At 49.0% G+C, this 144,179-nt stretch overlaps 2 protein-coding genes and 7 non-coding genes across 11 annotated transcripts; 3 read left to right on the forward strand and 6 right to left on the reverse strand.

The window, feature by feature from the left end:
• Nucleotides 1-8,429: 8,429 nt before the first annotated feature.
• On the reverse strand, nt 8,430-70,900 carry LOC133356790 (lysozyme C-1/C-2-like). Of its 3 annotated transcripts, none has more exons than XM_061574476.1 (4): nt 70,614-70,900; nt 37,844-37,999; nt 17,730-17,805; nt 8,430-9,514 (listed from the first exon to the last, which is right to left on the reverse strand). In XM_061574476.1, the coding sequence occupies exons 1-4, from the start codon at nt 70,753-70,755 to the stop codon at nt 9,448-9,450; spliced, it is 441 nt and encodes a 146-aa protein (XP_061430460.1). In that variant the 5' UTR covers nt 70,756-70,900; the 3' UTR covers nt 8,430-9,447. The 3 variants fall into 3 exon arrangements, with proteins under 3 accessions (XP_061430460.1, XP_061430458.1, XP_061430459.1); XM_061574474.1 differs by lacking the exon at nt 70,614-70,900 and adding an exon at nt 39,781-40,055; XM_061574475.1 differs by lacking the exons at nt 8,430-9,514; nt 17,730-17,805; nt 37,844-37,999 and adding exons at nt 57,948-59,007; nt 60,669-60,744; nt 68,585-68,740 and having other exon boundaries at nt 70,614-70,880.
• A 5,096-nt stretch (nt 70,901-75,996) lies between these two features.
• On the reverse strand, nt 75,997-101,047 carry GNL3L (G protein nucleolar 3 like). Its single transcript, XM_061574361.1, has 15 exons — nt 100,961-101,047; nt 100,792-100,850; nt 98,893-99,015; nt 97,841-97,957; nt 96,753-96,836; nt 95,486-95,621; nt 93,912-94,015; nt 92,928-93,072; nt 84,480-84,567; nt 82,438-82,615; nt 80,190-80,332; nt 79,539-79,675; nt 79,103-79,335; nt 77,818-78,010; nt 75,997-76,134 (listed from the first exon to the last, which is right to left on the reverse strand). The coding sequence occupies exons 1-15, from the start codon at nt 100,968-100,970 to the stop codon at nt 76,079-76,081; spliced, it is 1,806 nt and encodes a 601-aa protein (XP_061430345.1). The 5' UTR covers nt 100,971-101,047; the 3' UTR covers nt 75,997-76,078.
• A 291-nt stretch (nt 101,048-101,338) lies between these two features.
• On the reverse strand, nt 101,339-101,410 carry TRNAH-GUG (transfer RNA histidin (anticodon GUG)). The gene has a single exon. It is a non-coding gene; the product is annotated as a tRNA-His (tRNA).
• Nucleotides 101,411-106,636: 5,226 nt separating this feature from the next.
• TRNAH-GUG (transfer RNA histidin (anticodon GUG)) lies at nt 106,637-106,708 on the reverse strand. Its single transcript has one exon. It is a non-coding gene; the product is annotated as a tRNA-His (tRNA).
• Nucleotides 106,709-109,461: 2,753 nt separating this feature from the next.
• On the forward strand, nt 109,462-109,533 carry TRNAH-GUG (transfer RNA histidin (anticodon GUG)). The gene has a single exon. It is a non-coding gene; the product is annotated as a tRNA-His (tRNA).
• Nucleotides 109,534-111,245: 1,712 nt separating this feature from the next.
• TRNAH-GUG (transfer RNA histidin (anticodon GUG)) lies at nt 111,246-111,317 on the reverse strand. The gene has a single exon. It is a non-coding gene; the product is annotated as a tRNA-His (tRNA).
• Nucleotides 111,318-111,860: 543 nt separating this feature from the next.
• TRNAH-GUG (transfer RNA histidin (anticodon GUG)) lies at nt 111,861-111,932 on the forward strand. The gene has a single exon. It is a non-coding gene; the product is annotated as a tRNA-His (tRNA).
• A 2,452-nt stretch (nt 111,933-114,384) lies between these two features.
• On the reverse strand, nt 114,385-114,456 carry TRNAH-GUG (transfer RNA histidin (anticodon GUG)). Its single transcript has one exon. It is a non-coding gene; the product is annotated as a tRNA-His (tRNA).
• Nucleotides 114,457-115,094: 638 nt separating this feature from the next.
• Nucleotides 115,095-115,166, forward strand: TRNAH-GUG (transfer RNA histidin (anticodon GUG)). The gene has a single exon. It is a non-coding gene; the product is annotated as a tRNA-His (tRNA).
• The last annotated feature ends 29,013 nt before the right edge of the window (nt 115,167-144,179 follow it).

Below are 144,179 nucleotides of genomic sequence, written 5' to 3' on the forward strand. Positions count from 1 at the left end.
GTGTATGTGTTTATGTGTATGTCTGTGTGTCTGTATGTATGTGTGTATGTATGTGTCTGTATGTGTTTGTGTGTAGTATGTGTCTGTATGTAGTGTGGTGTATTGTGTATGTGTTTGTGTGTATGTATGTGTGTTTGTATGTATGTGTATGTTTGTGTGTATGCATGTGTGTATGTTTTTGTGTATGTGCGGTTATGTATGTGGTGTATGTGTGTGTCTGCAGCAAGCGCGTGTATGTGTACCTATGGACGCGCGCGCGTGTGTGTGTAGGGGGAACGGTAGTGTAGTGCTTAGCGTACTGCCTGTGTCTATGTGTGTGTGTGTGTCTGTGTGTGTGTGTCTGTGTGTGTGTCTGTGTGTGCGTGTGTGGTGGGAAGGATGTGTAGTGCTTAGCGTGCTGCCTGTGTGTGTCTGTGTGTGTGTCTGTGTGTGTGTCTGTGTGTGTGTCTGTGTGTGTGCGTGTGTGGTGTGTGGGGAGCGGTAGTGTAGTGGTTAGCGTGCTGTCTGTGGTCTGTGTGTGTGTGTCGTGTGTGTGTCTGTGTGTGTGTCTGTGTGTGTGTGTCTGTGTGTGTGTCTGTGTGTGTGTGTCTGTGTGTGTGTCTGTGTGTGTGCGTGCGTGGTGTGTAGGAGGAACGGTAGTGTAGTGCTTAGCGTGCTGCCTGTGTGTGTCTGTGTGGGTGTGTGTCTGTGTGTGTGTGTCTGTGTGTGTGTGTCTGTGTGTGTGTCTGTGTGTGTCTGTGTGTGTGCGTGTGTGGTGTGGGGAGCGGTAGTGTAGTGGTTAGCGTGCTGTCTGTGTGTCTGTGTGTGTGTGTCTGTCTGTGTGTGTGTTCTGTGTGTGTGTCTGCGGTGTGGTTGTGTGGGGAGCCGGTAAGTGATAGTGGTTAGCGTGCTGTCTTTGTGTCTGTCTGTGTCTGTCTGTGTGTTTCTGCGTGTGGTCTGTGTGTGTGTGCGTCTGTGTGTGTGAGGAGCGGTGGGTGTAGTGATTAACGCTACGCTGCGCTACCAACCCGGCGAACCCAGTTAGATTCCCGCTCATGGCCACCACCGATCAGATTATTTGAACCTCACATAGGTCGACCTCAGCCTCAAACGAGTAACTGGTGTGGCGTATTAACATCGCCACTGGGGAGACAAAGGCGGCCGGCCGTGGTGGATACAAGTCCCGGGCGAAGCCGGGTAGTACAGCTAGTCTGATACATAGACCTTTTTCTGCCTCAGGTTTTTGCTTATGGAATGGAAGTGTAAGATCTGCAAGTCTTTGTCTGCCACAAAGGGATATCTACTAAAGCATTACAGACAACACGCAACATTTGGTCGTGGGCAATCCCAGCCATGCCTATATGACAGTTGCCCTTGCACATTTAAAACGCAGAGTGCCCTTCGCACACATTTGTCCAGATACCATTTAGATGAAGAAAGTCTACGGTCAGGAAACATCTCTGCTTTTAAATGTTTAGTTTGCAATGCTTGTTGTTCTATAGAGAAGGACTACTTTCAGCATATTGGAAATCATCTGAAGAGCCACGAAACTGTCTTTTGTGTATTTGAAGGAGGCAGCTTTCAGACAAATATATACAATACATTTTTTAAAACACAAAAGCAGAAGGACACAAATCCTATTCTTTGAGTGATTTTAAGAAAGACGTGTATGAGAGTCGCCATAATCAGACTGTTGACCATTCTGATTTACCAGAGGCCAGTGATGGTGAGGGCACTAGTTTAGATTGTGATCAGGAATAGTGCATCATACTTAGTTCTTCAAAGTATTGGCTTACTTCTGCTGAAGCTAGAAACCATCTATAATGCCTCAGTGAAGTGCATTGATGCCTTGGTTGAAGACCTTCAGTTCATTTCATCTTCAGTATCAGTTGCAGTTGTTAGAAACATACTAGATTCAACATTGAAGGTTAATACATGCATTGTTGACCAGGCCATCATAACTGAATTGTCAGAGCAGTTGTGCAACTTCCATCCCATTAGTACAGCACTTGGAGCAGGTGGTCCGCTTGGTTCGGCTTTTAAGAGAAGAAAGTATTTTAAGGTGCATTTCCAGTGTGTTGATAGCATTGAATATATTATTGATACTGAAAAGAACAAGACCTTTCAATATGTGCCTATTCTCCAGACTTTGCAGGAAGTCTTGAAGAATAAAGACATTGCAGAAATAATTTTATCCAGAAAATCGAATAGTACTGGATATATTAAGTCAATTTATGATGGAAAATGCTTCAAGCAAAATGTATTTTATGCTGGGGAAGAAACAAGACTGTCTATAATCCTTTACGTTGACGACTTTGAGGTGTGTAACCCACTAGGAACTTCGAGAAAAAAAACACAAAATAACAGCTGTTTATTGGGTTTGGGCAAATGTTCCAACAAAGTTGCAATCTGCATTAACGTCAATACACCTAGCTTTACTTTGCAAAGCTGTTGATGTCAAACAGTTTGAATACAGAGCAGTTTTGGAACCACTCTTGAAGGATCTTGTCATTCTAGAACAGGAAGGGATTTTCATTTCCAGTGTTGGAAAAAACATTAAAGGGACAGTACATTGTGTTGTAGCTGACAATCTCGGTGCACATTCTATCAGTGGACTAGTTGAATGTTTCACGGGGCCGTACATCTGTAGATTTTGTCTTGGACATTCTTTAGAGTACCAGACACACGAAGTGCGGACCGGAGTGTTTCACCTCGGACAAAGAAGGAACATAGTTTGCATGTGCAAACTGAGAGAAAATCCAAATGTTACTCATTGCTTTGGCGTAAAGTGGTCGTGTCCATTGACTGATAAATTAAATAACTTTCATTTTGAGTCTGGGTACCCACCAGATGTACTGCATGACCTTTTGGAAGACATAGTCCCAAGGGAACTAGCATTGTTTTCAGATTTTCACCAAGAAGAAGTATCTTCTTGGTTCTTTCGGTAAAGTCACGTAGAAGGAAAGTAATAAAATAATAAAAATAAAACATAATAAAATAATTCTCACGACGTTTCGGCCACAACGCAAGCAGCCGTCCTCAGGTGAAGAATGAAACACCACCAAGCTTGGAGCGTATATTTAAGCTGGTTTGGAGGGGGAGGAGGTGGGAAGAAGAGCGCTATGACAAAATAATTTGCATATCAAGAGGAATTTAGCATATGGAAAATGCGTAGGAGGTGGACGGGGGGGTTTCAAATTAATATTATGCCCGTGCATTATGCAGGATTAGCAGCATCAAAGGGAGGGGGAAGGGGGGTAGCATTAACAAAGGAAAGGAATGTTAATAGTATGTAGCTGCAGTTACTAAACAACCACGTAGAAAACTAAAGTGTAAACTACATAAACAACTAAAGTATAAACTACATAGCATCATCAGTATACTTACTATACTCTACAATAAGCTGAGTTACTAACAGTAAGTAATACATTACAATTCTACGTCGTAAAAATTATATAATATGCTGCCATCTAAACTTTATTCTCTTACATCACACGAGTCTACACCGTACTATATACTGCCATAGACAAACCCAAAATTAAATTATATACTGTATTGCTATAAACCACCTTATACATTTTAATATAACACTATGTATTATTCTACCCACCCTAATGTGGTATCACACTGCTATATGTTAACTATACAATTACGATACTATATATTACTTTGTACATTGTATTAAGCATATAAATGTTATACTATTTGTTATTATACACTGTACCATTGACCGTCGTGTCAATGGGTGAGTCGTGGGGGGAAACTTGCAGCAGAGCAAAGAATCCATTCCCTGCGGAGAATACAATGCCAGTGAGTGGAACGCGGTCTGAAAGTCACCGTAAACGTGAACACAATCAGTTAAGATCCGAAATGGTTTATTACGTCCTTCCAATGATTGCTAAGCCAGAATCCATTTTCTCGGTTGAAATTGTCTCTGTGTTTGTATATGTGGATCGCCTCATGAACGAATCTCTCATGATAGCCAGATGGCTTGCAGAGAACCTCTGTCTTGGAGAAGTCAATGTCATGTGAGCCCACTGAGTTGTAACAGTGATCTGCCACGGCTGAGGTGTTTGTCCTACCGTGTTTCAGGTCTGCTTTATGTTTACGGATGCGGTCCGAGACATGTCGTTTTGTTTCTCCAATGTAACTGCTACCACAGAGGCAACTTAGTTTGTAGACGCCAGGGTACTGTATGTCTGGAACCACATCTTTTACAGACGGGACCAGATCACGGATTTTATGTACTGTGTTGAATCGGACCTGGATCTTGTGTTTAATCAGGATTTTTGAGATCTTTTTTGTGACCCCAGCAATGTAGGGTAAGGTGATGGTCTTGAAAGGCTCCTCAACAGGATCCTTCTTGATGGTTGGAGTGATGGCTTTGCGGATTGTGTAGTCGGAGTAACCATTAGCCTTAAGAGCTTGGCGTACGTGTTTGAGTTCACTGGCAATGTGTTCCTGGTCGGAGATGCATTGGGCTCTATGGTATAGAGTCTTGATGAGGGAATTTTTCTGGGATGGATGGTGGTGGGAATCCGGTTTTAGGTAAGCATCTGTATGGGTGGCTTTCCTGTAGACAGAGTGGCTCATTGAAGCATCAGGTCTCCTTTTAATTAGGACATCCAAAAAGGGTAGCTTGCCATCTTTTTCGACTTCCATGGTGAATCTGATGGCTGGGTGTATGGAATTGATGTGGTCGAGAAATTGGTCTAGAGCAGGCTGGCCATGTGGCCAGATGACAAAAGTGTCGTCTACGTACCTCTTCCATAAGATCGGGCGTAGAGTGGCAGTCTGGATGGCGTCAGTCTCAAATTTCTCCATGAAGATGTTGGCTACAACCGGAGATAGGGGGGAGCCCATTGGGGTGCCCTCAGTTTGCTTGTAGAAAGTTCCATTCCAGGTGAAGTATGTATTGGTTAAGCAGTGTCTCACCAGGGGGGGTACCCCAGCATTCAGTCCTTGATTAACCAAGTCTTCAATGATTGTGATGGTGTCAGGTACAGGAACTTTGGTGAATAAGGAAACCACATCAAAACTGACAAGCAGGTCGTCTGGGGACAGGGCAATCCCCTTGATTGTCGATACCAGGTCAGTAGAGTTTAGTACCGCAGAGGTGGTTTTTCCAGTGAAAGGCCGTAGGATTTCAGACAAAAAACGAGCCAATTTATAGGTGGGGGAGTTGATAGTAGAGACAATGGGACGAAGAGGTGTATCTTCTTTATGTATCTTTGGCAAGCCGTATAATCTTGGTGGCCTGGCTGCAGAAGGTTTCAACGAGAACTGTTTGGTCTGATCAATTAATGGGGTTGAATCAGAAATGATTTGCTTGGTTTTAGAGACGAGGCTGTTGGTGGGGTCTCTTTTTAAATCCTTTATATTAAGTTCGCGTGCTTGCTTGCTTGCTTGCGTGCGTGCTTGCTTGCTTAGGACCGTGCAAATCTTTCGGTCGTTTTTTAACCCACTTGCCGTGATCCAATCGAGCTGACATTTTCCACACAGACTCGTTGTGCCAGACAATTATTGATCGTGAAAAAAAATTCCCAAAATTTTACACTTTTTAGGCAAAAAAATTTTATTTTACATATATTCAAATAGAACGCATTCATGGCTTTGGCTGAACGTCAGAGTGTAAGAGCCCAGAGCGTAACCCCTCCACAGGCCGTGGTGGAGTAGCGCAGTTGGCAGCGCCCTCGCTTCCAATGCCAAAGGTCGCGGGATCGATCCCCGCGTCCTCCACAGGCGAATATATTTTTAAATCCTTTATATTAAGTTCGCTTGCTTCGGACCGTGCAAATCTTTCGCTCGTTTTTTCACCCACTTCCCGTGATCCAATCGAGCTGACATTTTCCACACAGACTCGTTGTGTGTGACAATTAATTTTCGTGAAAAAAAAATCCAAAATTTTACACTGTTTAGGGAAAACAAATTAAATATTTAATTACCAATTGCTTAATGGTGGCAGACAATCATCTGACCCATAGGTGGCAGCCATCTCAAGCCAGAGGACGAGAGGACTCTAGCCGCCACGCATATAAAGGATTTATAGTGATCGTTGAGTAGTTCTTGGATTTTGTTGTATTCTGTTTTGTCCATGATGACAGTGGCATTGCCTTTGTCGGCTGAGAGGATGACAATGTCATCCCTCTTTTTTAATTGAGCTAATTCAAAACGCTCATCTTTGCTGATGTTGCTAGCTGGCATCTTAGCGTTTTTGAGGGTTGCAGAGATTTCGGATCTTGCTACGTCTGCAGCAATGTGACTCAGGCCCTTGAGAGCTACATCTACTCTAGCAATTATATCATTAACTGGTATGTGTCTAGGTGTGACTGCAAAGTTTAGTCCTTTAGCTAAAACGGATTTCAGACCTTCAGAAATAGAACTGTTACTGCGATTAATTACGACTTTGTTAACATCTAGCTTTTCAATGTGTGGGTCCGGTTTCTTCTTTGAGAGGCGCTTGAATTTGGAAATCAAGTTGTCCTTACATTTGGTCCCACCTCCCTCCCCTCCAAACCAGCTTAAATATACGCTCAAAGCTTGGTGGTGTTTCATTCTTCACCTGAGGACGGCTGCTTGCGTTGTGGCCGAAACGTCGTGAGAATTATTTTATTATGTTTTATTTTTATTATTTTATTACTTCCCTTCTACGTGACTTTACCGAAAGAACCAAGAAGATGAATCCCTGCAGTCACGAAAGCTTTAAATCGAAATTTAACCGCCTCTACGGGGAGGGTTTCTACATAACTTTGAGATCCTTCAACAAGCTCCGGGATAAGAAGGCTCAGCTAATCGAGTCTCTCACCTTTCTGAAGAGATGCCGCGACTCTAAGGTAATACCAAACGCATTTACACTAACATCTGCTGCTGTAACTTCTTCTAATACGAAACGAATTCTGTCTAGAACTAGCTTAGCTCTTATCTCAGAGAAAATCAGACTTACGCGCACCGAACTAGATCAGCTAGACAAGACACTCTACAAATCACACTTATCTTTGAGTGCAACAATGTCCACATCGGATTGGGAACATGTAGTTAAAATGACTGCCTCTTCAGCTGCCGCTATGTCGATCAAATGTAAGGACAACTTGATTTCCAAATTCAACCGCCTCTCAAAGAAGAAACCGGACCCACACATTTAAAAGCTAGATGTTAACAAAGTCGTAATTAATCGCAGTAACAGAGTCTATTTCTGAAGGTCTGAAATCCGTTTTAGCTAAAGGACTAAACTTTGCAGTCACACCTAGACACATACCAGTTAATGATATAATTGCTAGAGTAGATGTAGCTCTCAAGGGCCTGAGTCACATCGCTGCAGACGTAGCAAGATCTGAAATCTCTGCAACCCTCAAAAACGCTAAGATGCCAGCTAGCAACATCAGCAAAGATGAGCGTTTTGAATTAGCTCAATTAAAAAAGAGGGATGACATTGTCATCCTCTCAGCCGACAAAGGCAATGCCACTGTCATCATGGACAAAACAGAATACAACAACAAAATCCAAGAACTACTCAACGATAGCAGCTATACAAAAATAAAAAGAGACCCCACCAACAGCCTCGTTTCTAAAACCAAGCAAATCATTTCTGATTCAACCCCATTAATTGATCAGACCAAACAGTTCTCGTTGAAACCTTCTGCAGGCAGGCCACCAAGATTATACGGCTTGCCAAAGATACATAAAGAAGATACACCTCTTCGTTCCATTGTCTCTACTATCAACTCCCCCACCTATAAATTGGCTCGTTTTTTGTCTGAAATCCTACGGCCTTTCACTGGAAAAACCACCTCTGCGGTACTAAACTCTACTGACCTGGTATCGACAATCAAGGGGATTGCCCAGTCCCCAGACGACCTGCTTGTCAGTTTTGATGTGGTTTCCTTATTCACCAAAGTTCCTGTACCTGACACCATCACAATCATTGAAGACTTGGCTCATCAAGGACTGAATGCTGGGGTACCCCCCCTGGTGAGACACTGCTTAACCAATACATACTTCACCTGGAATGGAACTTTCTACAAGCAAACTGAGGGCACCCCAATGGGCTCCCCCCTATCTCCGGTTGTAGCCAACATCTTCATGGAGAAATTTGAGACTGACGCCATCCAGACTGCCACTCTACGCCCGACCTTATGGAAGAGGTACGTAGAGGACACTTTTGTCATCTGGCCACATGGCCGGCCTGCTCTAGACCAATTTCTCGACCACATAAATTCCATACACCCAGCCATCAGATTCACCATGTTTGCCTGGTTGTTGTTTTTTGGCGATCCCGCGTCGAAAGTGGCTCCAGAGAAATTGCTGCCGGTAGCAATAACTTGTTTAAAAGTCATTAGTCTCTGTCTCTTTCTCTCTCTCTCTACCGACGCATTGCGTCCTCCGCTCCGGTGGCACGGATGGTGCAGCGGTCCCTTTTTCGTTACGAAGGAGAACGAGGCTGACCAGAAAGGCATTGCTCATAGCGACATGCGATTGGTTTATTGGTAGTTACGGCGACATAATGAACGCACGCAATTAGAAAATTATCTTCTTAAGCAGTAAATATAAAAAACACAATTTGCAATTATACAGACCGGACAGTGCTTGTGCATGGGTGCATAACAGGTTCTATAGTGCTGGTTGCATTAACAAGCGTGGTGAAGTAGTGGATAGACCCCAAGGGCTGGCTGTGTGTGTGTATACATGGTTGTGTTACCATTCGATAATAGACGATGCCCCAATGATCACAGTGTAGTGCAGTAGCGGGTGACGTCATAATTAGCACATCATTTGTTTTACTTTACTCGGTAAGAATTTGTTGTTTTCTTCTCAGAAGCGACCGGGCCCATCACAAATGATAGCCCTACGAAGTGGCTTATTTGTCATCATCATCATCATGTGGAAATGTATAGAAGCCATATACTCTAAAAGGCGTGAGAAAAATCCATGCCACCACCGGGAGAGACGCGCAAATATACAGCAGCAGGCGTCAGGGTCGTGGATCGAACCTACGACCTCCTGTATGCCAGGCGAGGTAGTTAACATCTCGCCACCGCGGCGTCCATAGGCCTCTGAGCAACACGCCTTACCTCAAAAAAGTTTAGTTTTCTTCGTATATATTGCTCAAGTAATTTGTTTACATTTCTTATACTGTGCACTCCTATCGTGAGTTTGTATTGGTCATTGATGTCACGTTCTGACCCCGTGCTCGACTGGACATCTTGTGATCAAATAGCTTCACAGCTCATCGGATTCCTTCCACTAAACATTTATATTCCGATTACCCGCGCTATAGATTGTCAGATGACATCATTCTGATCGGCTTTGTCAATATCCCGTGGCGTGATCAATGCAATGTTTCCGTTTTTGTTTCGGTCTGTTTGTGTTTCAAAGCAAGCTCGGAGCGAGCCGAGATGAACCCAGCAGCGACGTTGGGCGAGCGGCGTCCCCCGGCCAAAGCCCCCGTCTCCTCCTCCTGCGGCGTCACGTCTAGAACTTACAGCCCTGCAGGTACACCGACACGTCGAAGTCCTGACACTTCGACTTCCAGCCATACCTGCAACGGAAGGGAGCCGCCGTTCGTTCGTTAGTTCATCCCGCTCGTTCGTTCGCTCGCTCGCTCTGGGTCAGTTCGTTGACTCGGCCAGTCCGTTCAGTCACCCCTAGTCCGTTCGTTCAGTTAGTTGTGCGTAGTGGCCCAGCCGCTGGTTGCAAAGAGTCGTGCTTCGAATCCGGGAGGCCACCATGGTTAACACTGCGGTGTGTTTTAACCCCCGACAATACTACGAAGCGTCGTCAAATTCACTCGCAGTGCGTTAGTGTGCGCTGGTGTCATGGTCCACATTTAAAACAAAAATCGCACCGCAAATGACTCCTTTGAGATCCCACAGCAGCAGCTGTCTCCCCCCTCGACTGACAGACCGATACCCGCTCAGAGCGCCCGGTGCTGAATCCACCTGGTGCCTCACAGGGACAGCTGCTACTGGGGGTGCCCCCTTGCAATGGCGTTGACATGCGATGCAAGTCTCTTATCGCGTGGGAAGCTCGCTGAGACTCCCCAGTGTTGTATCACACAACTAGAGGCCGACCGACATCCGGTTTCGGTTTCGGCGCCAAAAGTTGGAAAATGGCCTCTTTCGGCGTAGTTTCGGTTTCGGACGAAAGTAAATTTTTTACTTTCAGTTGACTTTCGGTTTCGGCCGAAACCAGAAAATCAGTTTTGGTCGGCCTCTACACAAAACTCAAACTCACGGTTTATTCACTCGCACGCACACACTAATACATGTGAAGTATTGGAATTGACGGCAGGAACTTCTTGACGGGTAACACACTTTTATTAAATCTTGACGTGTCACAATACAACGGGTGGTCTCTATCCTTTGGACTATACACTCCACTTAACTCGTGTAGACTCTATGCTTCTGGCTACACACAATACACTTGACTCGTGTAGACCCTATGCCTCTGGCTACACACAATACACTTGACTCGTGTAGACCCTATGCCTCTGGCTACACACAATGCATTCGGCTCGTGTAGACCCTATGCCTATGGCTACACACACTACACTCGCCTCTGGGTTACACAGAGTCCCGGTCCCGTTAGGACAGCGGGACTAGGTACCGCAGGGCCCTATGTCTTCATCCCCGTCTTCATTCTTCGCTGGTTACATACTGCCCTTACGCCTGTGTGCATCCCCTTTTATAGCCCCTGCTCACGAGAGACGGAGCTGATGCGGACGTCGACGTGAGCATCGCTCCTTAGTGAACCAATCACGACGCACTCTCTCTACGATCCGTTTTCCCCAGCGCGTGTTAACACTACTCCACCAATCACACCGCGCTGCCACCCGATCACTCCCTCTCAGCGCGTCACCGGCACACAGCCAATCAGTACCCCGTAACCCACGACCCCGTGCTGACCCCTGATCCTCCTCCGTCAGCGCGCGTCACCACATACACAGCCAATCATTACGCGCTGGCATACGATCCCTAATCCCAGCGCGTATCACCACTACATCACCCCCTCCCACATAGCTTGCAGCCGGCCCGGCTGTTAACCAACAACACAACCCAACGTTAACGCAATAATAAAAAAAAGAACCCCATCCCCCCCAGTGTGCCCCGTAACGCAACAACAACAACACTTAATTAGGAAGCAATATACAGCCCGATGAACAACACAATAAAAGCGAACTCCAGAAAACGAACGCGCCAAGTGTCTCTGTGACTAAACGCAGTGACGAGGCGCTCCGGCTGCCTCGACTCCTCACGTGGTAGGTCATAAAAAGTAGCGCGACCTAGCGCGAGTCCGTCTGGCCGGTCCGTCGTATGGGACGGGACGCTGGCGACCGTCCGGTGGCTCCTGCAGCTCTAGACGGCGCGGATCGGGCCTGGAAGGACCGGCCCCGCCGCGAAGATCCGGCCGCCGGTGGTCGGCAGCTGTCAGTTCCGAGACACCTGGGAGCGGATCAGGCGGAGACATGTGAGGATCAGGCAAAGACATTTCCCCCTTAGGGTCATCGGTCACGTCACATGCTCGGCCCTCACGACACAAGGGGAGGCCATATGGAGGCGAGAACGGTTTCAGTCGGGAGGGGTGGACGTACCAACGGCGTTTTCCCCATTTTATCTGAACGCACTGGGGGCGTGCAACCCGCACGACCTCCACGGGTCCCCGCCATGGCTTCAACAATTTAGGCGACGTAGCCAAAGGTGCCTGAGGGCAATGCAGCCAGGCCCTGTCACCTGGTTCCCAGTTGTGCACGGACACCTTCCGTGCACGCAACCGCTCGTTTGCAATTTGGCGAGCCCGTGAATTAAGCCGTGCGGCCTCCCTTGCCTCTGTCAGCTTATGAATATTAAATTTAATATGCTCTGCCAATTTCGAATTAGTTCGTGGTGCGGGCAGGCCCAGCTGCGTTTCCATGGGCGGGTCGGCTTCCCGACCGTACATCAGATAAAACGGGGAAAATCCCGTAGCTGCATGGGGGGCCATTCTATACGCGGCGAGGACCCCAGGGACCTGCAGGTCCCAATCAACATGTGCCTCACACACCTGCTGGCACAGCATAGAAGTCAATGTCCTGTGGAGCCTCTCCACCATCCCGTCCGTCTGCGGGTGGTACGGGGAGGTACGCACCTTCTTAGTACCCAACAGGTCGCACACCTCTTGCAGTAATTTACTCGAAAAATTTTTCCCTTGGTCGGTCAGCAAGCGTTCGGGAGCCCCCTTGTCCAGGACGTAGCCCTGGACAAAGGCGTCCGTCACAGCCGCCGCCGACTGGTTGGCGAGTGGCCACGCCATAGGCCACCGGGTAAAATATTCGACCCCCACCAACAGGTACTTATTACCCCTAGGCGTGACTGGAAAAGGCCCCAGAATATCGAGTGCAACGAGCTCGTTAGTGCGCGAGACCTGAATAGATTGCAGCGGTGGATTAGCTGCCACGGGCGGTGGTTTCCGTCTGGCGCACTCAACACAACCCTTCAGAATATTCACCACGTCACTCCCCATTCCCGGCCAATAATAGTCACGCTGAAGCAGGGCAAGCGTTTTGTTAACTCCCAAATGCAAGAGGCGTTCGTGTGCGGCCAAGACAACCTTCCCCCTCACAGCAGAAGGCACCACAATCGCGTGCCGCCGGGACAAACTGTCCCATCTCATTAACAGGCCTTGCTTAAGTACGTAGGAGCCAGTTCGTTCATGGTCACCTTCGGAACCCCCCGTCCTGCGGCGCAATGCTAGCAGGGAGCTGTCCGCCATTTGGAGACGGCCCCACTCAATCAGCGACAGTGAGAGCAGCGAGTCCTGACCCCCTGGGGTAGCGGGAACATCCCCAATTGGTGTGCCCGCGGTCGCAACCAACGCCTCCATACCTTCCGTAACTGGCGGTTTACAGCGCGCCGATCCCGATAAGCACGCACATTTGTGACAAGGCAACAACCGCGACAGGGCATCGGCATTTGTGTGTCGCAACCCCTTACGGTATGTAGTCGTGAACTGATAGTCCTGGAGGACTTCCAACCACCGCGACAATTGGCCCGAGGGCTGGGCGACCCGCAATGAATACTGGAGCGCCGCGTGGTCCGTCCGGACCGTAAAGTGACGACCATAGAGATATGGTCTGAATTGTTGTACGAAAAAAACAATGGCAAGCAGCTCGCGACGGGTGACGCAGTAGCGCTGCTCTGCCGGCGACAACACCCTGCTACCATAGGCGACCACCCGTTCGACCCCCCCAACGACTTGGGACAGCACCCCCCCAATGCCCGTGTTGCTAGCATCCGTGTCTAGCAAGAAGGGACTCGCAAAGTCAGGATAGCGCAAGGGTGGGGCCCCTACCAAGGCGTCCCGGAGGGAGCAGAATGCAGCCTCCTCCTCCGGTCCCCATCGGAACTTCACTCCTTTCGCCGTTAGAGCGTGCAAGGGTTTTGCAATGGTGGCGAAGTGCTCAACGAATCGGCGATAATAAGAAGCAAAACCGATGAAACTGCGCACGTCCGAAACTGACGTGGGCGTCGGCCACGAACTGACACAGTCCGTCTTCGCAGGATCGGTAGAAATCCCCGAAGAGTCGACAATGTGACCCAAGTATCTAACGGATTTACGAAAAAGGTGGCATTTGGCCGGTTTAAACTTTAATTTAGCCGATCGCGTTCGCAAGAACACCCCTCTCAATCGCTGGAGGTGTTCTTCAAACGTTTTACTGAAAACAATGACATTGTCAAGGTAAATCAGGCACGTATCCCATTGCAAGCCCGACAAAACCAACTCCATAAGGCGCTGAAACGTCGCAGGAGAGGAGTGAAGTCCCATGGGTAACCGGTTAAACTGAAACAGGCCCCCTGGAGTCCGAAATGCAGTCTTAGGCTTAGACTCTTCGTCGAGTGGCAACTGCCAGAATCCGGATAATAAATCAAGAGTCGAAAAGTATCGCGCACCAGACAATGCATCGAGGGACTCGTCCATCCTGGGGAGCGGATACGCGTCGGCCACAGAGATCTTATTCAGGCGACGGAAATCGACGCAAAATCGCAAGGACCCATCCTGCTTTTTAACGAGCACAATAGGTGCTCCCCAAGGACTGGAAGAAGGCGAAATAATGTCGGCTTCTAGCATATCGTTAACGGCCGACTGAACATGTTCCTTCTCAGCAGGACTCAGTCGGAAGGGATTTAGCCTGACCGGTGCCGCATCGCCCGTTTCAATGTGGTGGCGTAACAGGTCCGTGCACCCAATGTCATACTTATGTTTACTGAAGACATCCGAAAATTCAATCAGCAACCCGCGCAGCGCACCCAACTGTACCGCTGACAAATCGTCAGAGTCCGCGCACAGCGAATCGACCCATTCGAGGTCCTCCTTCGGTTTAACGTTTTGCATGGGGCTCGGATCAGCCTGCGCAACTAGCCGCTCTTCCGCAGGGACCCGCGCCGCGTGAGCTAGCACGGTGCCCTGCTGAATGACGGCCGGCCGCGACCCAGCGTTTAAAACCATCACAAACGGATCCCTGTCAGCCCCAACCAAAGTGTGAGCCACCGACAAATCGAGACCTCCAACAGCCCTATTAGAAGGACCCAAAAGCATGCCTTGTTCCGAGGCCTCCCTCACCCACGGTTTCCGCAACCGGTACGGAATTAACATTTGTGAACCCGGGGGCACGTGCACGGTCTGTGTCGCTAACGCTTGTATCGTAGCGCACGCCGTCCGAATTTCAGTAGGGCTCGTCAAAAATGAAATACGGCGACCCGATGGTAGTTCAATGCAACGCTGATCAATGAGAATTTTGATGGGCATTTTCGCCAAAAAACAGTGCCCAATAGACAAGGAACCGCCAGGGAGGACGAAACGAAAACGGGTCCCGACAATTTGATATCTCCAATGCAAATGGACGCCCTAATCTGACCGATAATGCCCAACGATCCCCCGTTAGCGGCGTAAAATGGCACATCCACCGGAAGAAGCGGACGACATTGTACAGGGAGAATGTTATAAATGAGGTCCGATATAATAGTCGCCGATGCCCCCGTGTCCACTAACACCCTGACCTCGACCCCATCAATAGATCCCGTAACGACGGATGAACCCGCTGAGGCAGCCACTATTCTGTGCCCCAACTCCGACCATTTAATGTCTCCCCGGTCCCGGCCGAACCCCCCTCGCCGAACCGAATCCCCGAACCCTACTCGGCTCTCCTCCGCCGCAACGCGACGGCCCATGCGTGTCGAGTATGCGGGCCGAGTATGTGAGGTGCCGCGACTTGCCGGGGTTTGTAGGGATGACTTGGGGCCTTGTTCGTCGTCCAGCCGAGGTCCCATGGCGCGCTGACGTGGGGCGCGGCAACCGGAGGCCACATGGCCCCGGAGGCCGCAGTTATAACACGTGATGACAGTCGTCGGAGATCTCGGTTGCTCCAGCTTGCGGGCCGATCGCAGAGGCGAACGACCCCCCGACCTCCAGTCCCCCGGTCGTCCCGCGATGAACGCCTTTTCTCGTGGGCTGACGACTTGGGGCACGGTGACTACCGGGCCCGGAGCTGAGGCCACGGCAGCGTTGCAGACGACCCTCTGTTTACGTTGAAGGACCTCGTGCGCTTGTATGCTCGTAGCGACCCGTAAGGAAGAAATATCAGTCTCGTCGGCCGTGTTGATGGGGACCCCCAGGTCCTGCGCCAACTTGAGCAGTTGCTCCAAAACCATCGCATCTTGGCCCTCCTCGTCCATACGAGGGAACGCGGCATCGGCGAGAGCCAGCAACGCCGTGCGATAGGCGAGCACGATCTCCGTGTCCGCCTTCCGTCTTGCATAAAAATGATGGCGACACGCCGAGGGAGGACCGTAGACCTTGGCCATGAGAGCCAGCGCATCCTTGAGCGTGGAGCGGTCCGACCTGCGTGCGGACGTGAAGGCCGCGAGCGCGTTGTCGTCCAGCATGGCAGGCAGTGCCCGCAGTGCCGTAGCGTCGGACCAGGCGGACATCTCCTGATGCGCCAAAAACCTGCGCTGAAATTGGCCCCAGTCCCCGCCTTCCGCCTTGAAGGCTGACAACGTGGGAAGGCGCTGTTGAAAGATGAAGTCGTCCTCCGCCTCGTGCTTCCTCTCCGCCGCCCCGTCGGTGTGTAAGATGGCGGCCCCAGTGGCGGGTGTTTGATGGCGGTCCGCAGCGCGCGTTGGTGACGTAAGCAGGCGCGCTTGGAGAACCGCTGCCACGTGGTGATGGCCGTTCCCGCCAAAAGTCGGCGCAGATGAAATGGCGGGAATCGCCAAGTCATTTTGGCGGGAATCTGCGGGGCGACCCTGTAGAACGTCCGCCGCCGTCCCCGCTCCTCCCGACGAGCTGATCTCCGCCAGGATGGACGCGGCGGCGAGCAGCAGCTCCGCCAGACGGGAGTGCGCCTCGCGGAGCACGGCGTCGGTCCCCCGTCGCTCGTCCGGCGCCGTTGGCGGATCCTGCAGCGTGGGCAATTCCTCGTCCTCACCCCCCGATGCCAGCTGGCCCGAGTCGTCGAGGTTGTCCCCGCAGTCAATCCCGTGGGTCCGACGGGTCTTCCTTGTATCCATGCTTGGAAGACCGTTTCACTTCTGACGCCAGTTGAAGTATTGGAATTGACGGCAGGAACTTCTTGACGGGTAACACACTTTTATTAAATCTTGACGTGTCACAATACAACGGGTGGTCTCTATCCTTTGGACTATACACTCCACTTAACTCGTGTAGACTCTATGCTTCTGGCTACACACAATACACTTGACTCGTGTAGACCCTATGCCTCTGGCTACACACAATACACTTGACTCGTGTAGACCCTATGCCTCTGGCTACACACAATGCATTCGGCTCGTGTAGACCCTATGCCTATGGCTACACACACTACACTCGCCTCTGGGTTACACAGAGTCCCGGTCCCGTTAGGACAGCGGGACTAGGTACCGCAGGGCCCTATGTCTTCATCCCCGTCTTCATTCTTCGCTGGTTACATACTGCCCTTACGCCTGTGTGCATCCCCTTTTATAGCCCCTGCTCACGAGAGACGGAGCTGATGCGGACGTCGACGTGAGCATCGCTCCTTAGTGAACCAATCACGCCGCACTCTCTCTACGATCCGTTTTCCCCAGCGCGTGTTAACACTACTCCACCAATCACACCGCGCTGCCACCCGATCACTCCCTCTCAGCGCGTCACCGGCACACAGCCAATCAGTACCCCGTAACCCACGACCCCGCGCTGACCCCTGATCCTCCTCCGTCAGCGCGCGTCACCACATACACAGCGAATCATTACGCGCTGGCATACGATCCCTAATCCCAGCGCGTATCACCACTACACATGTACAGCCCTTTGTCAATCCACTGCTGCACGAAGACATCCTCACGTCGCATTGAGTCATGTGGGATTCTTTGACCATACTTCACCACCCTGGTCAGTGCGAGGACTGGTTCAGATATCACTCGTCACTGATGTTAGCCGTGGCAGGGAATTGAACTTAAATAATTTGTGGTCTTATGGTAACAAGTGAACCACCGTGCCACCTTGACGCTGCTGGTGATCGAGCAGATGATGACGCTGATAATGATGCCGACAATGATATGGCTGATAACGCCGAAGATGACGATGCTGATGATGATGATTCCGCTGGTGATGACGAGGATGATGCCGATGTGGATGGTGCTGGCGAAGCTGCCGATGCAGATGACGATGATGCCGATGACGATGCCGATTCGTGGTGAACCGTGCCGTGTCCTGCTGCTGCGTGTGCCGTGGCTACGCACCAGGCCTTCAGTCCCTGCTGCTTGAGAATCAACTTGGCGCAGGCGACGGACTTTGTGATGTCGTCGTCAAGGAGATCTGTGAACAACAGCAAGGACGTTGAGAAGAAGCAGCAGAGCGGTGGCAGAGATGCGGAGAGTGGCACCGCTGAGCTCCTGGGTTCCAACGCGGGTGTTCGGCGCTGACGGTGATTACACCGGCAGTGAGATGGTGGTCTCAGCCCGGTCACCATAAACTCACATAGAGCCCCATAGACTTACACAGAGAACCATCGACTGAAGTAGAGACCCATAGACTTACACACAGATACATAGACTCACATAGAATCACAGACTCACACAGAAAGCCATGGATTAAACGGACACAGACTCCTCGCACAGAGACACATACACTCACACATCTAACCCTAGACCCACAAAAAAGCTATATTACATTTCTCAACATAATAGAAGTTTCAGGAAACGGGCCTTCATAGCACATCAAAAAGGCTTCGACAGGACACGTCACGTGGCCTGTGGTCAAGGACAATAACAGAGTGGCAGCCAAGGAATAGAGAACGCGTCTGAGAAGACCTCCACGGTGGAGACGGAGTGGTGAGATCAGCTCGTGCGGCGGTGTTGGTGCCGACTTTTCAGTTTTCAGTTTCATGTATTAGGTATAGCCCTGTGAGCCATGCAGCTCTTGACTCAAGTGCAACCGCAACAAACAAAAACATGAACAAGAAACATCTTAAAGTGACGACACGCAACAGAAAAATCCACGAAAAAACGGCAAAGTTTTCCAGAAAAAGCACCGTATATCAACGCTGTGTGCAAAAATCCCAGTGGGATGCAAGTTAAACAATAACAACCATAATACGATTTAGATTAAAGTTATCAGGCTAACTCTGTACTTCAACAAACAAACATGGCTAAACCAAAACGTTTTCAAAATCACCAAAATAAAGCTATAAAAACAATGTAACAGTGACCATAGGAACTGTGATTCAAATTTAACAATAAACGATATACATAACATGTACGACCAAACATTGCAGCCATAGCTGGCTGCACGAGTCACTCCATAACAGCAGGAGCATCAGTAGCAGCGTGTGTGGCCGAGCGCCGGGCACACGGCGCCGTGATCTGGCCGAGGTAGGAGGGGTCCAAAGGGCCCGGAGGAAAGCCACGCAGAGCAGGGGGAGAGCAGAGAGAGAGTCCACTCAGAGAGGAGCCAGAGTGAGGAGTAGACTGTGACCGACGACGATGGCGATGATTATGGCGATAATGAAGACAATGACGAGCATAATGGCGATGACGATTATGATGACGGTAATGAAGACAATGGCAATGATGACGATTATGATGACGGTAATGAAGACAATGGCAAATGATGACGATTATGATGACGGTAATGAAAACAATGGCGATGATGACGATTATAATGACGGTAATGAAGACAATGGCAAATGATGACGATTATGATGACGGTAATGAAAACAATGGCGATGATGACGATTATGATAACGGTAATGAAGACAATGGCGATGATGACGATTAAGATGACGGTAATGAAGACAATGGCAATGATGACGATTATGATGACGATAATGAAGACAATGGCGATGATGATTATGATGACGGTAATGAAGACAATGACGATGACGATTATGATGACGGTAATGAAGACAATGACAATGATGACGATTATGATGACGGTAATGAAGACAATGACAATGATGACGATTATGATGACGGTAATGAAGACAATGACAATGATGACGATTATGATGACGGTAATGAAGACAATGGCGATGATGACGATTATGATGACGGTAATGAAGACAATGACGATGACGATTATGATTACGGTAATGAAGACAATGGCAATGATGACGATTATGATGACGGTAATGAAGACAATGGCAATGATGACGATTATGATGACGGTAATGAAGACAATGCCAATGATGACGATTATGATGACGGTTATGAAGACAATGGCAATGATGACTATTATGATGACGGTAATGAAGACAATGGCGATGATGACGATTATGATGACGGTAATGAAGAAAATGGCAATGATGACGATTATGATGACGGTAATGAAGACAATGGCAATGGTGACGATCATGATGACGGTAATGAAGACAATGCCAATGATGACGATTATGATAACAGTAATGAAGACAATGGCAATGATGACGATTATGATGACGGTAATGAAGACAATGCCAATGATGACGATTATGATGACGGTAATGAACACAATGCCAATGATGACGATTATGATAACGGTAATGAAGACAATGGCAATGATGACGATTATGATGACGGTAATGAAGACAATGGCAATGATGACGATTATGATGACGGTAATGAAGACAATGGCAATGATGACGATTATGATGACGGTAATGAAGACAATGGCAATGATGACGATTATGATGACGGTTATGAAGACAATGGCAATGATGACGATTATGATGACGGTAATGAAGACAATGGCGATGATGACGATTATGATGACAGTAATGAAGACAATGGCAATGATGACGATTATGATGACGGTAATGAAGACAATGACGATGATGACGATTATGATGACGGTAATGAAGACAATGGCGATGATGACGATTATGATGACGGTAATGAAGACAATGGCGATGATGACGATTATGATAACGGTAATGAAGACAATGGCGATGATGACGATTATGATGACGGTAATGAAGACAATGGCAATGACGATTATGATGAAGGTAATGAAGACAATGGCGATGATGATGATGATGGCAATGAAGACAATGGCAATGACGATTATGATGATGGTAATGAAGACAATGGCGATGATGACGATTATGATGAAGGTAATGAAGACAATGGCGATGACGATTATGATGACGGTAATGAAGACAATGGCGATGACGATTATGATAACGGTAATGAAGACAATGGCGATGACGATTATGATGAAGGTAATGAAGACAATGGCAATGATGACGATTATGATGACAGTAATGAAGACAATGGCGATGACGATTATGATGACGGCAATGAAGACAATGGCAATGATGACGATTTTGATGACGGTAATGAAGACAATGGCGATGACGATTATGATGACGGTAATGAAGACAATGGCAATGATGACGATTATGATGACGGTAATGAAGACAATGGCAATGATGACGATTATGATGACGGTAATGAAGACAATGGCGATGACGATTATGATGACGGTAATGAAGACAATGGCAATGATGACGATTATGATGACGGTAATGAAGACAATGACAATGATGACGATTATGATGACGGTAATGAAGACAATGACAATGATGACGATTATGATGACGGTAATGAAGACAATGGCGATGATGACGATTATGATGACGGTAATGAAGACAATGACGATGACGATTATGATTACGGTAATGAAGACAATGGCAATGATGACGATTATGATGACGGTAATGAAGACAATGGCAATGATGACGATTATGATGACGGTAATGAAGACAATGCCAATGATGACGATTATGATGACGGTTATGAAGACAATGGCAATGATGACTATTATGATGACGGTAATGAAGACAATGGCGATGATGACGATTATGATGACGGTAATGAAGAAAATGGCAATGATGACGATTATGATGACGGTAATGAAGACAATGGCAATGGTGACGATCATGATGACGGTAATGAAGACAATGCCAATGATGACGATTATGATAACAGTAATGAAGACAATGGCAATGATGACGATTATGATGACGGTAATGAAGACAATGCCAATGATGACGATTATGATGACGGTAATGAAGACAATGCCAATGATGACGATTATGATAACGGTAATGAAGACAATGGCAATGATGACGATTATGATGACGGTAATGAAGACAATGGCAATGATGACGATTATGATGACGGTAATGAAGACAATGGCAATGATGACGATTATGATGACGGTAATGAAGACAATGGCAATGATGACGATTATGATGACGGTTATGAAGACAATGGCAATGATGACGATTATGATGACGGTAATGAAGACAATGGCGATGATGACGATTATGATGACAGTAATGAAGACAATGGCAATGATGACGATTATGATGACGGTAATGAAGACAATGACGATGATGACGATTATGATGACGGTAATGAAGACAATGGCGATGATGACGATTATGATGACGGTAATGAAGACAATGGCGATGATGACGATTATGATAACGGTAATGAAGACAATGGCGATGATGACGATTATGATGACGGTAATGAAGACAATGGCAATGACGATTATGATGAAGGTAATGAAGACAATGGCGATGATGATGATGATGGCAATGAAGACAATGGCAATGACGATTATGATGATGGTAATGAAGACAATGGCGATGATGACGATTATGATGAAGGTAATGAAGACAATGGCGATGACGATTATGATGACGGTAATGAAGACAATGGCGATGACGATTATGATAACGGTAATGAAGACAATGGCGATGACGATTATGATGAAGGTAATGAAGACAATGGCAATGATGACGATTATGATGACAGTAATGAAGACAATGGCGATGACGATTATGATGACGGCAATGAAGACAATGGCAATGATGACGATTTTGATGACGGTAATGAAGACAATGGCGATGACGATTATGATGACGGTAATGAAGACAATGGCAATGATGACGATTATGATGACGGTAATGAAGACAATGGCGATGACGATTATGATGACGGTAATGAAGACAATGTCAATGATGACGATTATGATAACAGTAAAAAAGACAATGGCGATGACGATTATGATAACGGTAATGAAGACAATGGCGATGATGACGATTATGATGAAGGTAATGAAGACAATGGCGATGACGATTATGATGACGGTAATGAAGACAATGGCGATGACGATTATGATAACGGTAATGAAGACAATGGCGATGACGATTATGATGAAGGTAATGAAGACAATGGCAATGATGACGATTATGATGACAGTAATGAAGACAATGGCGATGACGATTATGATGACGGCAATGAAGACAATGGCAATGATGACGATTTTGATGACGGTAATGAAGACAATGGCGATGACGATTATGATGACGGTAATGAAGACAATGGCAATGATGACGATTATGATGACGGTAATGAAGACAATGGCGATGACGATTATGATGACGGTAATGAAGACAATGTCAATGATGACGATTATGATAACAGTAAAAAAGACAATGGCGATGACGATTATGATAACGGTAATGAAGACAATGGCAATGATGACGATTATGATGACAGTAATGAAGACAATGGCAATGATGACGATTATGATGACGGTAACGAAGACAATGGCAATGATGACGATTATGATGACGGTAATGAAGACAATGGCGATGACGATTATGATGACGGTAATGAAGACAATGGCAATGATGACGATTATGATGACGGTAATGAAGACAATGGCGATGACGATTATGATGACGGTAATGAAGACAATGGCAATGATGACGATTATGATGACGGTAATGAAGACAATGGCGATGACGATTATGATGACGGTAATGAAGACAATGGCGATGATGACGATTATGATGACAGTAATGAAGACAATGGCGATGACGATTATGATGACGGTAATGAAGACAATGGTGATGATGACGATTATGATGACGGTAATGAAGACAATGGCGATGATAAAGATTATGATGACGGTAATAACGACAATGGCGATGACGATTATGATGACGGTAATGAAGACAATGGCGATGACGATTATGATGACGATTATGATGACGGTAATGAAGACAATGGCGATGATGACGATTATGATGACGGTAATGAAGACAATGGCGATGACGATTATGATGATGGTAATGAAGACAATGGCGATGATGACGATTATTATGACTGTAATGAAGACAATGGCGATGACGATTATGATGATGGTAATAAAGACAATGGCGATGATGACGATTATGATGAGCGTAATGAAGACAATGGCGATGACGATTAGGATGAGGGTAATGAAGACAATGGCGATGAAGATTATGATGAGGGTAATGAAGACAATGGCAATGATGACGATTATAATGACGGTAAAAAAGACAATGGCGATGACGATTATGATGACGGTAATGAAGACAATGGCGATGATAACGATTTTGATGACGGTAATGAAGACAATGGCAATGATGACGATTATGATGACGGTAATGAAGACAATGGCAATGATGACGATTATGATGACGGTAATGAAGACAATGGCAATGAAGACGATTATGATGACGGTAATGAAGACAATGGCAATGTTGACGATCATAATTAATGGTAATGAAGACAATGGCGATGACGATTATGATGACGGTAATGAAGACAATGCGATGACGATTATGATGACGGTAATGAAGACAATGGCGATGACGATTATGATGACGGTAATGAAGACAATGGCGATGACGATTATGATGACGTTAATGAAGACAATGGCAATGATGACGATTATGATGACGGTAATGAAGACAATGGCAATGATGACGATTATGATCACGGTAATTAAGACAATGGCAATGATGACGATTATGATGACGGTAATGAAGACAATGGCGATGACGATTATGATGACGGTAATGAAGACAATGGCAATGACGATTATGATGACGGTAATGAAGACAATGGCGATGACGATTATGATGACGGTAATGAAGACAATGGCGATGACGATTATGATGAGGGTAATGAAGACAATGGCGATGACGATTATGATGACGGTAATGAAGACAATGCCAATGAAGACGATTATGATGACGATAATGAAGACAATGGCAATGATGACGATTATAATTAACGGTAATAAAAACAATGGCGATGACGATTATGATGACGGTAATGAAGACAATGGCGATGACGATTATGATGAGGGTAATGAAGACAATGGCGATGACGATTATGATGACGGTAATGAAGACAACGGCGATGATGACGATTATGATGACGGTAATGAAGACAATGGCAATGATGACGATTATGATGACAGTAATGAAGACAATGGCAATGATGACGATTATGATGACGGTAACGAAGACAATGGCAATGATGACGATTATGATGACGGTAATGAAGACAATTGCAATGATGACGATTATGATGACGGTAATGAAGACAATGGCAATGATGACCATTATGATAACGGTAATGAAGACAATGGCGATGACGATTATGATGACGGTAATGAAGACAATGGCAATGATGACGATTATGATGACGGTAATGAAGACAATGACAATGATGACGATTATGATGACGGTAATGAAGACAATGACAATGATGACGATTATGATGACGGTAATGAAGACAATGGCGATGATGACGATTATGATGACGGTAATGAAGACAATGACGATGACGATTATGATTACGGTAATGAAGACAATGGCAATGATGACGATTATGATGACGGTAATGAAGACAATGGCAATGATGACGATTATGATGACGGTAATGAAGACAATGCCAATGATGACGATTATGATGACGGTTATGAAGACAATGGCAATGATGACTATTATGATGACGGTAATGAAGACAATGGCGATGATGACGATTATGATGACGGTAATGAAGAAAATGGCAATGATGACGATTATGATGACGGTAATGAAGACAATGGCAATGGTGACGATCATGATGACGGTAATGAAGACAATGCCAATGATGACGATTATGATAACAGTAATGAAGACAATGGCAATGATGACGATTATGATGACGGTAATGAAGACAATGCCAATGATGACGATTATGATGACGGTAATGAAGACAATGCCAATGATGACGATTATGATAACGGTAATGAAGACAATGGCAATGATGACGATTATGATGACGGTAATGAAGACAATGGCAATGATGACGATTATGATGACGGTAATGAAGACAATGGCAATGATGACGATTATGATGACGGTAATGAAGACAATGGCAATGATGACGATTATGATGACGGTTATGAAGACAATGGCAATGATGACGATTATGATGACGGTAATGAAGACAATGGCGATGATGACGATTATGATGACAGTAATGAAGACAATGGCAATGATGACGATTATGATGACGGTAATGAAGACAATGACGATGATGACGATTATGATGACGGTAATGAAGACAATGGCGATGATGACGATTATGATGACGGTAATGAAGACAATGGCGATGATGACGATTATGATAACGGTAATGAAGACAATGGCGATGATGACGATTATGATGACGGTAATGAAGACAATGGCAATGACGATTATGATGAAGGTAATGAAGACAATGGCAATGGTGACGATCATGATGACGGTAATGAAGACAATGCCAATGATGACGATTATGATAACAGTAATGAAGACAATGGCAATGATGACGATTATGATGACGGTAATGAAGACAATGCCAATGATGACGATTATGATGACGGTAATGAAGACAATGCCAATGATGACGATTATGATAACGGTAATGAAGACAATGGCAATGATGACGATTATGATGACGGTAATGAAGACAATGGCAATGATGACGATTATGATGACGGTAATGAAGACAATGGCAATGATGACGATTATGATGACGGTAATGAAGACAATGGCAATGATGACGTGATGACGATTATGATGACGGTTATGAAGACAATGGCAATGATGACGATTATGATGACGGTAATGAAGACAATGGCGATGATGACGATTATGATGACAGTAATGAAGACAATGGCAATGATGACGATTATGATGACGGTAATGAAGACAATGACGATGATGACGATTATGATGACGGTAATGAAGACAATGGCGATGATGACGATTATGATGACGGTAATGAAGACAATGGCGATGATGACGATTATGATAACGGTAATGAAGACAATGGCGATGATGACGATTATGATGACGGTAATGAAGACAATGGCAATGACGATTATGATGAAGGTAATGAAGACAATGGCGATGATGATGATGATGGCAATGAAGACAATGGCAATGACGATTATGATGATGGTAATGAAGACAATGGCGATGATGACGATTATGATGAAGGTAATGAAGACAATGGCGATGACGATTATGATGACGGTAATGAAGACAATGGCGATGACGATTATGATAACGGTAATGAAGACAATGGCGATGACGATTATGATGAAGGTAATGAAGACAATGGCAATGATGACGATTATGATGACAGTAATGAAGACAATGGCGATGACGATTATGATGACGGCAATGAAGACAATGGCAATGATGACGATTTTGATGACGGTAATGAAGACAATGGCGATGACGATTATGATGACGGTAATGAAGACAATGGCAATGATGACGATTATGATGACGGTAATGAAGACAATGGCGATGACGATTATGATGACGGTAATGAAGACAATGTCAATGATGACGATTATGATAACAGTAAAAAAGACAATGGCGATGACGATTATGATAACGGTAATGAAGACAATGGCGATGATGACGATTATGATGAAGGTAATGAAGACAATGGCGATGACGATTATGATGACGGTAATGAAGACAATGGCGATGACGATTATGATAACGGTAATGAAGACAATGGCGATGACGATTATGATGAAGGTAATGAAGACAATGGCAATGATGACGATTATGATGACAGTAATGAAGACAATGGCGATGACGATTATGATGACGGCAATGAAGACAATGGCAATGATGACGATTTTGATGACGGTAATGAAGACAATGGCGATGACGATTATGATGACGGTAATGAAGACAATGGCAATGATGACGATTATGATGACGGTAATGAAGACAATGGCGATGACGATTATGATGACGGTAATGAAGACAATGTCAATGATGACGATTATGATAACAGTAAAAAAGACAATGGCGATGACGATTATGATAACGGTAATGAAGACAATGGCAATGATGACGATTATGATGACAGTAATGAAGACAATGGCAATGATGACGATTATGATGACGGTAACGAAGACAATGGCAATGATGACGATTATGATGACGGTAATGAAGACAATGGCGATGACGATTATGATGACGGTAATGAAGACAATGGCAATGATGACGATTATGATGACGGTAATGAAGACAATGGCGATGACGATTATGATGACGGTAATGAAGACAATGGCAATGATGACGATTATGATGACGGTAATGAAGACAATGGCGATGACGATTATGATGACGGTAATGAAGACAATGGCGATGATGACGATTATGATGACAGTAATGAAGACAATGGCGATGACGATTATGATGACGGTAATGAAGACAATGGTGATGATGACGATTATGATGACGGTAATGAAGACAATGGCGATGATAAAGATTATGATGACGGTAATAACGACAATGGCGATGACGATTATGATGACGGTAATGAAGACAATGGCGATGACGATTATGATGACGATTATGATGACGGTAATGAAGACAATGGCGATGATGACGATTATGATGACGGTAATGAAGACAATGGCGATGACGATTATGATGATGGTAATGAAGACAATGGCGATGATGACGATTATTATGACTGTAATGAAGACAATGGCGATGACGATTATGATGATGGTAATAAAGACAATGGCGATGATGACGATTATGATGAGCGTAATGAAGACAATGGCGATGACGATTAGGATGAGGGTAATGAAGACAATGGCGATGAAGATTATGATGAGGGTAATGAAGACAATGGCAATGATGACGATTATAATGACGGTAAAAAAGACAATGGCGATGACGATTATGATGACGGTAATGAAGACAATGGCGATGATAACGATTTTGATGACGGTAATGAAGACAATGGCAATGATGACGATTATGATGACGGTAATGAAGACAATGGCAATGATGACGATTATGATGAAGGTAATGAAGACAATGGCAATGAAGACGATTATGATGACGGTAATGAAGACAATGGCAATGTTGACGATCATAATTAATGGTAATGAAGACAATGGCGATGACGATTATGATGACGGTAATGAAGACAATGCGATGACGATTATGATGACGGTAATGAAGACAATGGCGATGACGATTATGATGACGGTAATGAAGACAATGGCGATGACGATTATGATGACGTTAATGAAGACAATGGCAATGATGACGATTATGATGACGGTAATGAAGACAATGGCAATGATGACGATTATGATCACGGTAATTAAGACAATGGCAATGATGACGATTATGATGACGGTAATGAAGACAATGGCGATGACGATTATGATGACGGTAATGAAGACAATGGCAATGACGATTATGATGACGGTAATGAAGACAATGGCGATGACGATTATGATGACGGTAATGAAGACAATGGCGATGACGATTATGATGAGGGTAATGAAGACAATGGCGATGACGATTATGATGACGGTAATGAAGACAATGCCAATGAAGACGATTATGATGACGATAATGAAGACAATGGCAATGATGACGATTATAATTAACGGTAATAAAAACAATGGCGATGACGATTATGATGACGGTAATGAAGACAATGGCGATGACGATTATGATGAGGGTAATGAAGACAATGGCGATGACGATTATGATGACGGTAATGAAGACAACGGCGATGATGACGATTATGATGACGGTAATGAAGACAATGGCAATGATGACGATTATGATGACAGTAATGAAGACAATGGCAATGATGACGATTATGATGACGGTAACGAAGACAATGGCAATGATGACGATTATGATGACGGTAATGAAGACAATTGCAATGATGACGATTATGATGACGGTAATGAAGACAATGGCAATGATGACCATTATGATAACGGTAATGAAGACAATGGCGATGACGATTATGATGAGGGTAATGAAGACAATGGCAATGATGACGATTATGATGACGGTAATGAAGACAATGGCGACGATGATTATGATAACGGTAATGAAGACAATGGCGATGACGATAATGACGAGGGTAATGAAGACAATGGCAATGATGACGATTATGATGACGGCAATGAAGACAATGGCGATGACGATTATGATAACGGTAATGAAGACAATGGCGATGACGATTATGATGACGGTAATGAAGACAATGGCGATGACGATTTTCATGTCGGTAATGAAGACAATGGCAATGATGACGATTATGATGACGGCAATGAAGACAATGGCGATGACGATTATGATGACGGTAATGAAGACAATGGCGATGACGATTTTCATGACGGTAATGAAGACAATGGCGATGATAACGATTTTGATGACGGTAATGAAGACAATGGCAATGATGACGATTATGATGACGGTAATGAAGACAATGGCAATGATGACGATTATGATGACGGTAATGAAGACAATGGCAATGAAGACGATTATGATGACGGTAATGAAGACAATGGCAATGTTGACGATCATAATTAATGGTAATGAAGACAATGGCGATGACGATTATGATGACGGTAATGAAGACAATGCGATGACGATTATGATGACGGTAATGAAGACAATGGCGATGACGATTATGATGACGGTAATGAAGACAATGGCGATGACGATTATGATGACGTTAATGAAGACAATGGCAATGATGACGATTATGATGACGGTAATGAAGACAATGGCAATGATGACGATTATGATGACGGTAATGAAGACAATGGCGATGATAACGATTATGATGACGGTAATGAAGACAATGGCGATGACGATTATGATGACGGTAATGAAGACAATGGCAATGACGATTATGATGACGGTAATGAAGACAATGGCGATGACGATTATGATGACGGTAATGAAGACAATGGCGATGACGATTATGATGAGGGTAATGAAGACAATGGCGATGACGATTATGATGACGGTAATGAAGACAATGCCAATGAAGACGATTATGATGACGGTAATGAAGACAATGGCAATGATGACGATTATAATTAACGGTAATAAAAACAATGGCGATGACGATTATGATGACGGTAATGAAGACAATGGCGATGACGATTATGATGAGGGTAATGAAGACAATGGCGATGACGATTATGATGACGGTAATGAAGACAATGGCGATGATGACGATTATGATGACGGTAATGAAGACAATGGCAATGATGACGATTATGATCACGGTAATTAAGACAATGGCAATGATGACGATTATGATGACGGTAATGAAGACAATTGCAATGATGACGATTATGATGACGGTAATGAAGACAATGGCAATGATGACCATTATGATAACGGTAATGAAGACAATGGCGATGACGATTATGATGAGGGTAATGAAGACAATGGCAATGATGACGATTATGATGACGGTAATGAAGACAATGGCGACGATGATTATGATAACGGTAATGAAGACAATGGCGATGACGATTATGACGAGGGTAATGAAGACAATGGCAATGATGACGATTATGATGACGGCAATGAAGACAATGGCGATGACGATTATGATAACGGTAATGAAGACAATGGCGATGACGATTATGATGACGGTAATGAAGACAATGGCGATGACGATTTTCATGTCGGTAATGAAGACAATGGCAATGATGACGATTATGATGACGGCAATGAAGACAATGGCGATGACGATTATGATGACGGTAATGAAGACAATGGCGATGACGATTTTCATGACGGTAATGAAGACAATGGCAATGATGACGATTATGATGACGGTAATGAAGACAATGGTGATGACAATTATGATGACGGTAATGAAGACAATGGCGATGACGATTATGATGACGGTAATGAAGACAATAGCGATGATGATTATGATGAGGGTAATGAAGACAATAGCGATGACGATTATGATGAAGGTAATAAAGACAATGGCGATGACGATTATGATGACGTTAATGAAGACAATAGCGATGACGATTATGATGAGGGTAATGAAGACAATAGCGATGACGATTATGATGACAGTAATGAAGACAATGGCAATGATGACGATTATGATGACGGTAATGAAGACAATGGCAATGATGACGATTGTGATCACGGTAATTAAGACAATGGCAATGATGACGATTATAATGATGGTAATGAAGACAATTGCCATGATGACGATTATGATGACGGTAATGAAGACAATGGCAATGATGACGATTATGATAACGGTAATGAAGACAATGGCGATGACGATTATGATGAGGGTAATGAAGACAATGGCAATGATGACGATTATGATGACGGTAATGAAGACAATGGCGATGATGACGATTATGATGACGGTAATGAAGACAATGGCAATGATGACGATTATGATCACGGTAATTAAGACAATGGCAATGATGACGATTATGATGACGGTAATGAAGACAATTGCAATGATGACGATTATGATGACGGTAATGAAGACAATGGCAATGATGACCATTATGATAACGGTAATGAAGACAATGGCGATGACGATTATGATGAGGGTAATGAAGACAATGGCAATGATGACGATTATGATGACGGTAATGAAGACAATGGCGACGATGATTATGATAACGGTAATGAAGACAATGGCAATGACGATTATGACGAGGGTAATGAAGACAATGGCAATGATGACGATTATGATGACGGCAATGAAGACAATGGCGATGACGATTATGATAACGGTAATGAAGACAATGGCGATGACGATTATGATGACGGTAATGAAGACAATGGCGATGACGATTTTCATGTCGGTAATGAAGACAATGGCAATGATGACGATTATGATGACGGCAATGAAGACAATGGCGATGACGATTATGATGACGGTAATGAAGACAATGGCGATGACGATTTTCATGACGGTAATGAAGACAATGGCAATGATGACGATTATGATGACGGTAATGAAGACAATGGTGATGACAATTATGATGACGGTAATGAAGACAATGGCGATGACGATTATGATGACGGTAATGAAGACAATAGCGATGATGATTATGATGAGGGTAATGAAGACAATAGCGATGACGATTATGATGAAGGTAATAAAGACAATGGCGATGACGATTATGATGACGTTAATGAAGACAATAGCGATGACGATTATGATGAGGGTAATGAAGACAATAGCGATGACGATTATGATGACAGTAATGAAGACAATGGCAATGATGACGATTATGATGACGGTAATGAAGACAATGGCAATGATGACGATTGTGATCACGGTAATTAAGACAATGGCAATGATGACGATTATAATGATGGTAATGAAGACAATTGCCATGATGACGATTATGATGACGGTAATGAAGACAATGGCAATGATGACGATTATGATAACGGTAATGAAGACAATGGCGATGACGATTATGATGAGGGTAATGAAGACAATGGCAATGATGACGATTATGATGACGGTAATGAAGACAATGGCGATGACGATTATGATAATGGTAATGAAGACAATGGCGATGACGATTATGACGGGGGTAATGAAGACAATGGCAATGATGACGATTATGATGACGGTAATGAAGACAATGGCGATGACGATTATGATAACGGTAATGAAGACAATGGCGATGACGATTATGATGACGGTAATGAAGACAATGGCAATGATGACGATTATGACGAGGGTAATGAAGACAATGGCAATGATGACGATTATGATGACGGCAATGAAGACAATGGCGATGACGATTATGATAACGGTAATGAAGACAATGGCGATGACGATTATGATGACGGTAATGAAGACAATGGCGATGACGATTTTCATGTCGGTAATGAAGACAATGGCAATGATGACGATTATGATGACGGCAATGAAGACAATGGCGATGACGATTATGATGACGGTAATGAAGACAATGGCGATGACAATTTTCATGACGGTAATGAAGACAATGGCAATGATGACGATTATGATGACGGTAATGAAGACAATGGTGATGACAATTATGATGACGGTAATGAAGACAATGGCGATGACGATTATGATGACGGTAATGAAGACAATAGCGATGATGATTATGATGAGGGTAATGAAGACAATAGCGATGACGATTATGATGAAGGTAATAAAGACAATGGCGATGACGATTATGATGACGTTAATGAAGACAATAGCGATGACGATTATGATGAGGGTAATGAAGACAATAGCGATGACGATTATGATGACAGTAATGAAGACAATGGCAATGATGACGATTATGATGACGGTAATGAAGACAATGGCAATGATGACGATTGTGATCACGGTAATTAAGACAATGGCAATGATGACGATTATAATGATGGTAATGAAGACAATTGCCATGATGACGATTATGATGACGGTAATGAAGACAATGGCAATGATGACGATTATGATAACGGTAATGAAGACAATGGCGATGACGATTATGATGAGGGTAATGAAGACAATGGCAATGATGACGATTATGATGACGGTAATGAAGACAATGGCGATGACGATTATGATAATGGTAATGAAGACAATGGCGATGACGATTATGACGGGGGTAATGAAGACAATGGCAATGATGACGATTATGATGACGGTAATGAAGACAATGGCGATGACGATTATGATGACGGTAATGAAGACAATGGCAATGATGACGATTATGATGACGGCAATGAAGACAATGGCAATGATGACGATTATGATGACGGTAATGAAGACAATGGCGATGACGATTATGATGACGGTAATGAAGACAATGGCGATGACGATTATGATGATGGTAATGAAGACAATAGCGATGACGATTATGATGAAGGTAATAAAGACAATGGCGATGACGATCATGATGACGGTAATGAAGACAATAGCGATGACGATTATGATGACAGTAATGAAGACCATGGCGATGACGATTATGATGATGGTAATGAAGACAATGGCAATGATGACGATTATGATGACGGTAATGAAGACAATGGCAATGATGACGATTATGATGACGGTAATGAAGACAATGGCAATGATGACGATTATGATGACGGCAATGAAGACAATGGCAATGATGACGATTATGATGACGGTAATGAAGACAATGGCGATGACGATTATGATGACGGTAATGAAGACAATGGCGATGACGATTATGATGACGGTAATGAAGACAATAGCGATGACGATTATGATGAGGGTAATGAAGACAATAGCGATGACGATTATGATGAAGGTAATAAAGACAATGGCGATGACGATTATGATGACGGTAATGAAGACAATGGCGATGACGATTATGATGACTGTAATGAAGACAATAGCGATGACGATTATGATGAGGGTAATGAAGACAATAGCGATGACGATTATGATGACAGTAATGAAGACAATGCCGATGACGATTATGATGACGATAATGAAGACAATGGCAATGATGACGATTATGATGACGGTAATGAAGACAATGGCAATGATGACGATTATGATGACGGTAATGAAGACAATGGCAATGATGACGATTATGATGACGGTAATGAAGACAATGGCAATGATGACGATTATGATGACGGCAATGAAGACAATGGCAATGATGACGATTATGATGACGGTAATGAAGACAATGGCGATGACAATTATGATAACGGTAATGAAGACATGGCGATGACGATTATGATGAGGGTAATGAAGACAATGGCAATGATGATGATTATGATGACGGTAATGAAGACAATGGCGATGACGATTATGATAACGGTAATGAAGACAATGGCGATGACGATTATGATGACGGTCATGAAGACAATGGCGATGACGTTCATGATGACGGTAATGAAGACAATGGCGATGATAACAATAATGATGAGGGTAATGAAGACAATGGCAATGATGACGATTATGATGACAGTAATGAAGACAATGGCAATGATGACGATTATGATGACGGTAATGAAGACAATGGCAATGATGACGATTATGATGACGGCAATGAAAACAATGCCAATGATGACGATTATGATGATGGTAATGAAGACAATGGCGATGACGATTATGATGACTGTAATGAAGACAATTGCGATGACGATTATGATGACGGTAATGAAGACAATGGCGATGACGATTATGATGACGGTAATGAAGACAATGGCGATGACGATTATGATGACGGTAATGAAGACAATGGCGATGACGATTATGATAACGGTAATGAAGACAATGGCAATGATGACGATTATGATGACGGTAATGAAGACAATGGCGATGACGATTATGATGACGGTAATGAAGACAATGGCGATGACGATTATGATGAGGGTAATGAAGACAATGGCAATGATGACGATTATGATGACGGTAATGAAGACAATGGCGATGACGATTATGATAACGGTAATGAAGACAATGGCGATGACGATTATGACGAGGGTAATGAAGACAATGGCAATGATGACGATTATGATGACGGTAATGAAGACAATGGCGATGACGATTATGATAACGGTAATGAAGACAATGGCGATGACGATTATTATGACGGTAATGAAGACAATGGCGATGACGATTTTCATGACGGTAATGAAGACAATGGCAATGATGACCATTATGATGACGGCAATGAAGACAATGGCGATGACGATTATGATGATGGTAATGAAGACAATAGCGATGACGATTATGATGAGGGTAATGAAGACAATAGCGATGACGATTATGATGAAGGTAATAAAGACAATGGCGATGACGATTATGATGACGGTAATGAAGACAATAGCGATGACGATTATGATGAGGGTAATGAAGACAATAGCGATGACGATCATGATGACAGTAATGAAGACAATGGCGATGACGATTATGATGACGGTAATGAAGACAATGGCAATGATGACGATTATGATGACGGTAATGAAGACAATGGCAATGATGACGATTATGATGACGGTAATGAAGACAATGGCAATGATGACGATTATGATGACGGCAATGAAGACAATGGCAATGATGACGATTATGATGACGGTAATGAAGACAATGGCGATGACGATTATGATGACGGTAATGAAGACAATGGCGATGACGATTATGATGACGGTAATGAAGACAATATCGATGACGATTATGATGAGGGTAATGAAGACAATAGCGATGACGATTACGATGAAGGTAATAAAGACAATGGCGATGACGATTATGATGACGGTAATGAAGACAATAGCGATGACGATTATGATGAGGGTAATGAAGACAATAGCGATGACGATTATGATGACAGTAATGAAGACAATGGCGATGACGATTATGATGACGGTAATGAAGACAATGGCAATGATGACGATTATGATGACGGTAATGAAGACAATGGCAATGATGACGATTATGATGACGGTTATGAAGACAAAGGCAATGATGACGATTATGATGACGGTAATGAAGGCAATGGCGATGATAACAATAATGATGAGGGTAATGAAGACAATGGCAATGATGACGATTATGATGACGGTAATGAAGACAATGGCAATGATGACGATTATGATCATGGTAATGAAGACAATGGCGATGACAATTATGATGACGGTAATGAAGACAATGGCGATGACGATTATGATGACGGTAATGAAGACAATGGCAATGATGACGATTATGATGACGGTAATGAAGACAATGGCGATGACGATTATGATGACGGTAATGAAGACAATGGCGATGACGATTATGATAACGGTAATGAAGACAATGGCAATGACGATTATGATGACGGTAATGAAGACAATGGCGATAACAATTATGATGACGGTAATGAAGACAATGGCGATGACGATTAGGATGACGGTAATGAAGACAATGGCGATGACGATTATGATGACGGTAATAAAGACAATGGCGATGACGATTATGATGACGGTAATGAAGACAATGGCGATAACAATTATGATGACTGTAATGAAGACAATGGCAATGACGATTATGATGACGGTAATGAAGACAATGGCGATAACAATTATGATGACTGTAATGAAGACAATGGCAATGACGATTATGATGACGGTAATGAAGACAATGGCGATAACAATTATGATGACGGTAATGAGACAATGGCGATGATGACGACTGCAGGAGGACGTCACCGGAGCACTTGACTTGGCACGCGTTGTGCCCCTTGCTGCCGTTGTCGCACCACCAGTTGCTGTTGATCTGGAAGATGCCGTAGTCAGTGGAGCCGTTGTAGTTGTGGTACGTGGCCCTCGTGTTGTAGCTGCTCTCGGCCTGAACCAAACACACCCCTGGGCACCAAACACAAACATCACCCCCCGCCACGCATAGCCTTTAGCGATCAGCAGCGCCTGCGAAGGCCGGCACCGTGACACACGAGGGGGTGGGTGGCCTGCACCACCCCCGGCCGCCTTTGTCTCCGCAGTGGCGATGTTTACACACCACGCCAGGTACTCATTTGAAGTTGAGTTTACCTAGGGGAGGCCCAGGACCAGTTCAGATAACCACCGGTGGTGTTGGCCGCGAGCGGGAATCGAACTCGGGTCGCCGGATTCGTAGCGCAGCGTAGTGTTAATCGTCGCACCATCGCTCACCACCATCGCTCACCACCACCGCTCACCACCACCAGCGAGTGAACCACAACATCCTCCCCAGGAGTGAGCTAACAGCGGGTGGGAGAAACCCGCTGTCCTGTGTGAGAGTATCTCTCTAACTCACCGTGGTGAGCGAGTGGGTGGGTGGGTGAGCGAGTGAGTGGGTGAGTGGCTGGGTGACGCCTGTATATGTGGATTCATATTCTTAGGTTTTTTCGGTAAAGTCACGTAGGTAAAACATTAAAATTAACAAAAGTAAAATAAAATAAAAATCACGACGTTTCGGAGGCAACACAAGCTTCCGTCTTCAGGTGGAACCGTCACAGCCACGACAGCTGTATCAAGTAAATGAGAGATTGCAGGAGCTACCACTCCGTTTATATAATGGTTGGAGAGGGGGGGGGGGGGTAAAGGGCCAAGTAAAGCACACTTTTTATTCATATGGTAAGGTGAGGCTTAAGAGGGTGAGCCTTTGTTATGGAGAGGTACGGTTTGTGACTCAACCTGTGACAAGGAGACAACCACTAAACATGGTAAACCTGTAATAGTCTGTCAAATAAGATTGGCCAACTAAGTGTAGTTACATCTTTTTTGCATGGTTAATCACATCTTTCCAATGATTACTCAGTTTGTAACCATCATCACGGTTGAAATTATGTCTGTGTTTGTATATTTGTATGGCTTCGTGTACAAACCTTTGATGGTAGCCATGAGGTTTGCAGAGAACCTTGGTCTCGGAAAAGACAATTTCATGAGAGCCCACCGAGTTGTAGCAATGATCGGCAACGGCCGACGAATCAGTTCTGCCGTGTTTCAAATCTGACTTGTGCTCGCGGACACGATCAGAGAGGAGGCCTGACGGATCCTTGGGACATTCTGTCTACCTACGTGACTTTACCAAAAGAACCAAAGAGTATGGATTCCTGCAGTCACGAAAGCTTCAAATCAAGATAGTTTAGTTTATAAATTGAACCGTGAATAGTTCGACGAATAGTGGCTACTCAGAAAGACAAAGCCCTTCAATGATCACAACGTATTTGCTGCTAAATAATCAAACACATTTGCATTGAAAAGGCAAATTATTAAATGGTGCTGGCACACTGCATTGTCGACTATTCAATTACCATCGCAGTCGATAACCATCCCAATTAGTTACCACCCCAATCAATGACCAACGCAATAAATTATCACCCCGATCAATGACCATCTCAATCAATTAACATCTCGTTAAGTCACCATCTGGATGATTTACCGTCCCACACATTACCATCTCAACCAAACGAATGCAACTGCCCGACGTGACGTGCAAAAGTGAGGCCGAAAACAAAGAGACCACTGCTGGCGGATTGAACAAAAAAAAAACCTGGGATTTTGATGGCCACCGTCAGAACAGCAACAACAACAACCCCAGATCCTCGATCAACGCCCGTCTCTGGCTCGGAATGTTGGTAGTGGAGGTGTGTGGGTGAAGCTCTCACAGTCGCCCAGGCTGGCTGTCTCCACTCCCATGTCGCGCAGGGCCTTCGCGAGCTCGCATCGTGCGAACACTTTGGCACGCGTGCAGGGGACGACGCAGAGAGACGCCGCCAGCACGCACATCGCGAACGAGCGAAACGACATCGCGAGAGATTCTTTTTGTTTTCTCCACCACGGCCGCTCCCCGCTCTCGTTCTGCCTCTCGCTGTTCAGCCTGCACCCGGCTTTCATAGCCTCCCACCACCACCGCTCACACCCCCGGAACTGCTCGCCGACAAGTCGTGGTTTGCATGTGGGCGTGGGGGACGAGCGGTGGTGCAGTGGTTAGCGCTGCACTACGCTACGAACCCTGGCGACCCCGAGTTCAGGTTTCTAGCTCACGGCCACCAACCCAGTGACGATTATCTCAAATCGGCCCCGTGGCCTCCCTCTAGGACGACTCAATCTGAAACGAGTACCTGGTGCGATGCGTAAAACATCGCCACTGGGGAGACAAAGGCGGGCGAGCGCGGTGGTGGCCACCCACCCCTTCGGCTGCCATGTCGTCGCCCATAGTTGGTCGTTAACAGCACTTGCCCCAAAATTCTGTTGACGTAATACACTGTAAAAACCGAGACTGGGGTTAATTAATGTTTAGTAAATATATAAGAGTAACCTATACATAAACATAATGACTATGTGTAGTTTAGAATCACATCGAGCTGAATTCAACACATTTGTATTAGTTATTAATTGTATTTTACTCAGTTTTGTTCGAATAAAATCAGCCATCAATAACTAAGTGGAATTTAATTGTATTTTATCAGGAAAGTCAAAAATGCAAAAAATTGATTAATTTTACTAATCGGGAGGTTTTTGAATTTAATAACGTTACACTCCCGCCCAAACTCGAGGCATTTTTTCGCGCCACGTGCATGTCAACCATCTTCTTCCACAGACACGGTTCAGGGACCGCCGTTCTCCTAAAGGTAAGACATGTTTAATTATTTTAGCGAACAATTTTTTAACAAAGGTGTGGTAGCAGTTGAACATTGTTTTATGTTACTGCATGTTACCAGCATGCCAATTTAACTGGCTGTAACGTATATCAGAATTAACTAGCACAACGTTAGGCCTTTGGAAGTCAGTCTGATTCGACTAAAAGCACGAGACTATAATTTTTGTTCCGCACACGAAAAAGTAACGTGCGTGATTAAAACTAGACTATATTCATTCGGATCACAGCGCGTACCGAACCAAAAGTCCTGTACCTGCCGTTACACCTCCAGTATATTATATCTTGCTGTTGATGTACGTACAGTATGCTAACGTTAGCTAGCTTTCCACCAGTCAGTTAGCGTCACCTTTACGTTGTGGCTAGCTTGTTGTGTAGTTGCTAGCTAGCTAGATGATGTGAGTGACAAAAAGTTGATGTGCTAAATTTGAGCATGAAAATTTGAATATTAAAAATAATAAAGAATTATCTTGTAAATGTGATTCTATTGTCCTCATGTGATTAGAGACCTTGTGGCCTTGCATCTATATATATAAAATCGTTCATGTCTGTGTGTCTGTGTGTGTGTGTGTGGACTGCACTTTCATTGGACGGCGGTTGCCCCTGGCAACGGCTAGCCACGCCTTCGCCGCTTTCATTGGACGGCGGTTGCCCCTGGCAACGAGTAGCAACTTTTCTCCGCGGGGTGGACGCCATTTTTAATAGCGCGGGGGGGGGGGGGGGGGGGGACCGGCACCCGTACCCAGCGTTCGCCGGGTGGGAAAATCAGGCAAGGCGGGAGGCTCTGCACGGTGCTAGGCCTCGACACCCAACACGCCACTCTGAGGTAAATTCATACAAATTTCACGTCCTCTACAGAGTGGCGAGGGAGGCAGAGTGGCGAGGGAGGCAGAGTGGCGAGGGAGGGACTCAGCCTCAAAACGAGTAACTGGTGTGGCGTATTAACATCGCCACTGGGGAGACAAAGGCGGCCGGGCGTGCTGGATACAAGTCCCGGGCAAAGCCGGGTCATGACTATGTGTGTATGTGTTTATGTGTATGTCTGTGTGTCTGTATGTATGTGTGTATGTATGTGTCTGTATGTGTTTGTGTGTATGTATGTGTGTCTGTATGTATGTGTGTGTGTATTGTGTATGTGTTTGTGTGTATGTATGTGTGTGTTTGTATGTATGTGTATGTTTGTGTGTATGCATGTGTGTGTATGTTTTTGTGTGTATGTGCGGTTATGTATGTGTGTGTATGTGTGTGTCTGCAGCAAGCGCGTGTATGTGTACCTATGGACGCGCGCGCGTGTGTTGTGTAGGGGGAACGGTAGTGTAGTGCTTAGCGTACTGCCTGTGTCTATGTGTGTGTGTGTGTGTCTGTGTGTGTGTCTGTGTGTGTGTGTCTGTGTGTGTGTGTCTGTGTGTGTGTGTCTGTGTGTGTGTGTCTGTGTGTGTGTGTCTGTGTGTGTGCGTGCGTGGTGTGTAGGAGGAACGGTAGTGTAGTGCTTAGCGTGCTGCCTGTGTGTGTCTGTGTGTGTGTGTGTCTGTGTGTGTGTGTCTGTGTGTGTGTGTCTGTGTGTGTGTCTGTGTGTGTGTCTGTGTGTGTGCGTGTGTGGTGTGTGGGGAGCGGTAGTGTAGTGGTTAGCGTGCTGTCTGTGTGTCTGTGTGTGTGTGTCTGTCTGTGTGTGTGTTCTGTGTGTGTGTCTGCGTGTGTGGTGTGTGGGGAGCGGTAGTGTAGTGGTTAGCGTGCTGTCTTTGTGTCTGTCTGTGTCTGTCTGTGTGTTTCTGCGTGTGTCTGTGTGTGTGTGCGTCTGTGTGTGTGAGGAGCGGTGGGTGTAGTGGTTAACGCTACGCTGCGCTACCAACCCGGCGAACCGAGTTAGATTCCCGCTCATGGCCACCACCGATCAAGATTATTTGAACCTCACATAGGTCGACTCAGCCTCAAACGAGTAACTGGTGTGGCGTATTAACATCGCCACTGGGGAGACAAAGGCGGCCGGCCGTGGTGGATACAAGTCCCGGGCGAAGCCGGGTAGTACAGCTAGTCTGATACATAGACCTTTTTCTGCCTCAGGTTTTTGCTTATGGAATGGAAGTGTAAGATCTGCAAGTCTTTGTCTGCCACAAAGGGATATCTACTAAAGCATTACAGACAACACGCAACATTTGGTCGTGGGCAATCCCAGCCATGCCTATATGACAGTTGCCCTTGCACATTTAAAACGCAGAGTGCCCTTCGCACACATTTGTCCAGATACCATTTAGATGAAGAAAGTCTACGGTCAGGAAACATCTCTGCTTTTAAATGTTTAGTTTGCAATGCTTGTTGTTCTATAGAGAAGGACTACTTTCAGCATATTGGAAATCATCTGAAGAGCCACGAAACTGTCTTTTGTGTATTTGAAGGAGGCAGCTTTCAGACAAATATATACAACTAGCTGTACTACCCGGCTTCGCCCGGGACTTGTATCCACCACGGCCAGCCGCCTTTGTCTCCCCAGTGGCGATGTTAATACGCCACACCAGTTACTCGTTTGAGGCTGAGTCGACCTATGTGAGGTTCAAATAATCTTGATCGGTGGTGGCCATGAGCGGGAATCTAACTCGGTTCGCCGGGTTGGTAGCGCAGCGTAGCGTTAACCACTACACCCACCGCTCCTCACACACACAGACGCACACACACACAGACACACGCAGAAACACACAGACAGACACAGACAGACACAAAGACAGCACGCTAACCACTACACTACCGCTCCCCACACACCACACACGCAGACACACACACAGAACACACACACAGACAGACACACACACACAGACACACAGACAGCACGCTAACCACTACACTACCGCTCCCCACACACCACACACGCACACACACAGACACACACACAGACACACACACAGACACACACACACAGACACACACACACAGACACACACACACACAGACACACACAGGCAGCACGCTAAGCACTACACTACCGTTCCTCCTACACACCACGCACGCACACACACAGACACACACACACAGACACACACACACAGACACACACACACAGACACACACACACAGACACACACACACACAGACACACACACAGACACACACACACACACATAGACACAGGCAGTACGCTAAGCACTACACTACCGTTCCCCCTACACAACACACGCGCGCGCGTCCATAGGTACACATACACGCGCTTGCTGCAGACACACACATACACACACATACATAACCGCACATACACACAAAAACATACACACACATGCATACACACAAACATACACATACATACAAACACACACATACATACACACAAACACATACACAATACACACACACATACATACAGACACACATACATACACACAAACACATACAGACACATACATACACACATACATACAGACACACAGACATACACATAAACACATACACACATAGTCATGACCCGGCTTTGCCCGGGACTTGTATCCAGCACGCCCGGCCGCCTTTGTCTCCCCAGTGGCGATGTTAATACGCCACACCAGTTACTCGTTTTGAGGCTGAGTCCCTCCCTCGCCACTCTGCCTCCCTCGCCACTCTGCCTCCCTCGCCACTCTGTAGAGGACGTGAAATTTGTATGAATTTACCTCAGAGTGGCGTGTTGGGTGTCGAGGCCTAGCACCGTGCAGAGCCTCCCGCCTTGCCTGATTTTCCCACCCGGCGAACGCTGGGTACGGGTGCCGGTCCCCCCCCCCCCCCCCCCCCGCGCTATTAAAAATGGCGTCCACCCCGCGGAGAAAAGTTGCTACTCGTTGCCAGGGGCAACCGCCGTCCAATGAAAGCGGCGAAGGCGTGGCTAGCCGTTGCCAGGGGCAACCGCCGTCCAATGAAAGTGCAGTCCACACACACACACACAGACACACAGACATGAACGATTTTATATATATAGATACATTTTTTAAAACACAAAAGCAGAAGACACAAATCCTATTCTTTGAGTGATTTTAAGAAAGACGTGTATGAGAGTCGCCATAATCAGACTGTTGACCATTCTGATTTACCAGAGGCCAGTGATGGTGAGGGCACTAGTTTAGATTGTGATCAGGAAAGTGCATCATACTTAGTTCTTCAAAGTATTGGCTTACTTCTGCTGAAGCTAGAAACCATCTATAATGCCTCAGTGAAGTGCATTGATGCCTTGGTTGAAGACCTTCAGTTCATTTCATCTTCAGTATCAGTTGCAGTTGTTAGAAACATACTAGATTCAACATTGAAGGTTAATACATGCATTGTTGACCAGGCCATCATAACTGAATTGTCAGAGCAGTTGTGCAACTTCCATCCCATTAGTACAGCACTTGGAGCAGGTGGTCCGCTTGGTTCGGCTTTTAAGAGAAGAAAGTATTTTAAGGTGCATTTCCAGTGTGTTGATAGCATTGAATATATTATTGATACTGAAAAGAACAAGACCTTTCAATATGTGCCTATTCTCCAGACTTTGCAGGAAGTCTTGAAGAATAAAGACATTGCAGAAATAATTTTATCCAGAAAATCGAATAGTACTGGATATATTAAGTCAATTTTTGATGGAAAATGCTTCAAGCAAAATGTATTTTATGCTGGGGAAGAAACAAGACTGTCTATAATCCTTTACGTTGACGACTTTGAGGTGTGTAACCCACTAGGAACTTCGAGAAAAAAACACAAAATAACAGCTGTTTATTGGGTTTGGGCAAATGTTCCAACAAAGTTGCAATCTGCATTAACGTCAATACACCTAGCTTTACTTTGCAAAGCTGTTGATGTCAAACAGTTTGAATACAGAGCAGTTTTGGAACCACTCTTGAAGGATCTTGTCATTCTAGAACAGGAAGGGATTTTCATTTCCAGTGTTGGAAAAAACATTAAAGGGACAGTACATTGTGTTGTAGCTGACAATCTCGGTGCACATTCTATCAGTGGACTAGTTGAATGTTTCACGGGGCCGTACATCTGTAGATTTTGTCTTGGACATTCTTTAGAGTACCAGACACACGAAGTGCGGACCGGAGTGTTTCCACCTCGGACAAAGAAGGAACATAGTTTGCATGTGCAAACTGAGAGAAAATCCAAAATGTTACTCATTGCTTTGGCGTAAAGTGGTCGTGTCCATTGACTGATAAATTAAATAACTTTCATTTTGAGTCTGGGTACCCACCAGATGTACTGCATGACCTTTTGGAAGACATAGTCCCAAGGGAACTAGCATTGTTTTCAGATTTTCACCAAGAAGAAGTATCTTCTTGGTTCTTTCGGTAAAGTCACGTAGAAGGAAAGTAATAAAATAATAAAAATAAAACATAATAAAATAATTCTCACGACGTTTCGGCCACAACGCAAGCAGCCGTCCTCAGGTGAAGAATGAAACACCACCAAGCTTGGAGCGTATATTTAAGCTGGTTTGGAGGGGGAGGAGGTGGGAAGAAGAGCGCTATGACAAAATAATTTGCATATCAAGAGGAATTTAGCATATGGAAAATGCGTAGGAGGTGGACGGGGGGGTTTCAAATTAATATTATGCCCGTGCATTATGCAGGATTAGCAGCATCAAAGGGAGGGGGAAGGGGGGTAGCATTAACAAAGGAAAGGAATGTTAATAGTATGTAGCTGCAGTTACTAAACAACCACGTAGAAAACTAAAGTGTAAACTACATAAACAACTAAAGTATAAACTACATAGCATCATCAGTATACTTACTATACTCTACAATAAGCTGAGTTACTAACAGTAAGTAATACATTACAATTCTACGTCGTAAAAATTATATAATATGCTGCCATCTAAACTTTATTCTCTTACATCACACGAGTCTACACCGTACTATATACTGCCATAGACAAACCCAAAATTAAATTATATACTGTATTGCTATAAACCACCTTATACATTTTAATATAACACTATGTATTATTCTACCCACCCTAATGTGTATCACACTGCTATATGTTAACTATACAATTACGATACTATATATTACTTTGTACATTGTATTAAGCATATAAATGTTATACTATTTGTTATTATACACTGTACCATTGACCGTCGTGTCAATGGGTGAGTCGTGGGGGGAAACTTGCAGCGGAGCAAAGAATCCATTCCCTGCGGAGAATACAATGCCAGTGAGTGGAACGCGGTCTGAAAGTCACCGTAAACGTGAACACAATCAGTTAAGATCCGAAATGGTTTATTACGTCCTTCCAATGATTGCTAAGCCAGAATCCATTTTCTCGGTTGAAATTGTCTCTGTGTTTGTATATGTGGATCGCCTCATGAACGAATCTCTCATGATAGCCAGATGGCTTGCAGAGAACCTCTGTCTTGGAGAAGTCAATGTCATGTGAGCCCACTGAGTTGTAACAGTGATCTGCCACGGCTGAGGTGTTTGTCCTACCGTGTTTCAGGTCTGCTTTATGTTCACGGATGCGGTCCGAGACATGTCGTTTGGTTTCTCCAATGTAACTGCTACCACAGAGGCAACTTAGTTTGTAGACGCCAGGGTACTGTATGTCTGGAACCACATCTTTTACAGACGGGACCAGATCACGGATTTTATGTACTGTGTTGAATCGGACCTGGATCTTGTGTTCAATCAGGATTTTTGAGATCTTTTTTGTGACCCCAGCAATGTAGGGTAAGGTGATGGTCTTGAAAGGCTCCTCAACAGGATCCTTCTTGATGGTTGGAGTGATGGCTTTGCGGATTGTGTAGTCGGAGTAACCATTAGCCTTAAGAGCTTGGCGTACGTGTTTGAGTTCACTGGCAATGTGTTCCTGGTCGGAGATGCATTGGGCTCTATGGTATAGAGTCTTGATGAGGGAATTTTTCTGGGATGGATGGTGGTGGGAATCCGGTTTTAGGTAAGCATCTGTATGGGTGGCTTTCATGTAGACAGAGTGGCTCATTGAACCATCAGGTCTCCTTTTAATTAGGACATCCAAAAATGGTAGCTTGCCATCTTTTTCGACTTCCATGGTGAATCTGATGGCTGGGTGTATGGAATTGATGTGGTCGAGAAATTGGCCTAGAGCAGGCTGGCCATGTGGCCAGATGACAAAAGTGTCGTCTACGTACCTCTTCCATAAGATCGGGCGTAGAGTGGCAGTCTGGATGGCGTCAGTCTCAAATTTCTCCATGAAGATGTTGGCTACAACCGGAGATAGGGGGGAGCCCATTGGGGTGCCCTCAGTTTGCTTGTAGAAAGTTCCATTCCAGGTGAAGTATGTATTGGTTAAGCAGTGTCTCACCAGGAGGGGTACCCCAGCATTCAGTCCTTGATTAACCAAGTCTTCAATGATTGTGATGGTGTCAGGTACAGGAACTTTGGTGAATAAGGAAACCACATCAAAACTGACAAGCAGGTCGTCTGGGGACAGGGCAATCCCCTTGATTGTCGATACCAGGTCAGTAGAGTTTAGTACCGCAGAGGTGGTTTTTCCAGTGAAAGGCCGTAGGATTTCAGACAAAAAACGAGCCAATTTATAGGTGGGGGAGTTGATAGTAGAGACAATGGGACGAAGAGGTGTATCTTCTTTATGTATCTTTGGCAAGCCGTATAATCTTGGTGGCCTGGCTGCAGAAGGTTTCAACGAGAACTGTTTGGTCTGATCAATTAATGGGGTTGAATCAGAAATGATTTGCTTGGTTTTAGAGACGAGGCTGTTGGTGGGGTCTCTTTTTAAATCCTTCATATTAAGTTCGCGTGCTTGCTTGCTTGCTTGCGTGCTTGCTTGCGTGCGTGCTTGCTTGCTTGCTTAGGACCGTGCAAATCTTTCGGTCGTTTTTTAACCCACTTGCCGTGATCCAATCGAGCTGACATTTTCCACACAGACTCGTTGTGTGTGACAATTAATTTTCGTGAAAAAAAAATCCAAAATTTTACACTGTTTAGGGAAAACTAATTAAATATTTAATTACCAATTGCTTAATGGTGGCAGACAATCATCTGACCCATAGGTGGCAGCCATCTCAAGCCAGAGGACGAGAGGACTCTAGCCGCCACGCATATAAAGGATTTATAGTGAAAAACTTTGTTTTTACGGGTTTACTTGTTATTTTTGTATAGCTGCTATCGTTGAGTAGTTCTTGGATTTTGTTGTTGTATTCTGTTTTGTCCATGATGACAGTGGCATTGCCTTTGTCGGCTGAGAGGATGACAATGTCATCCCTCTTTTTTAATTGAGCTAATTCAAAACGCTCATCTTTGCTGATGTTGCTAGCTGGCATCTTAGCGTTTTTGAGGGTTGCAGAGATTTCAGATCTTGTTACGTCTGCAGCGATGTGACTCAGGCCCTTGAGAGCTACATCTACTCTAGCAATTATATCATTAACTGGTATGTGTCTAGGTGTGACTGCAAAGTTTAGTCCTTTAGCTAAAACGGATTTCAGACCTTCAGAAATAGAACTGTTACTGCGATTAATTACGACTTAGTTAACATCTAGCTTTTCAATGTGTGGGTCCGGTTTCTTCTTTGAGAGGCGCTTGAATTTGGAAATCAAGTTGTCCTTACATTTGGTCCCACCTCCCTCCCCTCCAAACCAGCTTAAATATACGCTCCAAGCTTGGTGGTGTTTCATTCTTCACCTGAGGACGGCTGCTTGCGTTGTGGCCGAAACGTCGTGAGAATTATTTTATTATGTTTTATTTTTATTATTTTATTACTTCCCTTCTACGTGACTTTACCGAAAGAACCAAGAAGATGAATCCCTGCAGTCACGAAAGCTTTAAATCGAAATTTAACCGCCTCTACGGGGAGGGTTTCCACATAACTTTGAGATCCTTCAACAAGCTCCGGGATAAGAAGGCTCAGCTAATCGAGTCTCTCACCTTTCTGAAGAGATGCCGCGACTCTAAGGTAATACCAAACGCATTTACACTAACATCTGCTGCTGTAACTTCTAATACGAAACGAATTCTGTCTAGAACTAGCTTAGCTCTTATCTCAGAGAAAATCAGACTTACGCGCACCGAACTAGATCAGTTAGACAAGACACTCTACAAATCACACTTATCTTTGAGTGCAACAATGTCCACATCGGATTGGGAACATGTAGTTAAAATGACTGCCTCTTCAGCTGCCGCTATGTCGATCAAATGTAAGGACAACTTGATTTCCAAATTCAACCGCCTCTCAAAGAAGAAACCGGACCCACACATTGAAAAGCTAGATGTTAACAAAGTCGTAATTAATCGCCGTAACAGAGTCTATTTCTGAAGGTCTGAAATCCGTTTTAGCTAAAGGACTAAACTTTGCAGTCACACCTAGACACATACCAGTTAATGATATAATTGCTAGAGTAGATGTAGCTCTCAAGGGCCTGAGTCACATCGCTGCAGACGTAGCAAGATCTGAAATCTCTGCAACCCTCAAAAACGCTAAGATGCCAGCTAGCAACATCAGCAAAGATGAGCGTTTTGAATTAGCTCAATTAAAAAAGAGGGATGACATTGTCATCCTCTCAGCCGACAAAGGCAATGCCACTGTCATCATGGACAAAACAGAATACAACAACAAAATCCAAGAACTACTCAACGATAGCAGCTATACAAAAATAAAAAGAGACCCCACGAACAGCCTCGTCTCTAAAACCAAGCAAATCATTTCTGATTCAACCCAATTAATTGATCAGACCAAACAGTTCTCGTTGAAACCTTCTGCAGCCAGGCCACCAAGATTATACGGCTTGCCAAAGATACATAAAAAAGATACACCTCTTCGTCCCATTGTCTCTACTATCAACTCCCCCACCTATAAATTGGCTCGTTTTTTGTCTGAAATCCTACGGCCTTTCACTGGAAAAACCACCTCTGCGGTACTAAACTCTACTGACCTGGTATCGACAATCAAGGGGATTGCCCTGTCCCCAGACGACCTGCTTGTCAGTTTTGATGTGGTTTCCTTATTCACCAAAGTTCCTGTACCTGACACCATCACAATCATTGAAGACTTGGTTAATCAAGGACTGAATGCTGGGGTACCCCCCCTGGTGAGACACTGCTTAACCAATACATACTTCACCTGGAATGGAACTTTCTACAAGCAAACTGAGGGCACCCCAATGGGCTCCCCCCTATCTCCGGTTGTAGCCAACATCTTCATGGAGAAATTTGAGACTGACGCCATCCAGACTGCCACTCTACGCCCGACCTTATGGAAGAGGTACGTAGAGGACACTTTTGTCATCTGGCCACATGGCCGGCCTGCTCTAGACCAATTTCTCGACCACATAAATTCCATACACCCAGCCATCAGATTCACCATGTTTGCCTGGTTGTTGTTTTTTGGCGATCCCGCATCGAAAGTGGCTCCAGAGCAATTGCTGCCGGTAACAATAACTTGTTTAAAAGTCATTAGTCTCTGTCTCTGTCTCTCTCTCTCTCTGCGCTCCCGTGCGGAGAGGCCACGCCTAGTGGTCGCTCCTGCCCCACCAGGTGAGCGGACAGAGGCCTGGGCTCAGGTGAGAGCCTGAGCCTGGCCTGAGAGGGAGAGTCATCGTTCTTTTCGTTTCCCTTTCTCGCTAAGACCTGCGGTTACTGCTGCCTTTCCACCATGGCGCAATATCCAAGGCTCGAGTGTCTTTCGCGAAGGAACGGGTTTATCTGCTATCCACCGCCCGAGATCACAGCCGACATCGTCGCAGCTGCTGTGACCACGTGTGTGGGCCATGCGGGCATCCTCACCGCCCAAAGGCAAGATCGAGGTGTGGTGGTGTACGTGACTCAGGAGAGTATGGTGGCGCGCCTGGTGGAGACGGGGCTCGACGTCGGGGAAGGGCTGTTTGTGCAGTGCACCCCGCTTTCGTCGCCCGCCATCAGGGTGATGCTCTCAGGTGCGCCGCCATTTCTCAAGGGCACCGAACTGCGCCGAGATCTACAGCGCTTCGGCACAGTGATCTTGAATATAATTATGCTGCCTTTGAGGTCGAAAGACCCAAAGCTAGCACACGTTTTGTCGCTGCAGCGTCAAACGTTTATGATCTTAAAGGAAGGCAACACGGAATTGGATGTGAACTTCAAGTACACCATTGATGGTCACGTCTATACCGTGTATGCCTCCACGACCGCGCCGAAGTGCTACGGGTGTGGTGGTGTCGGACACACCCGAAAACACTGCACGGCAAACAAACAGGAAAGGGGAAAAGCAGCTCCGCCTGCGCAGACAGCAGCAGCAGAAGTGCGGGAGCAGCAGAAGCAGCAGGCGCCGCCGCCGCGGCAGCAGCTGCAGCAGCAGCAGCAGCAGGCGCCGCCACCGCGGCAGCAGCAGCTGCAGCAGCAGCAGGCGCCGCCACCGCGGCAGCAGCAGCTGCAGCAGCAGCAGCAGACCTCCACCGACTCTGCTGATGGCCACGCGCAGCCAATGACTGACGGCGGGGAAGATGATTTCACCGTCGTTGAGTCGAGAAAGCGGAAGGCGAAAGGAGGCAATGCGGGGGGGGGGGGGGCGCGGTGGCACCCTTCCAAAACGCGTGGCCGCCGCCGCCGCCGAGAAAGATAACAGCGACAGTGACGAACGGGACAACCGCCCGAATGCAACAGCAGGGCGCGGCGGTGAGGCCGAGCCACAGGGTGAGGTGATCGTCATTGACGAGGCCCACCCGCCGGTTGATACCGAGGCTGGGGGGTGACCACCAGACCCGGACTCGGCTGCCCCGGAAGGGGGGGGGGTGCTGGAAGCCACCGATGAGCCCGCCGATGACACGGCGCTCGGGGGTGACGACCAGCTCACCTCCTCACCCGACCAGGTGAGGGAGGCAGAGGCCGCAGAGGGGAGCCAGCCCGAGTTGGAAGACACCTCCGATCGGCACGGTGCGTTGGAAGAGGTAACCACCGAGCCCCACACGAGCGTGCCGGGAGACTCAGACGACGGAGGGTCGGAGTTAGAGATAGAAGACAACTTGAGTGAGGGGAGCTACTCACATGTTAAGAAGAAACGGGAGTACACACCCGGCAAGATTGTCGAATTCCTCCGAACTAGTTACAAGAAGCGGGGGGTCGACGTCAGAGATTCTTTCCCCGATACGCAGGCCTTCTTGAAGGTCGCGCAGATAGTCATGAGCGACATGGGAAAGCACAAATGCACCCCGCAGGAAGGCAATCGGCTGAGGGGTTTCATGCAGAAAGCAAGAAAGGGGAGCATGTCCCAACCGGAGTGCCCCCCCGCTGATGCTGTTGCTGAAGCCGACGCCTAAAGCCATGGCTTCCTCAGGTGTAAGGATCGCGAGTTTAAACTGCAACGGAGCTCGAAGCGATCAGAGGTGGCACCGCATCTGCAGCTTCATTAGCGAGCAGAAAGCGGATGTGACGTTTCTGCAAGAAACGCACCTTGACACAACTCTGCAGGCCCAGCGCCAGCACCTCTTGGGCAGCCGGACCTTCATCAGTCACGGAGAAGACAACCGCGCTGGGGTTGCAATTGTGTTTAGTCCAAAGTTTCTCCCGGAAGGCGTGGCCTTCAGAGAGATCCAAAAAGGCCATCTGATATCTGTAGACTTCGTGTTAAACAACACGAGGCTACGGTGTTTCAACGTTTATGCACCGAGTAAGACCAGTGAGAGGAAACGCTTTTTCTCCGGCACACTGCGGAATGCCTTGGAGGCAGGCAGTGCGAACGGGGTGCTGACGGTCGTGGGGGGAGATATGAACTGCACCCTCGACCCGGCTCTCGACCGCAATAGTGCTGAGCCCCACCCGGAATCGGCACGGCCATTAGCCGACATGGTGCAGCAACTGGGTTTGCTCGACACGTGGCGACTGCAACACCCAGGCCAGAGGCAATACACTTGGTGCCGCGCGGGCCTGCAGGGGAGGATGAGCCTCGCCAGGACCGGCTGTACATCAGTGCGGACAGCGCTAACCAGCTCGGGGGAAGCAACATCACCCCGTCCGGTTTCTCTGACCACCACCTGGTCTCAGCACTGCTGCGAGTCCCCAGGGAGAGGCGTCGCTGCCCCTACTGGAAACTCGACGTGCAGCTGCTTGAGGACGAAAATTTCACGGAGGCATTCAGGGCCTGTTGGTCACGCTGGGCAGCAACTAGGAGCAGTTTCAGCTCTGGTCAGCGATGGTGGGAACAAACTAAAGCGCAAATTAGGGCCCTCTGTCTACAGCTTTCGAGCCAGCACGCCGCCGCCAAGGAGGAGACGGTGAAACACCTGGCGAGCGAGCTGCTGCTGCTCGAGGCTGAGATGGGCTCGGCCCAGGATGCGCACAACAACGAGGGTGAGGTGCTGCTGGAGAAGCGGCGGCTTTTTAGGGCCGTCACGGACCAACAGGCACATAGTTCGTTTGTGCACAAAAAGGTGCAACACCTGGCACAGACGGATTCTCCCTCAAAGTATTTCTTTAGGCTAGGCAATAGACCCTCGAGCAATGAGAATAACATTTCAGGGTTGCTTACCCCAGAGGGGGAGACAGCAACTGCAGAGGGGGAAATTGCCAGGATCGCGAAGGACTTCTATTCACACCTGTTCAAGGCTGAGCACGTACAGGACGAGGCGTTTGAAGAACTACTAGCCACGGGCCCTACCCTGGGGGATGCGGAGAGAGACAAACTGGAAAGCCCCGTCACCCTGGAGGAGCTGCACACTGCCATGAAAGGTCTGGCAGCTGGCAAATCCCCAGGGATCGATGGGCTGCCAGTTGAGTTCTACGAAACCTTCTGGGATGTACTCGGCCCTTGCCTGCTGGAGCTGCTGGAGGAGAGCCTGCGAGAAGGGGAACTCCCGCAGAGCTGCAGGAGGGCGGTGGTCACCCTGTTGCCTAAGAAGGGGGACCTGCGTCGCATAGAAAACTGGCGGCCCGTCTCCCTCCTGTGCGCCGACTATAAAATCTTCGCCAAGGCGCTTGCAAACCGCCTCAAGGAGGTGGTGGGTCAGCTCGTGCAACCCGAGCAGGCGTATTGCATCCCCGGCCGCTGCATCTATGACAACATCGGCACGGTCAGGGATGTGATCTCCCTCGCGAATATACACGACGTGGATGCAGGTCTCCTATTCATGGACCAGGAGAAGGCGTTCGACAGGGTGAGCCACGAGTACCTGAGAAGACTGCTCCTCTCCTTCGGGTTCGGCCAGAACTTCACGGCACACGTGCACCTCCTATATACGGGCATATCCAGCCTCATAAAAATCAATCAAAGGCTTGGCTGTCCTGTTCCCGTGACAAGGGGAGTCAGGCAGGGGTGCCCTTTCTCGGGGCTCCTTTACACCCTGTCCCTTGAGCCGCTCTTGCGACGCCTGAGAAACACCTTGTCCGGGTTCAAGGTCCCGGGGCCGGAGAACGCAGTCATAAAGCTCTCCGCATATGCGGACGACATATGCGCCGTGATCAACGACGCACAGGACGTCGCTGCACTCTGCCGGGCGGTGGAGGTCTATGAAAAGGCCTCCTGCGCCAAAGTCAACTGGCGGAAGTGTGAGGCGTTATGGATGGGGTCACAAGGTGCAATGAGTTCCGTGCTCCTCCCAGGCGGAGTCCCCTGGCAGGGTGAGGGCGTGAAGTACCTCAGAGTGTACCTAGGAAAGCCCCAAGTCGTTAATAAAAACTGGACCGAGATGAGCGACGTATTTGATGCTAAACTGAGAACGTGGGCACATCTCGCCCCACAAATGTCCTTCAGGGGGAGAGTGCTCATAGGGAATAACCTGGCAGCCTCGGTGCTGTGGCACAGAGCCAAGGCCCTCCAACCCCCGGGCTGGTTACTCACGAGGGCGAACAGGTCGCTTGCCCACTTTGTCTGGAACGGCAAGCACTGGATGAGGCCGGGGGTCCTCTGCCTGCCGGTGGGTGAGGGCGGCCAGGGCCTGGTAGACGTCACCGCTCGAGTGATGAGCTTCAGGCTCCAGGCCGTGAGAAACTTGCTGTACGAACAAGAAGAGCTGCCCCGGACGTCGCTGGCCCTCGCTCTGCTGAGAAATGCGGGCGGGCGGCTGGGATATGGGAGGGAGCTCTTCCTTATGGACCTAACCCGAGTCGATTGCACCGGACTGCCGGGCTATTACCAGAGCCTGTTGGAGGCGTGGCGGAGCCTGGAATGGAGCAGGGCGAGCCCGCACCACGGCCTTAACGGCTTCATGACCGAACCCCTGTTCCACAATGGCCTCCTCAATGGAATCAGGGAGGAGGGGACGCTGGCCCTCCGGTTCGCCTCGGCAGGAGTGCGAACGATTAGGGATCTTGTGAGGAGCCAGGACGGCCGCTCCAAATGGAAGAACGCGGCTGAGGTGAGCGGCGCCGCTGGGCTCCGCTCCATGATGGCTGGAGAAAAGTTGTTGCGAGAGGCGATCGAGGCGATGCGGAAGCTGCGTTTGCAGCTAGAAACGCCAGGAGACAGCGGTGCCGCACGGCCGCCGCCCTCCTCCCCCTCCCCCTCCACCCCCCCCTCCCCTCCCCCCGCTTTCCAGGAGTTGCGCGTCTCCTGCATCCAGCCCCCCGGGCGCTGTGAGGCAGGGAGGTTGCTCAAGATCGCGAACTGCAGAGACGTGGCCCTCAAGGGCGCCTCCAAGCGGGTGCTGTACGACTGCTGCGTCAAAACACTGCGGTGTCGAGAGCTGGAAAACCTACCGGACACGAAGTGGAGGGAGTTCTTCTCTCCCTTGATCGACACCACCCCCCAGTGGAAACAGCTCTACAAGGCCCCCGTTGCAAAGCGCAGCGGGGACCTCCAGTGGAGGCTGGCGCACTGGACGCTGCCCTCGGCGGCGTGGATCAGCAAGGTCACCCCGGGGGCGTCAGACCTGTGCGTGTTCTGTGGAGCGAGGGAGGACCTCGCCCACCAGTACGTGGGGTGCTCGCGGCTGGACCCGCTGTTCAGACTCCTGGGAGCCGTTTTTAAGAAATTGGGGGTGCCCTTCTACAAGAGCGTTTTTATATGCGGGGTACCGTACCGGGCGGACAAGCGCCACATCCTGGCAAACTTTGTCTGCGCGCAAGCCAAGATGGCAGTATACAAAACGCGAAAAAAGAAACTGCGAGGTGACACGGACGACAGTTGTGCAGCGGAGGCAACGCTGAAAGGTCTGCTGAAAGCGAGGCTCCGGCTGGAGCACGCGTACTTTTCCCAGGTTGGAGATGCGCACGCCGTGTTCCAGGAGCGGTGGGGGGCCGGTCAGGCCCTCTGCACCAACACGAATGGTGAACTGACCTTCACTTTTTAATGATCGAGTCGAAACGGACGTTAGACGCGGCTACGCGGGCAGGACGTATGCGGCGGTGCAGCGCGCGTGGTGGAGCGGAGCGCGTGACGGTCCGGCCGGGCGGCGCGTGCGCCTGGCGGCGCGGCACATGTGCTGAGGTGTGGCGCACGCGGCGGTCTCAATAATGTGGCGTGGGCGCGGCGGTGTGGCGCGCTTGGCGGCACGGGGCACGCGCCGCGGAGTGTCACGCGGAGTGAGGCGGCATGACGCGCGTGGCATGGTGTAGCACGCGCGGTGGTGCGGCACTCACTCAGCGGTGTGACGCACTTGGCGGCGCGGCACATGTGCTGAGGTGTGGCACACGCGGCGGACCGAAAATGTGCGCATGTGCGCGGCGGTGGGTCGCACCAGGCGGTGCGGCGCACGTGCCGCGATGTGGCGCAGGACGTTGTGGCATGCGTACCTGCGGCATGACGTGCGCGTCGCAGTATGGTGCACGCGGTGGTGTGACACACGTGTCGCAGGAATCTCGAGGGGCGGTGGTGCGCGCGCAGCGGTGTGGCACACATGACATGGATGAATGTGCACGTGGCGGTGTGGCTCGCGCGGTGGCGTGGCGCACGGGCCGCGTTGTCTAGCGGTGGTGATGTTACCGATGACTGTGACCTCGAACCATCAGGGGAGGAAGTGTGGAATAAGGGGGGGGGGGGGGCCCTGCCAAGCAAGGAGGTGCCACAGCTCGAAATGACACAGCGCGTCGGATGCTGTTGCGCAGCCGGTGCGTGGGGATTGTGGTGCTGGCGTTGCGCGTCGCGGAGCGGCGGTGGGATGGTGAGCTGTGCTTTTTGGTGTCGCCATGAGGGCTTGAATATTGAAAAATTCCAGGGCAATTTGCCGCTGGTGAATAAACATATATAAAGTCTCTCTCTCTCTACCGACGCATTGCGTCCTCCGCTCCGGTGGCACGGATGGTGCAGCGGTCCCTTTTTCGTTACGAAGGAGAACTAGGCTGACCAGAAAGGCATTGCTCATAGCGACATGCGATTGGTTTATTGGTAGTTACGGCGACATAATGAACGCACGCAATTAGAAAATTATCTTCTTAAGCAGTAAATATAAAAAACACAATTTGCAATTATACAGACCGGACAGTGCTTGTGCATGGGTACATAACAGGTTCTATAGTGCTGGTTGCATTAACAAGCGTGGTGAAGTAGTGGATAGACCCCAAGGGCTGGCTGTGTGTGTGTATACATGGTTGTGTTACCATTCGATAATAGACGATGCCCCAATGATCACAGTGTAGTGCAGTAGCGGGTGACGTCATAATTAGCACATCATTTGTTTTACTTTACTCGGTAAGAATTTGTTGTTTTCTTCTCAGAAGCGACTGGGCCCATCACAAATGATAGCCCTACGAAGTGGCTTATTTGTCATCATCATCATCATGTGGAAATGTATAGAAGCCATATACTCTAAAAGGCGTGAGAAAAATCCATGCCACCACCGGGAGAGACGCGCAAATATAGAGCAGCAGGCGTCAGGGTCGTGGATCGAACCTACGACCTCCTGTATACCAGGCGAGGTAGTTAACATCTCGCCACCGCGGCGTCCATAGGCCTCTGAGCGCACGCCTTACCTCAAAAAAGTTTAGTTTTCTTTGTATATATTGCTCATGTACTTTGTTTACATTTCTTATACTGTGCACTCCTATCGTGAGTTTGTATTGGTCATTGATGTCACGTTCTGACCCCGTGCTCGACTGGACATCTGTGATCAAATAGCTTCACAGCTCATCAGATTCCTTCCACTAAACATTTATATTCCGATTACCCGCGCTATAGATTGTCAGATGACATCATTCTGATCGGCTTTGTCAATATCCCGTGGCGTGATCAATGCAATGTTTCCGTTTTTGTCTCGGTCTGTTTGTGTGAACCCAGCAGCGACGTTGGGCGAGCGGCGTCCCCCGGCCAGAGCCCCCGTCTCCTCCTCCTCCTCCTGCGGCGTCACGGCTAGAGCTTACAGCCCTGCACGTACACCGACACGTCCTTGCCACGACACTTCGACTTCCAGCCATACCTGCAACGGAAGGGAGCAGCCGTTCGTTCGTTAGTTCATCCCGTTCGTTCGCTCGCTCGCTCTGGGTCAGTTCGTTCACTCGGCCAGTCCGTTCAGTCACCCCTAGTCCGTTCATTCAGTTAGTTGTGCGTAGTGGCCCAGCCGCTGGTTCCAAAGAGTCGTGCTTCGAATGCGGGAGGCCACCATGGTTAACACTGCGGTGTAGATTAACCCCCGACAATACTACTGTAATGTGAGGATATATCCGGCTCACTGACGTATCACAACTCGTCACGATGATTGGCTCTGCCGGTCCTGGTCCATAGCCAATGGGGGGAAGCCTAGGGGCGTGGCCCTGACGTAATGGAAAGGTGACAGCTGTAAGCAGAGGATTGGTTCTGCTGGCTTTGGCCACAGCCAATGGGGAGATGAGTCAGGGGCGTGGTCCCGGGAGCCTACGATGGAGTCTGGAAGATTCCATAGAGGCTAACCAGGATTGGTGGAAACGTACCACGTGAGCCGGGTATTAAATAGGGGTGGAGACGAACAACACGTGGTCAGAACTGGAACGAACGGCGGAGGAGGCCACGCAAGAGCGGGGGTCCAAGTTGCCACGTGGCTGCGCGTGTGTCTCTCTCTCTCTATCCCTCTCACGCTGCCTGTCAGCAGCGTGAAGGGATGCTGTAATGAAAAGTGAATAAAGACCGGATTCCAGAAGTCGCTTCAACGACTCTTATTACACTACGAAGCGTCGTCAAATTCACTCGCAGTGCGTTAGTGTGCGCTGGTGTCATGGTCCACATTTAAAACAAATTGCACCGCAAATGACTCCTTTGAGATCCCACAGCAGCAGCTGTCTCCCCCCTCGACTGACAGAACCATACCCGCTCAGAGCGCCCGGTGCTGAATCCACCTGGTGCCTCACAGGGACAGCTACTACTGGGGGTGTCCCCTTGCAATGGCGTTGACATGCGATGCAAGTCCCTTAATGCGCGCGGGAAGCTCCCTGAGACTACCCAGTGTTGTATCACAATTAGAGGCCGACCGAAATCCGGTTTCGGTTTCAGCGCCAAAAGTTGGAAAATGGCCTCTTTCGGCATAGTTTCGGTTTCGGACGAAAGTCAATTGTTTTCTTTCGGTTTACTTTCGGTTTCGACCGAAACCAGAAATTCAGTTTTGGTCGGCCTCTACACACAACTCAAACTCACGGTTTATTCACTCGCACGCACACACTAATACATGTACAGCCCTTTGTCAATCCACTGCTGCATGAAGACAACATCACGTCGCATTGAGTCATGCAGGGTTCTTTGACCACACTTCACCACGCTGGTCAGTGCGAGGACTGGTTCAGATATCACTCGTCACTGATGTTAGCCGTGGCAGGGAATTGAACTTAACTCGTTTGCGGTCTTAAGGTAACACGTGAACCACCGTGCCACCTTGACGCTGCTGATGATCGTGCGGATGATGACGCTGATAATGATGCCGATGATTTTGCTGATAATGCCGATGATGACGACGCTGATGATGATGTTTCCACTGATGATGACGAAGATGATGCCTATGTGGATGATACTGGCGCAGCTGCCGATGCAGATGACGATGATCCCGATGACGATGATGCCGATTCTTGGTGACCCGTGCCGTGTCCTGCTGCTGCGTGCGTCGTGGCTACGCACCAGGCCTCCAGTCCCTGCTGCTGGACAATCAACTTGGCGCAGGTGACGGACTTGGTGATGTCGTCCTCAAGGAGCTCTGTGAACAACAGCGACGACGTTGAGAAGAAGCAGCAGAGCGGTGGCACTGCTGAGCGCCTGGGTTCCAACGTGGGTGTTAGGCGCTGACGGTGATTACACCGGCAGTGAGATGGTGGTCTCAGCCCGGTCACCATAAACTCACATAGAGACCCATAGACTTACACAGAGAACCATCGACTGAAGTAGAGACCCATAGACTTACACAGAACTGTCTACTTCCATAGAGACTCATATACTTACACAGAGACAGACTCACAGAGACCCATAGACTTACACAGAGACACATAGACTCACATCTCTCTCTCTCTTGTTCGTCCATCATAGTTGATGATAACCATGGCACGTTGTGTTGGGTTTTGATGAGTGTGCAGATGGCTGAACAGGCCAATCCGAACCCGGCATTCTCTGTGGCACACTGGACAGGTCAGGGAGGATCTAGAGCTCTGAGGTGCAGCCACAAATCCTTCCTTGGTAGATTTGCGCTGCTGCCTCTTCAAGATAGCACAGGAGCTTCTCCTACTCTGACAGAGGACTGCACTGTCCTGTACTTTTCTTCTCCAGGCAAGTCGGTCCTGTGCTAGGGGTTCCCAGCTTTTCAGGTCGAATCCAAAGCTCTTCAAGGAAGCTTTAAGGGTATCCTTGTAGCGCTTTTTGGGGCCACCTTGAGTTCGCTTGCCATTCTTCAGCTCGCCAAAGAAGACTTGTTTTGGAAGTCTCGCGCTGGGCATTCTGATCACGTGGCCAGTCATCTAAGCCGTTCCTTCGCAAGCAAGGTGTAGATGCTGGGGATATTGGCCTTACTGAGGACTTCCGTGTCAGGGATTCTATCTTGCCAATTGATCCTCAGCAGTTTCCTCAGACAGCTCAAGTGGAGATGATTTAATTTCTTGGCATGCTGCTGGTAAACTGTCCAGGCTTCGCACCCATACAGAAGAGTTGGTAAGACAGCAGCCCGGTAGACCTTCAGTTTTGTCTCCTGCTTGATGCCAGTCCTTTCCCATACCGAGTCACGTAGACGTCCAAAGGCTACACTGGCTTTGACAATCCTGATGTTAACTGCATCATCTATGTGCACAGCGCGAGACAGAGTACTACCAAGGTAAGTAAACTTGTCAACGGCTGAAAGCTTTTGCCCATTCACAAAGATGGTGGGCTCAGTGTAGGGTTTCCCAGGAGCAGGTTGGTATAGGACTTCAGTCTTCTTTGTGCTGATTGTTAGACCGAAGTTGTTACAAGCTGAGGAGAAGTGGTCCATACTGTCCTGTAGATACTTATTTGAGCCAGCAGCCAGAGCATAGTCATCAGCAAACAAAAGTTCTCGAACAGTGACTTCCTCCACTCTAGTTGTGGCTTGCATCCTCCACAGTTTGAATAGCCCACCGTCAAAACGGTAGATGAAGCTAATCCCAGTTTTGTGGTTCTGGATTGAGTCTTGCAGCATGGCAGGAAACACCATGCTGAAGAGCATTGGCGCTAAAACGCAGCGCTGCTTCACCCCGTTTGTGATTGGGAACGGATCAGAGAGTTCTTGCTGGTCTCTGACGCTGGCCATCATACCATCATGGAGATTTCGCACGATGCCAATGAACTTGTCTGGACACCCATACTTGGCCATGATTTTCCATAGGCCCTCCCGGCTGACTGTGTCGAATGCTTTTGTTAGATCAACAAAAGCCATATATAGATCAACATTTTGTTCTTGGCATTTTTCCTGTAACTGCCGGGCAGTAAATACCATGTCAGTGGTTCCGTGGTCTTTTCTGAAACCACACTGACTCTGGTCTAGGTGGACAATTAGGCGGTTCAGAAGGATTCTTGCCAAGATTTTCCCAGCGATTGATAGTATAGAGATGCCTCTATGGTTGGTCGCAGGCCTGCCGATTGCCTTTCTTCTCATAGAGGTGGGTTATAGAGGCATCCTTGAACTCCTGGGGAACGGATTCTAATTTCCACAGATACTGGAAGAGGTCGGTCAGTTTCTCGACTAAGCGAGGCCCTCCAGCCTTGTAAATTTCCGCTGGAATGACATCGGACCCTGGAGCTTTGCCTGATGAGAGGAGGCTTATGGCTTTGCTGGTTTCCTCAATGGATGGTAGAACAGCAAGGGACTGGTTTATTTCAACTTGAGGCAGTCTCGCAATGGCCTCCTCATTTATGCATGATGGCTGGTTGAGGACTGCGTTGCAGTATTCAGCCCACCTTGCAAGTATTTTGTCCTTCTGTGTGAGGAGTGTTGTTCCATCTGCATTCAGGAGAGGTGAAGCTCCTGAGTGTAACGGACCATAGACCTGCTTGAGTGCATCATAGAGGCACTTGGTGTTGTTACTGTCAGCGTAGGATTGAATCTCCTCAGCTTTTGCGCACAGCCAGGTGTCTTGCATGACTGAGTCTCCGTTGGACAACCCTGCGAATGTTGAGGAAGGCAGTTTTCTTTAAGCTTGAGCTGCTGTTATTCAGATATGCTTCATGCAGGCGATGTTTTTCGTCAAGGAGTGCTCGGATTTCTGCATCGTTCTCATCAAACCAATCTTGATGTGTACGTATGGGAACACCAAGTGATTCAAGGGCTGTAGAATGCAGCACGGTCTTGAGAGCAGTCCAGTCTGCATCAGCGTCTGTATGCTCGAAGCTTAGAGACTCCAAGTGATGGTCTAGAGCAGGGGTCCTCAAACTACGGCCCGCGGGCCACATGCGGCCCGCCGAGGACATTTATCCGGCCAGCCAGGTGTTTTTGCCGCCGCTGCCTGTCTCTTACTTTTTTTCTTCATGAGAAGGACGGTCATTGGTGGAAGAGGGAGAGGGGGCGGCCGCCGCCGATTGGCTGGCCGGCTGAAGGGCTGGATCATGGGAATTGTAGTCCGGCCGCAATCAAGCTTCAGGCGGTGGGAGGAACCGAACAGCGCAGCCGGACTACTACTCCACCTCCCAGGACTCAGAGGAAGCCAGGGCATATGGGAGGGGCCGGCTGCGCTGTGAACAAAACTGCAGGTGTAATTAATTTTTAATGGCACCCGCACCAGTGTGAGCCTGGGGTAAAAGCGGAGTTCCCCCAATCAGACTGCATTGATGGGCAGTGCAGTCTGTATGTCTCTGTGTGGGCAAAGTTATTGCTGGTATATTGTTTTTGTAGCGCTGTATATATATATTGGTATTTTACTAATAGCAATTTTGACTCCCTAGGAAACAATGATGTCAAGAAAGATAAAAATTGACTCGGAGTGTAGGATATTCAAAGAACAGTGGACTTATGATAACTTTTTCATGCAATACAAGGAAAGAGCTGTGTGTCTGATATGCCAGAATATAGTGTCTGTGTTCAAAGAATACAATTTACGTCCACACTATGAAACTCAACATTAAGATAAATATGATTGTTTGGTCGGAGAAGTGAGAAAAGATAAAATATTAAAACTGAAAAATACATTAACAACTCAGCAAAATACTTTTGTGAAGCAGAAGCAGCTAAATATTTCATCACTGCGAGCAAGTTTTCAAGTTGCCAAGCTAATAGCGTACACTGGCAGACCATTCGTGGAGGGAGAATTTGTTAAAGAATGCCTTCTTTCTGTTGCCAAAGAGATGTGTCCAGAGAAGGCCGATTTATTTAGTACAGTGAGTCTTTCAGGACCTACAATTACACGGAGAATTGAAGAAATGGGAGACAATTTGCATCAGCATTTGCAAAACTCCACAAAAAAAATTCATATTTTTCCTTGGCACTCGACGAAATCAATGATGTTCGGGATTCTGCACAACTTCTAATTTTTATTCGTGGGACGAATGACTATTTCAAAGTCACAGAAGAGCTTGCTGCACTGCAAAGCATCAAAGGAACAACTACAGGAGAAGATATCTATGAAAATATTTGCCAAACTGTGAATGGTTTGGAGCTGAACTGGGCTAAACTAGCCAGTGTGACAACTGATGGTGCTCCTAGCATGGTGGGGTCTAAGAAAGGAGTAATTGCTCGCAATAACCAAGAGATGGACAAACATAACCATTCTCATCCAATATCCATACACTGCCTCATCCACCAACAAGCGCTGTGTAGTAAATCACTGAAGTAGGACTCTGTTATGAAAATTGTGGTATCTTGTGTTAACTTCATTAGAGCTACGTAGAAGGGAAGTAGTCCTGCATAATGCACGGGCATATGTAGTACTAATCACATTCCTGCATTTCCAATAAATATGCTAAATTCCTCTTGATATGCAAAATATTTTGTCAAGGCGCCCTTTCCCCCCCCTTCCAACCCAGCTTATATATATGCTCCAAGCTCGTGTGCTGTTTCATTCAGACGCTGTCGTCTCGACAGACCTGGTTTTCACCTGAGGACGGCTGCTTGCGTTGTGGCCGAAACGTCGTGAGAATTATTGTATTATGTTTTATTTTTATTATTTTATTACTTCCCTTCTACGTGACTTTACCGAAAGAACCAAGAAGATGAAACCCTGCAGTCATGAAAGCTTTAAATCGAAATTCATTAGAGCTCATGGACTAAACCACAGACAATTTCAGGAATTTTTGTCTGAGCTAAATGTTGACTATGAAGATGTTCTGTACCACACAGAAGTCCGTTGGCTGAGTCGAGGGAGAGTTTTGAAACGTTTCTATGACTTACTTCCACAGATTACAGCTTTTCTGCTTTCAAAAAACAAAAAAGTACCAGAGCTCAATGATGCAGAATGGAAATGGCACCTTGCCTTTCTGACAGATGTAACAGAGCTACTCAACAGTTTCAATGTGCATCTTCAAGGAAAGGGGAAGCTCATCTGTGATATGCAATCACATGTCAAAGCATTTGAAGTAAAATTAGGCCTCCTCATCAAACAAGTGAAGGAGGAAAACTTCTGCCATCTCCCCACAACTCAAAATCTGTTAGTGGAAAAAACTATTGGTTGCATTCCCAAACAAAACATGTGTGGATTCACTGTAAAAATTGCGAAAGGAGTTCCAATTTATATTTAAAGAGCTTCATCTCCATGAACAGGACATACAGCTTTTCTGTAACCCATTTTCTATTGACATTGAAAATGTGGATACAATTTACCATATGGAACTGGCTGAACTGCAGAATTGTGACTCTCTGAAAGACGCATTCAAGTCAAGCAGCCTTCATAATTTCTATGCATCTCTCCCCTCTGAGACATATCCTCATCTCAGGAACCATGCACTCAAAATGGCAACCATCTTTGGCAGCACTTATGTCTGTGAACAGACTTTTTTCAGAATGAAACATTTGAAATCTCCAATCATATCTAGACTAACGGATGCACACTTGCATCACTTGTTACGACTATCAGTGACAAATATGGAACCGGACATTGACCATCTCATTAGCCAAAAGCAGGCTCATAGTTCCCATTGAAATACTGGCAAGTTTGTTGATTTAACTTTACTTGTTCTTCATTTTAAATATTGTATTTGTTCCTGTTTTGTTTCTTCACTTCAAAATAAGATATATGCAGTGTGCATAGGAATTTGTTCATAGTTCTTTTTAACTATAGTCCGGCCCTCCAACGGTCTGAGGGACAGTGAACTGGCCCCCTGTTTAAAAAGTTTGAGGACCCCTGGTCTAGAGCCTCAACAAAGGCTAGTCTGGTGTGTTCCTGTTGAAGGCGAGTGATGTTAAGACGCTCGACATGTCTTTTTCCTTGTGGGCGTCTGGGAGGCTTAATCCGGATGTTAAGTTTGGAGATGATGAGACGATGGTCAGTCCAACATTCAGCACCACACATCGCCTTGGTCACCCTGACATCGTGCCGGTTGCTCCTCCTCATGACGACGTAGCCAATCACGTGGACAGTGGTGTGTGAACGAGGATGCATCCATGAAGTTTCTTGCGCTTTGGTAGTTGGAATATCGTGTTGGTGGTGAGCAGGTCAAATTCAGAGCATGTTTTCAGCAGCAGCAGAAGACTGTTGCTGTTACATTTTCCAATTCCGTGCGCACCTATGACTCCATTCCATGATTGATGGTCACTTCCGAACTCTGGCATTGAAGTCACCAAGTATCAGGAGTTTGTCAGAGCTGGCTGTGGCAGCAATAATGACTTCCAGGTCATTATAAAACTTGGTTTTGACCTCGTCAGAGTTGGTCATGGTAGGGGCATAGGCACTGATGATGGTGGCCACCTTTTTACCCAATAGGTGGAGCTGTAAGGTCATTAAACGGTCGTTTATCCCCTTGGGTTGGCTTGCCAGTTGGTTGACCAGGTGTTTTTTTACTGCAAAACCAACACCAGCATCACGTCTCTCCTCCTGGCCTCGTCCGCTCCAGAAGAATGTGTAACCTGCACCCACTTCAAGCACCTGTCAAGTATTGGCCAGTCGGGTCTCACTAAGGGCAGCAACATCCACGTTGTATCTTGCTAGCTCTCTGCCCACGAGGGCGGTGCGTCTCTCAGGTCTTTTTGATCCAGATGTGTCCATCAAAGTTCACATATTCCAGGCGCCAACAGTGAGTGGTATCACTTTGGTCTTGGTCATTTCATTTGTTTTTCTTTTTGCTTTTAGACCGCAAGTATGGGATTCCGCCAGCTGCGGTAGGCTGGCCAGGATGTTTTGAAGCAGGCAATGTTTAGTAAAACACCTTCTAAAGAAGATGTTTTACTTTTTCAGAGAGTTTTTGTAGCTGAGGAAGTTGGGTCAATTCTATGAATTGATCATCCTATTCCTGCAAAGTCTTCCAGAAAAAGCACCGTATATCAACGGTGTGTGCAAAAATCCAAGTGGGATGCATGTCAAACAATAACAACCATTAGACAATATAGACTAAAGTTATCAGGCTAACGCTGTACTACAACAAACATGGCTAGACCAAACCGTTTTCAAAATCACCAAAATAAAGCTATAAAAACAATGTAACAGTGATCATAGGAACTGTGATTCAAATTTAACAATAAACGATATACATAACATGTACAACCAAACTTTGCAGCCATAGATGGTTGCACGAGTCACTCCATAACAGCAGGAGTATCAGTAGCAGTGTGTGTGGCCGAGCGCCGGGCACATGGCGCCGTGATCTGGCCGAGGTACGAGAGGATCAGAGGGCACGGAGGAAAGCCACGGAGAGAAGGGGGAGAGCAGATAGAGTCCACTCAGAGAGGAGCCAGAGTGAGCAATAGACTGTGACTGACGACGATGGCGATGATTATGGCGATAATGAAGACAATGACGAGCATAATGGCGATGACGATTATGATGACGGTAATGAAGACAATGGCAATGATGACGATTATGATGACGGTAATGAAGACAATGGCAATGATGACGATTATGATGACGGTAATGAAGACAATGGCAATGATGACGATTATGATGACGGTAATGAAGACAATGGCAATGATAACGATTATGATGACGGTAATGAAGACAATGACAATGATGACGATTATGATGACGGTAATGAAGACAATGGCAATGATGACGATTATGATGACGGTAATGAAGACAATGGCAATGACGACGATTATGACGGTAATGAAGACAATGGCAATGATGACGATTATGATGACGGTAATGAAGACAATGGCAATGATGACGATTATGATGACAGTAATGAAGACAATGGCGATGATGACGATTATGATGACGGTAATGAAGACAATGGCGATGATGACGATTATGATGACGGTAATGAAGACAATGGCAATGACGACGATTATGATGACGGTAATGAAGACAATGGCGATGATGACGATTATGATGACGGTAATGAAGACAATGGCAATGATGACGATTATGATGACGGTAATGAAGACAATGGCGATGATGACGATTATGATGACGGTAATGAAGACAATGGCGATGATGACGACTGCAGGAGGACGTCACCGGAGCACTTGACTTGGCACGCGTTGTGCCCCTTGGTGCCGTTGTCGCACCACCACTTGCTGTTGATCTGGAAGATGCCGTAGTCCGTGGAGCCGTTGGGGTTGCGGTGTGTGGCCGCCGTGCTGTAGCTGCTCTCGGCGAAAGCCAAACACACCCCTGGGCACCAAAGACAAACATCAACCCCCGCCATGCATACCCTTTAGCGAGCAGCAGCGCCTACCAAGGCCGGCACCGTGACACACGAGGGGGTGGGTGGCCTGCACCACGCCCGGCTGCCTTTGTCTCCGCAGTGGCGATGTTTACACACCGCGCCAGGTACTCGTTTGAGGTTGAGTCGACCTAGGGGAGGCCCAGGACCGGTTCAGATAACCACCGGTGGTGTTGGCCGCGAGCGGGAATCGAACTCGGGTCACCGGATTCGTAGCGCAGCGTAGTGGTAATTGCCACACCATCGCTCACCACCATCGCTCACCACCACCGCTCACCACCACCGCTCACCACCACCGCTCACCACCACCGCTCACCACCACCGCTCACCACCACCACCAGCGAGTGAACCACAACATCCTCCCCAGGGGTGAGCTAACAGCGCGTGGGAGAAACCCACTGTCCCGTGTGAGAGTATCTCTTTAACTCACCCGTGGTGAGCGAGTGGTTGGGTGAGCGAGTGAGTGGGTGAGTGGCTGGGTGACGCCTGTATATGTGGAGTTTGCTTGTCTCGTTGTCCAGAAGAGTTTTCTCCGGGGTCCTTCGGGTTTTCCCTCCACGTTTAGAAATGTACACACAATAAGCCACTTCGTTCAACTATCAATAATGGGCAGGTTGCTTACGAACAAGAGCTACATAGCTTTGGTAAAATTAGAATACAGTAGTTAAGCGGTCGCGCGTTTCGCCGCTTGTTGCAGAAGTCTGCGGTTCGAATCCGCTTGGCCGCCCTGGTTAGTGAAACAAATCACGACGTTTCGATCGCAACACAAGCAAGCTTCATCAGATAATTGGTTCTTTACCCTTCTATCTGGCAACAAAACTGACACCTTTTTGCAAGGAGTCATGTTTGCATAGACCGCAATACCTGCAGTCATAATACAAACAAAAGAACATAACTCTGATAATGTGCACTGTCCTTGAAGTTGATTGGTCCACACCCGAGACAGCTTTCCTTCGAGCCTAGTCTCATATGGGTTGGACCAGATGACGCCAAAAGATAGAAGGGTAAAGAACCAATTATCATATTTTTACTGGCAAATGAGGTCCCCATAGTGTAGAAGCTTCATCAGGTGGGACACAACCACAGCAAAAAATGCTGAAGTAGACGAGAGAGCTGTGGTTGATGAGGTTGTTCCACCTGATGAAAATTGCTCGTGTTGCGATCGAAACGTCGTGATTTGTTTTATTTTATTTTATACCTACGTGACTTTACCAAAAGAACAAAAGAGTGTGGATTCCTGCATTCACGAAAGCTTCAAATCAAGATAGTTTAGTTTATAAATTGAACCGTAAATAGTTCGACGAATAGTGGCTACTCAGCAAGACAAAGCCCTTCAATGATCACAACGTATTTGCTGCTAAATAATCAAACACATTTGCATTGAAAAGGCAAATTATTAAATGGTGCTGGCACACTGCATTGTCGACCATTCAATTACCATCGCAGTCGATTACCATCCCAATTAGTTACCACCCCAATCAATGACCATCTCAATCAATGACCATCGCAATCAAATAGCGCCTCGATCAATAACCATCTCAATCAATTAGCATCTCGTTAAGTCACCATCTGGATGATTTACCGTCCCACACATTACCATCTCAACCAAACGAATGCAACTGCCCGACGTGACGTGCAAAAGTGAGGCCGAAAACAAAGAGACCACTGCTGGCGGATTGAACAAAAAAAAACCTGGGATTTTGATGGCGACCGTCAGAACAGCAACAAGAACAACCACCACAAAACAACCCCAGATCCTCGATCAACGCCCGTCTCTGGCTCGGAATGTTGGTAGTGGAGGTGTGTGGGTGAAGCTCTCACAGTCGCCGAGGCTGTCTGTCCCCACTCCCATGTCGTGCAGGGCCTTCGCGAGCTCGCATCGTGCGAACACTTTGGCACGCGTGCAGGGGACGACGCAGAGAGACGCCGCCAGCACGAACATCGCGAACGAACGAAACGACATCGCGAGAGATTATTTTTGTTTTCTCCACCACGGCCACTCTCCGCTCTCGTTCTGCCTCTCGTTGCTCAGCCCGCACCCGGCTTTTATAGCCCCCCACCACCACCGCTCACACCCGGTCAGCTGCAGGAGGAACTCGCCGAGTTTGCGTGCTCGCTCGCCTCGCAGCGAGATAACGATCACGCTTCTCACAAGACACGTCGTGGTTTGCGTGTGGGCGTTTGGGACGAGCGGTGGTGCAAAAGTTAGCGCTGCGCTAAGACCCTGGCCACGCCGAGTTCAGATTTCGAGCTCACGGCCACCAAACCAGTGACGATTATCTCAAATCGGTCCCGTGGCCTCCCTCTAGGACGACTCAGTATGAAACGAGTACCTGGTGCGATGCGTAAAACATCGCCACTGGGGAGACAAAGGCGGGCGAGCGCGGTGGTGGCAACCCACCCCTTCGGCTGCCAAGTCGTCGCCCATAGTTGGTCGTCAACAGCACTTTCCCCAAAATTCTGTTGACGTAATACGGTGGATTTGTGTCTCACAGTACATAATGGGGAGCGGTGGCGCAGTGATTATCGCATTGCGCATGTTACAAGCGGTAAAGCCACGTAGATAGGTTGAAATAAAGTAACAAAAACCTACAAAAGAAAGTTTTTTGGTGATTTTCTTTCAAACTATCTACGTGATTCTAGATTTGAAGCTTTCGTGACTGCAAGGATTCATATTCTTAGGATTTTTCGGTAAAGTCACGTAGGTAAACATTTAAAATTAAAATTAATTTAAAAAAAGTCACTATCTACGTGACTTTACTGAAAGATCCGAAAAATATGTATTCCTGCACTCACGAAAGCTTTAAGTTCAAGATTAAAGCGAGATAAGCCTCACGCTTGGTCGATAGCCGACACAGTGTGTGCGGGTTACCGACGGGAGGGAACCCAACCTTGCAGAACATGGGGAGAAGAAACACACTCCTCTCACTCACTTTGTAGAACAGGGGGAGATCATACAAACTCCACTCACTCACTTTGTAGAACAGGGGGAGATCATACAAACTCCACTCACTCAGTCTGTAGAACAGGGGGAGATCATACAAACTCCACTCACTCACTCTGTAGAACAGGGGGAGATCATACAAACTCCACTCACTCACTCTGTAGAACAGGGGGAGATCATACAAACTCCACTCACTCACTCTGTAGAACAGGTGGAGATCATACAAACTCCACTCACTCAGTCTGTAGAACAGGGGGAGATCATACAAACTCCACTCACTCACTCTGTAGAACAGGGGGAGATCATACAAACTCCACTCACTCACTCTGTAGAACAGGGGGAGATCATACAAACTCCACTCACTCACTCTGTAGAACAGGTGGAGATCATACAAACTCCACTCACTCAGTCTGTAGATCAGGGGGAGATCACACAAACTCCACTCACTCAGTCTGTAGATCAGGGGGAGATCATACAAACTCCACTCACTCACTCTGTAAAACAGGGGGAGATCATACAAACTCCACTCACTCACTCTGTAGAACAGGGGGAGATCATACAAACTGCACTCTCACTTTGTAGAACAGGGGGAGATCACACAAACTCCACTTAGTCTGTAGATCAGGGGGAGATCATACAAACTCCACTCACTCACTGTAGATCAGGGGGAGATCACACAAACTCCACTCACTCACTCTGTAGAACAGGGGGAGATCATACAAACTGCACTCTCACTTTGTAGAACAGGGGGAGATCACACAAACTCCACTCTCTCTTTGTAGAACAGGGGGAGATCACACAAACTCCACTCTCACTTTGTAGAACAGAGGGAGCTCACACAAACTCCACTCACTCACTTTGTAGAACAGGGCGAGATCACACAAACTCCACTCACTCACTTTGTAGAACAGGGCGAGATCATACAAACTCCACTCACTCACTCAGTAGAACAGGGGGAGATCACACAAACTCCACTCACTCACTCTGTAGAACAGGGGGAGATCACACAAACTCCACTCTCACTCTGTAGAACAGGGGGAGATCATACAAACTCCACTCACTCACTCAGTAGAACAGGGCGAGATCACACAAACTCCACTCACTCACTTTGTAGAACAGGGCGAGATCATACAAACTCCACTCACTCACTCACTCAGTAGAACAGGGGGAGATCACACAAACTCCACTCTCACTCTGTAGAACAGGGGGAGATCATACAAACTCCACTAACTCTCTCTGTTGAACAGGGGGAGATCATACAAACTCCACTCTCACTCTGTAGAACGGGGGGGAGATCACACAAACTCCACTCTCACTTTGTAGAACAGGGGGAGATCACACAAACTCCACTCTCACTTTGTAGAACAGAGGGAGCTCACACAAACTCCACTCACTCACTCTGTAGAACAGGGGGAGATCATACAAACTGCACTCTCACTTTGTAGAACAGGGGGAGATCACACAAACTCCACTCTCACTTTGTAGAACAGGGGGAGATCACACAAACTCCACTCTCACTTTGTAGAACAGAGGGAGCTCACACAAACTCCACTCACTCACTTTGTAGAACAGGGGGAGATCACACAAACTCCACTCTCACTCTGTAGAACAGGGGGAGATCACACAAACTCCACTCACTCACTCTGTAGAACAGGGGGAGATCACACAAACTCCACTCTCACTCTGTAGAACAGGGGGAGATCATACAAACTCCACTCACTCACTCAGTAGAACAGGGCGAGATCACACAAACTCCACTCACTCACTTTGTAGAACAGGGCGAGATCATACAAACTCCACTCACTCACTCAGTAGAACAGGGGGAGATCACACAAACTCCACTCACTCTGTAGAACAGGGGGAGATCACACAAACTCCACTCTCACTCTGTAGAACAGGGGGAGATCATACAAACTCCACTCACTCACTCAGTAGAACAGGGCGAGATCACACAAACTCCACTCACTCACTCAGTAGAACAGGGGGAGATCACACAAACTCCACTCTCACTCTGTAGAACAGGGGGAGATCATACAAACTCCACTAACTCTCTCTGTTGAACAGGGGGAGATCGTACAAACTCCACTCTCACTCTGTAGAACGAGGAGATCACTCTGTAGATCAGGGGGAGATCATACAAACTCCACTCACTCACTGTGTAGAACAGGGGGAGATCATACAAACTCCACTAACGCACTCTGTAGAATAGGGGGAGATCATACAAACTCCACTCACTCACTCTGTAGAACAGGGGGAGATCATACAAACTCCACTAACTCACTCTGTAGAATAGGGGGAGATCATACAAACTCCACTCACTCACTCACTCTGTAGAACAGGGGGAGGTCATACAAACTCCACTCACTCACTCAGTAGAACAGGGGGAGATTACACAAACTCCACTCACTCACTTTGTAGAACAGGGGGAGATCATACAAACTCCACTCACTCTGTAGAACAGGGGGAGATCATACAAACTCCACTCACTCACTCTCTTTGTAGAACAGGGGGAGGTCATACAAACTCCACTCACTCACTCAGTAGAACAGGGGGAGATTACACAAACTCCACTCACTCACTTTGTAGAACAGGGGGAGATCATACAAACTCCACTCTCACTCTGTAGAACAGGGGGAGATCATACAAACTCCACTCACCCTCTCTGTAGAACAGGGGGAGATCATACAAACTCCACTCACCCCCTCTGTAGAACATGGGGAGATCACACAAATTCCACTCTCACTTTGTAGAACACGGGAAGAACATCCAAACTCCACTCTCACTTTGTAGAACACGGGAAAAACATCCAAACTCCACTCGCTCACACTCTGCGGAACAGAGTGGGAGATCAAACACACTTCACTCAGTTCTCTCTCTGCAGAAGTGGGAGAACATCCAAACTCCACACAGCAAAGTCGCCCATATCGGGAATCAAACCCAGTCTTTCTCGCTGCTCCACCCAGCAAATTGCTCAACGTTGCATCAGATGTCGTGCGGCGCCGACGGCCGCTTGAATGCGGAAACTTGCGACGGCGTGATGAACGTGCATCAGCGCAGTGCGCTAACCATTCCACCACTTGTCAACAGACACCCCCCCCCCCACCCCGTGTAGCCTCAACAAACTGTTGGGGCAAGTGCTGTTAGCGAGTAGCAGCAGCTATGACGAGGTGGGTGGCCAACACCACGCCCGGCCGCCTTTGTCTCCCTCCTGATGTTTACTAAATACCGAAAAAGGAACTCGGTTGAGGAAATAGGAAAGTCACAAGACTCGTGAACGGGAAGTCATCGCGATGACTGCACTGGTGTGAATTCAGACAAGGAACACGTGACGTGTCACATCCAAGCATTTTTATATGCAATGTTATTGAGGGACTGTGCGTGTTGTCTTGGTGTGGGGTCTGCCGCTCCTGTTGTTCTTCTCCCTTGCCCAAGCTTAGGAATGTGTACTTATGCAATTCGGACTTAAACCCTCTCGACTTTATGTATTTATTTTTTGGTCCTTTGCTTTCCGTTCCTCTACTTTGCACTCCGGCCGTTATTTTTTTGTTATAACTTTCTGAGCTTCATAGCTCATCATATTTCTCCAGGATAAAAAAAAATTCCTGATTCAAGCGGGGATGGCTGTTACCAGTGGCGTAGTAACGACATTATCAGACATTATCAGCTCGGGGGTTGCGGAAATCGATCAGGTGGATCCGTCTCGCATGGTCGCACCGAGGCGATGAATTATCGCGGCTGCTCTTATCTAATCACATCATCGTCATGCTCAAGGTCTCGAACGTTTAACGCTGTAGGGGTGCTCCATCTTTGCAAAAATGCAGCCACTATACGGCTCCGTAGTTACCTCTTTGCAATATGATTGACGCATATGGAATGAAACAAATATCCCAAACGTTGCTGCTGATTAAATTAAAATAAATCGCGAAAGCATTTTCATAAGAAATAAATGCAAACCGCATTATCAATAAGTGTTGTTGTTGTTGCTCTTGTACACTGTGGTTGAAAACAAATCTCGTGGAGGTTGTCAAGGGGGCCCCTCCCAACTCGTAGCTTTGGCCATCAGGACGGGTTGGGGGCCTGCCCCCACGCTCGTTACACCGCTGTTGGCTGTTACGTCTGCTCACTGGGGACGCGTGTGGGACGGAGGGGGCCAAGGCCATCACGGCGCCACGCTCGCAGCACTTAAAACGCGTTGCTGCAGGCACCAGCGCACGCAGGGCGACGACGCAGTGGAGAGAGAGAGAGAGCGACACAGTTCGAGGCGTTTGACGCGCGACGTTTATTCCTCCAGCCCCGTGACTGCCCCTCGCGTTGTCGACAGCTGAATGGCCCATCGGCAGCATCACAGGAAGTTCATGGCTTCGGTCAGCTTGTCCGACAACTTCGATGAAAGCTTGTCTGCAAAACAAGAAGTGAAGACGTTCAGTCGCGAACCCGCCCGTCGACCCCGCCCACCGCGAGGTCATCTATTGCCCGAGGAGTGCCGCCGGCCCTTTGCAGGGATGCCACACGGCCCAATAGCACCGTCACAGCGATTACACTGGTCAACACACTTTTTCTGGCATAAGGTTTTCCAACGGGTTTAAGGTAATTTTGGGGTGCCGATTCCAAATCTGGCATGAGTTTTTGTCTATCACATCAGATTTTTGAGATATCAAATATTGCATTTTCAATAAAAACTGCAGAAGAAAAATATGAAATAAATGTGGATATCTACATAAAATGAAATTATAAACACACTATCCTAAAAATACAGCACCATATTTTAACACTAAAGCAACAACTTGCAATCATAAGTGACAGAGTTAATTTTGGGTAAAATCAATGAAAATGGGGTATGCCGATAGCATAAAAATGATGTGATAGAGCAAATCTGACATCAGATTTGGAATCAGCACCCTGAAATTAGTCTAAAACAGCTGCAAATGTCCAGGCCAGAATTTTTTTTTGTTGACCAGTGTTATTGCACAGCCTCGTGGTTCAAACTGGCAGGCCTCCCTGGTTATTACTGCGAGTGCAGTATTTTAACTACTTATGTATGAGGGTGCCACCCTAACCTACACATCCCAGTCTCCTTCATCCACTCATTCAGGGTGCTACCCTGACGATACTGTCATTAAAATACCGTTGTTATAATCGCGAGGAGCAAGACGGGGAAACCCTGGTCGCCGCACAATTCCAATTAGCACGGTTGGCTACGTACGATGTGAAAGAAGTTTAACATGCACAGAAATGTAAGGATGTTAGACATCCTTGGATAGCGTCTTTGTAGGACATGGGGTGTGATGATATCGTAAATGCCATAACCACCACATTATAGCTATCCTCAGGCGCTACCGCCTGAGGATAGCTATAATGATGATGTGACTTGCTAGATGGCGATTGGTTGGAAGCATTGAAAGAGAAAGCAGGCGGGGAGCTTTGAAAGGGGCAAGGGGTCCGATGAGGCTGTTAGAAGAGTAGACGGGGAATTGGTGAGAAGCAAGGGGATGGGCGGAGATGAGGGGGAAGGAGGAGAGGCCAATAGGCAAGGGTGAGAAAGGGGCTCTGGGGAGAGGGACGGCAAGGGAGTGATGTTGGCTGGTGATGGGGCACTGGGTGTTATCGTTGTCACCAAACTTTATCCAAGAATTCTAGATTTGAAGCTTTCGTGACTGCAAGGATTCATACTCTTAGTTTTTTCGGTAAAGTCACGTAGGTAAAAAATGAAATTTAAATTAATAAAAGTAAAATAATAAAAGATCACGACGTTTCGGAGGCAACACAAGTCTCCGTCATCAGGTGGGACAGTCACAGCCAGATTTGCTGTATCAAGTGAAGCATCTTGGAATCCCTGCCTCACTTGATACAGCAAATCTGGTTGACTGTCCCACCTGATGACGGAGACTTGTGTTGCCTCCGAAACGTCGTAATCTTTTATTATTTTACTTTTATTAATTTTAATTTAATTTTTTACCTACGTGACTCTACCGAAAAAACTAAGAGTATTTATCCAAGAAGTGCCGCATTTAGAGTCCTTCATGACCCGCGCGCGCGCGCACACCCCAGCCACGCTCCCCTCCCCGCCCCCGCCCCTCCTACCTGCCCTCTTCTGGATCTTCTTGTGGCGCTTGACGGCTGCGCGCAGGGCCTGGCCCTGCTGGAGGGGGGGCACGGCGCGGATCTGCGCCAGGTCCACCCGCCGCAGGGCCACTGGGGCCTCCTCCTCCTTCGCATCGCTGGGCCTCGCTCCGCCCTTCCTCCGCGCCCGGATCTCCACCGTCATCGGCCCCAGCTGCCGCAAGCAATGCACGGGTAAAGGCGCAGCCCCTGCAACGGCTCGCCGGCGGCAGAGGCCACCGGCAGCCACGACAGGGAGGCTGCTGCAGCACGCCACCGCCGCTTCCGACGGTGTGCTTGGCCTACTCCTCTACGCTGTAGACGCTGCTCACGGTTTTTAGTTTTGCTTTACACTTTACACTGTTGCCGAGCACGCGAGCCAAAAGGCCTGAAACGGTCAAGCGACCAGCAACAAACAGCACCGTAAAAGTGGTGATAAATTATGTTGATGGGCAACACGGTGGTGAGACGTTAACTACCTTGCTTGGGGTATGAAGGTTGTGGGTTAGATCCCAACCCTGATGCTGTATATGTGGAGTTTGCGTGTCTCCCTTTCTCTTCCCGTGGTCGCACGGATTTTTCTCCGGGTCCCCCAGTTTTTCCCTCCACATTTACACTCGATGAGCGTTTCTATTATTTGGCTGCAGTTAACTTTCCAGGTGACAAGCCAGGTCGCTTCTGAAAAAGAGCTAAATGGCTGAGTGGGCCTTACCTGGTAAAATATAATAGTTTTAGTTTGTGTGATCTCAATTGCTGTAATTTGGAGGTAATGTTTCAGCATTGGGATGTTTTACCAATAACAGTTCAACTGTGTGTGTGGGATTTGCTATGGGAGGAATCTGGTGAACCTGGAGAAAGCCCAGAGAACAGGGGAAAACTGACTCCACTCACTCCACACACACACACTTGCATACGCACTCACACTCTGCAGAATAGTGGGAGAACGTAAAAATGCCACATTCAACTCTCTCACTGTAGAACAGGGAGAGAACATGTAAAATTCCACTCACTCACTCTGCAGGACAGGGGGAGAAACAAGCAAACACCACAACCTCAGACACACACTCTGCAGGACAGGGGGAGAAACAAGCAAACACCACAACCTCAGACAAACACACACTCTGCAGGACAAGGGGAGAAACAAGCAAACACCACAACCTCAGACACACACACTCTGCAGAACAGGCGTTGCCCATCGCTGTGCCACGTACCCTGCCACCCCAAACATTCGCGTGTGACGCAGCGCAAACCGCCCTGAGATTCTCACTTCCGAATTCAAGCCTTCGTCCATCGTCTCCTCCTGCTCTTCCTCCTCCTCGTCGTCGTCGTCTCCTCCATCATCCACATCATCTGCACCCATCCCCTCCTTCATCCCCTCCTCCACCTCCTCCTCCACCTCCTCTCCGTCCATGTTGGCCAAAGCTTCGTGCGAGGAGGCTCCGGCCGTCACTCCGCCCGAGGTGACGCACCACGTGCCCGGCTCGGCCTCCGTTTGCAGGCCTTGGGGGCGGGTTGCGATGGTGCCACAAAACCACAAAGAGCGCGGGCGAATGAAACTAGTGCCGGAGGTGTCGGCAGCCGATTATTGACACTTCGGAATTAACGTCGTCCGGGTGCGGTGTGTCTCGCCGAATGTGTGACCCTCTCGCGGTGCGATGTTCGGTGTGATGATCTGCCAGTGTGGCACGCGGTGTGATGCTCACCGGCCAGCACAGCGTCGTCCTCCCTCTCCAGCGCATCCAGGTCGAAGGCAGCGCCCATCTCGGCGACGATGGTGGCGCTGATGTGCGTGGGCATCGTGTGCTGCTCGGGGGGGTGCGTGTAGTAGCTGATGCGGCCGCTGGGAACGCCACGCGGGGGACAGATGGGGGAGGGGGGGGAGGGGTCAACATTCAGCCCCGCAAGTGCTCGGTTGCGACACTGCTGGCCGAAGGGTCGCGGTGCCCTGTCATGGAGGGGGGGCATGGGGGGGCTACTCTTCCATACCGGAGGCGAGTAGGTGAGCGAGTGGGTGGGCGGGTAAGTGGGTGGTGGGCGGGAAGGCGTGCGGGCGAGTGGGAGACCGAGTGGGTGAGCGGGCAAGTGGATTGGAGGCTGAGTGAGTAGGTGAGCGAGTGGGTGGGAACGCGAGTGGATGGCAGGGATCATGTGGCCCGCAAGTATTAACAAGGGCGGCCTGCCGGGTATAAACCGTGGACCTATAAACCGTGTGACGAGTGCCAAAACGCGCTCCCGCGGGGCTATGTCGCCGTACAGAAGCAGGAGGAGGGTGAGGAGGAGGAGGAGGGTGAGGAGGAGGAGGAAGGTGAGGAGGAGGGTGAGGAGGAGGGTGAGGAGGAGGAGGAGGGCGAGACCTGGTCCAATCGGTGAGCACGGCCTTGGCCGCCTGCTCGTGGTCGGGCACGGCGCCGCGCTTGAGCCGGCCCTGCCTGCGCGCCAGGTGGCACAGGAACTCGCGGCTGTCACGGAAGTTGCCGACGCCGTAGTGCTGCATGATCTGTGTGACGGAGACCCCCGGCCCACACGCGGTCAACACACAGCCCACACGCGGCCCACACGCGGTCCACACGCGGTCAACACCCGGCCCACACGCGACCCACACGCGTCAACAGTCAACACACAGCCCACGCATGGCCCACACGCGACCCACACGCGTCAACACACAGCCCACGCATGGCCCACACGCGACCCACGCGCGGCCCACACGCAACCCACACGCCACCCAGACGCGACCAACACGCGACCCACACGCGACCCACACGCGACCCACACGTGACCCACACGCGACCCACACGCAGTCAACATGCGGCCCACACGCGGTCAACATGCGGCCGACACCTACAGCGACACCACTTTAGCGCTCAGGTCAAGCTATTTCACCTGTCTGTACAGTTTCAGACAAGCTTAGTGCAGAACTGAATGTTAATGCTTAATCGCAACTCAGTCCATGCGAGTCTCTGTGTGAACCCAGGTTAATTGCGAGGGCCCATATCTAACAGAGAAGGTCCTTGCCTATATACGTGGAGCAGTTTCGCCAGCGTCGATTTAAGCAAAGCCTGATGAGACACTGATTGTCGAAACCAGCACCTGCTTATAAATATGGAGCTGTTAACGAGTGTTGGTTTGAGCTCGCCTAACTGTCGATGAGATGCTGAATATCAAAATTAGTCCTTGCCTATAAACCAGCTGGAAGTTCACCAGCATTGGCTCAAGAAAAGCCTGACTCTGCTGCTGCTGCTGATGAGATAATGCATTTCGAAACCTGTCCAAGAGTATACCAGTCTTAAACAAACGCTGCTGAAAGAATTCACTCCCATGAGGGCCACGTTACAGGTGGGATGTGTGATGATGAGATGTTGAATGTCACTGGCATTGATTGTGACCCCGTGACCTCCCGCAGCTGTGTTTCTGGGCACCGCGGTGGCTAGGAGATGTTAACTACATCGCCTGGTATACAGGATGTCGTGGGTTCGATCCCGACTTTGACGCCTTGCTGTATATTTGGAGTTTGCGTGTTCTCCTCGTGGTGGTCGCGTCAATTTTTCTCCACGTCCCCTGGTTTTTCCCTCCACATTTGGAATCAACACTGCTATAAATTTCCACTTTGTCGAGCAATTATTTGTGGCCAGGTCGCTTCTGAAAAAGAGCTTTACAGTTACTCTTTGGGTCTTTCGGTAAAGTCACGTAGATAGGTTCAAAGAAAATAACAAAAAAACTACGACGTTTCAATCGCAACACAAGCGGTCGTCATCAGGAGGAAAAAAAAAGAGAGGAAAGCTGCTGAAGCAGACTGCCTCGTAGTGTTTTGTTATACTGGTAGGAAGCACCTGGTTCCACCAGCCCACAGGGGATTATTGTGTCCGTCCATCCGTCGTGCATCCAAAAATGGGAGGGGTCGGGCTGGGTGGAGAGGAGCTGGGTGGGGAGGGTGGGAGGGGTGAGGCTGGGTGGGGAGGGGCTGGTCACCCCGTGGTGCCCTTATAAAACTCAACGTTTAACCTACTCATACCGGCTTGTGCCCAGCCTCACAGTCAGGCATATTTGTGGAATACACCACGCCGCCGTTGACCCTGCAGGCCATTGACCGAGCAACCCAACGTTCCTACCAGCTCCCTCCGCAGTACAATGTGTTTTGTTGTTTTCTTTGAACCTATCTACATGACTTTACCGAAAAACCCAAAGAATATTAATTCCTGCAGTCACGAAAGCTTTACGTCAAGATTTTGCTCTATAGCCCAGTGGGCTTTACCTGCTAAAATCAAAAATGTTTAGTTAATAGTTAGTTAATGAAGGCTGTGTAGGAGACCCTGAGCCAAACCTGCTATTCACCTGGGTCGGCAACAATATTTAGAATCAACGTGCGTAGATACTATTCAGGCGCAATAACATTTCCAAGCGATGATGAGCCACTTCGTTGAGCCATCATTTGTGACGACCAGGCCGCTTCTGAAGAAGAGCTACACAGCTCAGTGGGCCACACCTGGTAAAATAAAAAATAGTTTCGTTTCATTTTCTCCTAAAGCTCTCGACCACACCCCTGGGAGTCCCGCCCCCCCCCCGGTCCCTCTACCCCCCCGTGCCCCCCCTTCCCCCCCCACGCACCTGGCTCTTACTGCACCGCTTGAGGATCTCGTCCACCGGCCCCACGGCGTCCACCAGCTGCTCCACCTTGATGCAGTTGCGGAGGATGAGTGCGGCGCCCGACGTGGCGGCCGCCATCACGATGCCGGGCGAGTCCAGCAGACGCACGTGCTTGTCCAGGTGAACCTCCTGCACGCACCTGATAGTGGAAAAGAGGGGGGGGGGCAGATTGGGGCGGAGGGTGGAGGTGGGGGGTCACGCGCGAGGTCAAGAGGCAATGCTCGCGGCCGCTGGTGCTTGACGTATATGCGTCAGTCCGTGCACCAGTCCGGGCGTCAGTCCGTGCGTCAGCCCGTGCGCCAGCCCGTGCGTCAGTCCGTGTGTCAGTCCGTGTGTCAGTCCGTGTGTCAGTCCGTGTGTCAGTCCGTGTGTCAGTCCGTGTGTCAGTCCGTGTGTCAGTCCGTGTGTCAGTCCGTGCGTCAGTCCGTGCGTCGGTCCGTGCACCGGTCCGTGCGTCTGTTCGTGCGTCTGTTCGTGCGTCAGTCCGTGCGTCAGTCCGTGCGTCAGTCCGTGCGCCAGTCCGTGCGCCAGTCCGTGCGCCAGTCCGTGGGTCAGTCCGTGCGTCAGTCCGTGCGTCAGTCCGTGCGTCAGTCCGTGCGTCAGCCGGTGCGCAATCCGTGCGCCAGTCCGTGCGCCAGTCTGTGCGCCAGGCCGTGCGCCAGTCCGTGCGCCAGTCCGTGCGCCAGTCCGTGCGCCAGTCCGTGCGCCAGTCCGTGCGCCAGTCCGTGCGCCAGTCCGTGCGCCAGTCCGTGCGTCTGTGCGAGTGTCTTGTATGTCTGAGTCAGTGTCTGAATCAGTGTCTTTGAGTGTCTTGTTGTGTGTGTCTTGTGTCTCTGTTGTGAGTGTCTGTACGAGTGTCTGTATGAGTGTCTGTGCGCATGTGCGTTTTGTCTTAAATGGTGCAGTGTGTAAACATTGCCACGAGGGAGATAAAGGCGGCCGGGCGTAGTGGGGGCCACCCACCCCTTCAAGTGCCTTGTCGACCTTCATAGGTGCTACTAGCTAACAGCACCTGCCCTGAAAAGTCTGTTAACTCTATACGGGGGAACTTTGTCTTTGTCTTGTGTCTACCAATATGAATGTCTCTGTCTCTGTGAGTGTCTGAGTGTCTGTGAGAGTGTGCCGGGCGTCTGTCTGTCAGAAGCTATCAGACAGAACAATCGCCATTTGGCACGAAGTGGTGGTGATGTCACCACGGCGCCTGTGCTAGGCCTGGTGAACTTTGAGGCCTTGTGGAGTGTTGAAGGCTCGCTGACAGGAGGTCACAGGACAAACCCAGTTACCATGGGTTGACTGAATGAGATGACCGGCAGATGCACCACCTGTGCCCACTACTGTGCCACCTTGTTGTGTTTTAGCCGCCCAGCGATCTGCTAATTGTTGTGAGCGTCGCTCCTCTGCCCTTCGCTGTTGTTCCCTCCCCAGTACCATCCTTCACGACCCTCCTCCACAGAGGCCGATCTTAACTATAAAACTATTGTTATATTACCAGCTAAGGCTCACTGAGCTACATAGCTCTTTCCAGAAGTGACCTGGCCACAAATGATAGCTCAACAAAGTGTCTTATCACCATGCGGAAATGTATTGCAGCCAAAAACTCTAAACGCGTGTTTATTCTAAATGTGGAGGGAAAAACTGGAGGACCGGGAGAAAAATTCACGCGGCCACGGACAGAACATGCAAACTCCAAATATACAGGTGGCAGGGTCGGGATCAAAGCCACAACCTCCTGTATACCAGGCGAGGTAGTTAACATCTCAACACCGTGGCGCCCCACTGGTGGCAGTCAATAGTAAGTCCACTCAGCTCCATATCCTTCCTTCTCACTCACACTCGCTCACTCACACTCGCTCACTCACTCTCACGAACGACACAACCGGTCGATTGAGCAACGGTGGACATGTTCTTTAGCCAAGTGCCACCAGGGGGGTTAGCCTGGCAAGTTACTTGGTGACCTCCGGTGTGGTGGTGTCACCGGTGGCGGCACGGTGTGGGTGACATACTTGGTGACCCCCGGCGTGGCTCCAACGGTGCATGCTCGCGAGCGCTTGAGGCTGTTGATGAGGCTGCTCTTGCCAACGTTGGGGAAACCTGAGGACGGCAGCAGCCAAAGTTCCACACCCGTCACAAACGTTGCCCCGAGCGGAACCTACTGCGGTCACCACTGCAAACGCCGCAACCACCGCCACCACTACCGTCACAACCGCAACCACCGCAACCAGGGCCACGACCAACAACACCACGACCAACGACACCGCAACCGCCATCGTAATCAGCACAATCAACGGTTGGAGCAGTGACATGGCCGAGCGGTGGTACGTTTCGCTGCTTGTTGTAGAGGTTCGTGGTTTCAAGCCGGCAGGCCGCCCCAGTTAATACTGCGGCACGCTGCATTGACCATACAATTGGAGGCGCCGTCCGCTTGACTCACGGTGAACATTCAAGATGCCGTGAAGTCATTCTAACGGAGAGTAGCGGGCCATTGTGGGCCAGCGACACAGTCCGATTGTGCAATTTATTTTTAAAATCACACCGCAAATTACTTAAACGAGACGCACGCAGGAAATCAGCCACCATCGACACTCATCGATTTGCCGCTCACCCACCCTTGCTCCCACACCCACCCGTGTCACCCACCCAGGCCCACTCATCCACCCAGACCGACCCGTGTCACCCCACCCAGGCCCCTGGGTCACCCACTGACTTCCCACTCACCTCTCCACCCACCCTCTGTTACCCAGCTGTGTCACCCTTCTAGGACCCACTCAGCCACCAACTTTCCACTCACCTACCCACCCAGGCCCACACACCCACCCACCGTACCACGCCCAACAGTGTCACCCACCCAGGCCCACATACCCACCCACCTTCCTACACCCAGCTGAGTCACCCACCCAGGTCCACACAACTGTAGTGGTGGTATTGATGTGCGCCGACAGTGATGGATCACGGGGCGCGGGGTTGGGCACGCGATGTGGGCGTGGCATGGACGCGCGCGCCGGTGGTAAGGCGCGCTCACACAAGCTGGGAAAAGAGGATCGTAGCGAGTGCGCAGTGATTGGTCAGATAGGTGGGTGCTCTCAGCGACGTCCGCAGGAGGAGTATAAAGGGAGACGCGCGAGAGCACTCGTGGTCAGTGTTAACCAGTTGAAGACCGAAGACGGGGTGGAGGAGGTAGTGGCCCGAGACCCCTAGTCCCGCCGTCCTTGTAGGGACCGGGGCCCTGTGTGGCTCGGAGCCGAGACTGGGGGGACCGTAGTCCGACGCCCGTGTGGGTCGGGACGGTGGTACCCAGAGCCGAGACGGGCACCCCGGCTGGGTGTGTCCCGGAAGGCTACGGGGCGTAAGAGCCCGTGTCAGTACAGCTGAGTGGGTGTTGGTCACCCGAGTAGCTGAGTGGGTGTTGGTCACCCGAGTATAGCTGAGTGGGTGTTGGTCACCCGAGTATAGCTGAGTGGGTGTTGGTCACCCGAGTAGCTGAGTGGGTGTTGGTCACCCGTGTAGCTGAGTGGGTGTCCGTCACCCGTGTAGCTGAGTGGGTGTCCGTCACCCGTGTAGCTGAGTGGGTGTTAGTCACCCGTGTAACGAAGTAGGGTGTTAGTCACCCGTGTAACGGAGTAGGGTGTTAGTCATCCGTGTAACTACAAGTTGGTGAAATAAAGAGTGTGCTACCCGTGAAGTCGTCTCCTGCCGAGTTACTACTTTACAACTGGCGTCAGAAGTAAACCTGTCTTCAAGGAGAATGGACACAAGGAAGACTTCTCGTTCCCACGTGCAAGACCGGGGAGACGACGACGTACCGGTGACACCACCCTCGGGAGGAGAGGACGAGGAGTTGCCGCCGATGCAGCAATTCGCGGAAATGGCCGATGCTCCGCCCGCCTCCGACACCAGCCTGCAGGACGCACACTCCCGCCTGGCGGAGTTGCTGCTCGTCGCCGCTGCGATCTTGGCGGAGATCTCCATTCCAGCGGCCGGTGGAACGCCTGCGGGGTTGGAAGAGGCGGCGCGGCTGGAGGGTTCCCGCCATAAGGCGTTTCGCGCCAAAAGTTTTGGAGTTGGCGCCATTTTTGAGGGTCCGCCTCCGGTTGGCGGGAAACGCGGACACCACGTGGCCAGAGGTCTCCACACAGCGCAGCCCGCGTCATCGGCGAGCGCCGGAGCTCTCCATTTTGCGCCTGCAGACGGAGCCGACATTTTCTACAACCACAGCGGCGCGCGGGAAAATCGTTCCAACGACGACGACGACGATCGAGTTCTCCAGCAACGATTGCCCGCGCTGTCGGTGTTCAAGGCGGACGGGGGCGACTGGGGAGCCTTCCAGCGACGGTTCATCGCGCATCAAGAAATGTCGGGGTGGTCCGACACCACTGCCCTGCGCGCGCTGCCAGCGATGCTCGACGACGACGCGCTTGCGGCCTTCACGTCTGCCCCGAGGTCGTCCCGCTCAACGCTCCAGGCCGCGCTGCACCTGTTGGCCAAGGTGTTCGGGCCGCCCTCGACCTGTCGCCACCAGTTCTACGATCGGCGGAAGGTGGTTGGAGAAACAACGCTCGCCTATCGCACGGCGCTGCTCGCCCTGGCGGACTCAGCTTTTCCCCGCATGGACAAGGAGGGGAAGGACGCCATGGTGACGGAGCAGCTGCTGGCGCTGGCTCACGGATTGGGAGTTCCCATTAATACGGCGGACGAAATGGACATCTGCTCCCTGGGGATTGCCACGAGTATCCACGCTTACGAGGTCCTACAGCGGAAGCCGACGGTCGTCTGCGCATCGGTGGAGAACGGGGCACCGGCCGCCACGATCATCGGACCTCAGCCTGCTGTGCCTCGGGAGGAGGCCTTCGCTGGTTCAAGGCCGGGGGAGTGGAGAACGGGAGGTCGTTCGCCCACACGCTCCTCCCGCAAGCTGGAGCAACCGAAACCTACGACGTCCCTCGTCGTCTGCTACAACTGCGGCCTTCGGGGCCACGTCGCGTCCGGGTGCCGGGCCCCGCGTCAACGCACCGCGGGACCACGTCCGGACGACGACCAGGGCCTCAAGGCATCCCAACTGAACCCGGCAAGTCGCGGCACCTCACACGTTCGGTCCACACGCACGGCACGTTCGGGTCGCCGCTTAGCGGTGGGGGGACCGTGTATGGGCACCGGGGGTTCGGTTCGGCGAGAGGGGTCCGCGTACGGCCCGAAGGCAGTCGAGTGGTCCGAATTGGCCCACAGGATTGTGGCTGCGTCGGCCGGGTCGTCCGTGGTAACGGGGTACATTGACGGGGTTGAGGTCCGGGTGCTCGTGGACACGGGTGCGTCGGCCACTATTATTTCGGACCTTATTTATAATATTCTTCCCGTCCAATGTCGACCACTTCTGCCGGTGGACGTACCATTTTACGCGGCGAACGGGGGATCTTTGGGAATCATCGGCCAGATTCGGGCGAATATTTGTATTGGCGACATTAAATTGGCGGGTCCTATTTTTGTATCATCATCGTTGGCCGTTCCTTGTTTACTAGGCACGGACTTTCTGTCTAAAATGCCCATCAAAATTCTCATAGACCAGGCCTGCATTGAGCTTCCGTCGGGTCGGCGGGTTGAGTTTTTGAAGAGTCCAAATAAGATACGCACGGCTTGTGCGACGGTGCAGGCGCTGGCAACCCGGACTGTACGGGTGCCCCCGGGATCGCAAATGTTGGTACCCCTTCGGTTGAGAAAACCCCTTGGGGCGGATGCGGGGGCACAGGGAGTTCTATTGGGGCCGTCTAACAGGGCTAAAGGGGACCTCGACTTAGCGGTGGCCCAGACCATGGTGAGGGGGGACAGTGAGCCGTTCGTTGTGGTCCTGAATACGGGGTCGCGGCCGGCCGTGATTACGCAGGGAACGGTGCTCGCTCACGCCGCGCCGCTACCCGTCGAGGAACAGCTCGTTGCTCACGCCGATTCAAATGTCGATACGCATCCCCAAAGTGAAGAGGGGACGGAGTGGTTGGACTCGTTGTGTGCCGGGTCCAGTACCTTGTCCAGTGTGCAGTTGGGTGCATTGAGGGGCTTGCTGCTCGAGTTCGCTGACGTGTTTAGCAGGCACAAGTACGACATTGGCTGCACAGACCTGTTGCGCCACCACAGAGACTGGGGACGCGGCCCCTATTCGACAGAATCCCTTCCGGCTCAGTCCAGCCGAGAAGGAGCATGTGCAGTCGGCAGTAAATGACATGTTGGCGGCCGACATCATTGCGCCCTCTTCCAGTCCGTGGGGTGCTCCTATCGTCTTGGTTAAAAAACAGGATGGATCCCTGCGGTTCTGTGTCGATTTCCGCCGCCTAAACAAAATATCAATGGCCGATGCGTATCCGCTCCCCAGGATGGATGAGTCGCTGGATGCCTTGGCAGGAGCACAGTTTTTTTCGACGCTCGATTTGCTTTCGGGATTTTGGCAATTGCCCCTCGATGACGAATCAAAACCTAAAACCGCTTTCCGGACACCGGGAGGCCTATTTGAGTTCAACCGATTGCCCATGGGTTTACATTCCGCTCCTGCCACGTTCCAGAGGCTCATGGAATTGGTTTTGTCAGGCCTTCAATGGGACACCTGTTTGATTTACCTCGATGATATCATCGTTTTCAGCCGAACTTTTGAGGAGCACCTCCAGCGACTGAGAGCAGTGTTTCTCAGGATGCGTTCCGCGAAGCTAAAATTTAAACCGGCTAAATGTTTTCTGCTTCGGGAATCGGTCAGGTATTTGGGCCATATCGTTAGCCGTTCGGGGATCTCGACGAACCCTGCTAAGACGCAATGCGTCGGCTCATGGCCAACACCGACCTCTGTTACTGAAGTCCGCAGCTTCATAGGATTTGCCTCCTATTACCGTCGTTTTGTCAAGCAGTTTGCCACCATAGCCAGGCCCCTGCACGCTTTGACGGCTAAAGGGGTGCGGTTTCACTGGGGGCCGGAGGAGGAGGCCGCGTTCTGCTCCCTTCGTGACGCCTTGGTGCAGGCTCCCCCCTTGTGTTACCCCGATTTCACGCAACCGTTTGTGCTCGACACGGATGCCAGTAACACGGGTATCGGGGGAGTGCTCTCACAGGTGGTCGGGGGGGTCGAACGGGTGGTCGCCTACGGTAGCAGGGTTCTGTCCCCCGCGGAACAACGCTACTGCGTGACACGGCGTGAATTGCTGGCGATTGTGTTTTTTATACAGCAATTCAGGCCGTATCTGTATGGCCGTCACTTTACGGTTCGCACGGACCATGCGGCTCTCCAATACGCTATGCGGGTGGCGCAGCCATCCGGCCAATTGTCCCGATGGTTGGAGGTCCTTCAGGACTACCAATTCACGACGATTTACCGCAAGGGGTTGCGCCACTCGAATGCGGATGCATTGTCACGGTTGCCGACGCGTACGGAATGCGCATGTCAGTTAGGATCGGCGCGGTGTAAACCCTCTGTCGATGTCCCCGCGGAAGTGGTGCTAGCCGCCACGGATACTACGGGGGTCGACGCCCCCACGGGGAGGGACTCGCTGTTAGCATTGCCTCTCATCGAGTGGGGCCGTCTGCAAATGGCCGACAGCTCCCTACTCGCGCTACGTCGGAAGGTTAACGTTCCCGAGGGCGGGGAAACGCGGGTCGGTTCCTGGGTGTGCAGACAAGGCCTCTTGATGAAGTGGGACTCCATGTCCCGGCGTCACATGCTTGTGGTGCCGGTTGCTGTACGGGGTAAGGTCGTCCTGGCTGCCCATGAACGACTCATGCATCTGGGGTTTCACAAAACACTCGCCCTCATTCAGCGAGACTACTATTGGCCTGGGATGGGCAATGACGTGGCGAACATTCTTAAGGGGTGTGTAGGGTGCGCTAAAAGAAAACCGCCACCAATAGCGGCTAATCCACCGCTGCAATCCATTCAAGTTTCGCGCACGAACGAATTGGTCGCACTAGACATCTTGGGGCCCTTTCCCACTACACCTCGGGGAAATAAGTTTCTGCTGGTTGGCGTAGAGTACTTCACCCGCTGGCCCATGGCGTGGCCACTCGCCAACCAGTCGGCTGCGGCAGTGGCGGACGCCTTTGTCCAAGGTTACGTTTTGGACAAAGGCGCCCCCGAACGCTTGCTGACGGATCAGGGGAAAAACTTTTCGAGTGTTTTGTTGCGCGAGGTGTGCGACCTGTTGGGTACAAAGAAAGTACGTACCTCCCCGTACCACCCGCAGACTGACGGTATGGTTGAACGTCTGAACAGGACGATTACGTCTATGCTGTGCCAACAGGTATGCGACGACCAGGTGGATTGGGACTTACAGGTACCGGGGGTACTAGCGGCCTATCGGATGGCACCCCATGTGGCGACGGGGTTTTCTCCATTTTTTCTGATGTATGGGCGGGAGGCTGATCCGGCCATGGACGTCCAACTGGGGATTTCACAGCCACGTGCAAAATCTAAATTGGCAGACCATATTAAGTTTAACATCGCCAAATTGGCTGAGGCGCGAGAGGCTGCGAGATTGAATTCACGCTCTCGGCAGATCGCGAACGAGCGATTGCATGAACGGAAGGTGCATACGCACAATTGGGAACCGGGCGATAAGGCCTGGCTGCATTGTCCACACGCACCGTTGGCTACGTCCCCCAAACTGTTGAGACCATGGAGGGGACCGGTGGAAATTGTGCGGGTTGCACGACCCCAGAGTATACAGATTAAATGGGGAAAACGCCGTTGGTACGTGCACCCCTCCCGACTGAAACCCTACGCGGCGCCGCGTGACCCCGGGTTGTGCCGTGACGACCGAGCGTGTGATGTGACCGTCGACTCGGGGAGGGATGTGTCGCAGGCTGATCCTCACGTGTCTCCACCTGACCCACCCCCAGGTGTCTCGGACCTGACGGCTGTTGACCGTCGGGAACCGGAACCCCGCGGCTCACGCGGAGCCCCGATGCCTGGCCCATGCCTTCCTGAACTGCCGGCGCCGCCGGATGGCCAACTGCGTCCTGTGCCGTACGACGGTCCGGCAAGGCGGACTCGGGCAAGGACGCGACACTTTTCATGAAAAAAAAAAATATTTTTTTTTCTTTTTTTTTGTTAAAGCCCGACCTCGTTGCCGGCTTCCCCCTCTGCCGGGGTAATGTCCCGTTCAAGGGACGCTCGGACACATTGGGACGCTGCATGAGTCGGATAGAAAAGAAGAGAAAATGAATAAAGAAATTTTTTTTTATTGTTATTCTTTCCGCATACACAGTATCGTTGCCACTCGCCGGATTGTGCATGTTGTTCTTGTTGTGGGTGTGGCGGTTGCTGGGTTTTGCGGATTGCGGTGTTCATGTTGTGTTGTTAGGGTTTGTTGTTATGTTACGGGGCACACATGGGGGTGAAGGGGTGTTGTATGTTTTATTAGCAGCCGGGTCGGCTGCGAGCTATGTGGTAGGGGGTGATGTAGTGGTGGTATTGATGTGCGCCGACAGTGATGGATCACGGGGCGCGGGGTTGGGCACGCGATGTGGGCGTGGCATGGACGCGCGCGCCGGTGGTAAGGCGCGCTCACACAAGCTGGGAAAAGAGGATCGTAGCGAGTGCGCAGTGATTGGTCAGATAAGTGGGTGCTCTCAGCGACGTCCGCAGGAGGAGTATAAAGGGAGACGCGCGAGAGCACTCGTGGTCAGTGTTAACCAGTTGAAGACCGAAGACGGGGTGGAGGAGGTAGTGGCCCGAGACCCCTAGTCCCGCCGTCCTTGTAGGGACCGGGGCCCTGTGTGGCTCGGAGCCGAGACTGGGGGGACCGTAGTCCGACGCCCGTGTGGGTCGGGACGGTGGTACCCAGAGCCGAGACGGACACCCCGGCTGGGTGTGTCCCGGAAGGCTACGGGGCGTAAGAGCCCGTGTCAGTACAGCTGAGTGGGTGTTGGTCACCCGAGTAGCTGAGTGGGTGTTGGTCACCCGAGTATAGCTGAGTGGGTGTTGGTCACCCGAGTATAGCTGAGTGGGTGTTGGTCACCCGAGTAGCTGAGTGGGTGTTGGTCACCCGTGTAGCTGAGTGGGTGTCCGTCACCCGTGTAGCTGAGTGGGTGTCCGTCACCCGTGTAGCTAAGTGGGTGTTAGTCACCCGTGTAACGAAGTAGGGTGTTAGTCACCCGTGTAACGGAGTAGGGTGTTAGTCATCCGTGTAACTACAAGTTGGTGAAATAAAGAGTGTGCTACCCGTGAAGTCGTCTCCTGCCGAGTTACTACTTTACACAACCACCCACCCACCCATGTCCACCCTTGACACCCACCCAGGCCCACACACCCACCCACCCTCCTACACCCAGCTGCGTCACCCACCCAGGTCCACACACCCACCCACCCTCCTACACCCAGCTGCGTCACCCACCCAGGCCCACACACCCACCCACCCACCCTCCTACACCCAGCTGCGTCACCCACCCAGGCCCACACACCCACCCACCGTACCACGCCCACCACTCACCGACCACGCCCACAGAGATGGACGTGCGGATGTCCCGGTTGCGGCAGTAGTTGCCCAGCAGCCGCATGAGCCCCTCTGCGCCCACGCACGCCGACGAGCCGAGCAGGTCGGCGGTCGCACGGCCCAGTGGCACCCTGCTGCGATGCTGCGTCACAACGTCGCGTGCACAACAACAACAGCTAAGTGGAGGTGATGTCACCACGGTGCCTATGCCAGGCCAGGTGCACTTTGAGGCCACGTCTCGAAGGCTCGCCGACAGGTCACGGGACAGACTCAGGTGGTGCCATGGGTTGACTGAGATGACTGGCAGATGCACAACCTGTGCCCCCTACTGTGCCAACTGTCACGCACACACACAAACACAAAGATCCCCTGTGTAGCCTTAGACTGGTGGTGCAAGTGCTGTTAGCGAGTAGCATCTATGAAGGACGGCACGCCACACGAGGGGGTGGGTGGCCAGCACCGCGCCGACCGGCTCTCTCTCCCCAGTGGTGATGTTAACACACCGCACCAGGTACACATTTTAAGGCTGAGTCGACCTAGGGGAGGCCAGTTCAGATATTCGTCACAGACTCTTGCCGTAGGCGTGAGAGTTGAATTTGGATCGCCGGGTTCGTAGCGCAGTGCGCTAACCGCCAGATTACGGCTCCCATACACACGGATACACAAACACACGCATATACATACCATATATATTCACAACACAGAAACGTACACGCACACACACTCACACGGGTCTCACACATACAGAGACAAGGGAGCAATAGCTGGCATACATCATGGGGGTGTAAGGCTCAGGATAGGAGCCTGGATGAATCAGGGGTTAGTCAGGAAAAAAACCCGAATGAATGACTCATGAGGTGTACGGTTACAATAGGAGCCTGCATGAATGAACGACTGAATCGTGGGGTGTGAGGCCCGGCATGGGAAGTCTGGATGAATAACTGAACGAGAGGAGAGTGGTGGGGGGGGGGGCTCCCTTACCAGGTTCCTGCTCTGCTGCTGTGTGGAGGATTTGAAGGCAACGGTGGGGAACTCGTTCCGGAGATACTTCAGCCACTTCTCGACCACGTCCTTTGGGACAAGGTCTGTAAACACAAAGATCCGACATGTAGCCTTGAACAGACTGTCGGGGCAAGTGCTGTAAGCGAGTAGCACCCAACCAAATAAACAACCTCTATTATGAGCACCTATGAAGGCCAGCAAGGGACGTGATTCGTGAAGTGATGGTGTGGGTCATCACCACGCCCTGCCGCCTTTGTCTTTCCGACGCTCATGTTTACACACAACGCTCCAAGCACTCTTTTAAACAATTAAAAATAAACTCCTAAACTAAAATGTATTCTACCAGCTAAGGCCCAATGAGCTATGGAGCTATTTTAAGAAGCGGCCTGGCCACAATTGATAACTTAACAAAGTGGCTTATCGTGTGGGAAGTTATAGCGACCAAATACTCCCATTTAAGGCAGAATCGACCTAGGAGAGGCCTAGGACTGGTTCAGATGATCACCACTGATGTTGGCCATCAGTGGGAATCATACTCAGATCACAGAGTTCATAGCACAGCATGCCAGCCGCTATGCCACAGCACCCCACACATAAAGATAAAGATCCCCCGTGTAACCTTTAACAGGCTGTTGGGGAAAGTGCCGTTAGTGAGCACCTATGAAGGCCGGCACGGCACACGAGGAGGTGGGTGGCCAGCACCACGCCTAGCCACCTTTGTCTCCCGAGTTGCGATGTTTACACATCGCACCAGGTACTCATTTGAGGCTGAGTCGACCTAGGGGAGACCCAGGACCGATTCAGATAATAATCGTCACTGGTGTTGGCCGTGAGTAGCAATTTAACTCCGGTCACCAGGGTTCGTATTGCATGTGCTAACCACTAAACCACTACTTCCCATGGAACTTTGTGTTTACAGGCCTTGCACAAATATCACCAAAACCGCCACCATCGTTACAAAAAACATTATCATCATCATCACCAGATGCGCGAATGCACACACATGCACGCACGCACACACACGCACACAAGCACACACACACAGATTCCCCATGTAGCCTTAACAGTCTGTACGAGTAAGTACTTTTAGCGAGCCCCTATGAAGGCCAGCATGGCACACTAGGGGGTGGGTGGCCAGCACCACGCCCGGCCACAATTGTCTCCCTAGTGATGATGTTTACACAGCTCAGCAGGTACTCATTTAAGGCTGAGTAGACCTAGTGGAGGCCCAGGAGCCGTTTATATAATTGTCACTGGTGTTGGTCGTCAGTGGGAATCGAACACAGGTCGCCGGGTTCGTAGAACAGCGCGCTAACCACTAAACTACCGCACCCGCACGCACATACGCACACGCACGCACCCACACGCACGCACGCACCCGCACGCACACACGCACCCACACGCACGCACCCGCACGCACCCGCACACACGCACGCACCCGCACACACGCACGCACCCGCACACACGCACCCATGCATCCCCACACACACACGCATGCGCAACACGGTGACTGCGCCCCAGCGTGCCCCCCCGGTGCCCGCGTGACCGCGCACCGATCTTGCTGAGCACCAACACGATGCGTTTGCCGGTCCCGCCCTCCATCACCGCCTGCTCCACCTGGGGGCAGCGGCAGCCCAGAGGATCTCGCGCGTCCAGAACCTCCAGCACCACGTCGGCCGCCTCCACCACCTGCCGCCCGCCGCCACCACCACACCACCACCGTTATTATCACCATCACCACCACTGCCACCGTTATCGTCACCACCACCGCCGTTACCATCACCACCACCACCACCACCGTTATACCATCAACACCACCGCCACCGTTATCGTCACCACCACCACCGTTACCATCACCACCACCGTTATCATCACCACCACTGCCACCATTATCGTCACCACCACCACCGTTACCATCACCACCACCGCCGTTACCATCACCACCACCACCGCCGTTACCATCACCACCACTGCCACCGTTATCGTCACCACCACCACCGTTACCATCACCACCACTGCCACCGTTATCGTCACCACCACCACCGTTACCATCACCATCACCACTGCCGCCACCACCGCTATCATCACAGCCACCATTACATCACCGCTATGGTCAGGACAATCACCACTACGACCAGCACCACCACGGTCACCAACATTATCCCCACCGCCACTATCATCACCATTACTGCCGCTAGCACCATAACCACGAAGGCCACCACGATCACCAACGCAGTCAACACCACCACCGCAATCATCAGCACCATTATCGCTGTCACCACCGCAACCATCATCACCACCACCAACCATCACTACTGCTACCATCATCACCACCACCACCAACCACCACCACCGCAACCATCATCACCACCAACCATCACTACTGCTGCCATCACCATCACCACCGCAACCATCACTACTGCTGCCATCACCACCACCACCGCAACCATTATCACCACCACCAACCATCACTACTGCTGCCATCATCACCACCACCACCAACCATCACTACTGCTACCACCATCACCGCAACCATTATCACCACCACCAACCATCACTGCTGCTACCATCATCACCGCAACCATTATCAGCACCACCAACTAGCACTACTGTTGCCATCATCACCACCACCGCCACCGACAATCACTGCCGCCATCGTCAGCCGCCGGAACCATCAGCACTTCCGGCGGCACCATCACTGCTGCCGCCACCACCGTCATCATCATCAACGCCTCCATCACCACCACCAGCAGCACCCTTGCACATCCCTTACGGGGAGCACCGGTGGATGTGTGAAAGGGGTGGGGGGGGCACTCGCACCTTGCGGAACTCGCGGTAGTACGCCTTGCGCGAGCCATCGCTCTCCAGGAAGCAGCTGCTCTCCAAGCTCCGCATGGTCACCTCCTGCAGCTCCACCCACGGGGGGGAGGGAGGGTGGGGGAGGGAGGTGAGGTGAGGAAAGGGAGGAAGGTGAGGAGAGGAGGGAGGTGGGAGAGGGAGGGAGGTGAGTAGAGGGAAGGAGGTGAGGAGAGGGAGGGAGGGGAAGAAAGGGAGGGGAGTGAGGTGAGGGGAGTGAGGTGAGGGGAGTGAGGTGAGGGGAGTGAGGAAAAGGAGGGGAAGAAAGGGAGGGAGGTGAGGGGAGGGAGGGATTATTTGTTATTGCTTTATTGGCACCCCAAGTCCCCCCTTGAATAAGAGATGTAAGCTAGCTCTATCTTCATTAGTCACTGAGCACTGGGCCCAAAGGCCCTCAACGTTATGCGGCCAGCGACAAAGAGCACCGTCAGCGTTTTAATAGATAACAAGAGTGTGGCGTGCGTCTTGAACTGAGCAAGGTTTGTTGTTGTTGGAAGCACTTTTTGGAGACAAGAGACGATGGTGGTGATGATGGGAGGAGGGAATTTAAGAGTGCAGCAGTGCGATGGGAGCAGAGGGAGAAGTAAGCTGCCCTGCAGTGTGGCGAGGGGGAGTGAGTGGGTGGGTGAGAGGGTGAGTAGTTGAGTGGATGAAAGGTTCATGGGAACAGCGACCACGGTAGTGGCAAGCCAGTGCTGGATCACCAATCAACTTGACTGCTCTAAGACGTCTTCTTGGTTCTTTCGGTAAAGTCACGTAGAATGGAAATAATAAAATAATAAAAAATAAAACATCATAAAATTCTTTCCATTCTACGTGATGACTTTACCGAAAGAACCAAGAAGATGAATTCCCTGCAGTCACGAAAGCTTTAAATCGAAATTTGCTCTAAGACGATCGCCGTACGGTGGTGCAGTCAGTGCTACGAAACCACCACCACCACCACAACAACGACGGGCAAGGTTGTTGCAAATGCTACGGTGATACCAGCGAAGGGTGGGGGGAGGGGGGTTGGGTGGCTGGGGGAGGGGGGGCCGGGGCCAGGCGCTCACCTTGCTGTCAAACGCTCGCTGCCGCTGCTGCACGTCCTTCTGGAAGCTCTCAAGGCTGCGTCTCTTCTGCTGCTCCTTCTCCCGGGATTCCTGCTGCTTCCGCTTGCGCTCCTCGACCTAAATGGGCGCACGCGTGCAAGCGCGGGAGAGGGGGGCGCCGCAGCAGCGAGACGCTGACTACTTCCTTCGCCTGGTACACACAAGAGCTCGTGGGTTCGATCGCGACCCTGACGCCTGTTGGATATTTGGAGTTTGCGTGTCTCTCACTCTCCCCATGGTCGCGTGGGTTTTTCTCCAGGTCCACCGGTTTTCCCCTCCACATTTAGAATTAACGTGCATTTACAGAATTTGCCTGCTAGCCACTCCATCGGGCTACCATTTGTAGCCAGATCACTTCTGGACAAAAAGCTAGATAGCTCAGTGGGTCTTACCTGGTAAAATAAAAATAGTCAATCAATAGTTAGCTCATTACGGCCATGTAGGAGACCCTAAGCCAGCAATGCTCAAGTCCCTGGGTACGGTCCCTGGGTACGATCCCTGGGGTTTGTGGGGTTTGTAAAAATTATGTAATAGAACTGGGCTGGCGCTGTGGAAAACGTGAGTTGAACCCAGACGAGCAACCTGCTATTTACCCGAGTTGGCAACAATCCTGTTTTCATTTTAAACAGGCCGTCTCCTCCAACTTCTATACACCCAAACTTTCTCACCTCTCTTATGCGCTATGATAAAGGGCCACTGGCTGCAGCAGTAACACTCAGAATGACGTCTCCTCCTTGTACGTCATCTCACAAATACATTGTCCCACTATGAACCCTTTCCCGTTCTGGGGAGAACACGAAAACTCCAAATATACAGCAAGGGCGTCAGGGTAGAGATGGAACGCACGACCTCCTGTATACCAGGCAAGGGAGTTAACATCTGACACCTCTGATTATCACGGTTGGCTACGTACGGTGAGAAAGAAGTACAACATACGGTACGTACATCTCGCCGCCGTGACGCTTCCAGATTCACTCCCAACACCAGTACTTGAGCGCGGCTTCACCACTCACCCGTTTCTCCCTCTGTTCTTGGCTCCGCTTGACGTGCTCCTTGAAGGAGCCGATGTTAGGAAGTGCGCTGCCCTTCTTGGGCTCTGCCTTGGTTTTCCCGTCATTGCCGCTCACCGCTCCGAGCTGGACAGCGAAGCGAGCGGCACGCAAGAGATGTCAAACACCGGCGCTCGGGAAACGACTTCGCTCAATCCTTAGGACTCGCTAATCGGTATAGTGCAGTATAACCGGCGACAACCAGTTTAAGTCGTATCAGCTCATATCTTGTCGTTTTAACGTCGTTGGCGTATAGGGGACATTGTGATTGGTTTAAGTCGTCGATCAGTTTCACATCGTCGACAACACTGTTTACATTCGCTTGGGAGTTGCTCGATCACTGGCTACTAACTACCGACTCACTACCAAGTTGTGTTTTTGTGTTTCTCGCGCTTTGCTCCAACGTGGCGAAGGGAATACTGTATTTTGCCGCATATAGCCGTATACGCATAAAACCCGCAAACGCATATACCCCGCAAAAACAGCGTTTTGTGTAAAACAAATTTCAGATAGCCCGCACCTCCATATACCCCGCATGCATTCATATATTTAACGTCGTTACCGCAACTTAATTCCATCATATTAATACGAAGTTTACATTTGTAATACATTCCACTATAAATTGTTAACATTAAAATCATAACGTGCACAAAGAAATCAAACTAACTGGAAACGAGTGAACTGTGTTGTCTCTCTCTCTGCTTGTGTGTCTGTCTGTGTGTCTATGTTGTGTGTCTCTGTGTGTCTCTGTGTTGTCTCTCTCTGCTTGTGTGTCTGTCTGTGTGTCTCCGTGTCTGTTTCGTCTCTCTCTCAAATTTAGTTCTACCTGATGACGACTGCTTGTGTTGCAATCGAAACGTCTTATTCTATTATTTAACTTATTTTCTTTCTACGTGACTTTACCGAAAGAACCAAAGAGTAGAACAGAGGAGGCCTTTAGGAAAATATTACACAACGCACGAAGTACATGAAGGGGTCAAACGAAATACATGCGCGTTTAACAATACAAGTGCCAACATGCCCGGAGCAAAAGGCGCCACAAAGAGGATTCGGGGACCTGGAACCCGATCCCTCGGCGATCGATTTGGTCCACCGATTAAGCACCGTTTGGCTACGTACGGTGCGAAAGAAGGCCAACATGGCACGTACATACATACACGCATTTGGGCAGCAGAGGGCAGCGCGACATATTTTCCGATTGTATCAAACAGGACTGTACGTCTATGTTCCTCGCATTCACCCGATCGTATCCGCCCTGCGCGGTGAAGTATGGTCAAACAGCCCAACACGACTGACGCAGTGGGAAGCGACCTCTTCATCCAGCAGTGGGTCCCGTAAAGGGCTGTAACATTTGTAAACTTTAAAAGTGATCCTAAATTAATGCTCTCTTCGGCTCGAGTTAACCTAGCTGTCGACCGAAATGTATGCTCATTTCAGGCCGAGTAGACCTAGAGAAGTCCCAATGCAGCCCGTCAGCTCTTTCGGTAAAGTCACGTAGGTATAAAATAAAGAAATATAAAATCACGACGTTTCGATTGCAACACAAGCAATCATCAATCATGATCATCATCAAATGTTCTTGCTGTGGTTTTCACACCTGATGATGATTGCTTGTGTTACAATCGAAACGTCGTGAGAATTTTATTGTTTTAAATTTTTATTATGTTATTGTTTCCCTTCTACGTGACTTTACCAAAAGAACCAAAGAATATGGGTCTCTGCAGTCACGAAAACTTAAAATCGAGATTCGCCCATCAGCGAAAACGCAGTGAGGCCTATTGTAAAACCGGGAGGCCTTACGGCTTTCCTAGTCCCTGCTGCGGCAAAAGGGGCCTCGAGCCCGGTAGGCGAGACGCTACTCACGTGCTTGGCGATGCGCAGCCGCTTGTGATTGGCCACGTGCTTCCCTCCCTTCTTTTGTTCTAAGACAACAACAAAAATACACTTTAGACAATTACTCCGGTCGCCTTGCAAAGTGAAACATTTTTTATCAGGAGTGTAAAACAGTTTTAAGTTTAGATAGAGTTTTTACTGCGCGTCATGTTGTACACGTGCTGGGGTGGTACGGCTGCCGTAAATCAAAAAGACTTTTAAAAGTCGTAAAATTGTCGTAAAATATCTTCCACGATGCTTGGAAGAGAAATAAAACGCTGCCACTTCTCCCAGAAGATGCCACCGACGGTCCGTAGATGTTTTCCAGAAGAATGTTTCCCGTTTTTTTTGTGACGTACCGGCGAAGGTCTACATCTTCCGGCAGAGAGATAACATTTTTTTACAGTTCAAAAAGACTAATTATTGAACACGGAACGAGCCCAAATATTTTTTAATTTTTCTTTGACACGACGATGGATTTGTCTGGGATTTAAAAGCACAAAAAATAGAGCCCGCTGCCGTGTCTTTGTCACCACAATGCCGTGACTCGGATTCGAACCGAGGTTGCTGCGGCCACAACGCAGAGTACTAACCACTATACGATCACGGCGAGCTACGCGGGCTCGCGATCACGGGGGCGCCGGGAGCCCCTCTTATAGCCGGGACCCCGCTAGACACGTGGTGCCCGGTGCAGTCACCCAGACCACGTGGAGCCCGTGGGGCGATAGAGGGCGAAGACGGTGGTCGGGTGGTTGGGGAATATTTAGTTAGAATTTATACTGGTAGGATTATTGTGTCAGTCCGTCGTGCATCCAAAAATGGGTGGGGCTGGGTGGAGAGGGGAGGGTGGGGAGGGGCTGGGAGGGGAGGGTGGGGCTGGGTGGAGAGGGGAGGGTGGGGAGGGGCTGGGAGGAGAGGGTGTGGCTGGGTGGGGGGGCTGGGTGGGGAGGGTGGCAAAGGGCTGGGTGGGGAGGGTGTGGCTGGGTGGGGCTGGGTGGGGAGGGGCTGGTCACCCCGTGGTGCCCTTATAAAACTCAACGTTTAACCTACTCACGCCGGCTTGTGCCGGCCGTCACAGTCGGGCATATTTGCGGAATACACCACGCCGCCGTTGACCCTGCAGGCCATTGACCGAGCAACCCAACGTTCCTACCAGCTCCCTCCGCAGGAATGTGTTGTTTCACCGAATGGTGAACCTTGTTTCGTACCTTCGCATCGGAAGTCTTCCTTAAAAAATATCCTGTATATATGTTTCAGGTAATTTATATTCCTTCCCTCTACTTTGCACTCCGATCGTGTTGTGTATTGCTTGTTGTGTGGAACGTTCTGAACTGCCCCGACTGGAGTCCTGTGCAAAGAGCTTTACAGCTCATCGGATTCCTCTCGAGTATAAATACATATTCTGATTATGATACTGGGTTGCAGTGGCGGCTCCTGCAAAATCTCTCAGGGGGGGCAAATGTCTGGATGATTGATAAGGACATGGTCCACCCATGCAATGGATAAATTAACAGCTTAAGCATGTAAAGGCAACTTCACTTCTTTAATATTAATGAAAAATAAAGTGACTCTTACAATACATCTTGTTTGTTTCTATACTCACTATTAAAACAAACCACTCAAGTTTATTTTATTAAAGATTCCACTAGATTTTGATTTAAAACTTTCGTGACTGCAGGGATTCATCTTCTTGGTTCTTTCGGTAAAGTCACGTAGAAGGGAAGTAATAAAATAATAAAAATAAAACATAATAAAATTATTCTCACGACGTTTCGGCCACAACGCAAGCAGCCGTCCTCAGGTGAAAACCAGGTCCGTCGAGGCGACAGAGTCTGAATGAAACAGCACACGAGCTTGGAGCATATATATATAAGCTGGGCGCCTTGACAAAGGAATTTGCATATCAAGAGGAATTTAGCATATTTATGGGAAATGCAGGAATGTGATTAGTACTGCATATGCATGTGCATTATGCAGGATTAACAGCATCAAAGGGAGCTGCAGTTGCTGCTGCTGCTGCAGTTGCTGCTGCTGCTGCAGTTGCTGCTGCTGCTGCACTTGCTGCTGCTGCAGTTGCTGCTGCTGCTGCAGTTGCTGCTGCTGCTGCAGTTATCCATTTTAATATAACACTATGTATTATTCTACCCACCCTAATGTGTATCACACTGCTATATATTTACTATACAATTACGACACCATACATTACTCTGCACACTGCACCATGCCAGTGAGTGGAACGTTGTGGCCGAAACGTCGTGAGAATAACTTGCGTTGTGGCCGAAACGTAGTGAGAATAATTTTATTATGTTTTATTTTTATTATTTTATTACTTCCCTTCTACGTGACTTTACCGAAAGAACCAAGAAGAAGATTCCACTAGGTGGCGATAAATTAAATTGTTGGATGAAACGTGCTTACGTATGAGGACGTTAGCACGTATGATGACGTAAGCACGTTAGGGCTTGCCCTCCCGGAGGCCATAGAGAATGCATTGGAGCGCCCCCGTTCGAAAAAAAACATCTTTGAATGTAAGTCTATGGGGCCACTCGGGGCGATTCTCAGCCGGAGTGAAATCGCCCCAAAAGAGGCGGTACTCCACAGAACGTGACATGACGCTGATTGGACTATATCCAGAGGCTGACATTGACGGCTAGCGTGACTCTGTGGTTCAATGACATTGGTGGTGCGTCGCCCAATCGCCCTAATGAAGAAACCGCCCCTGCTGGGTTGGCTGATGGCTCACAGACACAGAGCCGGAATATTTTTGGGAGTCTGGGTGAGAATCAGGGGCGGTTTCTTCATTAGGGCGATTGGGCGACGCACCACCAATGTCATTCAACCACAGAGTTTCGCGAGCCGTTACTGTGCCTCTGGATATAGTCCAATCAGCGTCATGTCACGTTCTGTGGAGTACCGCCTCTTTTTGGGCGATTTCACTCCGGCTGAGAATCGCCCAGAGTGTTCCCATAGACTTACATTCAAAGATGTTTTTTTTCGAACGGCGGGCGCTGCAATGCATTCTCTATGGCTTCCGGGAGGGCTCGCACTAACGTGCTTACGTCATCATACGTAAGCACGTTTCATCCAACAATATTATTTGTCGCCACCTAGTGGAATCTTTAATAAAAGAAACTAAGTGGATTGTAATAATAGTGAGTATAGAAACAAACAAGATGTATTGTAAGAGTCACTTTATTTTGCATTAATATTAAAGAAGTGAAGTTGCCTTTACATGCTTAAGCTGTTAATTTATCCATTGCATGGGTGGACCTTATCCTTATCAATCATCCAGACATTTGCCCCCCCTGAGAGATTTTGCAGGAGCCGCCACTGGTGAGAATTCGTGTCAATTATTTACAGTCAAACTTCTTTCATCCCTTAAGCATCTTAAATCTTCCTTCAAAAAATATTCCGAAGAGGAAGATCAGTGCCGGACAGATTTGTTCCGTTCAGCGTTCCCCACGCATTGCTAGTTCGATCGTGATGTGCAACTTTATTGAGGCACTGTGCGTGTCGTTGTCTTGGCATGATCCGAGACGATTTTTGCTCTTGTTTTGCCGCCTTTCCCAAGCTTGACAATTGGTGCCCTATAAGCTGGTTCCTAAGTGTGGGTGTCTGTAATTCGGGTGTTCGTAATAAATGATTATTCGCCAAAAGGTAGTGTCGCAAGCCTGTGATTCAGCACTGTGGCAGGCAGCGAGGGTTTGGTGGATCACACGAATGTTGTGAAGCCTCCTTCCCGTTGGCGTCAAGGTGCCGTATCCTGGCATTAACAAGTATAACCCGTAAAAAGAAAGTTTTTCACTATAAATCCTTTATATGCGTGGCGGCTAGAGTCCTCTCGTCCTCTGGCTTGAGATGGCTGCCACCTATGGGTCAGATGATTGCATTGCACCATTAAGCAATTCGTAATGAAATATAATATTTTTGTCCTAAAAAGTGTAAAATTTTGGAAAAAAATTTTCACGAACATTCATTGTCACACACAACGAGTATGTGTGGAAAATGTCAGCTCGATTGGATCACGGGAAGTGGGTTAAAAAACGACCGGAAGATTTGCACGGTCGTAAGCAAGCAAACGAACTTAATATAAAGGATTTAATAAGTATAACCCGTAAAAACAACGTTTTTCACTATAAATCCTTTATATACGTGGCGGCTTGAGTCCTCTCGTCCTTTGGCTTGAGATGGCTGCCACCTATGGGTCAGATGATTGCATTGCACCATTAAGCAATTGGTAATTAAATATATTTTTGTCCTAAAAAGTGTAAAATTTTGTAAAAAAAATTTCACGAACATAAATTGTCACGCACAACGAGTCTGTGTGGAAAATGTCAGCTCGATTGGATCACGGGAAGTGGGTTAAAAAACGACCGAAAGATTTGCACGGTCCTAAGCAAGCAAGCGAATTTAATATAAAGGATTTAAAAAATTAACCCGTAAAAACAAAGTTTTTCACTATAAATCCTTTATATGCGTGGCGGCTAGAGTCCTCTCGTCCTCTGGCTTGAGATGGCTGCCACCTATGGGTCAGATGATTGTCTGCAGTATTAAACAATTGGTCATTAAATATTTAATTTGTTTTCCCTAAACAGTGTAACATTTTGGAAATGTTTTGTTCACGAACATTAATTGTCTCGCACAACGAGTCTGTGTGCAAAATGTCAGCTCGATTGGATCACGGGAAGTGGGTTAAAAAACGACCGAAAGGTTTGCACGGTCGTAAGCAAGCAAGCACGCAAACTTAATATAAAGGATTTAAAAATATATTCGCCTGTGGAGGACGCGGGGATCGATCCCGCGACCTTTGGCATGGGAAGCAAGGGCGCTACCAACTGCGCTACTCCGCCACGGCCTGTGGAGGGGTTACGCTCTGGGCTCTTACACTGTGATGTTCAGCCAAAGCCATGAATGAGTTCTATTTGAATATATGTAAAATAATTTTTTTTGCCTAAAAAGTGTAAAATTTTGGGAATTTTTTTTCACGAACATTAATTGTCTCGCACAACGAGTCTGTGTGGAAAATGTCAGCTCGATTGGATCACGGGAAGTGGGTTAAAAAACGACCGAAAGATTTGCACGGTCGTTAGCAAGCAAGCACGGAAGCAAGCAAGCAAGCACGCAAGCAAGCAAGCACGCAAGCAAGCAAGCAAACTTAATATAAAGAATTTAAAAAATTAACCCGTAAAACAAAGTTTTTCACTATAAATCCTTTATATGCTTGGCATCGGTTTCATTTTATTATTCATTTCTGTTTTTCTTGAGTAAGAGTTTCATTTTTGTCACATTGGTATTTTAAATAAAATATGAAAAAAAAATTTTTCCTAAAAAGTGGAAAATTTTGGATTTTTTTTTCACGAAAATAAATTGTCACGCACAACGAGTCTGTGTGCAAAATGTCAGCTCGATTGGGTCAAGGGAAGTGGGTTAAAAAACGACCGAAAGATTTGCACGATCGTAAGCGCGCAAGCAAGCAAGCAAGTGAACTTAATATAAAGGATTTAAAAAGCGAGGCCGCTGCCGTGTCACGTAGTGCACGTGGTGTACGAACACGTGGTCAGCAATGAGAAGAGTACGGAGCAAAACATGAAAAGTGCGCAGGGAATCACCGAGAGACGCAGGTTACGAGGCATCAACATTTATCTTGATCCAGCAGTGGGTAGATCTTGATGACACTGAGAAAGAGGAAGACGCGGATGAGACAACGCTGCTGTGCCAACAATCGCCAGTCTTCTTATCCAGACCGGCAAACACATTTACAACAAAACGCGTGGATTTGTCTGGGATGTAAAAAGGAACAAAAACCGAGCCCGCTGCCGTGTCTTTGTCACCACAATGCCGTGACTCGGATTCGAACCGAGGTTGCTGCGGCCACAACGCAGAGTACTAACCACTATACGATCACGGCGAGCTACGCGGGCTCGCGATCAGGGGGGCGCCGGGAGCCCCTCTTATAGCAGGGACCCCGCTGGGCAGATAGCCTCACCCATCTATGGGTCTCTGCGTGGCTCGTTGAGAGTCTATGGGTCTCGTTTGTGGATATGTGGATCTCTGTGTGAGTCTGTGGTTCTTTTTGCGGGTCTGTGGATCTTTGTGTGAGTCTATGGGTCCATATGTGACTCTCTGTACGTCGATGGGTGTCTACGTGAAGCTGTTGATATTTTTTTCATCTGTGGTCTACATATTCTTGGTTCTTTCAGTAAAGTCACGTTAAAGGGAAACAATAAAATACTAAAAATATAAAACAATAAAATTCTCACGACGTTTCGATTGTAACATGAGCAATCATCATCAGGTGTGAAAACCACAGCAAGAAAATATGAAAAAAGTGGTCTACATTCAAGTCTGTTGATCTTTATGTCAGTCTGTCGGTCTCTGTGTGAGTCTGTGGGTCTCTGTGTGTCTGTGTGTGTCTTTGTAAGTCGATGTGCATTGCTGCCGAAAGGAATAGGACCATCAACTCGCTGCGCTTGTGAAACCGGTTCACTCACGGTTACCCGTCTGTTCAAACATAAATGCGAACCCATGCAAATCCCCACACATCTGCCGGCTCTGTGTCTGCGAGCCCTCAGCCACCCGACCACCGTCTTCGACCTCCTCCACAGCCCCACGGGCTCCACGTGGTCTGGGTGACTGCACCGGGCACCACGTGTCTGGCGGGGTCCCGGCTATAAGAGGGGCTCCCGGCACCCCCGTGATCGCGAGCCCGCGTAGCTCGCCGTGATCGTTTAGTGGTTAGTACTCTGCGTTGTGGCTGCAGCAACCTCGGTTAGAATCCGAGTCACGGCATTGTGGTGACAAAGACACGGCAGCGGGCTCGATTTTTATTCTTTCTTTTTATATCCCAGAGAAATCCATGACCTCGCTTGAATAAAAATTCTAGGATTCGTTATGCTTGCTATTTGAGGGTAGTGTGGAGTTCCTCTCGGACGCGTTCCATTCCGTGGCTGCCACTTCGCTCTCATTGCTACCACCGCCATCGCCCCTTCTGTACGTGACGCGTCCTGCCCAAGCCTCGCTCACCTCTCTCACCAGGTGTCATTAGCTCATTCACCTGCGCGTGTCGTCTCATCCGCATCGTCTTCCTATCTCAGTGTAATCATTATCATCGTGGTCCATCCGCAGCAGCATGGAGGTCACCGTGATGATGTCACTAAGCTGCCCGTGTTCTCCACTCCGCACGTCCCTCTGCGTCTCTCGGTGTCATTGTGGTCACGGTCTAATTTGGTGTAATTTCAGGCATTCATACTGTATATGCGTGCTTCATAGTAATTGTCGTGATCTAGCCATTGCTGGATGAAGATAAATCATTTATTAAATATGACAGGGAATGGGTATCTATGGAATGTCTTGGTGGCGACAACATTTGCAAGTCAAACTATTTTGTTGACGAATAACTAAGAGGGGGAAAAAGCTGAATAGACGCAGTTTATTCCATCACGGATCTTTTTGATTGAAGTCTGTCCGTGGTTGTCATCTGCTGTATAACTGCTGCTGCTGCTGTATAACTACTGCTGCTGCTGTATAACTGCTGCTGCTGCTGTATAACTGCTGCTGCTGTATAACTGCTGCTGCTGTATAACTGCTGCTGCTGTATAACTGCTGCTGCTGTATAACTGCTGCTGCTGTATAACTGCTGCTGCTGCTGTGTCTGTGTACAGGTGGCTCTGCGTGTGGTGCGGCTCTCCAACTGTTCTGGTCAAAGACGATAAAATTATTTCCTTCTGCTTGGAAAATTTGCCGACCCCTGTTCTACATTAAACAATGTTACCTATTTATTTGTGCACTACGGCAATGGATTTATCTGGGATTTCAAACAATGAAAAAGTCGATCCTACTGCCTGGGTCTTTGTCACCACAATACCACGACTCGGATTTGAACCGAGGTTGCTGCGGCCACAACGCAGAGTACTAACCACTATACGATCCTAGATTTGAAGCTTTCGTGCCTGCAATGATTAATATTCTTAGGTTTTTTCGGTAAAGTCACGTAGGTAAAACATTGAAATTAATAAAAGTAAAATAAAATAAAAATCACGACGTTTCGGAGGCAACACAAGCTTCCGATCACGGCGAGTTACGCGCGTTTGCCGGGAACCTCTTATAGTCGGGACCCCGCTGGACACGTGGCACTCAGTGCTGTCACCCAGGCCACGAGGAGCCGGGGGGCTATGGAGGGAAGAGACGGTGGTCAGGTGGTTGAGGGCTCGCAGACACAGATCCGGCAGATTTGCGGGAGTCTGCATGGGTTTACATTTATTTTTCACAAGACGGGTAACCGCGATTGAACCAGTTTCCCAAGCGCAGCGAGTTGATGGTCTCAATCCATTCGGCAGCAATGCACGTCGACTTACAAAGATACACACAGAATCACGGAGACCTACAAACTCACACAGATACCGACAGACTGACAGAGACCCACAGACTAGCACATAGACCATATATAAAAAAATAACAAAAGCCTCACGTAGACACCCATAGACGTACAGACTCACACAAAGATCCACATATCCACACCAGAGACCCATAGAATCTCATAGCCACGTAGAGACCCATAGATGGGCGTGACTACCTGAGTAGTGGGCGGGGCTACCTGCCCAGCGGGGTCCCGGCTATAAGAGGGGCTCCCGGCGCCCCCGTGATCGCGAGCCCGCGTAGCTCGCCGTGATCGTATAGTGGTTAGTACTCTGCGTTGTGGCCGCAGCAACCTCGGTTCGAATCCGAGTCACGGCATTGTGGTGACAAAGAGACGGCAGTGGGCTCGATTTTTATCTTTTTTGGTTTGTGTTGTTTATTTATTTGCTGTTTAATGTAGAACATGGGTGGTTAACGTTTCAAAGAAGAGGTCATTGTTTCGTCTTTGACTGAAACAGTTGGAGAGCCGCACCACACGTAAAGCCACCTGTACACAGACACAGCATGCAGCAGCAGTTATACAGCAGGTGACAACCAGAGCCATCTGTACACAGACACAGCAGCAGTTATACAGCAGGTGACAACCAGAGCCATCTGTACACAGACACAGCAGCAGGTATACAGCAGGTGACAACCAGAGCAACCTGTACACAGACACAGAAGCAGCAGGTATACAGCAGGTGACAACCAGAGCCATCTGTACACAGACGCAGCAGCAGTTATACAGCAGGTGACAACCACCACAGTCCGACTGAAATAAAATAGCTGATGGCATGAACTGCGTCTAATTCGTCCCCCCCTCCTAGTTATTTTTACAAATATAGTGTCACTGTAAACTTTGTTGTCACCAACACATTCCATAGTGCAGAGGTGGGACAAAGTCATTGTTATGCAAGTCCAAGTCGAGTCTGAAGTCATCAAATTCATGACTCGAGTCTGACTCGAGTCCAAGTCACATGACTCGAGTCCACACCTCAGAGGTGGGACAAAGTCATTGTTATGCAAGTCCAAGTCGAGTCTGAAGTCATCAAATTCATGACTCGAGTCTGACTCGAGTCCAAGTCACATGACTCGAGTCCACACCTCTGCCATAGTGATCCATGACCTGCCATATTTAATACATTATCTATACGTTCATTTTTGTTAAAGATGTTTTTCTTTTTAAAACAGCCAAAGAGTCGCCTGCGGCTCCCAGGCTGTCGACCCCTGGTCTACAACTCGTCACGAAATGACTATTTGAGAGTAGTTTGGAGTGCTTTGGAAAGCCTGAAAATGATCGTTCACGTGCTATGAAGAACAACCATTAACCTTAACTTCACCATTTATTTTAAAGCTGCACTTGTTGTTGACGAATGTGTTGACTTGTCTGTTATTTGTGCCTGGGCACCAATGCCATCGCATCACCACAAATTCATCGTGATGATGGAATACAAAGAGGCAATGTGCCGGATACAGAGCAATGTTTATAGTCGGTGCATCACGTGACACCTGCTGTGACAACTGCTGTGTCACGTGATGCACGAACACGCGGTCATTCGTGACGCACAAATGCACAGAGAAGCACTGAGAAAGCCGCGGATGAGACGACACGCAGGTGAATGAGCTAATGACACCTGGTGAGAGAGGTGAGCGAGGCTTGGGCAGGACGCGTCACGGACAGAAGGGGCGATGGCGGTGGTCAGCAATTATAGCGGAGTGGCAGCCACGGAATGGAACGCGTCCGAGAAGATGTGCACCGAGGAAATGGAGCGATGAAATCGGTCAAGGACATCACATTGACTCTGACGAAAAGTAGGCACACGTACGGATGTAACAGCTGCACGGACACGCTGCACCTGTACAACGCTGCTGGGCCAATCATCGCCGGTCTTCTATAGAGACTTGCGAACACATTTAGAACAAAGCGGTCATTTCTCAAACAATAAACGAGCCCGAATATTTTTTTCTTGTCATTCACCACGGAGATGGATTTGTCTGGGATATCAAAAGGAATAATAATCGAGCCCGCTGCCGTGTCTTTGTCACCACAATGCCGTGACTCGGATTCGAACCGAGGTTGCTGCGGCCACAACGCAGAGTACTAACCACTATACGATCACGGCGAGCTACGCGGGCTCGCGGTCACGGGGGCGCCGGGAGCCCCTCTTATAGCCGGGACCCCGCTGGGCAGGTAGCCCCGCCCACTAAGCAGGTAGCCCCGCCTACTGCTCAAGTTGCCTCCGCCTGGGTCCCGATGTGAGTCGATGAGTCTCCATGTAAGTCTATGGGTCTCTATGTGAGTCTATGGGGTCTCTATGTGAGTCTATAAGTCTCCACTTCAATCGAACACATTACAAATCCATGCCTATACAGGCCACCATACTTCAATAGGGATTACCGTTGGTCCGGCTATTTTAATACAATGGACAGGAAGGACAAGATCAAAAGACTCGCGTAATGCGCATGCAGAATGAACGTTGACTCATTAATCCCCCCCCCCCCCCCCCTGTGTCTGCGAGCCCTCAACCACCCGACCACTGTCTTCGCCCTCCTCCATAACCCCACGGGCTCCACGTGGTCTGGGTGACTGCATTGGACACCACGTGTCCAGCGGACTCCATAAGAGGGGCTCCCGGCACCCACGTGATCGCGAGCCCGCGTAGCTCGCCGTGATCGTATAGTGGTTAGTACTCTGCGTTGTGGCCGCAGCAACCTCGGTTCGAATCCGAGTCACGGCATTGTGGTGACAAAGACATGGCAGCGGGCTCGATTTTTTAATCCTTTATATTAAGTTCGCGTGCTTGCGTGCTTGCTTGCTTGCTTACGACCGTGCAAATATTTCGGTCGTTTTTTAACCCACTTCCCGTGATCCAATCGAGCAGACATTTTCCACACAGACTCGTTGTGCCAGACAATTATTGTTCGTGAAAAAAAAATCCCAAAATTTTACACTTTTTAGGCAAAACAATTTTATTTTACATATATTAAAATAGAACGCATTCATGGCTTTGGCTGAACGTCAGAGTGTAAGAGCCCAGAGCGTAACCCCTCCACAGGCCGTGGTGGAGTAGCGCAGTTGGTAGCGCCCTCGCTTCCCATGCCAACGGTCGTGGGATCGATCCCAGCGTCCTCCACAGGCGAATACATTTTTAAATCCTTTATATTAAGTTCGCTTGCTTGCTTAGGACCGTGCAAATCTTTCGCTCGTTTTTAAATCCTTTATATTAAGTTCGCTTGCTTACGTGCTTGCTTGCTTACGACCGTGCAAATCTTTCGGTCGTTTTTTAACCCACTTCCCGTGATCCAATCAAGCTGACATTTTCCACACAGACTCGTTGTGACAGACAATTAATGTTCGTGAAAAAAAAAATTCTAAAATTTTACACTTTTTAGGCAAAAAAAATTTAGTTTACATTTATTCAAATAGAACTCATTCATGGCTTTGGCTGAACGTCACAGTATAGGAGCCCAGAGCGTAACCCCTCCACAGGCCGTGGCGGAGTAGCGCAGTTGGTAGCGCCCTCGCTTCCCATGCCAAAGGTCGTGGGATCGATCCCCGCGTCCTCCACAGGCGAATATATTTTAAATCCTTTATATTAAGTTCGCTTGCTTGCTTAGGACCGTGCAAATCTTTCGCTCGTTTTTTAACGCACTTCCCGTGATCCAATCGAGCTGACATTTTCCACACAGACTCGTGTGTGACAATTAATTTTCGTGAAAATTTTTTTCCAAAATTTTACACTGTTTAGGGAAAACAAATTAAATATTTAATTACCAATTGCCTAATACTGGCAGACAATCATCTGGCCCATAGATTGCAGCCATCTCAAGCCAGAGGACGAGAGGACTCTAGCCGCCACGCATATAAAGGATTTAGAGTGAAAAACTTTGTTTTTACGGGTTTACTTGTTATTAATTTGAAGGTCATAAAAATCCATTGCCGATGTGCATTCAGAAAATAAAGATGTTTAACGTAGAACAGAGGTGGGTAACGTTTCAAAGAAGAAGATGAAGCCATTTTTTAGTCTTTGACCGAAACAGTTGGAGAGCCGCACCACACGCAGAGCCACCTGTACACAGACACAGCAGCAGGTATACAGCAGCAGCAGTTATACAGCAGGTGACAACCAGTCTGACTGAAATAAAATAGCTGATGGTATAAACTGCATCTATTTTGTACCCCTCCCTCTCCTAGATATTTTTACAAATATAGTGTCACTGTAAACTTTGTCACCAACACATTCCATATTTTATACATTATCTATACGTTCACTTATGTTAAAGGTTTCCATCTTTTTTAAACGGCTGCCCGCAAAAAGGCAGCCAAAGAGTCGACTGCGGCTCCCAGGAGCAGGTTGTCGACCCCTGGTCTACAACTCGTCACGAATGACTATTTGAGAGTAGTTTGGAGTGCTTTGGGAAGCCTGAAAATGATCGTTCACGTGCTATGAAGAACAACCATTAACCTTAACTTCACCATTTAGTTTTAAAGCTGCACTTGTTGTTGACGAATGTGTTGAGTTGTCTGTTATTGGTGCCTGGGCACCAATGCCATCGCATCACCACAAATTCATCGTGATGATGGAATACGAAGAGCCAACGTGCAGGATACAGAACAATGTTTATAGTCGGTGCATAGCACTACCTGCTGTGTCACGTGATGCACAAACACGCGGTCATTCGTGACACACAAAATGCGCAGAGAAGCACTGAGAGACGCAGAGAGGGAGCCGCGGATGAGACGACACGTGCAGGTGAATGAGGTAATGACACCTGGTGAGAGAGGTGAGCGAGGCTTTGGCAGGACGTGTCACGGCCAGAAGGGACGATGGCGGTGGTAGCAATTATAGCGGAGTGGCAGCCACGGAATGGAACGCGTCCGAGAAGATGTGCACCGAGGAAATGGAGCGATGAAATCGGTCAAGGACATCACATTGACTCTGACGAAAAGTAGGCACACGTACGGATGTAACAGCTGCACGGACACGCTGCATCTGTACAACGCTGCTGGGCCAATCATCGCTGGTCTTCTTTTGAGACTTGCGAACACATTTACAACAAAGCGGTCATTTCTAAAACACTAAACGAGCCCGAATATGTGTTTTCTGCTCATTCACCACGGAGATGGATTTGTCTGGGATATAAAAAGGAATAAAAATCGAGCCCGCTGCCGTGTCTTTGTCACCACAATGCCGTGACTCGGATTCGAACCGAGGTTGCTGCGGCCACAACGCAGAGTACTAACCACTATACGATCACGGCGAGCTACGCGGGCTCGCGATCACGGGGGCGCCGGGAGCCCCTCTTATAGCCGGGACCCCGCTGGGCAGGTAACCCTGCCTACTGCTCAAGTTGCCTCCGCCTGGGTCTCTATGTGAGTCGTTGGGTTTCTACGTGAGTCTATGCGACTCCATGTAAGTCTATGGGTCTCTGAGAGTCTATGGGTCTCTATGTGAGTCTATGAGTCTCTATGTAAGTCTATGGGTCTCTATGCGAGTCTATGAGTCTCCATGTAAGTCTAAGGGTCTCTATGTAAGTCTATGGTTCTCTATGTGAGTCTATGGGTATCTATATGAGTCTATAAGTCTCCTTTTAATACTATTGGTCTTTATGTGTATCACTGTCAACCGGGCTGAGACCATGAACTCACTGCACTCGGGAACCCGGTTCTATCACGGTTACCCGTCTGTTTAAAGATAAATGCGAACCCATGCAACTTCCCACAAATCTGATGCTCTGTGTCTGCGAGCCCTCAGCCACCCGACCACCGTCTTAGCCCTCCTCCACAGCCCCACGGGCTCCACATGGTCTGGGTGACAGCACTGGGCGTCACGTGTCCAGCGGGTCCCGGCTATAAGAGGGGCTCCCGGCGCCCCCGTGATCGCGAGCCCGCGTAGCTCGCCGTGATCGTATAGTGGTTAGTACTCTGCGTTGTGGCCGCAGCAACCTCGGTTCGAATCCGAGTCACGGCATTGCGGTGACAAAGACACGGCAGCGGGCTCGATTTTTATTTATTTGAAAGTCATACAAATCCATTGCCGACGTACATTCAGAAAAGAAAGTTTTTAACGTAGAACAGGTGTGGGTAACGTTTTCCAACAAGGGTTTTGCCACCAAGTACTAAGTCATGTTTTGCAGAGGGGTCAAATACTTATTTCCCTCATTAAAATGCAAATCAATTTATAACATTTTTGACATGCGTTTTTCTGGATTTTGTTGTTGTTATTCTGTCTCTCACTGTTCAAATAAACCTACCATTAAAATTATAGACTGGTCACTTCTTTGTCAGTGGGCAAACGTACAAAATCAGCAGGGGATCAAATACTTTTTTCCCTCACTGTAGCACCCTTGTCCAATAGTAGACTGAACAATGGGCTGTGTATGCACGCTTGCTGGCAAGGAAAGAATGGATGTTTTTGTCGTGTTAATACTTACGCGATCCAGGGCTAGAAATACCCAAGGGATCCCAGGTTGTTGTTAAAGTTGACGTCACGGACAAAAAGGAAGGCAGGGCGTGAGAGAAAGGGAACGCCCAGGAGGGGAGTGAGCTCGTGTGGAAAATAAAGAGGAGTGTGTCATCTCAATTTTCGTCTGGTGAAATTTTTTCTGAAGGGAGCCTCCTACGTTGGATTCATGGCAGAGGCATCAGGGGTCTGATATGGCGTCTCGTGTTTCCTCCTGCGCAGCGCTGTCCGACATTCAGATGATTAATATTCTTAGTCACGTAGAAGGGAAATAATAAAATAATACAAATATAAAACAATAACAATTCTCACGACGTTTCGACTGCAACACAAGCAATCATCATCAGGTGTGAAATCAAAATTCAGAGGATGTGGTACGGAGCACTGGAAGCCATCCTGGGCCTAAAGAGCAGCAGCCCGATGGACATGTGGTCGCTGGGCTGCATCATCACCGAGCTGTACTCTGGGGAGATTCTGTTCCCAGGCCACTACGATGCCCACCAGCTCGCCCTCATCATGGAGGCGAGTGTCGCTTATGAGTCAGGCTGAGGCAACCTAGCGGGAATCTGAGAATGAAAACAAACACAACGGATAGATCAGCGGCAATCGTGGTTGATATTCCAGGCAGGTAGGGGTGGAACTCGGAACCGATTAGTTGATTGTTTTTTTTTACTATTAAGATCACAATGCATGCTTCACTTGCTGGTTGATTGTATTCCATGGAATCGTGGCTGAAATGTTTTATTTTGATTGGGCTTTTACTTGTCAGTGTTTTATTTAAATATAAATATATTTAAAAAGGAGGCAAAAGCAAGTGTCATTGGATAGGTTCCTTGCTGAAGTCGCACAAAAGAAAAATATTCCATTAAGCCAACAGATGACAGTGATTCCGTTAGTGACAGTGAAAGTTGTCCTACACAATAACCCTCCTCCTCTCCTCTCTCTCGTCTCCCCCACGCTAGCCACGATTACATTTAATTAATACATTTGATTACTTTATATTAAATTTAAATAATAAAAATATAAAAAGGTATTTTGTATTAATCATTTTTATATGCATATTTTTGGGTTGTGGAACGAATCATCTGAGTTTGCATGATTTCTTATGGGGAAATTCGCTTTGATATACGAGTGCTTTGGATTACAAACACGTTTCCGGAACGAATTATGCTCGCAATCCAAGGTTTTACTGTATTGCCTTAAATCAAGAGGGAAGTTCAACCTCTGCAGGCTTTGCCCGTTCCTTTTTAGGCCCCACCTCCAATATTCCAGGGGCTGTTTGATGACACCACCAGAGAGCTGCCTTGCACTGTTGGGAACTTAAAATTCAACTTTGATTCCTTTCTAAGTTGAACTTATGCACAAAACACTCACAAAAACACCCGTACAGAGACCCATAGATTAATACCGATAAACCAAAGACTCACACGGTGACCCATAGACTCACACTGAGGCCCATAAACTCGCACATAACCGCATAGCCTCACAGTCCCATAGAATCAAAAAGCTATAGACTCACAAAGGAGATCCAGAGACTCACACAGATATCTATAGGCTCACAAAAATACCCAGACTCACACATATACCCAAAGATTCACACAGAAATGGAAAGATGCAAATAAATGCAAACAGGTCTCTGACGCCATTTTTTTTTACACCTTGATGTCAAAAAACAGCAAATGACACAACATAATAAACTTAAAATCAGCATGTAGTACCTGCAGCAGGGACGAAGAAACACCACATCGGCTCACACGCCACGAAGCACCAATGTGCTCAATCCCCCTGTCGATGGAATCGAGCCAACAAGTGCGTTACTCCTCTCAGCCTTTGCAGATATCGTCACGGCTGCAAGTTATCAACATCAACTTTGAGGTCGTGTGTTTATACATTTGTAGTGGTGGTGTTGACGTGCGCCGACAGTGATGGATCACGGGGCGCGGGGTTGGGCACGCGATGTGGGCGTGGTATGGACGCGCGCGCCGGTGGTAAGGCGCGCTGACACAAGCTGGGAAAAGAGGATCGTAGCCAGCGCGCAGTGATTGGTCAAATAAGATGGGTGCTCTCAGCGACGTCCGCAGGAGGGGCATAAAGGGAGATGCGCGAGAGCACTCGTGGTCAGTGTTAACCAGTTGAAGACCGAAGACGGAGTGGAGGAGGTAGTGGCCCGAGACCCCTAGTCCCGCCGTCCTTGTCAGGAACGGGGCCCTGTGTGGCTCGGAGCCGAGACTGGGGAACCCGTAGTCCGACGCCCGCGTGGGTCGGGACGGTGGTACCCAGAGCCGAGACGGACACCCCAGCCGGGTGTGTTCCGGAAGGCTACGGGGCGTAAGAGCCCGTGTCAGTGTAGCTGAGTGGGTGTTAGTCACCCGAGTAGCTAAGTGGGTGTTAGTCACCCGTGTAGCTGAGTGGGTGTTAGTCACCCGAGTAGCTGAGTGGGTGTTAGTCACCCGAGTAGCTAAGTGGGTGTTAGTCACCCGTGTAGCTGAGTGGGTGTTAGTCACCCGAGTAGCTGAGTGGGTGTTAGTCACCCGAGTAACTAAGTGAGTGTTAGTCACCCGTGTAACAGTTTGGTGTTAATAAAAAGAGTGTGCTACCCGTGAAGTCGTCTCCCGCCGAGTTACTACTTTACAACTGGCGTCAGAAGTAAACCTGTCTTCAAGAAGAATGGACACAAGGAAGACTTCTCGTACCCACGTGCAAGATCGGGGAGACGACGGCGTACCGGAGACACCAACCTCGGGAGGAGAGGACGAGGAGTTGCCGCCAATGCAGCACTTCGCGGAAATGGCCGATGCTCCGCTTGCCTCCGACACCAGCCTGCAGGACGCACACTCCCGCCTGGCGGAGTTGCTGCTCGCCGCCGCTGCGATTTTGGCGGAAATCTCCGTTCCAGCGGGCGGAGGGACGGCTGCGGGGTTGGAGGAGGCGGCGCGGCTGGAGGGATCCCGCCAGAAGGCGCTTCGCGCCAAAAGTTTTGAAGTTGGCGCCATTTTTGAGGGTCCGCCACCGGTTGGCGGGAAACGCGGACACCACGTGGCCAGAAATCTCCACACAGCGCAGCCCGCGTCATCGGCGCGCGCCGGAGCTCTCCATTATGCGCCTGCAGACGGAGCCGACATTTTCTGCAACCACAGCGGCGCGCGGGAAAATCGTTCCGACGACGACGACGATCGAGTCCTCCAGCAACGATTGCCCGCGCTGTCGGTGTTCAAGGCAGACGGGGGCGACTGGGGAGCCTTCCAGCGAAGGTTCCTCGCACATCAAGAAATGTCGGGGTGGTCCGACACCACTGCCCTACGCGCGCTGCCAGCGATGCTCGACGACGACGCGCTTGCAGCCTTCACATCTGCCCCGAGGTCGTCCCGCTCAACGCTCCAGGCCGCGCTACACCTGATGGCTAAGGTGTTCGGGCCACCCTCGACCTGTCGCCACCAGTTCTACGATCGGCGGAAGGTGGTTGGAGAAACAACGCTCGCCTATCGCACGGCGCTGCTCGCCCTGGCGGACTCAGCTTTTCCCCGCATGGACAAGGAGGGGAAGGACGCCATGGTGACGGAGCAGCTGCTGGCGTTGGCTCACGGATTGGGAGTTCCCATTAATACAGCGGACGAAATGGACATCTGCTCCCTGGGGATTGCCACAAGTATTCACGCTTACGAAGTCCTAAAGCGAAAGCCGACGGTCGTCTGCGCATCGGTGGGGAACGGGGCACCGGCCGCCACGATCATCGGACCTCAGCCTGCTGTGCCTCGGGAGGAGGCCTTCGCTGTTTCAAGACCGGGGGAGTGGAGAACGGGAGGTCGTTCGCCCACACGTTCATCCCGAAAGCTGGAGCAACCGAAACCTACGACGTCCCTCGTCGTCTGCTACAACTGCGGCCTTCGGGGCCACGTCGCGTCCGGGTGCCGGGCCCCGCGTCAGCGCACCGCGGGACCACGTCCGGACGACGACCAGGGCCTCAAGACATCCCAGCTGAACCCGGCAAGTCGCGGCACCTCACACGCTCGGTCCACATGCACGGCACGTTCGGGTCGCCGCTTAGCGGTGGGGGGACCGCGTATGGGCACCGGGGGTTCGGTTCGGCGAGAGGGGTCCGTATACGGCCCGAAAGCAGTCGAATGGTCCGAATTGGCCCACAGGATAGTGGCTGCGTCGGCCGGGTCGTCCGTGGTAACGGGGTACATTGACGGGGTTGAGGTCCGGGTGCTTGTGGACACGGGTGCGTCGGCCACTATCATTTCGGACCTTATTTATAACATTCTTCCCGTCCAATGTCGACCCCTTCTGCCGGTGGACGTACCATTTTACGCGGCGAACGGGGGATCTTTGGGAATCATCGGCCAGATTCAGGCGACTATTTGTATTGGCAATATAAAATTGGCGGGTCCTATTTTTGTTTCATCATCGTTGGCCGTTCCTTGTTTACTAGGCACGGACTTTCTGTCTAAAATGCCCATCAAAATTCTCATAGACCAGGCCTGCATTGAGCTTCCGTCGGGACGGCGGGTTGAGTTTTTGAAGAGTCCTACTAAGATACGCACGGTTTGTGCGACGGTGCAGGCGCTGGCAACCCAGACTGTACGGGTGCCCCCGGGATCGCAAATGTTGGTACCCCTTCGGTTGAGAAAACCCCTCGGGGTAGATGCGGGGGAACAGGGAGTTCTGTTGGGACCGTCTAACAGAGCTAAAGGGGGCCTCGACTTAGCGGTGGCCCAGACCATGGTGAGGGGGGACAGTGAGCCGTTCGTTATGGTCCTGAATACGGGGTCGCGGCCGGCCGTGATTACGCAGGGAACGGTGCTGGCTCACGCCGCGCCGCTACCCGTCGAGGAACAGCTCGTTGCTCACGCCGATTCGAGTGCCGATACGCACCCTCAAAGTGAGGAGGGGACGGAGTGGTTGGACTCGTTGTGTGCCGGGTCCAGTAACTTGTCCAGTGTGCAGTTGGGTGCATTGAGGGGCTTGCTACTCGAGTTCGCTGACGTGTTTAGCAGGCACAAGTACGATATTGGCTGCACGGACCTGTTGCGCCACCACATAGCTACTGGGGACGCGGCCCCTATTCGACAGAATCCCTTCCGGCTCAGTCCAGCCGAGAAGGAGCATGTGCAGTCGGCGGTTAATGACATGTTGGCGGCCGACATCATTGCGCCCTCTTCCAGTCCGTGGGGTGCTCCTATCGTCTTGGTTAAAAAACAGGATGGGTCCTTGCGGTTCTGTGTCGATTTCCGCCGCCTAAACAAAATCTCAATGGCCGATGCGTATCCGCTCCCCAGGATGGATAAGTCGCTGGATGCCTTGGCGGGAGCACAGTTTTTTTCGACGCTCGATTTGCTTTCGGGATTTTGGCAATTGCCCCTCGATGACGAATCGAAAGCAAAAACCACTTTCCGGACACCGGGAGGCCTATTTGAATTCAACCGATTGCCCATGGGTTTACATTCCGCTCCTGCCACGTTCCAGAGGCTCATGGAATTGGTTTTGTCAGGCCTCCAATGGGACACCTGTTTGATTTACCTCGATGATATCATCGTTTTCAGCCGGACTTTTGAGGAGCACCTCCAGCGACTAAGAGCGGTGTTCCTCAGGATGCGTTCCGCTAAGCTTAAATTTAAACCGGCTAAATGTTTTCTGCTTCGGGAATCGGTCAGGTATTTGGGCCATATCGTTAGCCGTTCAGGGATCTCGACAGACCCTGCTAAGACGCAATGCGTCAGCTCATGGCCAATGCCGACCTCTGTCACTGAAGTCCGCAGCTTCATAGGATTCGCCTCCTATTACCGTCGTTTTGTCAAGCAGTTTGCCACCATAGCCAGGCCCCTGCACGCTTTGACGGCTAAAGGGGTGCGGTTTCACTGGGGGCCGGAAGAGGAGGCCGCGTTCTGCTCCCTTCGTGACGCCTTGGTGCAGGCTCCCCCCTTGTGTTACCCCGATTTCACGCAACCGTTTGTGCTCGACACGGATGCCAGTAACACGGGTATCGGGGGAGTGCTCTCACAGGTGGTCGGGGGGGTCGAACGGGTGGTCGCCTACGGTAGCAGGGTTCTGTCCCCCGCGGAACAACGCTACTGCGTGACACGTCGTGAATTGCTGGCGATTGTGTTTTTTATACAGCAATTCAGGCCGTATCTTTATGGCCGTCATTTTACGGTTCGCACGGACCATGCGGCTCTCCAATACGCTATGCGAGTGGCGCAGCCATCCGGCCAATTGTCCCGATGGTTGGAGGTCCTTCAGGACTACCAATTCACGACGATTTACCGCAAGGGTTTGCGCCACTCGAATGCGGATGCATTGTCGCGGTTGCCGCCGCGTACGGAATGCGCATGTCTGTTAGGATCGGCGCGGTGTAAACCCTCTGTCGCTGTCCCCGCGGAAGTTGTGCTCGCCGCCACGGATACTACGGGGGTCGACGCTCCCACGGGGAGGGACTCGCTGTTAGCGTTGCCTCTCATCGAGTGGGGCTGTCTGCAAATGGCCGACAGCTCCCTACTCACGCTACGTCGGAAGGTTGACGATCCCGAGGGAGGGGAAACGCGGGTCGGTTCCTGGGTGTGCAGACAGGGCCTCTTGATGAAGTGAGACATGTCCCGGCGTCACGTGCTCGTGGTGCCGTTTGCTATGCGGGGTAGGGTCGTCCTAGCTGCCCATGAACGACTCATGCATCTGGGGTTTCACAAAACGCTCGCCCTCATTCAGCGAGACTACTATTGGCCGGGGATGGGCAACGACGTGGCGAACATTCTTAAGGGATGTGTAGGGTGCGCCCAAAGAAAACCGCCACCAATAGCGGCTAATCCACCGCTGCAATCCATTCAGGTTTCGCGCACGAACGAATTGGTCGCGCTAGACATCTTGGGGCCCTTTCCCGTTACACCTCGGGGAAATAAGTTCCTGCTGGTTGGCGTAGAGTACTTCACCCGCTGGCCCATGGCATGGCCACTCGCCAACCAGTCGGCTGCGGCAGTGGCGGACGCCTTTGTCCAAGGTTATGTTTTGGACAAAGGCGCCCCCGAACGCTTGCTGACGGATCAAGGGAAAAATTTTTCGAGCGTTTTGTTGCGCGAGGTGTGCGACCTGTTGGGTACAAAGAAAGTACGTACCTCCCCGTACCACCCGCAGACTGACGGTATGGTTGAACGTCTGAACAGGACGATTACGTCTATGCTGTGCCAACAGGTATGCGACGACCAGGTGGATTGGGACTTACAGGTACCGGGGGTACTAGCGGCCTATCGAATGGCCCCTCATGCGGCGACGGGGTTTTCTCCATTTTTTCTGATGTATGGGCGGGAGGCCGATCCGGCCATGGACGTCCAACTGGGGATTTCCCAGCCACGTGCAAAATCTAAATTGGCAGACCATATCAAGTTTAATATCGCCAGATTGGCTGAAGCGCGAGAGGCTGCGAGATTGAATTCGCGGTCTCGGCAGATCGCGAACGAGCGATTGCATGGACGGAAAGTGCATACGCACGATTGGGAACCGGGCGATAAGGCCTGGCTGCATTGTCCACACGCACCGTTGGCTACGTCCCCCAAACTGTTGAGACCATGGAGGGGACCGGTGGAAATTGTGCGGGTTGCACGACCCCAGAGTATACAGATTAAATGGGGAAGACGCCGTTGGTACGTGCACCCCTCCCGACTGAAACCCTACGCGGCGCCGCGTGACCCCGTTTTGTGCCGTGACGACCGAGCGTGTGATGTGACCGTCGACTCGGGGAGGGATGTGTCGCAGGCTGATCCTCACGTGTCTCCACCTGACCCACCCCCAGGTGTCTCGGACCTGACGGCTGTTGACCGTCGGGAACCGGAACCCCGCGGCTCGCGCAGAGCCCCGATGCCTGGCCCATGGCTTCCTGAACTGTCGGCGTCACCGGATGGCCAACCGCGTCTGGTGCCGTACGACGGACCGGCAAGGCGGACTCGGGCTAGGACGCAACACTTTTCGTGAAAATTTTTATTTTTTATTTTTTTGTTTAAAACCCGACCTCGTTGCCGTGTTCCCCCTCTGCCGGGGTAATGTCCCGTTCAAGGGACGCTCGGACAGATTGGGACGCTGCACGAGTCGGAGAGAAAAGAAGAGAAAAAGAATAAAGAAATTTTTTTTATTACTCTTTCTGCATACACATTATCGTTGCCACTCGCCGGATTGTGCATATTGTTCTTGTTGTGGGTGTGGCGGTTGCTGGTTTTTGCGGATTGCGGTGTTCATGTTGTGTTGTTATGGTTTTGTTGTTATGTTACGGGGCACACATAGGGGTGAGGGGGTGTTGTATATTTTATTAGCAGCCGGGTCGGCTGCGAGCTATGTGGTAGGGGGTGATGTAGTGGTGGTGTTGACGTGCGCCGACAGTGATGGATCACGGGGCGCGGGGTTGGGCACGCGATGTGGGCGTGGTATGGACGCGCGCGCCGGTGGTAAGGCGCGCTGACACAAGCTGGGAAAAGAGGATCGTAGCCAGCGCGCAGTGATTGGTCAAATAAGATGGGTGCTCTCAGCGACGTCCGCAGGAGGGGCATAAAGGGAGACGCGCGAGAGCACTCGTGGTCAGTGTTAACCAGTTGAAGACCGAAGACGGAGTGGAGGAGGTAGTGGCCCGAGACCCCTAGTCCCGCCGTCCTTGTCAGGACCGGGGCCCTGTGTGGCTCGGAGCCGAGACTGGGGAACCCGTAGTCCAACGCCCGCATGGGTCGGGACGGTGGTACCCAGAGCCGAGACGGACACCCCAGCCGGGTGTGTTCCGGAAGGCTACGGGGCGTAAGAGCCCGTGTCAGTGTAGCTGAGTGGGTGTTAGTCACCCGAGTAGCTAAGTGGGTGTTAGTCACCCGTGTAGCTGAGTGGGTGTTAGTCACCCGAGTAGCTGAGTGGGTGTTAGTCACCCGAGTAGCTAAGTGGGTGTTAGTCACCCGTGTAGCTGAGTGGGTGTTAGTCACCCAAGTAGCTGAGTGGGTGTTAGTCACCCGAGTAACTAAGTGAGTGTTAGTCACCCGTGTAACAGTTTGGTGTTAATAAAAAGAGTGTGCTACCCGTGAAGTCGTCTCCCGCCGAGTTACTACTTTACACATTTATTATGATCAAAAGTCAATTAACATGTATTGTTATCTGACAATGATCAATTTATGATATACATTTTCATGTAACGGTCCTCCATAACGGTCCCTACAACATCGGAATTCCCTATGGCCTGAAACCTGCAAGCTGAGGTCGATTAATGCACTGACTTAACAAGGCGTAACCTGGAGGCCAGACAATGGTGGCTGTGGATGATGAGACACTAGGTGAGAAGATAGAGTATTGATGGCTGGGGATGAGGAGACATGGTATGAGGTGAGAAGAGAGGGGACTGGTAACTGGGGATGAGGAGGCATGAGGTGAGAAGAGAGGGGATTAGTGGCTAGGGATGACAAGACACAAGGTAGAGAAGAGAGGGGATTAGTGGCTGGGGATGACAAGACACAAGGTGAGAAGAGAGGGGATTGGTGGCTGGGGATGAGGAGACATGGTACGAGGTGAGAAGAGAGGGGACTGGTAACTGGGGATGAGGAGGCATGAGGTGAGAAGAGAGGGGATTAGTGGCTAGGGATGACAAGACACAAGGTGAGAAGATAGGGGATTGGTCACTGGAGATGAGGAGGCATGAGGTGAGAAGAGAGGGGATTAGTGGCTAGGGATGACAAGACACAAGGTGAGAAGAGAGGGGATTGGTCACTGGAGATGAGGAGGCATGAGGTGAGAAGAGAGGGGATTAGTGGCTAGGGATGACAAGACACACGGTGAGAAGATAGGGGACTGGTAACTGGGGATGATGAGACACAACGTGAGGAGATAGGGGATTGGTGGCTGGGGGTGAAGATACACTGTACGAGGTGGGGCATGACAAGGAACCACGCGTGTAGCATCAGATGCAGCAGCAGCCAAGCGGCGATGATGAGTCGCAAAGGTGACCAAGAATTGCCCAGCACGGTGAAGTAAGGTCACTCACGTAGCCCCCACGAACCTCACAGTATACTGGCGGGGGTGGGTGGGGCAGGGGGAAGGGTTGGCAGTGGTGACCCTAACATAGCAGTGGATATATGGATATATGATGGCCGGAAGTTGCTGAATAGCAGTCACCCTCCTTAGGCTGGCACAGCAGCAGCAGTAATAGAAGCAGAAAATGCCACAGCTTCCAAAGCAGTAGCAGCTGCCAAGGATGCGACGGAGAAGATGCCAAAACTGCCACAGCATCAATCGACGTGGCTATGGCAGATGATGGCACAGAATGCATAAGATAGTGTCACAGCATCAGAAGACTGTGCCACGCAGCAGAAGATGGTGCCACAGAAGATGGTGCCACAGCTGCCACACCAGCAGCAGCAATCGAGGTGGCTGCATCAGAATGCGCCCTAGCTGCCATAGCAGCTGCGACCAGAGCAGCAACTGAATGAGAATCTACAGCGCGTGTACAAGTTGTGCTCCAGGTCCATGAGCCAAGCTGCCATGGTAAGAAAGAAGCGGGCACCTGCTACCGAGTGTGAGAGCAAGGTGTCTCAAGTCACCACGAAGATGGTGAGGACAAAGGATCGGCAGACGAAGAAACCGGCCACTGCCACCTTCACCACAAACAGCAGCACTTGGCCCAGCCAGGTAACGTGTCAGGTACTAACACCGTGTGATGAGTAAGTAAATGCCTCCAGGCCCTGCAAGTGCTTGTCATGCCACTTGTCATGTCTTGCTGTGGTTTTCACACCTGATGATGATTGCTTGTGTTGCAATCGAAACGTCGTGAGAATTTTATTATTTTATTATCATTATTTTATTATTTCCCTTCTACGTGACTTTACCGAAAGAACCAAGAATATGCCACTGGTGGTGTTGCACTTCCGAACGGTAGAGCGTATGTCCAGTTCCGTGGCTGCATATTGTTTAAAAATAAAGAAAAATGGTGAATTTGGATGTCAACGAGCGCACAACAATAGACTTGCAAGTGGGGTTATTTTTATCTGAGACTCCAGCTCCTGTACACAAGAAATAACACTTTTACTTCATCCCGTTTCTCACTGCATCACTGTTGAACAACATCACTGCTGTGAATTTTTTCTATCTACCCACGATTAAATATAAATAACAACAATATCATCACTGACATTCAACAATATTCACGCAGAAGGGAAATAATAATAATTATTTAATAATAATTATTTCCCTTCTACGTGACTTTACCGAAAGAACCAAGAATATGAATCCCTGCAGTCACGAAAGCTTTAAATCAAAATATTTACGCATTTAAAAAACAGGTAGTCGAAGATGGCCTAGCCTACCCAGGAGCAAAACAGAGCAATTTACAGTACCTTACTGTATAAACTATATACTGTGTGTATGTATTAATTACAATACTGTATTGCACAGTAAAATTTTAAGTAAAAAACAAGGCAAATTCTTAGCCTACCTATATGAACTACAATTTAATATAACGTTTTTTCAGGAAACAATCCTATCTGCTATAAAAACTTTTAACACGCATTGAACGTATCGTATCGTGGTAACCTTAAAATGAAATCGCTAAAGCTACGTATCATAGTGTAGTGTATAGTGTAATATATAGTGTAGTGTATAGTAATAATGTAGTGTGTAGTGTAGTGTATAGTGTAGCGTGTAGTGTGTAGTGTAGTAGTGTATAGTGTAGTATATAGTAGTGTAGTGTATAGTGTAGTGTAGAGTAGTGTATAGTGTAGTGTATAGTAGTGTAGTGTAGTAGTGTAGTATATAGTGTAGTGTATACATGCATTGAACGTATCGTAACGTATCATATTGTACTGTACTCACCAAGATTCTGTCCGTCGTCTGCATACGTGAACAATGTTAAGGGTTGTTGATGACAATTTTGTCGTATCGATTATCGCCATCGTAAGATCGATATATCGTAAGTCGAACCGCCGTAACTCGGGGACTACCTGTATTAAACACGAATAATAACTTAAAATAAAAACCACCTAGCGAATTAAATAAACTCTTTAACAATAGCTATGCTACTGTGTTCATTTATGCAGCAGCTGACAGCGTTAAGCGAATAAAGAACCACAAACATTTACTTATAGCAAGTTCCTTAAGGCTATTTAGACCTGTACCCTCATTTAATATATAAATACAGCAGCCACTTGTAATAAAATAATCATTTAACACGTTACTTTGTGGTCTGGTCTAATGTATTCAACTTTATGTTGTATTGTACTATTTAGTATACAATTGTTAAACAATACTTTCGCCTCCTTAAGGTAATTAAGTTTATTTCCCTCAAAACATTAATTACAGCATAATTTATTGTTATATTTCATTGTAATCATACGCAAACTGACAAACGAGTTTTTTAATCATGTAAGCTACGTAACTATGTTATTCTGAATGTTTAAATATACATATTACATCTTTAATAAGAGTTTAACAGCTTTAAATACTGTATGTAGATATATCAACATTACGGCATTTTTACCGATTAAATCTACTTTTGAGTCTCGCAAGACTTGCAAACGAGTTTGGAGAATAATCTAAACTATGTAAACTATGTAACGATGCATTTGGACTTTGCAACTGAAATCCGTAATCTGTTATTCAAGATTTACCTCAGAATGATCGTCGTGTAACATTATTAATGAAGTTGTAACCTTATCCCGCTGCTCCCTGCCTCACAACACACTACATTTAATGTAAAAAGTGACTTTATTTCACGTCAATAGACACAATAAGTGACACTTTAACTTTGTAAAATCGCTGCCGTCGAGCGGATTTTGGTTTCCCGCCAAAATCCGAGGTGACCAGGCCTGGGACGCCCCTAGGTCGACTCAGCCTCAAATTATAACCTGGTGCGAATTACATTTTGATTAAAGCTTTCGTGACTGCAGGGATTAATATTCTTGTTTCTTACGGTAAAGTGACGTAGATGGGAAATAATAAAATAAGAAAAATATAAAATCATAAAAATATTAAACAATAAAAATTCACGACGTTTCGACTGCAACACAAGCGACTTGTAAAGTACTAGGAAGACAAAGGCGGCCGGACAAGTTGTTGATGTTGTGAGTTCGTGTTGATGTTGTGAGTTCGTGTTGATGGTGTGAGTTCGTGTTGATGTCGTGAGTTCGTGTTGATGGTGTGAGTTCGTGTTGATGGTGTGAGTCCGTGTTGATGTCGTGAGTTCGTGTTGATGGTGTGAGTTCGTGTTGATGGTGTGAGTTCGTGTTGATGGTGTGAGTCCGTGTTGATGGTGTGAGTTCGTGTTGATGGTGTGAGTTCGTGTTGATGGTGTGAGTTCGTGTTGATGGTGTGAGTTCGTGTTGATGGTGTGAGTTCGTGTTGATGGTGTGAGTTCGTGTTGATGGTGTGAGTCCGTGTTGATGTCGTGAGTTCGTGTTGATGTTGTGAGTTCGTGTTGATGTTGTGAGTTCGTGTTGATGTTGTGAGTTCGTGTTGATGGTGTGAGTTCGTGTTGATGGTGTGAGTTCGTGTTGATGGTGTGAGTTCGTGTTGATGATGTGAGTTCGTGTTGATGCTGAGTTCGTGTTGATGGTGTGAGTTCGTGTTGATGTTGTGAGTTGGTGTTGATGTTGTGAGTTCGTGTTGATGGTGTGAGTTCGTGTTGATGTTGTGAGTTCGTGTTGATGGTGTGAGTTCGTGTTGATGGTGTGAGTTCGTGTTGATGGTGTGAGTTCGTGTTGATGGTGTGAGTTCGTGTTGATGGTGTGAGTTCGTGTTGATGTTGTGAGTTCGTGTTGATGGTGTGAGTTCGTGTTGATGTTGTGAGTTCGTGTTGATGGTGTGAGTTCGTGTTGATGGTGTGAGTTCGTGTTGATGGTGTGAGTTCGTGTTGATGTCGTGAGTTCGTGTTGATGGTGTGAGTTCGTGTTGATGGTGTGAGTTCGTGTTGATGGTGTGAGTCCGTGTTGATGGTGTGAGTTCGTGTTGATGTCGTGAGTTCGTGTTGATGGTGTGAGTTCGTGTTGATGGTGTGAGTTCGTGTTGATGTCGTGAGTTCGTGTTGATGGTGTGAGTCCGTGTTGATGTCGTGAGTTCGTGTTGATGGTGTGAGTTCGTGTTGATGTCGTGAGTTCGTGTTGATGGTGTGAGTTCGTGTTGATGTCGTGAGTTCGTGTTGATGGTGTGAGTTCGTGTTGATGGTGTGAGTTCGTGTTGATGGTGTGAGTTCGTGTTGATGGTGTGAGTTCGTGTTGATGGTGTGAGTTCGTGTTGATGGTGTGAGTTCGTGTTGATGGTGTGAGTTCGTGTTGATGTTGTGAGTTCGTGTTGATGGTGTGAGTTCGTGTTGATGGTGTGAGTTCGTGTTGATGATGTGAGTTCGTGTTGATGCTGAGTTCGTGTTGATGGTGTGAGTTCGTGTTGATGTTGTGAGTCCGTGTTGATGGTGTGAGTTCGTGTTGATGGTGTGAGTTCGTGTTGATGGTGTGAGTTCGTGTTGATGTTGTGAGTTCGTGTTGATGGTGTGAGTTCGTGTTGATGTTGTGAGTTCGTGTTGATGTTGTGAGTTCGTGTTGATGGTGTGAGTTCGTGTTGATGTCGTGAGTTCGTGTTGATGGTGTGAGTTCGTGTTGATGGTGTGAGTTCGTGTTGATGTCGTGAGTTCGTGTTGATGGTGTGAGTTCGTGTTGATGGTGTGAGTTCGTGTTGATGGTGTGAGTCCGTGTTGATGTCGTGAGTTCGTGTTGATGTTGTGAGTTGGTGTTGATGTTGTGAGTTCGTGTTGATGGTGTGAGTTCGTGTTGATGTTGTGAGTTCGTGTTGATGTCGTGAGTTCGTGTTGATGGTGTGAGTTCGTGTTGATGTTGTGAGTTCGTGTTGATGTTGTGAGTTCGTGTTGATGTCGTGAGTTCGTGTTGATGGTGTGAGTTCGTGTTGATGGTGTGAGTTCGTGTTGATGGTGTGAGTTCGTGTTGATGGTGTGAGTTCGTGTTGATGGTGTGAGTTCGTGTTGATGGTGTGAGTCCGTGTTGATGGTGTGAGTTCGTGTTGATGTCGTGAGTTCGTGTTGATGTTGTGAGTTCGTGTTGATGGTGTGAGTTCGTGTTGATGGTGTGAGTCCGTGTTGATGGTGTGAGTTCGTGTTGATGTCGTGAGTTCGTGTTGATGGTGTGAGTTCGTGTTGATGTCGTGAGTTCGTGTTGATGGTGTGAGTTCGTGTTGATGTTGTGAGTTCGTGTTGATGGTGTGAGTTCGTGTTGATGTTGTGAGTTCGTGTTGATGTTGTGAGTCCGTGTTGATGGTGTGAGTTCGTGTTGATGGTGTGAGTTCGTGTTGATGGTGTGAGTTCGTGTTGATGGTGTGAGTTCGTGTTGATGTTGTGAGTTCGTGTTGATGTTGTGAGTTCGGTGTTGATGGTGTGAGTTCGTGTTGATGTTGTGAGTTCGTGTTGATGTTGTCAGTTCGTGTTGATGGTGTGAGTCCGAGTTGATGTTGCGAGTCTGTGTTGATGGTGTGAGTCTGTGTTGAGGCAAGTGCTGTTAGCGAGCACCTATTAAGACCGGCACGGCACACAAGGGGCTCGGTGGCCAGCACCACCCCTGGCCGATTTTGTCTCCCTAGTTGCGATCTTCATACATCGCACCAGGAACTCATTTGAGGCTGAGTCAACATAGGGGAGGCCCAGGACCGGTTCAGATAATCATCTTGATTTAAAGCTTTCGTGACTGCAGAAATTCATATTCTTTGGGTCTTTCTGTAAAGTCACGTAGATAGGTTCAAAGAAAATAACCAAAAACTACGATGTTTCAATTGCAATAGGGGGTTTGCTTCTAAAGGCAAACTGTTTATAAAGGTTTTGAAATGGGCGTAGCCCAAATGTTTTTCCATGAAAACATTGGCTACAACTGGCGATATTTTAATTGGTGGAAAACCCACCACTTACATTAACATTAGCTGCCCTGCCCATGCTTCTGACATTTGGTCTATGCCCATTTCAAAACCTTTCTAAACAGTTTGCCTTGAGAAGCTTACCCCCTATTCCTGATTACGACCACTTGTGTTGCGATCGAAGCGTCGTAGATTGTTTTGTTATTTTCTTTGAGCCTATCTACGTGACTTTACCAAAAGACCCAAAAGAATATCAGATATAGTAATAGGTTTTTACCCTTTCAACTGGCGTGATCCTTTTGGCGTCATCTGGTCCAACACCAATGGAGACTAGGCTCTAAGAAAAGCTGTCTCGGGTGTGGACCAATCAACTTCAAGAACAGTGCATATCATTATCAGAGTTGTTTTTTTTGTTGTTGGCATTTTGACTGCTTGTGTTGTGGTTATTGCAAACATGATCCCTTGTCTTCTTGTTTCTTTCGGTAAAGTCACGTAGAAGGGAAGTAATAAAATAATAAAAATAAAACATAATAAAACAATTCTCACGACGTTTCGGCTACAACGCAAGCAGCCGTCTTCAGGTGAAGAATGAGACACTACCAAACTAGGAGCTTATATATAAGCTGCATTGGGGGTTGAAGAGCGCCTTAACAAAAAGAATGTGCATGTGAAGAGGGATTTAGCATATTCATGGAAAATGCGTAGGCGTTGGGCGGGGGGGTGTCAAAGTCATATTATGCCCATGCATTATGCAGGATCAGCAGCAACCAAGGGGGGTGCAGGGATTAGCAGTAACAAAGGAAAGGAATGTTAATGATATGTAGCTGCAGTTACTCAACAACACGTAGAAAACTAAAGTATAAACTACATAAAAAACTAAAGTATAAACTGCATCGCACCATCAGTATACTTACTATACTCTATAATAAGCTGAGTTACTAACAGCAAGTAATACATTACAATTTTACCTCGTAAAAATTCTATAATATGCTTCCATCTAAACCTTATTCTCTTACATCACACGAGCATATACCGTACTATATACTGCCATAGATAAACCCAACATTAAATTATATACTGTATTGCTGTAAACCAACCTATATCTTATACATTTAATATCACACTATGTATTATTCTACACACCCTAATGTGTATCGAAATGGTTTATTACGTCCTTCCAATGATTGCTGAGCCAGAATCCATCTTCTCGGTTAAAGTTGTCTCTGTGTTTGTATATGTGGATCGCCTCATGAACGAATCTCTCATGATAGCCAGATGGCTTGCAGAGAACCTCTGTCTTGGAGAAGTCAATATCATGTGAGCCCACTGAGTTGTAACAGTGATCTGCCACGGCTGAGGTGTTAGTCCTACCGTGTTTCAGGTCAGCTTTATGTTCACGGATGCGGTCCGAGACATGTCGTTTGGTTTCCCCAATGTAACTGCTACCACAGAGGCAACTTAGTTTGTAGACGCCAGGGTACTGTATGTCTGGAACCACATCTTTTACAGACGGTACCAGATCACGGATTTTATGTACTGTGTTGAATCGGACCTGGATCTTGTGTTTAATCAGGATTTTGGAGATCTTTTTTGTGACCCCAGCAATGTAGGGTAAGGTGATGGTCTTGAAAGGCTCCTCAACAGGATCCTTCTTGATGGTTGGAGTGATGGCTTTGCGGATTGTATAGTCGGAGTAACCATTTGCCTTAAGAGCTTGGCGTACGTGTTTGAGTTCACTGGAAATGTGTTCATGGTCGGAGATGCATTGGGCTCTATGATATAGAGTCTTGATGAGGGAATTCTTCTGAGATGGATGGTGGTGGGAATCCGGTTTTAGATAAGCATCCGTGTGGGTGGCTTTCCTGTAGACAGAGTGGCTCATTGAACCATCAGGTCTCCTTTTGATTAGGACATCCAAAAAGGGTAGCTTGCCATCATTTTCGACTTCCATGGTGAATCTGATGGCTGGGTGTATGGAATTGATGTGGTCGAGAAATTGGTCTAGAGCAGGCCGGCCATGTGGCCAGATGACAAAAGTGTCGTCTACGTACCTCTTCCATAAGGTCGGGCGTAGAGTGGCAGTCTGGATGGCGTCCGTCTCAAATTTCTCCATGAAGATGTTGGCTACAACATATCATTAACATTCCTTTCCTTTGTTACTGCTAATCCCTGCACCCCCCTTGGTTGCTGCTGATCCTGCATAATGCATGGGCATAATATGACTTTGACACCCCCCCGCCCAACGCCTACGCATTTTCCATGAATATGCTAAATCCCTCTTCACATGCACATTCTTTTTGTTAAGGCGCTCTTCAACCCCCAATGCAGCTTATATATAAGCTCCTAGTTTGGTAGTGTCTCATTCTTCACCTGAAGACGGCTGCTTGCGTTGTAGCCGAAACGTCGTGAGAATTGTTTTATTATGTTTTATTTTTATTATTTTATTACTTCCCTTCTACGTGACTTTACCGAAAGAAACAAGAAGATGAATCCCTGCAGTCACGAAAGCTTTAAATCGAAATATATGATCCCTTGTATAAAGGTGTCAGTTTTTGTACCAGTTGAAAGGGTAAAAACCTCTTACTATATTTTGCCACTGGTAAAGGAGGTCTCATAGTGAATATCAGATAATCATCACTGATCTTGGCTATCGAACTAGGGCTGCCGAGTTATTACCGCAGCGAGATAACCGATGCGCTACCTCCTCACTCACATCCCCACTCACTCCACCCATCCAATCCCAGCCACAAACCCCACCCACAACCCAGTGTATGTGTGTGTGATGACTGTTCCCCACACGTAAACACACGTGTCACACACTCGAGATCTGCCTCGATTTGCGCCAGATTTCTCTATAACGCATGCTACTCACGCCTGGCCACTCGTGTCCATTCCCCACCACAGACGCCCACCAAGCTTGTCGGCTACCGGTCACGAGATGGAGTCGGGAGCTCAGAGCAAGAGGATCGGCTTCCCTGTCTCCAATCCAATGGTGACCCGAATGACGCGAGTAGTCCCTATTCCGCGAGCATATCTGGAGATGCAGCTTCTTCCCAAAGAGACCATCGATAAGGTACGACGCACGTCATCTCGAGCACCCCACGTGGAGATGGTAGTATAGCAACACGCCTTGTAAATGCGGGCATGGAGCAGCGAGTCATACGCTCAAGGAAAAGGAGAATGTAAATGCAAACATTAACCCAGCCCTCTGGACTTCGCACCTGATCGGCTCACAAGTGCCAACATCACATTTAGCCCCTCTATGTAAGACCAAAACAGGAGGAGGATTTCTGAACATATCTGGCTGTCACCTGATGATCCTGTTTATTATAATTACCGACGAAACGTTACTGTACTCGAATTATACATTCTGTGGGTTTCCTCTCTAACACACTGGTGTGCTGTACTAGTGTAGTGACATAAGAAGGGAGGGGCTGCTGGGGGCTCTGGGATCCCAGGCGAGTCCAGACGCTTAAGCCTCTGGGCGCCAGACGCTGGGTTCCCAGGGGGTCCAGACGCTTAAGCCTCTGGGCGCCAGGCGTTGAGTTCCCAGGCGCTTAATCCCCTGGGCGCCGCCAACGGGGGGGGGGGCTGTGTGTGCTCTGTGGGATGTCTGGTGGCGCACACGGCCCCACCCCTCGTTGGACCAGGCATAAAAGGAGAGCTCCCTGGACGATCGGGGCCCAGTTGTAACTCAAGACCCAAGACCCACGACTAGCCATCTGAAGACCCTGGGATGCTGTGAGAGCCAGCGCTGGGACTCTGGAACTCCCGACTGTGTCTCCGGAACCCGTTACACTAGTGTAGAGGAGTAGTCGGGGACATTACGTCACGCTCACCTTCCAGTGCGATGACGTCACAGGATGTGACGTCATGCGGACCTTCTGGTGTAATTATGTCATGGGTAGTGATGTCATGCACAGGGGGCGGGGCGATGACGTCATATCTCCCTAGGGTGCTGGAGCCCGTGACGTGAGCGGGGTCGTCGCAGGAGACAGGGCACCTTGAAGGATGCAAGTTAGACCCAGGGGTAGGGCTGACGGAGTCCAGAAGGAAACTAGGCCTAGTGTTAGGAGTGGCTGCTTTACCCGGTCGGTCGATGTTGGCTGATCCCTCGGCCGGCACAGTGGGAAGAGCCCGGCAAGCTAGTTGGGCTAGGGAGCCTAGGACCCCTACCCCTGGGAAGAAGTATATTATCTCTTAGCCCGTATTTGGGGTAAGCCCCTAATAAACGGCTGGCGTAAGCCCCTAAGAAGATCTGCCTCCGAGTCGTCTTTGCACCACAACACTAGTAACGAATTGGCACGTTTTATTTACGTGACAAACCTTAATAATTGGCTGTGTCGGGTGGTGACGGGTTTAATGACACATTTATATATTTATTACATCTAACCAAGAAACCTCTATTATGGATAGTATTGGTTGTGAAAGCCTCCTGCGTGTTAAACTAAAAGGAGAAGTCGTTTGAGGCCAGATGACCCCCCTCATACAGAGCCCGAAATTGAGCTGGCCTGAAAGGAGGGGTGGGAGCCAGGGACCCACAAAGAGGGGTAGCACCTCTAAGGGATGATGCGGGAGCGGAGCCTGCAGTAGTGCAGGAAAAGCATCAATTGTTAGTGAATCATCTTCTTGGTTCTTTCGGTAAAGTCACGTAGAAGGGAAATAATAAAGTAATAAAAATAAAACATAATAAAATACAATTCTCACGACGTTTCGGCCACAACGCAAGCAGCCGTCCTCAGGGCGTCTTTGTCAAGGCGCCCTTCCTGCTCTAACCCAGCTTAAATATGCGCTGCCAAGCTTGGTGGTGTTCATTCAGACGCTGTCTTTCCGACAGCCCTGTTCTTCACCTGAGGACGGCTGCTTGCGTTGTGGCCAAAACGTCGTGAGAATTGTATTTTATTATGTTTGATTTTTATTATTTTATTATTTCCCTTCTACGTGACTTTACCGAAAAAACCAAGAAGATGAATCCCTGCAGTCACGAAAGCTTTAAATCGAAATTTAGGAGTGGATATTAGTAGATATGATGGCTGGTAGTTGCTGATGAGCAGTCACCCTTCATAACCTCCTTCCATTCCTCTCTTAAAGCTCACACCTCACATTGCCCATTCCTGTTCTCTTTCCTGCCTCTGCACCTTCACTTCTTCCCTTCCCCTCCTCTTCCCCAACTCCTCCACATCCTGCATAGTGGCCACCACCCTTCTGCTATCCTTCCCCAACCCGTACACAACCACTATTGTGACCACCCATTCCTCAACCCTTGCACGCTCCCGTCATCTGTATCATCTCTTTGTACACAGTTTCCACCACATTCATTCCTCCAGTTCCCTTGCTCCTTCACGCTGTTAGCTGACAGCGTGAGAGAGAGAGAGACTGCCCCCCACGTGGCAGGCTCCGGACCACGGCACCAGCGTGGCCTCCCCCTTCATTCCTCCGCACACTGACCACGTGCTGTCCTTCTCCGCCCCTTTTAATCCCTGGCCCACGTGATGCCCTGCAGCCAATCCTCAGCCACACCTCTGGAACTTTCCCGAAGCTACTGTACGGCACCAGGGCCACGCCCTTGGCTCGACTCCCAATTGGTTGCGGCTGAGGCCGGCAGAGCCCATCATTATCGTCCAGGTGTAACCTTGCATTACACTTATGTTAAGCATCTTGACCAAAGGCAGTCTATAAATATAAAACAAGAATAATGATGTTGTTGTTTGATGATGATGATTTTGCTGAAGATGATGTTACCAATGATGATGTTGCTGGTGATGACGCTTCCATGCTTCTTCTGTGTGCAGATTATCGCTCAGCAATCGTCGGGGCCTCAAGTAGTCGCGCAGCCAGACCCAGTCCGGGGGGGCACTGCAGGGGGGCAGTCACAGCAGCTGCCAAGGGTGCCACAGAAGGACAACATTGTGCCACGGCAGCAGAAGATGGTGCCACAGCTGCCACAGCATCAACAGCAACCGAGGTGGCTGCATCAGAATGCCCCCCAGCCGCCACTGCAGCAGCGAACAGAGCAGCGATCAGGGCAGCAGCTACATCTACAGCGCACGTACAAGTTGTTCTCCAAGTCCATAAGCAAAGCTGCCATGGTAAGACAGAAGCCGGCCCCGGCAGCTGAGTGTGCAAGCCAGGTGTCTGAAGTCATCACGAAGATGGCGTCGACAAAAGATTGGAAGATGAAGGGACCGGCCACCTCCACCTTCACCACTAACAGCAGCACTCGGCCCAGCCAGGTAACGTTTCACGTCACTAATGCCGTATGATGAGCAGGTAAAGGCACAGGTCCTGCAGGTGCTTGTCATGCCAATTTCCTTGCACAAGGAGTGCTTCCACCTCGAAGGAGGCTCTGGAGATAACGCTCTCCATCTACGAGGGGATGATTTAGTCTCCTCTGCTTTTGGCGTCGAACTCTGTGGGCCAGAAATCTTGTAAGTGATGGCAGTACCCATACTTTATATTACAGAACTGCGTCTGAGATCCCTTGTTCAATTGACAATGTGGTCAACGCATAATGATCCCACAGAAAGGGATAAAGTCCTGGGCTTCCAATAGTTCGACAGCACATCAAATGCTAACCTAGTGCGACCTGTAAAAATCACCGCTTGGGAGACAAAGGCAGCCGGGCAGGCGTGGTGCAGGCCACCAAGCCCCTCGTACCCCATGCCGGCCTTCATAGGTGCTACTCACTAACATCAGCCCTTTCCCCAGCGGCCTGTTAAGGCTGTAGAGGGGACCTTTTTCCTTGTAACCTTCGTAGCTGCTACTCGCTCCCTCACAGCTCTTGCCACCAACATCGTGTTCGCACCAAGGCTCTATTCGTAGGAACGTTGCCACTGATGTTCTGTTTGTGGTGCTTCCCTGCCGCAGCCGACGTCTTCATTTTCCAAGTTGGGATTGAAGGCTCCTGCCGGGCAGTCGACAAAACCGGCCTCCACCACCATCACCAGCAGCACTCGGCCCAGCCAGGTAACAGAAGGGGAACTTCCACCTCGAGGGAAGCTCTGGAGAGAAAGCTCCTCCCTCTAAGAGGGGGGGATCATTCAGTCTCCTCTGCTTTTGGTGCCAAACGCTGGGGGCCAGAAATCTTGTAATAGATGGCAGCACCCCATACTTTATATCACAGAGCTGCGTCTGAGATCCATTGTTCAAGTGACAATGTGGTCAACGCATAATAAACTCATGGAAGGGGATAAAGTCCTGGGCCTACCCTAGTTCGACTCCACCTCAAATGCTAACCTAGTGCGACCTGTAAAAATCACCACTTGAGAGACGAAGGCGGCCGGGCAGGAGTGGTGTAGGCCACCTACCCCCTCGTGCGCCATGCCGGCCTTCATGGGTACTACTCGCTAACATAAGCCTTTTCCCCAACGACCTGTTAGGGCTGTAGAGGGGACCTTTTTCCTTTTAACCTTCGTAGCTGTTACTCGCTCCCTCACAGCAGAGGTCGCGAATGGGTTTTGATTCCTTACCCGTACCCGGCCGCACCAGGGTCTTAAACGGGTACCCGTACCCGGCCGGGTACGGGTAGCCGGGTATCGGGTAGGGTATCGGGTACCCAATTGCGACCTCTGGGATGAAGCCATGTTGCAGGCGTGGGTGGGTTGATTCTAGGAACTTGAATTGTGAGCAGAGACAAGACGTTGGGAAAAGACTGACAACCGGTGACTCACCAGTGACTCACGGCCTACCCGTACCCGGCCGCACTAGGGTCGCAAACGGGTACCCGTACCCGTACCCGGCTGGGTACGGGTAGCCGGGTATCGGGTAGGGTACGGGTATCGGGTACCCGGTTGCGACCTGTGCCTCACAGCTCTTGCCACTAACATTGTGTTCGCACCAAGGCTCTATTCGTAGGAACGTTGCCACTGATGTTGTGTTTGTGGTGCTTCCCTGCAGCAGCCGACGTCTTCATTTTCCAAGTTGGGATTGAAGGCTCCTGCCGGGCAGTCGACAAAACCGGCCTCCACCACCATCACCAGCAGCACTCGGCCCAGCCAGGTAACGTAAGGGGAACTTCCACCTCGAGGGAAGCTCTGGAGAGAAAATCCCTCCCTCTAAGAGGGGGAGATCATTCAGTCTCCTCTGCTTTTGGAACCACACATTGAGGCTATTAATCTTTGAAAAGGGTGGTAGTACCCTTCTTCTTTAAGTGATGCTCCGGGCAACTCAAAATGGCCCGACGTTAGCGGATATCACAGATCTAGATCTGAGATCCCTCCTTCAAGTGACACCCTGATCCATTCAGAACGACCTGCAGAAGAGGATCCAGTCCAGGGCCTCTCCTAGGCTGACTCAGACACAAATGGGAATCTGGTGCAATCTGTAAAATATCATCTTGTTCAATTTATGCTGTACGCAACTCAGAATGGCCTGTGGAAACAGATATCATAGATATAGCTCTGAGGTCTTCTCCTTCAAGTAATTCTCTGGTCTATTCATCCCATCAGACCAATACAACCCAATCATAATAATAATTACACTCACCACATGGGTAACATCTGATCAGACTCTCAGATATATACGAGCTGGATGGAACACTTTTGGAAGATGAAATTTACTTTGATTTGTTAGACGGATCATCCTGTTTACCAGTTGCCCATATATTTTGCATAGAAACCAATAGAGATATATAAAGTGTTTGATTTTATCCGATTTTTTACATGGATGATGGTTCAGTGTAGCCAGTTTCCTGGATATTTTACTACACAGGAGATCCGTGGTGCTGCATGAGCCAAGGCAGTAGCAGCAGCAGCAGCAGCAAATCAAATGCCCAAAACATAAACATTGCAGAGCAGAGTGCAACAGGGTCCCCAAGGGATATTTGCACAACCAACAAATGGGACTTTTAACAGTCGTAAAAAATAAAACTCACGCGAATCAGAAACACTGCAAGTGTAATATGAACGAATTATGTACAGGTGCAAGTTAGCTGCTGGAAAGCTGAATCATGATCAAAGTGTAACATCGCGATGTACTTGAAGAGGAACGTTGTCAATCGGTGCACATTACCAACAAATGTCCCCTCTGTGGGCTCACGAAGGTTGTGAGTTTCACATTCAGAGCAGTTAGTCCACAGGATTAACGGATGGCATTGGTGTTGTCGCTGTCCGTGCAGCTCACGTTTGCGGTGAATCCTCCACTACCACCGCACCCCGTGGACAGACCCCGACCGCCGGTGCTGGCGATGGCGCCGGAGAAAAGGGAGCAGTTAGCTGTGGAGAGCGCAGACTCATGTCCCGGCTTGGCTACAACCTCGCCACCGGTACGGATCCCCACATCCCTCTCGTGTCACACATCGACATAGACAGACCCCCTGTGTAGCCTTTAACAGCCTTGATTGGGGGGGGGGGGCTTGCCTCTAGAGGTGGTGCTGCTATACGATAACTTCTGCTGCTGCTTCTGTGCCAGGGTCCGGGCGTAGATGCGCTGTGTTCACATTTGTGTTTGCTGAGCTGCATTGCCTTCCATTTGCTTAAGGAATACATTATGAGGTCGCACTCATTACACAAAAAGTGCTTGCCACAAATGAACCGCAGTACATTGCTGATCTCGTCAAGGAACATCAAACCATCGCGCGAACTCTGGTCATCCTCGCCAGCTGATTTTGGCTGGCCATCAGACGTAACAAGGTCACTGCATCGTGCGCTTTCAGATGTGCTTCTGCGGCCGTCTGGAATGCTCTTCCTTCCCATATTAGGAAGGCACTGGAGCTATGCACTTTTAAATCTACACTGAAAACGAATTACTTTAAACCTGCTTTTTGTGTTTAGTTTGTTGTCCTGCTCTACGCACGTGGAGAGCGCCCTCATAACCGCTGCACGTCATTGCCTTTGCATGGCTGCATTGTGCAATTCCGCAGGAACACGAGGGCTCTCCTCCTCCATTGGAGGTGAACCCGTTGAAGGAGGAGAAGGACGACAGCGACGCTGTCCAGGTGGTGGATGCACGGGGCCCTGGCAGCGTGGACAACGGACAGGACTCTGGCCCGAAGCCCAGAACGACATCACATGAGGGCGTCAATCCATCAGGTGACATGAGTGTCCCCTCTCCCAGTTTCAGGTGTTGCTCAGTGGCATCCACATCTTAGTTCGGTTTTTTCTTTGTGCTTGGATGTGTACATGTGTGCAGGTGTGTGCGCCTGTGTGTGTACAGGTGTGTGCACCTGTGTGTTGGCCACCCAGAGTCTAGTGTGCCGTTCCGGATTTCATAGGTGCTCGCTAACAGCACTTGCCCCAAAAGTCTGTTGCGACTACTTGAGGGTTCTTTGTCTGAATGAGTGGAGCGCCGGGTAGCTAAATGTTGGCACAGTAGGAGGCACAGGTGCCAGTTATCTCAGTCAACCCATGTCACTTGGGTCTGTCCCGTGACCTTCTGCCAGCCTTCGACACTTCACATGGCCTCAAAGTGTGCCTAGCCTGGCATAAACACAGTGGTGAGGTGACCACCACTTAGTGGCAAATGTTGTGTGTGAGACATCTGCCTGCCGATGAGTACACACAGCACACTATATTATGCCATGTCCGACCACATAGCCGCAGCATAATATATCGACTTTTGGCTATTAATAGGTCAGCCACTGTTCAAATAACAGACTTATTATAGGGGAGCAACATGTTGTCAAAAGTTGACTATGACGACGGATATTTAGGAAATTGTTCTGCCAGTAAGATAATAGAGCTAATCATGGTGTTGGGTGCAGGGGAGGGCGGTGGCATTTGTTCATCTTTTGCACAGAGGCTGACATCAACCAACCTTGAGGTGCCCTGTGAGACATACAACCAGCAGGAGCGAGAGGAGCTGAAGCGAGTCTCCGCCGTCTGGTACCTGGGCACCGCAAAGCGTCTGCTTCCACGAAGCGGAATACGCAACGACGGCTACGACAACGACAAGGGGTTCTACATCCACGTAAGAGCCAGAGCCAACGGTCGGCAATTCTGCTGCTGCTGCTGATCTTTAAAATGTTGAGCACCTTTCATACCGAAAGGTTTCGAGGCCTTGTCACACAGGTTTGAGGTGATGCGTAACGTTGCAGAATCAGAATTTGTATTCGTACTGCAGAAATGTGACGAGACAAACGTTGTTAAGACATACAGCGGTACCTCGGTACACGTCGTTAATTCGTTCCAGAAGGTAGGACATAAGAAATAAAGGGAAAGGAAATAATCCGTTCCAGAGTATACGAAATTATATTTTATACTAGCTGTACTACCCGGCTTCGCCCGGGACTTGTATCCACCACGGCCGGCCGCCTTTGTCTCCCCAGTGGCGATGTTAATACGCCACACCAGTTACTCGTTTGAGGCTGAGTCGACCTATGGGAGGTTCAAATAATCTTGACCGGTGGTGGCCATGAGCGGGAATCGAACTCGGTTCGCCGGGTTGGTAGCGCAGCGTAGCGTTAACCACTACACCCACCGCTCCTCACACACACAGACGCACAGACACACACACAGACACACACACAGACACACGCAGAAACACACAGACAGACACAGACAGACACACAGACACACAGACAGCACGCTAACCACTACACTACCGCACCCCACACACCACACACGCACACACACAGACACACACACAGAACACACACACAGACACACAGACAGCACGCTAACCACTACACTACCGCTCCCCACACACCACACACACACAGACACACACACACAGACACACACACACAGACACACACACAGACACACACACAGACACACACACAGGCAGCACGCTAAGCACTACACTACCGTTCCCCCTACACACCACACACGCGCACACACACAGACACACACACAGACACACACACAGACACACAGACACACACACAGACACACACACACAGACACACACACAGACACACACACACAGACACACAGACACACACACACACAGACACACACACACAGACACACACACACAGATACACAGACACACACAGACAGGCAGCACGCTAAGCACTACACTACCGTTCCCCCTACACACCACACACGCACACACACAGACACACACACAGACACACACACAGACACAGGCAGCACGCTAAGCACTACACTACCGTTCCCCCTACACAACACACGCGCGCGCGTCCATAGGTACACATACACGCGCTTGCTGCAGACACACACATACACACACAAACATACACGCACATACACACAAACACATACACACACATACACACACATGCATACACACAGACATACACATACATACAAACACACACATACATACACACAAACACATACACAATACACAACAACAACAACAACCGCCATTCGCCACTAAGTGGCGGTGACGTCACCACGATGCTTGTGCCAGGCCAAGTGCACCTTGAGGCCACGTGAAGTGTCGAAAGCCCGCTGGCAGGAGGTCACGGGGCAGACCCAGGTGCCACTGGTCGACTGACCGAGATGACCGAGATGACTGGCTGATGCACCACCTGTGCCCCCTACTGTGCCAACTTGCTGTGCTTTAGCCACCCGGCGCTCCGCTCGTTGTTGTGAGCGTCGCTCCTCCGCCCTCCGTTGTTGTTGGAGGGCGACTGCCTCCAACTGCCCAGTAGCGTCCTTCACGAGCCTCCTCCACTGAGGCCGATCTTGACACCGCTGGTACCAGTCATCGGCAAGTCCACTCAGCTACACGTCCTCCTGTACCACATCACTCCATCTCTTCTCCAGC

The sequence above is a fragment of the Lethenteron reissneri genome, chromosome 55 (assembly GCF_015708825.2).
Source record: "Lethenteron reissneri isolate LAM-NWPU_2019-01 chromosome 55, ASM1570882v1, whole genome shotgun sequence".
Lineage (NCBI taxonomy): Eukaryota > Metazoa > Chordata > Hyperoartia > Petromyzontiformes > Petromyzontidae > Lethenteron > Lethenteron reissneri.

Coding starts and splice junctions, on each gene's coding strand:
- LOC133356790 (XM_061574474.1), bottom strand. CDS start 40,009: ATGAAAGCCGGGTGCAGGCTGAACAGCGAGAGGCAGAACGAGAGCGGG. Junction 38,000..39,780: donor GACAGCCAGCCTGGGCGACT/GTGAGAGCTTCA, acceptor TTTGGTGCCCAG/GGGTGTGTTTGGTTCAGGCC. Junction 9,515..17,729: donor CAGCAGGGACTGAAGGCCTG/GTGCGTAGCCAC, acceptor CTTCCGTTGCAG/GTATGGCTGGAAGTCGAAGT.
- GNL3L (XM_061574361.1), bottom strand. Junction 95,622..96,752: donor ACTACCGCGAGTTCCGCAAG/GTGCGAGTGCCC, acceptor GGCGGGCGGCAG/GTGGTGGAGGCGGCCGACGT. Junction 84,568..92,927: donor CATCTCTGTGGGCGTGGTCG/GTGAGTGGTGGG, acceptor TGCCGTCCTCAG/GTTTCCCCAACGTTGGCAAG.